We start from the raw sequence: 144,179 nt of genomic DNA, 5'->3' as shown, positions 1-144,179 counted from the left end.
ATTTACACACACACAAACATCATACAGTGTGTGTATGTGTATATATATATATATATATATATATATATATATATATATATATACAGTATATGCAAGTGTGTATTATAGAGTATATAAGAATATGCATGTGTATCTGTATATATATATATTGACTCAGAATGTCTGTAGAGCACAATCATACTATGTGGTCCCATGCAGGACAACTTCCATATGGCGAGATCATGGAAGTCAACCTGTTCCTTTGGCAGCTTGTAGCCTTATGAAAGCGTCCAGGCATGCCATAGGAAATTAATTTTAGTACAGAGTTGAATAGTAATGTAGGAAATCTCCCATCGATTGCAATACAGTTGTACTGCAGTCTATGGGGGTTAATAACATAGTAAAATAAATTTAAATTTTTTTTAATAAATATATTAACTAAAACTTCAAATCAACCCCCTTTCCTTAAATTTAATATACAGATAAATAAAAAAAAACAGAAGCGGGGAAAAAAATCAATAGAGCCAAACCGCCCTATTGTCGCCATTTCACTTCCCATAAAAATTTGAACAAAAAGCAACCAAAACATCAGACTTTCCCCGAAATGGAATAACTAAAAAGTACATCTGGCCCTGTTAAAAAAAATGCCTTATGCAGCCCGTACATGGAAATATAAAAAAAGTTACGTGTGTCAGAATATGGAGACTCCAAGATTTTTAATTTTTTTGTTGCAAAGTTTTGGATTTTTTTTAAAGGGGCTAAAACATAAAAAAAACCTAAATAAATTAGGTATCTCTGGAATCCTACTACAGAATAAAGATGACATGTCATTTTGGCAGCACAGTGAGTGCTGTAAAAATAAAACCTGTAAAAAAGTCGCACAAATGCAGTTTTTCTCCAGTTGCACCCCATTATGAATTTTTTTTCAAGTTGTAACACAAACATTAAGCTCTCATATGGCTCTGTAAATGGAAAAATAATAGAGATATAGGGTTCGGAAGACGGGGAGTCAAAAACGAAAATCAAAAAATACCTGTGGTAGGAAGGGGTTAACGACTGACAGATAATGCTATATGCACATTTATACAAGGTATGCCATTCGTCATCACTAATAAGGACCACCCCCTTGTCTGCTAAATACAAAGTCCTGGAATTGAAATGAATATGAAAATACAAGTTATTCTGATTGTTTTCCCACAACTATATATCAATCTGCTTCTTCTGCTCTATAACCTGCTGCCTGTAGATCAGAACCCATGTTCAACGTGAGACGTTACCTTTAACCATAACCCATTTTTCTAGTTTTCAGGGGTATTGCTATTGCTAGGGTCACACTAGCGCTCCGGCCACTCCATCCCAGATTACGCTTAAAATTGATGGAGAGAAAAGTCCTTTTGAAGAAGACTTTTTGCTGTTATCGGCAGTAACCAGACAGAAATCCAAAAGACCCCATTATAGTCTATGAGGTCTGCGAGTTTCCGTGTGTAGCTGCTTTTTAAGTGGATAGGGCATCCATCTTTTGGAACCCCAAGCAGACCAGAAAGACAGAAACTTGAACACTAGTTTGAACCTAGCATATAAAGAAACCAAGTGTCGGCATCGGTAAGCCAAGAATAATGCTCTATAGTTCAATTGTCTTAACTCCTGTAACATCTAATTTGACTCTTTCCTTTTTTCCTATAGGCCGCAGACTTTGCACTGTATTTAGTTATGCCTCCCCCGTCTGAAATCCTCCTCTTGACCCTCAGTCTAGCCTTCCAGGTGACGTCAGGTAATTTATGTAGAATATATATTGTCTATTAATATACTAAGGAGGGAAATCTAAATATTAACCCAATGTTGTCATCATTATGTGGTAATCCAACACCAACATTTCACAATGGATGAGGAAAGTTGGATGTGCTACTGTCATAGGCATTGCCTGAGAATAGTTAATAATTCATGATTCCATCTTCATTATCTTATTATAGTGAAACTGTGTAGCTAGTTACGTATTGCAAGTAAGTATAACATGTAGTTATGATGACTAAGTATTATGACGGTGTCTATATGGTAACTACAGCCTTGGGCCTGGGTATGGAAGACTCTTTTCATATGGAAACAAGACTCAAACATAATAAGAAGCATGTGAGTCATAAGACATCAGAGAGCAGGAACCTATATGGTAGAGAAGGGATAACATATATTAGATGAGGTTATAAAAACATTCCACAGACAAATACTGCAGGATTCAGGGACTTCAAAGACGAAAGGTAAATTAGAAGATGTGGGTGGCACCTATAAAACTATTCAAGCCTGTGTCAGTAAATGTGCTTGAAGGTACAGTACATTCTATTGTATTCTAAGTTTATCACATTTTTCTATCATATCTGTTATCTTTACATGATAGGAGGGGGATGAAGTGGTACATAGTTAAGTGGGGCTGGGTGGAATCTCAAAATTTCTTTTTATATGTAGGGAGAAAATTAATAAATTGAGTTGATAAAGACTCTCATCCGTAAGCAGCAGTTACTAAAAGTGTATCTCACTCCAAAGGAGCTGCTATTTATTCTGTACGGGAAAGTATTTTGCATTACACGGGAGCCCACTTATATCACCATAGAGCTGTTTAATGCATTATTACCTGGTGGCAGTTCTTTATCAAATAAAACACTTGTTTTCTCACAGATTCCAGTGATCAGTTTATTTTAAGATAACCTTCCTTTCAAAGGATGGAAATGATACAAACTGCATTGCACTAAGTAGGAATATTTATGTAGTAAGGGGTTATACAGTGCTTGAAATGGGAAAATTTTTTAGGTGTAACTCTGTGACCAGACTGTCTGAGCAGTTTTTCTTAATTCATTTTACACTGTGTCCAGGTCTTAATTCTTGCCCTGCTCCCCTCCCTTGTTTCATTAGTATTCAATTCACTGTCACTCTAGCAAAGACATGTGTACAGAAGTGAAGATATTCAAGTGCACAGACACTCAGGAGCCAAGTGCTGCTCTGCTATGTTCATTAAGTGGCACAGCCAACAAGGGGAGGCGTTGCATTCTACTTCTGCCAGAACTTCAGAGATATGATATGAGTCCACTGCTTATGCCAGACCCACCGATCTCTGACTCACATGTTAGTGTATGCCAGCAGTTAGTGGGGGCCACTGAAGGTCATTATATTGTGGGGAGCAATGGAGAATATTACACTGGATAGGGGGCACTAAAGACAATTTTACTTTGTGGGGGCCACTAAGGAGCATTAAACTGCATGGAAGATGCTGGGAAGGCTTATAGTGTGTGGGGGCCAGACCAATATACCACCGTTATAGTCTTAAAAGGTTTGCAGACACTAGTCTGAGATTGCTAAGGATTCACTCCCCCCAGAGTCCTACCCACCTGCAAGTCACATAGCCTGCCAACCCCAGATTAGCTCCAAGCCATGCAACCCGCCTGGCCACCTCATACAGGAAGAAAAATGGTAATATACCTTGGAGAAAGGGGGTGGGGTTGACATGAAATATCCCTGTATAGGGTCCCAAATTCTAGATACCCTGCCCATGACTCTGGTTGGTTCACCCGTTGTTCTTTCTTTGGCACCACTTCAGCATCACAATTTAACCCTTGTTAGGTCTGCCCATTTTTTCTTCTTCCAGTATATCAACTTCAAGAACTGACTATTCACTCACTGCCTAATAAGTTAACCAATGTTATACATGTCACCTGCTTTAATGTTATGGCTGATCAGTGTATATGTAACACAAAGTGGATCTACAAAAAAAGACTTTGAGGATTTTGGCTGTATTTTCAGATTAGTGAGGATACTTGTTACAGGGAGCTGCATCCGTTGTTGTGGCCATGTAACCCTATGTATCACCTGGAATATCCTTAGGTAGCAAATCTGTATACTATATAGATTACATTGTTAGGACACTTTAGATGTTCAGTCTGTGCAACCCTTCATGGTCTTTTGTGAATGGTCACTGGTATATACCTTTCATTGTACAGTATGTAAGTTCTACATATACCGTAATAATGTGTTGATATGTATGTATAACAATTGAATAGAATTGTGAACTTCCTTGATACATCATTCATTTTATAACATTTCTGATATTTAGGTGATCAATGCTCTGGAGGCAGCAATATCTTCACAGAGATCCCAGAGAACAGCCCTAATGGGACCTTTGTGGCAAACCTTAGTATGTTTGGAGACCCAGTGACTAGTACAGTAAAGCTCTGTCTAAGTGGCACGGATGCTGACTGGTTCTACCTGGATGGGAAGAATGTCTGGCTCAATGTGTCTTCTGGGAGAACACTGGATAGGGAGGTAATGATGGATAATGACAAGAATAAACTTATATTTTATGTTACATATTGATAAAGACAATATAGATTAATGAAGGCTTGTACATCAGTAAGTGTCACATCATTTTATGTCTTTGCAGGCTCTGGATTCATCTGTTCTTCTAGTTACTCTCACCTGTTCTGAAGAAGGATATCCATCGGTAAGATACAATTATACCATAATACACGTATCATTTTATTACAGTGTATCCAATTAAAAAAAAAAGATTACATTGTAGACAATGAAATATATCTTTAGGGGCTAATTCATGTGGCTGTAATCTAACCATATTATATGGCACCTTTGTGGCTCGTGGTACCAATGAATGAATGAATGAATGATTAATTAGAATTTATAATGGGATTGCTATTTGCAGAAAACCAAAGTGTTCCTCAAATTGAAGAATCTAAAGAGAATGTAATTTAAAGAGTCTTGTTTCTTGTATGCATATTTGGCCATTGTCACTTACTTACTTCTCACACATATACTCTTCTTATTCTGTGTCTCCTATATCTAGGTTCAATACAGAATAATAGTCCAAGTTCTTAATGAAAATGACAACAAGCCAAGGTTTTTGGAGGAATCCATTGCTGTTCAGAACATCAGTGAGGTGAATAATATGTACAATTTTTTCAGCAAATAAACCAACCATAGACACATTTTATTGAGGTAATATTGAATAGCTAATAATCCATTTAATGTTGAAGACTAAAAAAATCCATCCTAAGGCTAAGGCCCCATGTAGCCCCCCAAAAAATGTGGAAAAGAACACGGCGGAATCGTATAAAAAAAAGAAAAAACTCTGCATTGCTTTTCACAGAAAGTCCAGAGAGTTTTCTTCTGCAGACTTTCTACCTCTATTATGCCTATATAGAAAGCAACAGTGTTTCCGTAGGTATAACTGATATGCTACGATGAGTTTTTGACATTGCAGAATTTACGCTGCAGATTTATTTTCTGCAATGTATGGAATGTATTAGCCAGAATCCCACCACTTTGCAGGTAATGTAAAACGCAATGTTTTTGCTGTGGCGTTTCCGTTGTGGCCAAAATGTTGTCTCTTCACTATGCGGGGCCCAAGCCTAAGGGTCTTTATACATCGGCAGATTTCCTGTCCATAATTAATTACAATTAATATTACAGCAAGTAGGGTGTTTATCAAAGGGATTTTCCAGTGCATCAAAATTAAATTCAATAGGGCTACTGTACATATGGGGACAATAATGTAACAAAAGTTTACTCACCTCTACCAAATCTGCTGCCCAGGCCCCCACTGCAATCTATTTTTTGGTGTTTCCTGACACAGAGCAAATACCTGGAGATGCTCTCTACACCCAGTCACTGGCAGGAGTCATCTCCGAACATTTTCCTGTGTTTGTCGTACATAAGAAGTATAGTGCAGTGTGGACCCAGGTAGCACCTGAACCAGAGCGGCAGAAGACTAGGAGAGGCGAATAACCTTTATGTGAATTCCTCCATATGTAACTTTTATGTTGATGCCCTCATATGTAGCCAATAATGCCACTGTATTCAGATACAGTTCTTAAAGCCAAAACAAGGGAGGAATTGAAAAAAAAAGTAGCAGCTGTTCTGTATAACTTTGCTTCCTTTATGATTGTCATCTGATTCAATCTTGTTGAAGGTAGACCAAGGAAGCACAATTTTACCTCTTTCCAGGTACACTATTTAAGTCGAGCATGATTCCACAGTACAATGCTGATAATAGGACAGTGACACTTCTTATCTCAATGCATGCAGAATGTCTATTCACCAGCAAAGTCTATTAATTGGAAATTATTAGTGAATTGGTTACAAGGTAGTCAGAAAGAATATCTTATTGAAACAAATGTCATCGTAAATCCAAATACGATATACTGACTGCACGTTGAACAGATATAGGACTGGCCTAGATGGTGTGCTGACAGGGACCCAACTCTCTAATGGCATGAAGGCACCCCTACTTATAGAGGAATGGCTGCATTAACCCAATGTTAGAATGTGCATCCTGTTGCAGCTCCATGGAATATGCCCACCCAGACTTCCATCCATGGCAAATGCTCAGCTGCTACAAAAGTTCTGTCCCTAATCAGAACACCTATTGTAACACCTGCACCCTGCCGTCTACTGACGCACTACACCTCCCAGCAGGTATCTCCGGTATGTTACCATCTGTTTCCTGCTCCTGCACCGTATCGTGCATGTACACATCTTTCTGCTGTACCTACTCCATGAGTGGGATAGGTGCGCCCTTCCTCCCTACAACTTAAAGGTTCAATCTGCACACTAGTGGGCCTTTCTCGTTAAATCCCAGGAAGCCCCCTCCTATTTGGGATTGCTATGCACTCAGCTTCATTCTTGAGTAATGTATAGGTGCATAGAATTGTTATGAGTGTTATGTCTGGCTTGTCCTACATATTACTGTTGTATAGATCTTTGGCTTCTTCCTGCATCTGTCTGCTTGTTCTGATCTGACTAATACCTATTACCAGTGTTGACCTGCCCACACTCCACTCAAATCTGCTCATCCAGTTCTGCCTGATACCTGTTACCGACCCCTGGGCTTTACTACATTCTGCCTGTCCCTTCGGTGATGTGTACCAGAGTCTTCCTAGTTGTTGGTCAGCTGCCACCTATACTGGGACCACTACAGGAGTTATTGACCTGGTATTTAAAGAGTAAAAAATGGAGGGGCCTACTTAGATAATGTCCTTGGGATTGGCTCAATGCTGAACCGGTTAAGTATCACTATGGGTCCAAGATCCACTGCCCTTTACAACTATGAGAGAGGTGGCGTTTGCCTGGATTTCCTCCCATTCTACAAAGACATACTGTTAGGAGAAAAAAAAATGTACATTGTGATTCCTATATGGGGCTCACAATCTACATAAAAAAAAAAAACCAGAAGTGGCGAGTTAAAATTATACACACAGAAAAAACATAATATAAAATATTTCATACAAGGTGCAAATGCAAAGAATCCCCATCATGAGTAGTGAGCAAACTATGTACAGCTTTCTCAAAATGTCATCGATTACTTAAGACAACACAGGGTTATTATAACTGGTTATTACTGGCTACACCAAGTTATGATGTAATCTGAATTATATAAAAGTTATGACACAAATATATGCCATAATTTGTCGCAGATATACCTTACATATTATGAATCAGAGAATGAGAATGGGCCCTCACAATTTAAAGGATAGGTCCACTTTGAAATTTAAAAAAATCTACGGCATTACATGTCTCAATGGATACCAACTACAAACTTTTCAGCCATATTGAAAAAAATCTATCTAAGCAAGAAGTATGAGACTTAAAGGTACCCTTACTACTCACTGGGTATGTTTATATCCTGTAACCTACACACACATGGCACTGCATAGGAGCTGCAAGCACAAAACAGCAGGATATTATATTGAACACCGCTTTATTTTTAAAGATTAGAGATGAGCGAACACTAAAATGTTCGAGGTTCGAAATTCGATTCGAACAGCCGCTCACTGTTCGAGTGTTCGAATGGGTTTCGAACCCCATTATAGTCTATGGGGAACATAAACTCGTTAAGGGGGAAACCCAAATTCGTGTCTGGAGGGTCACCAAGTCCACTATGACACCCCAGGAAATGATACCAACACCCTGGAATGACACTGGGACAGCAGGGGAAGCATGTCTGGGGGCATAAAAGTCACTTTATTTCATGGAAATCCCTGTCAGTTTGCGATTTTCGCAAGCTAACTTTTCCCCATAGAAATGCATTGGCCAGTGCTGATTGGCCAGAGTACGGAACTCGACCAATCAGCGCTGGCTCTGCTGGAGGAGGCGGAGTCTAAGATAGCTCCACACCAGTCTCCATTCAAGTCCGACCTTAGACTCCGCCTCCTCCGGCAGAGCCAGCGCTGATTGGCCGAAGGCTGGCCAATGCATTCCTATGCGAATGCAGACTTAGCAGTGCTGAGTCAGTTTTGCTCAACTACACATCTGATGCACACTCGGCACTGCTACATCAGATGTAGCAATCTGATGTAGCAGAGCCGAGGGTGCACTAGAACCCCTGTGCAAACTCAGTTCACGCTAATAGAATGCATTGGCCAGCGCTGATTGGCCAATGCATTCTATTAGCCCGATGAAGTAGAGCTGAATGTGTGTGCTAAGCACACACATTCAGCACTGCTTCATCAAGCCAATACAATGCATTAGCCAGTGCTGATTGGCCAGAGTACGGAATTCGGCCAATCAGCGCTGGCTCTGCTGGAGGAGGCGGAGTCTAAGATCGCTCCACACCAGTCTCCATTCAAGTCCGACCTTAGACTCCGCCTCCTCCGGCAGAGCCAGCGCTGATTGGCCGAAGGCTGGCCAATGCATTCCTATGCGAATGCAGACTTAGCAGTGCTGAGTCAGTTTTGCTCAACTACACATCTGATGCACACTCGGCACTGCTACATCAGATGTAGCAATCTGATGTAGCAGAGCCGAGGGTGCACTAGAACCCCTGTGCAAACTCAGTTCACGCTAATAGAATGCATTGGCCAGCGCTGATTGGCCAATGCATTCTATTAGCCCGATGAAGTAGAGCTGAATGTGTGTGCTAAGCACACACATTCAGCACTGCTTCATCAAGCCAATACAATGCATTAGCCAGTGCTGATTGGCCAGAGTACGGAATTCGGCCAATCAGCTCTGGCCAATGCATTCTATTAGCCCGATGAAGTAGAGCTGAATGTGTGTGCTAAGCACACACATTCAGCACTGCTTCATCAAGCCAATACAATGCATTAGCCAGTGCTGATTGGCCAGAGTACGGAATTCGGCCAATCAGCGCTGGCTCTGCTGGAGGAGGCGGAGTCTAAGGTCGGACCTGAATGGAGACTGGTGTGGAGCGATCTTAGACTCCGCCTCCTCCAGCAGAGCCAGCGCTGATTGGCCGAATTCCGTACTCTGGCCAATCAGCACTGGCTAATGCATTGTATTGGCGTGATGAAGCAGTGCTGAATGTGTGTGCTTAGCACACACATTCAGCTCTACTTCATCGGGCTAATAGAATGCATTGGCCAGCGCTGATTGGCCGAATTTCGTACTCTGGCCAATCAGTGCTGGCCAATGCATTCTATTAGCTTGATGAAGCAGAGTGTGCACAAGGGTTCAAGCGCACCCTCGGCTCTGATGTAGCAGAGCCGAGGCTGCACAAGGGTTCAAGCGCACCCTCGGCTCTGATGTAGGAGAGCCGAGGGTGCACTTGAACCCTTGTGCAGCCTCGGCTCTGCTACATCAGAGCCGAGGGTGCGCTTGAACCCTTGTGCACACTCTGCTTCATCAAGCTAATAGAATGCATTGGCCAGCGCTGATTGGCCAATGTATTCTATTAGCCTGATGAAGTAGAGCTGAATGTGTGTGCTAAGCACACACATTCAGCTCTACTTCATCGGGCTAATAGAATGCATTGGCCAGCGCTGATTGGCCAGAGTACGGAACTCGACCAATCAGCGCTGGCTCTGCTGGAGGAGGCGGAGTCTAAGATCGCTCCACACCAGTCTCCATTCAGGTCCGACCTTAGACTCCGCCTCCTCCAGCAGAGCCAGCGCTGATTGGCCGAATTCCGTACTCTGGCCAATCAGCACTGGCTAATGCATTGTATTGGCGTGATGAAGCAGTGCTGAATGTGTGTGCTTAGCACACACATTCAGCTCTACTTCATCGGGCTAATAGAATGCATTGGCCAATCAGCGCTGGCCAATGCATTCTATTAGCGTGAACTGAGTTTGCACAGGGGTTCTAGTGCACCCTCGGCTCTGCTACATCAGATTGCTACATCTGATGTAGCAGTGCCGAGTGTGCATCAGATGTGTAGTTGAGCAAAACTGACTCAGCACTGCTAAGTCTCTGCATTCGCATAGGAATGCATTGGCCAGCCTTCGGCCAATCAGCGCTGGCTCTGCCGGAGGAGGCGGAGTCTAAGGTCGGACCTGAATGGAGACTGGTGTGGAGCGATCTTAGACTCCGCCTCCTCCAGCAGAGCCAGCGCTGATTGGTCGAGTTCCGTACTCTGGCCAATCAGCGCTGGCCAATGCATTCTATTAGCCCGATGAAGTAGAGCTGAATGTGTGTGCTTAGCACACACATTCAGCTCTACTTCATCAGGCTAATAGAATACATTGGCCAATCAGCGCTGGCCAATGCATTCTATTAGCTTGATGAAGCAGAGTGTGCACAAGGGTTCAAGCGCACCCTCGGCTCTGATGTAGCAGAGCTGAGGGTGCACAAGGGTTCAAGTGCACCCTCGGCTCTCCTACATCAGAGCCGAGGGTGCGCTTGAACCCTTGTGCAGCCTCGGCTCTGCTACATCAGAGCCGAGGGTGCGCTTGAACCCTTGTGCACACTCTGCTTCATCAAGCTAATAGAATGCATTGGCCAGCACTGATTGGCCAGAGTACGGAATTCGGCCAATCAGCGCTGGCCAATGCATCCCTATGGGAAAAAGTTTATCTCACAAAAATCACAATTACACACCCGATAGAGCCCCAAAAAGTTATTTTTAATAACATTCCCCCCTAAATAAAGGTTATCCCTAGCTATCCCTGCCTGTACAGCTATCCCTGTCTCATAGTCACAAAGTTCACATTCTCATATGACCCGGATTTGAAATCCACTATTCGTCTAAAATGGAGGTCACCTGATTTCGGCAGCCAATGACTTTTTCCAATTTTTTTCAATGCCCCCGGTGTCGTAGTTCCTGTCCCACCTCCCCTGCGCTGTTATTGGTGCAAAAAAGGCGCCAGGGAAGGTGGGAGGGGAATCGAATTTTGGCGCACTTTACCACGTGGTGTTCGATTCGATTCGAACATGGCGAACACCCTGATATCCGATCGAACATGTGTTCGATAGAACACTGTTCGCTCATCTCTATTAAAGATGCATTAGAGCACTTAAAAATAGCTGAAAAAGTGAAAACAGTCTTTAAAGTGAAATCCTTGTAAAAGAGTAGAAAGTTTACAAAGCTCTTGCCATTATTACAATGTAATGCTTTACACTTCTGCTCTCATTCCATATTTTACAAGCTGGCTGAAGTGGACTCTGTAGTATTTACTGCAAAGGCTCTGGATTTAGATGGAGACGTCTTGATGTATGTGATAGACCGGACAATGGTAAGTACCAGATAGCCTGGCAATGCCATTGCTTATAAGTACACATATTTGATCAACTACAATATGTTTGCATTGCTTTATTGGTAGGCATTTGGGACCTGACAGGAAAAAGCTTACAAGTCAGATTGAAAGTGAAGTTTTTTTAGTCACTTGAAACTTCAAAAATCACATCAAGTGGTGTGGAATGATTCTGTGATGCCTCCTGTCCATTTGGCATGCCAGTTATTGCCACCTTTCACAAACTTAAAGGGACAGAATCCTTGAACTCAGAGACCTTGGTTTATAACCCTGGCTGACATCTCCATGGCTAGGTTGAGATGTCAGCACTGTTCATTGTAGCTTGTCCCAGTAGTTGGGAAAACGACAATGAACTTGAATGACAGCTAGAGATGCACAGAGGTAAACTCTACATGCATGACTCATCTGATTGGAAGAATGGCACGTAGTCACCTGTACCGTACTGCAGATGAAATTGGTTTCACATCCCAAGCCACAGGCAACAGTCTTGAAATAATTTGTCTGGGTTTTGAGATCTCAAAGCCTATCATGGTGAATAGCGAGATGGCAATGGAAGTGAGAATGGAGGTTTCTCCTCATCAGTGATGAGTCCCTCTTCTGATGCAATTATAGCTGGATATTTGTCTGAAGACCATGTGAGTTATGCTATGAAAAGTCCTTTACAAGGAAAGATTACACTGGTCCTCTTCCTGGGATTATGATGTGGAGTGGCATAATACTCAGTAGCCAGGCTCCTCTAGTCTTCATTACAGGTACACGAACAGCTTAGTATTACATTGCTTTGGTAGTGGAACCCGTGATACGGCCATTTCTCCAAAGTGTCTCAAGTGATTGGTGATTTACGTGTGCAAGTGCATTTAGTGTGGCATAACGTTCCTCAGACAACCACAATAATATCATTGATAGCATGCCAAGCCGTGTAAGTGTGAGTATTTCTGCGTGTGGCTCTCATACTCATCTCATTCAATACTGAACAAATACAAATGTTTTGAATATGTCCTTTCCATTTTAATCATTTGCGTACCATTAACATGTCTTCATTCTCGTGATTTTCATAATTCTGACACTTTCCCTTCTTTGTGTTGCAATTTCAATGTTGAGGAGTATAGTATTTCTCCCCATAGCCTTCTCACTGAATATATTGGCTTAAAATGTTGAGTTTCTATATTCACAACAGCAGTTGTCTGGACAGTTGAATATAACCCACGGACATAGTACATAGGTCACACAAAACTAATGCTGACAGAATATACTGTACATTCTACTATTTCACTCTGTCATCTATATTCACATGCTGTAAAACAAAGAGGAAGTGTCAGATAAACATAGGACTTCTATATCACTGTCTTCCAGTTTCTTAGAAAGGAAAAGGGAAGCTATCTGAAGTTCCACTGCAATTGTACCTCAATGCAGACGTCATAGCTGGTCACTAGACCGTATACTGTAATATTTTGGTTTTAAAATTCTTTTGAAATTCTTCATAGCTTAAAAGTACATCTATAAGGAAGAAAATCATTGTAAAACTGTATGAATTCACAATAGATATAGTCCATATATACGCTTACTCAAGCTCCACTATAAGGCCATGTTCAGACATGGTAGATTTGCTGTAGATTGTGCATGTTCTAGACCAAAAATATACAATATAAGTACAGAACAGAATATGTCTATATTTCCTATTGTCATAATTGTAACAATTGTCTGCATTTTACTACTGCAGAACTATTACCTTACACTTATATTGTAGGCCTTTGTACACTTCTTCTTATATACTATACTAGACGTAATAGTATCAAATTATCAAATTGTCTATTTATCAAGAGTCAGCAAATCTACATTACAAAGAAGTTAGAAATAAATGTTCACTCTCAACTGTGTTTCATATCTTAAACTTCGTCTCTACGTGCAGCAGGGTAGAGAGAAATGGAATCCACCTGTCACATTACAATATAGACATAAAACTACCTCTGTGCTCGACTAGAGATTACGAGAGCCTCAACTTGTTTCAGCTTTACTATCCTCATAAACAGGCCTTCAGAGTTAAAGAGGATCTTTGAATTCTGACATTAGTGGAGTTATTTACCACTAGAAAGCTGGCAGTCTGCTGAATTCAGCACACTTTCAGCTTTGCTGGTATGTGCCCTTGTTGCAGAAATATTGGTACCGTTAGTTTCGGCACCAATATCCCTGCACCATCAGAGAGGCCAGCCTTACAGCTCAACATTATCGCTGGGCTGTGAGGAACACTCCCCTGTCTGTACTTTCCCCTATCAGTGAGGAACGTTCCTGACAGCCCAACCATGACCATGAGCTATAAAACTGACCCCTCTGACAGTGCAGAGTTATTGGTGCTGAAACTAATGGCACTGATATCTCTGAAACTGGGGCACATACCAGCAAAGGTAACAGTGTACTGACTTCAGCTCAGTGTCAGCTTTCTAGAGGTATATAACCGCTAATGTAGGACATGAAAAGTCCTCTTTATGATGGGGAAGCGCCACCTCAAGATAGCTGCTTATGCGGATGATCTCTTGTTTTTCCTGCGTGACCCGACTACCTCGCTCCCTGCACTGATGTCCGAACTGGATGACTTCGACCGCCTTGCCAACTTTAAAATTAATTATTAGAAATCTGAAGCGCTGGATGTTTCCTTGCCCCCTGGGCTTGGATCTTCCCTAGCTCATACCTTTCCTTTCCGTTGGTCCAGTTCGGCGATTAAGTATCTGGGTGTCTGGATTCCTGCCGATCTGCGTGAGCTGTTTGCGAAGAACTACTTGCCCCTTCTCAGAACTGTCCGGCTGGATCTGAAGAGATGGTCCAGAGGCACCTATACGTGGTTTGGCCGCTGTGCTATCTACAAGATGAATGTGATGCCTAGATTCCTCTACCTACTGCAGACTCTTCCGATTCACGTTCCTCCTAGCTTTTTTAGGTTGCTCTACTCTGATTTGATTAGCTTCATCTGGCAGGGTAAGCGGGCTAGGTTGGCCCGTTCCATTCTGACTCTCCCGAAGTCACTGGGCGGCATGGGCCTACCTGACCCTCGCCGCTATTACCAGGCCGCCCTCTTGCAAAGAGTCATAGACTGGTGCCGCCATTCCCCCTTCAAACAATGGATCTCTATGGAGGGCTCCTTTTCGAGTCTTCCGCTTCACTCGCTCCCCTGGTTGGACTCTATTGCCCCCTCCTCTGTCTACTCTCATCCCACTATTGGCCCCACCCTTAAAGTCTGTAGGTCGCTTTTTCGGAAGGACTGCCTCTCCCCCTCTCCGTCCCCTCTCCTCCCTGTTCTGGGCAACCCTGCCTTCCCGGCTGGCCTCTCGCGGGGCCCGTTTCGGTCATGGATGGACGCAGGCTTGCAGAGAGTTTTCCACTTTCGCTCGGAGGGGTCTTGGCGGCCTCTCAAGAGCCTTCACGCTGTCCGGGACCTCCCACCCCTGGGTCCTTGGAGGGGGCTGCAGCTCTCCCACTTCCTCTCCTCGCTGTCAGATCCAGACTCCTTTGACAGACCTCTCACGGTTTTTGAGAAGGCCTGTTCTGGATCTGGTCTCCTACACCATTCTCTTTCGGAGCTCTACTCGCTCTTGGTCTCCCCTCCTCCGGGCCATAGACCCCCCTTCCTGGCCAAATGGGAAACTGATCTCTGTCTCTCCTTTTCGGATGCGGACTGTGTCAGGATTTTGGAGCTCGCCCACAAAAGCTCTGTGGCGTGTAAGTTCCAGGAGGCGGGCTACAAGATCCTCACCAGGTGGTACCATGTCCCGGCCTTGCTGCACAAGTTTTTCCCACCACTTCTCCGCTTTGTTGGCGCTGTGGCTCGGAGGAGGGGACTCTCCTTCATGTCTTCTGGAGTTGTTCGGCTTTGAGGGGCTTTTGGGACGGTGTCCACCGCCTGACTTCTCAAATCTTTCAGTCTTCCCTTCCCAATACCCCCGCTTGCTTTTTGCTACATCTCTCCAATATTCCTCGGCGGGCCTACCGCCGTTCGGCGATTCGCCACCTGATCAATGCGGCCAGAGCCTGTATCCCGGCCCTCTGGAAGTCTCCTAACCCCCCGACCCTGCGCCACTGGATCCGTAAGGTGGAGGACATTCAATCTATGGAGGACCTTACGGCGTCTCTTCAAGACAAACATGAGTCCTTCCTGAGGGCTTGGACCCCGTGGATTTTATTCCAGGGATCCCAACTGTATAGGGACACATTGGGACAGGTTTGAGATCTGGTTCTGGGTTTGGACCCCCCTCTTCCTTCTGCTCCCTTCCTCTTCCTTTCGTCCCCCTCCTTCCCTCCTTTCCCTTACGCCCCCCCTCTCCTCCTGTTTGCTCCTCCCTCCCCCTCCCTTTGTTTCTTTTGTACGCCCTTTGATTATTGCGGGGCTCCGCCTCCGCATTTCTTGTCTTGTTTGGTTCCTTGGACCCTGGTTTCCACGGGCCCTTTGTTGTTATGGCAAGCATTTGTCTGTTTTTGCAGTTGGCTCGTTTTCTATTGTATTTGTGTTTATAAATAAAGAATTTATAAAAAAAGAAAAGTCCTCTTTAAAAGCATATAAAAACCCATGTGGAACAGATTTGTGATCTATTTAAATAGTATACATGACAAAGCCAAGTGTGTACCTGAATGAGACAATCAGATAAAAATGAACACAAGTGAAAGCCGATCACTGTTTATGGGGTTTGCCATATCCTTTCCGATCCATTGATCAAACCTGTTTGTGCAATAAAGGGCTCGTTCACATGGTGTAATGTGCCGCGTGATGTGGCACGTGTACGCCGCAGGACCCTTTGCGTGCCGTACACGCTCCCATTGATTTCAATGGGATCGGGGATCGTATGCGCCGCGCTAGTTTGCGGCCGTGCATTTATTCACGGACGCAAACTAGCGCGACGCATACGATCCCCGCTCCCATTGAAATCAATGGGAGCGTGTACAGCACGCAAAGGATCCCGCGGCGTACACGTGCCACATCACGCGGCACGTTACACCGTGTGAACGAGCCCAAACACTGAAATGTTATTGTATTTATATAAATCAGGAAACCAGAATTATTCCTTCTATTAGACAATAATATCAGGGTTGCAGTGGCGGCTGCTATGGGGCCCGTGATCTTAGGGAACCCGGTCAACCCCCTGCTGCTTTTTTTAAATTTTTTTTATAGGCTGTCATTAGTTTATATGAAACCACCATGGCTAGCAGAACATGGGCCAAGAGACTGCTATAAATGTCTAGCGGTAAACTTCCTTTGGTTCTATGTTGTACTACTACTGTTCCTGCATCATTTAGATGCCTTACAATGATCACAATTTATGCCATGTATTTTTAGTAGAAATTAATTTCTTTTCCTTTTGTATGTATTCTTCCAGGGTGACTATAAATATTTTCACATGGATCTCCCAAACAACGGGAAAGTATTGTTGTCTAGGCCATTGGATTATGAAAATATACAGGAACTGGAAGTTATTATTCATGCAGTGGTAAGAGATTGGATTGCATCATTATGATCTTCATACATCATCAGAAGTTATTTCAACCTCCAAGGAATGTCCCAGGTTCTTACTACCCCGGCAGCCACGTGCATTGGTTTTCTTATAGTGTATACAGTTGTGTATTTTCTTCCTATATGTTAGATGAGACAGCATTGCGTATTAATATTGTGTAGAGAACCTATAAAGAGCGTTACACACTCTGGACCAAGTATTACATGCATGCTAATTCAATAACTCAGCAACTCTTCAAAAGTATTTTCTGCTTGCTGACGTGAAGGCATAAATATATGACACATCAGTTGGCACGTAGCTGCGGATAGCACTGCAGAGCCACCATGCAAAGTATGCACACATTATAAGGCTTCCAATATCCACAGGGACACCCTCCTTCCTCTGAGAGCGACTGCTGTTAACACATGACAAGACCAATTTACTATCCTGTAGACATGTCTTAAATAGATAATAATCCCCACGAGAGGTGTCCCCCTCACACTAGCAGTAATCACATTTAACTACTGTATAATCTCTGGGAGATTACACCATTTCACACCACTACCAATCATAGACTTACCCCTGGTTTTGACTGGGTCAGGGTGGGGTCTCCTCCTATCACCTTGGAGCTTTCAGCTTAACTTTCTGATCTTCCTACATATGGGTGCTATCGTCTTTGGTGATGTGGAGCTAATGTGAAGTGACAGACAGACACTTAATATTATGTCATTCTTAAGGAAAAGCAAAAATAGAACAGCTAAACTCAGGGTGACTTTTGCCCTCTACTGAAATCCTTGCCAAGTATGGAGAGTAGCGGCTGTTGCAGTCACAGAGCATTATGCACTAAAGGGAGAATAGTATTATGTTTTTGTTAAAAATCAATGCCGTCTGTAACAGAAATATGTCTGTAAGGAAAACTGTTGTAATCTCTGGCTACTGTTTCATTAATGATCGGCAAATTTAATGGGGCATTATACTGAGTGGGGCACCAGTAAGGCATTATACCATGTGGAGGTCATTATACTGTGTGTGGAGGGCTTATTGTACCATGTGGGTAGAACTAAGGGGGCATTATACTGTATGGAAATGCTAAGGCAGCATTGTAATGTGTTCAGGGATGCTAATAGGACATTATACTGTGTTGAGGCACCATTTTATGGTAATGGAGATTATACTGTATGGGGTACTATTTATTTATTTAAAGAGGTTTCATCACTGTATTTCACACAGAAAGGGTCACTATTAGTGTATGGGGGCACAAAGCAACTGCATGGGGTTAGAGGCATGTCTCACCATATGTTATTATTCAGCTGTGACTTTCACCTGATGGCAGACCCCAGCCAGGGGACCTTCACTAAAGGTAGTCCCTGCCTTGGAGGCTTATGGTGTTAAAGTTGGCACTACAATAACAATACCTGGCCTGGCAGATACATCCCCCATTGCTAAGTTTAAACTTAAGATGGAAGCAGGCGCAACTCTGAAGGTATCCTTCATACTTTCATACTCTTATTTTCACAAATGTGAGTATTGCTTGTTTATTCTTGAGTTTTTTCTGTCTATAGAGTAGGCAGTGAAGTGAGTTATAAAGACTATAAAATAATTCTGTTTTCTTTTATAACAGGAAATGACAACCAGGGAGAGACAGCGCACTACAGCCAGGGTGCGGGTCATTGTACTTGATGGGGATGATCAGTACCCACAATTCCTTCCATGCCAGTATATGTCCCATGATGGTCTCAGGGTCTGTGCCAGTCCAATATATTCGGTGAATGTCACAACAGGAGAAGAGCCAGTAAGTTTTAGAAGGATTGGAATTTTTCAAGAATATCTGCTGTTTCCATAATGTTTAATTCGCTAAGCAGCAGATGCAAATTTGACAGATGTTTCTTATTTGAATTCTCAGACTGGATCACTTGTGTTCTCGCCTGGACCAATATTTGCCGAAGACGGTGACAAAGGAATAATGACTCCAATCTCCTATTCTTTACTGTCAGGTATATAACACATGACCATATGAATGTTGTATTCCATAACAAGTAGTACAAATACCAAAACATAATCATTTAAGGGATTTATTTTTCTAGAAGATGTTCTCCTATATGTCAGTATATTGTCTATAGTATAGTATACTGTATAATGTTTTATTTGAATTTTAAACTTCATGTTACGAAAACCCTGACATGATATATATTCACACCTAGGGGTGAACCTAGCCTCTCTGCTGCCTGAGGCGAACTATAGAAAGGCACCCCCTCAAAAAAAAAAAAAAAAATACTTGTTGATCTTTGGTTGAGTGATGGGGTTCCCCATTTGCTGATCAAAAATCCCCTTTACTGACATCTATACTGTATAACCCCCCCTTTACTGGGTCACACAGTATATTGTCTTCCTTTACTGGTATCCACCCAGTAAAACACTCCTTTTATTAGACCTCAACACATAAAATAACCCCCTTTATTCTTGACCCACACACAGTATATGCCCTCTTTTTTTCTTGGTCCCCCACACAGTATATGGACCCTTTCTTCTTGATGCCCTCACAGTATAGGACCGCCCTTTTTCCTTGGCGCCCGCACTGTATATATTTCCCCACACAGTGATATGTTAGGCCACTACCTATTGGATTATTGCAGTAGGAGGTGGCCAATGATTTACTCACCTTTCCATGCTTCTGTCCAGGCCGCCCTCTGCTGCCACCTCCAGTGTACACTGTATCCAACACTGAAGAACACTAGGACTTAAAGGGTTTGTCCAGGATATATATTTTTTAATTAGGCTGGCCTAAATAAATAAAAAATAAATAATTATGCTAGATAACCACTTTATTGTCCTGGCATTGTAGCATTGCAGAGGCTGGTTTGCACAGGAGCGTGGATGAGTAAGTAAATCATCAGCCGCCAGCTATTGCAATAATCCAATAGTTAGAGGCTGATTTAAAAAGAATGCCGCCTACCTAGTCCATGCCCTTGCCTCAGGTCACCTCATGGCAGATGTGCCCCTGACACCACCTACTATAAGAAAATGATAAAACAATGTGGTTTATTTTCAGGCCTGTGTGCTGATGTTTTGGGTTTTCTGATGTTTTGTTTTTTTTTTGTTTTTTTTTTACTTTGCCTGCTTTATTTACTCAGAGGTTGAGCGTGCTGATTTAGTGTTTGTATGTTTACTGTTTCTATAGTATTATTATTAAAAGTTATGTTTTAAGTTTTCTGACCACCATTTGGATTAGTGAAACTTTTAATGTCATAGATATTTCTCAATGAATGTCAACAGTATAATATATAGCTAAACAATATTCAGCATTTTGTAGCTGTACCCTGCTTTGTCTAAGACAATGATCTTGAGCACAGGAGCACTTCTATTCAGAGGTGTAGCAATAAGAGGTACAGTCAGTGGCGTAACTAGGAATGGCGGGGCCCCATGGAAAACTTTTGACATAGCCTCCCCCCCATTGTGGACACACATGAACAATTATTATACTCTCGGGTCTTTTCAGAGTATAATAATCGGAGACCCAGAGGGATACAGACATAACAAACTACTGTTACTTACCTATCTCCCGACTCCCCTGCATTCTCCGTCGCTGTCGGCCATCTTTTGGGACGTCATGTACCCGGAGCCCTGCGTCGCGGGTCATATGACGTCACGCAAGTAGGCTGAAGCCTGCCAGGAGCCTGGAGAGGTAAGTAACACAGTTTTTTATGTTATCTTACCTCTCCCAGGCCTCCGATCATTATACTCGGTGGTCCGAAAAGACCCCCGAGTATAATAGTGCTTGTGGGGCCCACGCCATCACTTACCGATCCCGGCCCCTGCCAGGATTGGTAAGTATATAGGGCCCATTACCGGCTGGAGTAACTCTAGCCGGTAACGGCCTATTAAAAAAAACAAAAAACGCAGCGGTAGTGGCTGTCACCGGGCCCCTAATGTCCCAGGCCCTGTGGCAGCTGCTACCACGGTAGTTACGCCACTGGGTACAGTGGTAGTAGTTGATACTGAGCCCTGGACCCAAATGTACCACTATTCTAAATAGAGCAAGGTAGGGTCCCCATTGCAGGTTTTGCATTAAGACCCAGGAGCTTCAAGTTACGTCTGCCTCTATTAATTCAGAATTTCTCAAGAGAGTACATTAAAAAGGGTTTTCTAAACCGGTTTATAAAAAGGCAGTACATGCTGGTTCCATAGAGTCCTCAGAATAGAGGGCCCAATCCAACATACAGTCCTATAAAAAAGTTTGGGCACCCCTATTAATCTTAATCATTTTTTGTTCTAAATATTTTGGTGTTTGCAACAGCCATTTCAGTTTGATATATCTAATAACTGATGGACACAGTAATATTTCAGGATTGAAATGAGGTTTATTGTACTAACAGAAAATGTGCAATATGCATTAAACCAAAATTTGACCGGTGCAAAAGTATGGGCACCCTTATCATTTTATTGATTTGAATTCCCCTAACTACTTTTTACTGACTTACTGAAGCACAAAATTGGTTTTGTAACCTCAGTGAGCTTTGAACTTCATAGCCAGATGTATCCAATCATAAGAAAAGGTATTTAAGGTGGCCAATTGCAAGTTGATCTCCTATTTGAATCTCCTCTGAAGAGTGGCATCATGGGCTACTCAAAACAACTCTCAAATGATCTGAAAACAAAGATTGTTCAACATAGTTGTTCAGGGGAAGGATACAAAAAGTTGTCTCAGAGATTTAACCTGTCAGTTTCCACTGTGAGGAACATAGTAAGGAAATGGAAGACCACAGGGACAGTTCTTGTTAAGCCCAGAAGTGGCAGGCCAAGAAAAATATCAGAAAGGCAGAGAAGAAGAATGGTGAGAACAGTCAAGGACAATCCACAGACCACCTCCAAAGAGCTGCAGCATCATCTTGCTGCAGATGGTGTCACTGTGCATCGGTCAACTATACAGCGCACTTTGCACAAATAGAAGCTGTATGGGAGAGTGATGAGAAAGAAGCCGTTTCTGCACGTACGCCACAAATAGAGTTGCCTGAGGTATGAAAAAGCACATTTGGACAAGGCAGCTTCATTTTGGAAACAAAAATTGAGTTGTTTGGTTATAAAAAAAGGCGTTATGCATGGCGTCCAAAAAGAAACAGCATTCCAAGAAAAACACTTGCTACCCACTGTAAAATTTGGTGGAGGTTCCATCATGCTTTGGGGCTGTGTGGCCAATGCCGGCATCGGGAATCTTGTTAAAGTTGAGAGTCGCATGGATTCCACTCAGTATCAGCAGATTCTTGAGAATAATGTTCAAGAATCAGTGACGAAGTTGAAGTTACGCCGGGGATGGATATTTCAGCAAGACAATGATCCAAAACACCGCTCCAAATCCTCAGGCATTCATGCAGAGGAACAATTACAATGTTCTGGAATGGCCATCCCAGTCCCCAGACCTGAATATCATTGAACATCTGTGGGATGATTTGAAGCGGGCTGTCCATGCTCGGCGACCATCTAACTTAACTGAACTTGAATTGTTTGTCCAAAATACCTTTATCCAGGATCCAGGAACTGATTAAAAGCTACAGGAAGCGACTAGAGGCTGTTATCTTTGCAAAAGGAGGATCTACTAAATATTAATGTCACTTTTCTGTTGAGGTGCCCATACTTTTGCACCGGTCAAATTTTGGTTTAATGCATATTGCACATTTTCTGTTAGTACAATAAACCTCATTTCAATCCTGAAATATTACTGTGTCCATCAGTTATTAGATATATGAAACTGAAATGGCTGTTATAAACACCAAAATATTTAGAACTAAAAATGATTAAGATTAATAGGGGTGCCCAAACTTTTTCATAGGACTGTACTGTGTCTCCTTTTGGGATCAGCCTTAAGAACTTGAGGTTTCCTAGTCCTTGGCCACTGCTACATCAACAAACAGTGGACTGGGGTGTTGAATGAAAGGTAGTGGAAAGGGGTGTGTAGAGACAAAAAAAAATAATAAATCTTAGCAGCCCAGGTGCAGAGACATAAGATCAGGGTATTATTATACATATATCATTTATGTTATTCTGCAGGTCCTGGCAGTGAACTGTTCCAGATGGATAATATTACTGGATCTGTTTCCCTTGTAAACACAATGGAAAGCATACCTGCTCCTAGTGTCTTTAGTTTAAAGGTTATGGTGAGTTTTGTCCTTCATTAATAGGAATTTTATTTATTCAGTGAATGAATTTGCAATATTTTGGTCTTTTGTGTGAATTTATATATTTTTACAAATGTACTTATAGGTAAATCTGCCAGAATATAAAGCATGCTTGTAATGTTTTATATATGCTATATATGTTGATGACTGTCTTATTTATAGTACATGTCTGCATATGATCTTTGTGCATAGCTCAGGCTGAGAACAGACACGGCGTACAGAATGTAACGGCTATATGCTGCTTTCATGTCCAAAGTGGTCAAAGGAAGGACAGATAGTGAATTGGCAACATTCTCTGGACAATAATACAATTTAGGTGTATCCCTTTAATGCTAGTACACTTTATTGTGTTTTTTGTGAGGCGAAAAGTTGCAATGAAACTTCTCATATATTAGGAAACGTCATAGATTCCTTCTAAGCAGCCCTGCTTGTCTGCTACTGACATGTATAGCTTGGTGCACTGTAAATGGCTTTGTCAGTGTACTGTTAGCATCTTTTAGATCTAATGGGCGTGCAGCTGCTCTACAAATGACATCAAACTGCTGAACTACTGAACTCCACATGCTGGAACATGTAGTGGAATTATATCTGAGTACCTGCTCAATGGAAAGCTTTCGTTTCAAAAGAAGAGAGTTGTGAAAAGCTAAATTCACACATTGAGGATTTAGAGGGATTCTATCATTAAAATGCTATTTTTTTTCTCACTAATATGTAGGAATAGGCTTAAGAAAGGGTATTCTTCTCCTAGCTTTAGATGGCTTCTCTGTGCCGCCGATCAGTAGAAATCCCGGTTTTCTTCGGTATGCAAATGAGTTCTCTCACAGCACTGGGGGCATCCCCAATGCTGTGAGAGAAATCTCCAGCGCTACCTCCATTTTCGTCTGGAACGGCTGGGTTCAAACTTCTACACGTGCGCAGTCGGCTCTGCCATTGGGCCTCTGGCCCACAGCCATTTTTTTGTGGCCGATTACGTGAGCGTACTGTGCATGCGCAGTATGCTCCTGTAGTTCAACAGAATACAGATCGTAAGTGGCCACAAAAAAATGGCCTCAGACGTGCAGTTGGCTCTGCTCAAGGCATGATGGCAGAGCTGACTGCGCAGCACCGGAAGAAGACGCGGAGAGAGGCCGTTCCAGATAAAGATGGAGGCAGCGCTGGAGAGTTCTCTCGCAGCATTGGGGACTCCCTCAGTGCTGTTTGAACGCTGGGGACCACCCCCAGTGGTGCGAGAGAACTCATTGGCATACCGAAGAAAAACGGGATTTCTACCGAATAGCAGTGTGGAGAAGACATCTACAGGTAGGAGAAGAATAGCCTTTCTTAAGGCTATTCCTACATGTTAGTCAGAAAAATTAGCATTTTAATGATAGAATCCCTTTAACATAGATTTCCAGACTGAATTTTGTATCCAATCAACAATTCTGCATCAGTCCACTTACATTATTTATTTTGCTTACTTATATAGCGCCAATATATTGTGCAGCATTTTATAGACATTGTCAATCACTGTCCCACGCAAACATGGGGAGAACATACAAACTCTTTGCATGCAAGATGATGTCTTCGGTCAAATTCAAAACTAGGACTCCATCACAGCTAGGCTGAGCTACCATGCATTGGTGCTTTCTCCCTCAGAACATACTCTACTACGTGATTATCTTTGCTGCATCATTTCCATGCAAGCCCAAGAATGGTTTCCTAATGGGCACTATTACAATAAAAATGAATAATAAAGAAAAAGTATTTTCTTTTGCTTATATTCTTTTGCTTTTTCTTCCATTGCATTTTTATTTTAGTTCAGATAGCAATATGTTAATCTCTACAGGCCTCACAAGTTGGAGACTCCAGGAAATATTCCTTGGCAGAGGTAATAATCCGAGTGCTGGCATCCAATAAGCACGCTCCTCGCTTTGCTGCTACTCAGTATCAGGCCTTTGTGCAAGAGGATAACAATCCTGTGGCGCTGGTCAGCACTTATAATGGCCGGGTACTTTCCCTTATGCCTTCTGATGGAGACTTCCCCAATGTAAGTAAAGTTATCTCACACTTTCTCTCCAACCTCCAGTGCAAAACCACTTCACGTAGATGATAGTTCCTGTTACAGGGGTCTGCCCATTTAGTGAATGATAGTTATTCTGTGTTCAGTGATACAGTTCTGTATCTATCTCTCACTTTGTTCACCATCTTTCCAATCTTTAAATCTGTTCTGGTTATGTGATGATCACCCAAGTGCACAGCTTGTAGAGTCCAATATAGATATCAGAGATGCGTAATGGCCGTATCCCTGTGACTCCATTACATGACCATAACAGATATTACTTACTGCAAGTAGATAATGAAAAATCTTATAGGGTGAAGCAAACAAAGATCGGTTAAGCAAACAGAGATCTGAAAACCATAAGGAACTGATAAGAATTGTATAGGAAACTTTTAAGCATACAATGAATAACTTTAATCTACTGAGACTCCTTTACCCCTTTAAGGACTCTTTGATGCCAGCTATTTACATAAGTTGGCAAAACTTTTATTAGGAAAAATACATTTTGCCACTTTTTTGTTTTCTGTTTTTGTTTGTTTTTTTCCTTCTTAATATCCAAGCTTTGTGATTTCAGGGAAGCAATCCACAGATCCACCTCAGTCTGAAAACTCAGTCTAACCACAGTCAGCTATTTCAGATAACACAGAATGGCTTTCTTATAGCAAGAGCAAACCTGCTGCAGGCACCGGAGACCTTCATTGTGAAGGTGAGTCTGAAAGTCTCTGTGGCACTGGATATTGTCAATGCTGTTACGCCAGGTTCACAATAGCGTTGCTCTCTCCATTGTTCAAGAGCGCTGCCCACTAAAAATGTGTTTACATGTGGACCACATAGACTATATTCATATAGCAGATATGTACTTCCTAAAAATGAAGTAGATTCTGGTCTACTGGTGAATACTACAATGGAGCATGTACTAGAGAGAAGCTGTACAAGGACACTGGGTTTTGCTACACTACTTTATTTTGTTAAGAGATCTCTTTTCTGTTTAAGCTGGAGCAGATGATGGTTTTGTCGTCAATATGCAGCGCCGCACCTCCCACGAGGCGAACTGAAGCGACCGCTTCATGCGGCGCTATGCCAGGGCCCCGGGGAGGGCAGCATTTTTGCTGACCTAAGCCAGTCTCCAGGACAAGCTGTCCTGGACTGGCTTAGGGTAACCGTCACTGAGCGGTGGATTGGGGAGGCCGCTGGAGCAGCGCTGCTCCAGCGGCCGCCCCTCACGCTCATGCAGAGAGCAGGTCCTCTCCCTGCCTGCTCTCTGCCTGCTAAAGACGCTCGCTCCGCTTGGCCCCGCCCTCTCCGCTCAACCCCACCCCTCAGAGCGGACCCGCCCCTCAGGCGGCAGAAACCCATGGTTCACCCCTGTCAATATGGCATACACTTCTTGAGCAAAAAAGACACTGAGGCTGAGGGTCCACATTGAGCAAACACAGCATTTTTGCCCCCATGGAAATATAGCAGAAAAAAACTGCATTTTACAGTAACTGCAAAGTGAATGGGATTCTAGCTAATTCCATCCACACATTGCAGGGAAAAACATCTGCAGCGGAAACGCAGTGTTTTCAAAAACGCCCATGTTTTTGAAAATAGTAGCCTGTCAATTACTGTACACCTGCAGAAACGCTGATATTTTCCATATAGGTACAACAAGGAAAGTAAGTCCCAGGGAAAAAGATATATGACAGATATTGAATACATATCTGTCACAGATATTGAATACATACTAGCCATGTAATAAGAAACCAGCAGAGACAGTCAGAAGGAAATTCCACAATCATATATTAATAAGTGAAATAATAAGATCCCCATGTGACACCACTCTCCTCTACGGTGAAAATTTGTGAATGCGGTGTGCAGTCATGATAGAGGTCATGCTCAATATTCTCCAAATTGTAGTGCAGAGAAGACAGATCAGACAGCAGTGGAGACAAAGGGTCCATTCACACAGAGGTTTTTGGCGAGGATTTTTGCGCTAAAAATACACGCAGAAAAAAAAAGCCTCCCATTGACTTCCATTAGCGGAAAAAGGAACCCGTTGAAGTCAATGGAAGGCTTTTTCAGCGCTGAAATTCCACACCAAATTCCTCACCATTTTCCTCTGTGTGAATGCACCGAGGAAACACAAGACAAGGTTTATAGCTGATAGATAACCTGTGCACCTATTCACTCACTAGGTACTTGCAAACTCACTAGCATATTGGTTTAACATTCATTTGTTTCAGACCACTACTTAGTGCTGTAACTAAAGTACTGTCAAGTCTCCCTTTAAGAAGTAGCTATACATTTAACTGTTTTCTATAGGTCATTGCAAGAGATGAAGAGTCTGGGGAAACAGCAAATTCTTCAGTTATTATAACAGTCTTGGCTCGTGGGCAGGCAGGTATGAAGTAGATGCAAATCTTCACTTTTACATGTACCACTCACTTTGATCACTGTATTGTTATTTGCAATTGTGATGTAAATGTAAGCTGCAACCATGTTCATCCTACATTAATGTGACTGTATTACTCTTTTTATTTCACCATCATATATTAAGCACCAAGGGATCCATCGGAGCCACAACCTATGTTTCCTCAGCCGGACCTCCCCATTATAGCAGCAGGACTTGGGGTTCTTGGATTATTGTTTGCCATCCTGTTGTTTCTTTTAATACGGCTACTCAGGAGTCACCGACTGCAGCAACAACAGATGAGCCGGACATCACTTATGACAGAGAAGCATCCTACTGTGGTACTATAAATCTTACCTATTGCTTTATTTATCCTTTATGTGTGAAAATGTTTTAACATATTTTAATAAAAATATAGTTTATACGTCCTTATGTTTGATAGCTTTACATCATTTACTATTAATATATTTGGAGGACTGGACCTCCCCGCTTCTGAGAATTGGTACATGTTGTCCTTTTCTAGGACTGCTATGGGATTTATTTTATGAAGATTTATAAATCTGTTCCATGGTATTGGTCAGAGTAACCTGCAGTGGGGTAACATTCAAGGCTTTTATTTAGTGTTGTATCTGGACATCTGAACTAAAGATGAGAAAATCAGTTCAGAACAAACCAGGTTCAGCCTAAACTCTCAGAAATATGTATGGCGGACGCTATATGAAAGAATGGAGAAAGCACAGATGAAGAATCACAAGCCCTCAGGGATCAGATGTGCTTTCCCATATAGGTCAGAGGTCCCATATAGGCAGTATCACATTCCCAGGAATCTTATGGGGATAGATTACAGAGACAGGGTCTCAGAGTCCTTGACAAACTCAAGTGAATTCAATGAAGGTTTACACCTCTAGAATTTATATTTTTTCCTAAAAGTTCTGATGGTCCTGAACAGAATCTTGAAAGGTCCTCTTGAATCTAGGTAAAACACTACCTAATGAAGTAAGCCATGTGGTTATTTTTATCCTTGCACCTATGGAGCACATATTTGTTTCCTTCAATTGTTTATTTAACATATTGGCTGAGCATTTCATTCAGCTCTATTTATCAGATTAGATTCAAACTCCTTCTCACTGCCAGGGGTGAATTACGTAGAATCAGAAGACAAAGTATTCTTGGTTTCATAAGTGATAGGGCTCCAGCTCCATTAGACACTTACCAGCTATACAGTGGATAGCTGAGAAATGTCAATTCACACATTAGTGTTTTGCATCAGTGTAGAAGGCAAAACCAGAAGGCAAAACCAGAAAAGGGTGTAAAAAACAGAACAAGTATCTATTATCCCTTATCTTTGTGTACTCTCTACTCTTGGTTTTGGCTTAAAAACCACTGTAAAAGACTGATGTGTTTTAAGGCCTAATTCTGGGTTTAGCAGTCAAGTGGATGTGGTGACCCAATGGCTGACAGTCATTACCAAGTAGAATCTTTAGATAGCGCGCAGTGTTATTATAATACTAGCTGATATTTTCCATTTCTCTTTAAAGTGTAAGTGCTGGTTTTTTTGCTATTTCGTCAGGGGGTCTTTTGTCGACATTTTTAATATACTGAAAGTGTAACTTCTATTTTTTTGATACTTGGTAACATATTTTATTAAACTATCTAAGGGTATGTTCACATGGAGGAAAAGGTCGCAGAAACTTTTTCTGCCTTGTGAACATTACGCACAGCTAGCCACGATGGGATGTCGATGCAGCATCGGCATTCCGTTGTGGCATCCCGCTCTTGATTAGGCCTGAATGAATGGGCCTAAACAGGAGTGTGTCTCAAGCCCCAGACGCCGTGGCTGATTCAGGTGCGGAATCCACGGAAAGCTAGGTCATCTCACTTCTTTTTTCCGATACTAGCTAGTGGGAAAAAAAGCAAGCAGCTCCCATTGAAGTCAATGGGAGCCGTTTTTGCAGGTGGATTTTGACGCGGATTTCGAACTAGCTCTAACTTCTTTTTCATAAAAAACAGGCTGTAAAAATACCACTAGCAGTGCTCTAAGCATTGCCAGGGAAAGTCTGTCTCGTACACCTGTATTCAATACAGTACGTAGAGCTGTAGCATTTGCCAAAGGGGATGGTCACCTCAAATGTCAATATCTTTGGTTTTAAACAGCCTTGAAAAATGGTTTTGGTAGCACATGAAAGCTGAGATTCTTGCCATTTCCAATGATTGCAGCTCTAGCTATAACAAAAACCGGGATATCACTAGTTTGAAAACATAAGTGGAAATGTGATTTATTTATTTATTTTTTTAAATATGCATAATGAATTGCCCCTGATCTCTATTCCACTATGTGCAATTCTCGCCAGCCCACTCTCTCTGGAAGGGATGTCATTTGTTCTGTTCTTTATGTATTTTTATTTTCTCTGCTTTTTTGGGGGGTACAGGGCACTCTGATGTTTGATGGTCCAGCTTTGGTTCTTTTACAGTGTGGTCTAAGAGACTGGAATGACGCTGACAATATGTTTTATTCTGTGTGCAATTGCACAATCTGTGAATGCTATAGCCTGGAACATTGGGGGCCTGGAGGATGCCACCAACCTGCAATAATCTGTCTGTCAGACTCATCTCACCAAGGACAGAATCCAGACTATGCAGCGAGAATGGTTAGGCCATGCCCATCACTTGGTCTATTCCCACAGATGCTAGGAATATGAACATTCTCATACACTGGTTCATTCTCTTTGTATTTTCCAAGTCCAGTGTTGAGGTGGAGGTCAGGTTTGTATGCCTCCTCTGCTCTGTTGCACTGGACTTCTTTCCCTACTCTGGTGATATAAGTCCTTTCATTTGTGATAACATGCCCCTATCTTTCAGTACTGATAGTAGGGAAATGTAACAACTTTCTTCATCCCTAAAAGGACAAGTTTCACCTGGGTACTATTTACAGTACAAATACAAAGTAGTCCACAGCCAAGAAATATGTATATAATAGAGTGGAACATCCAAATACAAGCATACAGTCTTCCGGGTAAAGACGTGCCAAAAATGTATACAAAAAGAAAAAAGTATATCCAGCACATCAGAGTGATCCACTTAAAACGTATGGCGAAAGGAGAACTTAGGGCAGACTGTAAAAAAAAATGAAAAATGAAATGAAAATTCCCCAAAAATTATGGTGACGAGTTGCTCTTGCACTTGCTTTCAGTTATCCAGGAGGCAGTGGATAGTGGTTGTTTACTTCAGTCTATACGAGAAGCCATTGTGGTCTTATTATGGAAACTGGGGAAGGATCAAACCAAACTCATATAGGCCGATACAATATCTAGACTGACATTAAACTACTAGTTAAGGTCCTAGCTACCTAGAGGTGATACATGAGGACCAAACTGCTTTACGCCCAACTACTCCAAGGTTAATTTACGGTGTCTTTATCTGAATCTGCAAATGAGCTCTGGGGACTGGGTTATGAGGGCTATCCTGTCATCTCAACACTGCCAAGGCCTTTTACAGCAGTGAGTGGACTTATCTAGGTCTGCCCTACTAATCAACTGAGATAAATCGGTTCTCTTGCCAGTAGATCTCCTACCCTCAACATTACTGCTCTACCATAGGTGGTAGATAACATTAAATAACTTGGGATTATGATCAATGTTAGACTCCAGGAGTATTTGTCCCATAACTTAAATCCACTGCTACTTAAATTTAGCCATAAAATAGACGCATGGTATCGTCTTCCACTGTCTGTCATTGGAGGAGTAAACTTATAAAATTGATATTTATGTCACTGTTGCTTTATATTTTACACAATTCACTGGTATGGATCTCAGTGTCTTACTTCCATAAGTTTCATAGCTTGTTTTGAGAATTGATGTAGAGAAACCAATATGCCAGGATCAAATTAGAGACACTCCAGCAAGCTAAGGATAATAGGGGATTGGCTATTCTCAATGTGTGGGATTACTATATGGCTTCTCAGTTAGAACAGATGCACAGTTGGGGTCAGGCTGAGGGAGATGGCATAAACGGAAGGTTGCTCACCCAACTGGCTATGTGGAAGTACCCGTATTCATTTTAGAGATGGGATACTCATGAGATGTACACAGTAACACCCCTACCCTGGCATTACTCTATAAAGTCTGCGATCAAGGAAAGGCCCTTTTAGGAGTTCATAGGTGCATCAGCTGGATGCCAATATGGCAATTCTAAGCTAGCAGAGTTTTATAAAATGAGGGGTTTTGAGGGCTGGGAAGAGAGCGGTGTCTATTTTGTAGCACAACTATTACAAGAAGGAGAGTTCAAAAGTTTGAAACCTCTCCAGACAAAATTCTCCCTGCCCCACAGATTCTTTTATCAGTATCTACAATTTCCGTCATGCTTATATGGCACAATTCTGTTTGTCTGATTTGTCTATTAACACTAACTCCACTATACAAGCTGATATGACCAAAGGCCTGATATCCTCATTTATCAACAAGTGCTCACTGCCCATTTGGAACATTCTCTAGACACTTCACGTTTTAAATAGGAGGAAGATATAGGCCATATTACAGAAGAACAGTGGAGGGAAATCCTGGAATAGACCCTTTGGCTCTCTCTATGTAAAGCTCAGGGGCTATCACACTTATACTTGCTCCATACAGTCTATAGCACTCCTACAACAACTGCATGAAGTTTGTGTATTCAAGTAGATTGTGAGCCCTATATGGAACAGTGATTGACTATGTCTGTAAAAGCGCTGCGGAATATGATGGCACTTTACAAGTAAGCATAAAATAAAATAAAAAAAATTAACTCCTATTTGGCTTCACAGGAAAGGAGTATGAGTGGATACCAATTTTCCTAGGTATAGCCAAGATAATACCCATTTAATACATATGTTGTGGGACTATACCAGTATAGGACTATTTTAGAATAAGGTATTGGCACTCATTCAAAAGGTATGAAGGACCCCCTTCTGTCCAAACTTAAAACGGTTGCCCAAGGATGACTGTTTTCTTCAAGGAGGCCAGTAAAAAAAAAACAAAAAAAAAAACACTCACCTGTCTCCAGCTCTCCGCTGTCACCTGCTGCTGTCTAAGGCCAATCCGCAGCTTAAAGAGAGGAGCCTGTGACATCTCGTGTTCTTTCTTTTGGCTGCTGTCACATGTGGAGAGGACTTCCATTAGAACAAGTTCCCCGAGAGCAATTGGACCAGACTGCGGTGGGAGACACTGGAGAATCGGGAGCAGGTTAATATGTTTTTATTTTTCACCTTCCCTGGCCGCCTTGCAGAAAACTGTATTTTCTGCATAACCACTTTAAGAAACTGAAAAATAAAATTAATGCAATTGTTAGGCAGGGGCTTATATTAAGAGGAAAGCCAGAAATATGAATAAGTATGGGGAGACACTTTGTGGTTTCCCTTGAGTGTCCTTTTGGGGGACTGTATCTTCCTAGGAGAATATTGATGTTATTTATGCGAGTCCTCAGAAAGTAGAAAACATTGTCTGTTGGATTGCCTTGATGTGTATGTTTAAAAATGGAAAACTGGTACTGTGATCTTGGTAACTAGTAAGCTCAGCTTTCATGGAAGACCAGAACCACTGGGTGGTACAAAATAGAGATACAGCCATTTGAAGTGACCAGACCCTGTTCCTATAGCTCTACATACTGGCAATACAAGTGTTTGTACTTTAAAGAGGACCTTTCCTGGTCCGGGGCACATGCAGTTCTATATACTGCTGGAAAGCCGACAGTGCGCTGAGTTCAGCGCACTTTCAGCTTTCCCGATCTGTGCCCCAGGTGAAGAGCTAGCAGTGCCGCTACTGTAGCTCTTCACAGTCAGAAGGGCGTTTCTGACACTCTGTCAGGAACATCCTTCTGTACAAGCAGCGCCAATAGCGTTGTGCTCTGAGAGCGGGGAGGAACGCCCCCTCCCCTCCTGATAATACTCGTTTATGGACGAGAACTGTGAGCAGAGGGAGGAGGCGTTCCTCCCCGCTCACACTGTACAGCGCTATTGGCGCTGCTTGTACAGAATGACGTTCCTGACAGAGTGTCAGAAACGCCCTTCTGACTGTGAAGAGCTACGATATCGGGACCGCTAGCTCTTCACCCGGGGCACAGATCGTATATAGAACTGCCTGTGCCCAAATCGGTGAAAGGTCCTCTTTAAGCTATTGAAATATAAACTTTTTTAAAAACATTACAGTGTAGAAAGGTTCCATCACTGTACGGGGGTATCAAAAGACCAAACACTAATATTAAATTGGGTGTTACAGCTCATTATGGGGCAGTGTAAATCTCTGAATGTATTTTATTTCTGTACTATGGTGATTTAACTATTAAAATGTATTTGTTTTCTCAACTGCTGCGATAAAGAGCTTAAAGTGGTTTCAACCGGTGAGTACAGGCAGAATTAATAATTATCAAGGCATGTAGCTGATCTTAGAGTAACTATAGGGAAAAAAAAGCAAAAGAGGACCCCATCAGGAACAAGAAACAAGTGTCATGCACGTGAACCCCATCTAACGTATCTATGTTTATGACAAGCTCCCTTTAACCCCTTCCCGCCGATGGCACTTTTTGACTTCCTGACCAAGCTCGATTTTTCAAAACTGACATGTGTCACTTTATCTGGCAATAACTTTGGAACGCTTTAACTTACCAAAGTGATTTTAAGATTGTTTTTTCGTAACACATTGTACTTCATGTTAGTGGTAAATTTTGGTTGATATGTTTTGTGTTTAATTATAAAAAAATTGGAAATTTGGTGGAAATTTTGAAAAATATGCATTTTATAAAGTTTGAAATGATGTACATTACATACAGATAGTCAGACCGCCAAAATTATATCATAAATCTCATGTCCCAGATCTCTGCTTTATGTCGGCATCAAACTTTAGGCGCCCTTTTATTTTTTACGGACATTATAAGATTTACAAGTGAAACAACAATATTCAAAATTTTCAAGAAATTTCCAAAACCCATTTTTTAAAGGGCCTAATCCAGTTATGAAGGGGTTTTGAAAGACCCTTGTATTAAAGCCCCCCATAAATCACCCCATTTTCAAAACTGCACCCCTTAAATAAGCCAAAACAACATATACCTAGTAATTTAACTCTATAAGTGCTTAACAGGAATTAATACAAAATGGAGGTGAAATTTTCAAATTTGAATTTATTTTACTAATATTTTCGTTTAGCCCTAGAATTTGCACATTCACAAGGGGTTAAAGGAGAAAACGCATCCCACAATTTGTTAGGCAAGTTCTCCCGACTACCATAGTACCCCACTTGTGGGTGTAAACGAATATATGGACGCACAGCGAGACGCAGGAGGGAAGGCGCGCCAAAGAGCTTTTAGAGGGCAGATCTGGCTGTGATCAGTTTCAGGAACCATGTCGCATTTATAAAGCCCTTGAGGAGTCAAAACAGTGGAAACCTCTAGAAAGTGACCCCATTTTGAAAATCGCACCCCTCAAAGTATTTATCAAGTGATGTAGTAGCATTAGTAACCCCGAAGTGAATGTGTAAGCTGTGCGGAGTAAATTGGGTACACCAAATCCCATTCTATTTTCCCACCAGCTCCTATGACGCGGACGGGGAAGAGGGGCATTCTGGGGGGTCAGCGCTGGTGTATGCTCTCTCATAAGCTCTAAATATGGGGTGTCCCCTGAAAACGCTCGCACCGCTTACACATTTCCTTCTAGTCGCAGCCACTTATGTCCTAATGATTTGGCGACTTTTGGGGTTTTTGTCTTCACATTGTACAAGGTAGATGTTTATTTTTATTTTCTGGCAATGTGGCCATATGAGGGCTTGGTGTTTGCGGTATTAGATGTACTTTTCAATGCCACCATTTTGGGGCCTGTAACTTATTGACTACATTTTATTAACTCTTTCTGGGTGGGATGTAAAAGGAAACATCAATTCTGGCATTGCTTTTTAGCATTTTTTTTTTCCCCGTGCAGCGTACAGCATAAGTAACATGTTACCTTTATTCTGCGGGTCGGTACGGTTACAGCGATACCTCATTTATATGATTTTTTAATGCGTTGCTATTTGTGCAGAATAGAATTCAATTCAGGGAAAAAAATCTATTGTTTTTGCATCGCCATCTTCTGAAAGGCATAACGTTTTTATTTTTCGCTAGACAGAGCTGGTTGAGGGCTTATTTTTTGCGGGAAGACCTCTTCTTTTTATTGGTACCATTTTGGTTTTCATCTGACCATTTGATTACTTTTTATTGAACATTTTGTAAGGGAAAGGTGGTGAATAATCATTATTTTGTGCGGTTTTCTACGTTTTTTTTTTACGACATTCGCCGTTCGGGTTAAATAATGTTTTAATTTTATTGTTCAGGTTATTACGGACGCGGCGATACCAAATATGTAATGTTTTTTTCTATTTTTCTTTATTTTACATAATAAAACATTTTATATGGGGAAAAAGGGATTTTTGGGGCTTTATTTATTTATAATTTATTTTAAACTTATTTAAACTTTTTTATTTTGACTTTTTTTTCACTTTTTTTTTCTGTCCCCATGGGGGATTGAAGCAGTGATCGGCTGATCACTGCTTCAATAGAGATACGCTGCAATACACGTGTTACACGTGTATTGCAGTGTATAGGAAGCTGTCAGCCTGTGTAGACGCACAGGCTGACAGCTTCATTTACGGCAGGATCGGCCAGGCGCGAGGACGGGGTAAGTGAAGGGGCAGACCTGGGGTCACTGATCAGACCCCGGGCTGCCCCCTACGAACACCGGCACCCCCCGAAACCGGCGCGGGGGGTGCCGATCGGCACCATATGACGTTGTAACCCCGGAGGTGCCGGTGGTCATGTTGATCACCGGCATCTCAGGGGTTAACACCCGCGATCGGACCCGATTCCGACCGCGGGTGTTACAGGGCATTGTCAGCCGTGTATTACGGCTGTCACCCGTTGTGCATGGTGCGCACACAGTTTCTGTGTGCGCACCATGTATCCGCAGTAATAGTACGGCGGTTTGCGGGAAGCCCTTCCCTGCAGCGCCGTACTATTACGGCGAATGTCGGGAAGGGGTTAATTTGAATTAGTGCTAATAATTAGTTATCAGTGACTTGTATGACACTACAGAGTTCAGGGATGTACATTAGGTGTATTGACCGAATCTGTAGATTTTAATTGGGCTGTTTGACCATCTAATATGAATGGAGTACTTCCAATTTCAATTGCCCAATCTTTTAATATTTGGGGATATAAAACAGTCAGCAGTGTCATCATTGGTTTTCTTCCCCCTTCCTGTTGAGCATAGTCAAGGGTGCATGTGTATGGGGAGATTGGGAAAGATAGAAGTGACCGTTTGGCCAACAATTGTTACAATCTCTACTTAGAAACTGGTAAATCTCTTCCACCATCTAAGAAATCCTATAACTCCTATGTACATTAACCTGCCACTACAGATTTTAATCTCACCAGGGCAAAGTCAGCATGGAGTCTGCATGTTCTCCCCTGGTTTCTGGGTTTTTAGGACAAGCAACTTTCCATAATCAAATAACAGTATTTAGCTTCCTATGATCTGGGCCCTACTTTGTGCATATTCCATGTTAGATTTATATTACACTTCCTGAAAAAGATACACAATTATTAAATGTAAATTGACCCAGCTGAAGAGAAAGCCACGAAAGAGATACGAGCGTGGAAAGGATTGAAAACTCACATGAAAACAAGCACATACATATAGAGATAGTAAACCTTACAGTGAATTACATTTATATTTATTTGAATATACATAAACGTATATATTTTAATTTCAATCTTTATTTTTTCAAATTCCAACATTGACAGGTTAATACCAGCAAATCTTCACAACAGGCAGAGGAACAGGGTTACCAAAATGCAGCATACACTGAGACCCCTGGTGAGGAGACCCCTGGCCTAGAAGAAGAAAGACTACTCTCAGTCAAAGCAGACGGGAAGATAGGGAAGCAGCAAAAACGGATGCCAGCAGTGGCTGTTATTTCACCAGGGAACCAGTGTATGGGAAACTCTCCATGCAGGAATAAAAAGGAATTATCGGGTAAGTCCTATACCATACAGATTCAATTAGGTACTGTTGGACCAATAACATCTGTAATGCTGCACTTACTGTACACTGGAAGAATATTCTCATCTTTTACTACTAATAGGGTACTAGGGACTTTATTCCAAGTATATTTGCCCTATAAATCCCAACCCTTTCATTTTCTGTAGCTGAGCCTTTGAATAGAATGCACTGTACCCACCAGGAGGCGACAGTAACCATGGAACTCCAATCAACCAAAGCGGGGATATCTCAGGCAATGGTGGAAGAAGAGGACAACAGCAGCTTACTGAAGCCCCTATCGGTAGAAAGCAACAATAGCAGACAACAGCTAGGCAATGACCAAGACACTGATACCAACCAAGAGCCAACAGAAAAGCAGGATGGAGCAGGAATGTGGCCTGATCCCCCCTTACCCTCCAGGCTACCCATCGTGGTGGAAGTGAATGAGGAGATGGTAGAACCTGATGGAGAACTAATTCAGCATCCTCCCATGGGCAGTGAGATTATTACTCCTGGCTCACTTATGCAGTTACTAGAAGACTCTATTGAATGTTAACCCTTTTATGCCTTGGTATTATATTTCGACTTCAGTGTTGTGGAAATATTACTGTAATGTGGAACATAACTTATGTTAAAGGGGGTGACGGATATTAAAAAAAAAAAAAAAAACCTTAAAAAAAAATCAGCTTTTTTCTTTCCATTGGTTGTGTCTTTGTATGGTGAGGCATTTTTAGGAGGAGGAATTTGAGTCAGTTTCCTAACCAAAAAACTCTGTGTAAACTTTGCCATCTCAGGACACAATGACTGTTCACAGGCACACTCATTCCTGATAACTGGCCCATGTGAGGTGCCAATGATTAATCTGAAGATTGCATATATATGTGGCACAAAAAAATCATTATTTGTTGGAAGCACCAATCCTGTGTAAACGAGAGGTTGTGTTGCCAACATGACAGAAGTGTATGGAGGGAAGAACAGTCACAATAGCGACTGTTCCACTCCCATGCAGTTTGCATGTAAAGGCTGGTACAAATGCGCACCAATGAACATGTTATACTGTTGATCAGTGCTCGACCTACCTGAGCACAGGCCTATGTAATACAATCCTTTGACTGAAAACACTTAAGAGCCCTGCTGGATCCACTTCTAGCATTAACTCAAGGAACTGCATCAAAACTGCTTATGTGACTTCAGCGGCCTCATAGTTTTTGTCTGTGCAAAAAATATAACATCTACTAATAAATGAATTAGCGTAATATGTTGGAACTAGAGTTATACAGTACTAAATATGAACATTCATTGTAGGTGTTGACCTTTGATCATCTGAAATGTTAAGAGGTATAGCAGAGTTTGTGCCAGGTGAAGACAAAGCAAGAATAACAATGAAAGCTAGTCAGGTTACAATGCAATTACTCAGTTACCTATTTACCTATATTTAGCTCTGCGGGTTACTGCTGTGAATAGGTTGGCACTAGGATGAGAACCTTGTGTATAAGTTCTTGTATACATAATTATGAGAATACCTCTACAGGAGCCAACATGCAGAGTCTGACTACAGTCCATAGTCTAGTACTAGATGGGAGGATCACAGTTACCTGTCTGAAATCTGTTGCGACCTGCAGTTCTGTGTCTGAACTGACAAATCCACAGAACAGGGTAGACAGAGCAATCCATGTAGATTACTTCAGAGATTCTGACCTGAGTGTTTGGCTTCTCAACTTTGAACACATCTAAAAATAATTTTTTACATATGCTAATTTATGTCCAAGACAGTCAATGAAAAAGGCCTTTACGTGGTCCAATAAAAACCTGTATGGGGACAGACTTCTGCATTATTGTCGGCAGCATATCAGCTGTTTATATATGGAGATGTGCAGAGTCCTATGAGAGCCTACTTTTTGCAGGATAAATTGTACTTGTTAATGGTTTCATTTAATATTCCATACGTTATATTGGGAAGCTGGAAACAAAAATCAGAATGGGGTGGAATTGCGCAACTTTCTTACAGGCTTCAGTTTTATGGTGTTCACTGTGCAGCCAAAATTACATGTTGCGATTCACACCTGCGTTCAGGGTCTCCGTTCTATGGTTTCCGTCTTCTGCATGCCAGAAGACGGAAACCATAGACCGGGTCCGGCCGTGAGCGTTTTATGCTCTCCGCCGCTAAGCAGTTTTTTTTAAATCCGGACACAGAGTACTGCATGTCCGACTGTGTCCGGATTATAAAACCCGGTTTCGCAGTGGAGAGCATAAAACGCTCACCGCCGCTCACGGCCGGACAGCTTTCTTACCCATTCAAATGAAAGGATGAGAAAGCCTCCTGCAGGTTTCCGTATCCTGCTCTGTTTTATGCAGGAAACGGAAACCTGAAGTACGGAGTGGCGGCTCAGATGTGAACGAGCCCTTACCTGTATAATGTGGGTTGGTACAATTTTAGCAATTCCAAATTTATGTAATTTTTGTTACATTTTAACATCTTAAAAGTACATCTGGATTTTTTTTTTATTCATACGAATGTGTAATGTTTGATTTTTTGTTCTCTTTTTATTCACATTTTTTACAGGTCTTGAAATGACATAAAATGGTGGTTTGGCTCTTTTGATTTTTATTTTTTTTTTTGAAATTTTGAGTTTTCAGATCCAGGATACCTAAAGTACCGTATTTTTCGGACTATAAGACACATTGGACTATAAGACGCACCCAGGTTTTAGAGGAGAAAAATAGGGAAAAAAAAATTTCAGGCAAAAAATGGTAAAATATTTAATGTATGGGAGTTGTAGTTTTGGAACAGCTGCAAGGCCACATTGACAGGTGACCCTGCAGCTGTACGGGGATGTATAGGGCGTTTTTTTTGTGGGGCCAGGTGTACTTTTTAGTTATACCATTTTGGGAAATGTTTATTGCTTCGATCACCTATTATTTAATTCAGAGGCAAAACAGAGAGGAAAAACCCAATGTTATACTTTTATATGTATTCTAGGGAAAGGAGGTGAACTTTTATTTATTTTATTTTTTATTATATTTTTTTTTAAGTGTTTTGTTTTTTGTTTTTTTTTACTATTTTATTATCCCCCGCCTAGGGGGGTTGAACCTGCAATCATTTGATTGCAAGTCCCATAGACGGCAATACAAGTGTATTGCCGTCTATGGGAGATTCTATACATTACTATTGCGGAGTGTCATAGACCAGCCGCGATAGTAATATATATCTATGACAGGCCTGGGAGCCTTCATTAGGCTCCCAGCTGTCATCGGAACAGGTCGGCTCCTGCAGCCTCGCCGTGCAGGAGCCGGCCTGCATCACTAAAGGTATGGGACCGGTGGGGACCGGCCCCGGGGCTAACTAACTGCCGGGACCTGCGGAGGAGGAGCGGATTTACAGCATGGCCGCGCTACTGCCATCGCTGGTTTTCTTCAGCGGCAGGAGCATGGCAATCTGCAGGCCCCGGCAGCTAAGACAGTCCCCGGCATCTGCTGTAATAGACCGGCAGATGCCGGGGACTGTCTTAGCTGCCGGGGCCTGCAGATTGTCACGCTCCTGCCGCTGCAGAAAACCAGCGGTGGCAGTAGCGCGGCCATGCTGCAAATCCGCTCCTCCCCCCCACATTCGGACTATAAGACGCACCCTCATTTTCCTCCAAAATTTTTTGGGAAAAAAAGTGCGTCTTATAGTCCGAAAAATACGGTATATTTTTTATATCTGATCTAGGGTAAAGGGGTGAATGGAACTTATATTTTTTAACCTATATTTTTACACCCCCTAAGCTGGGATCTTGATCCATTATACAATACACTGTTGTGCAGTGCTAATGCATTCCAATGTATTGTGAAATCCCTATATTTCTCCTACAGGCTGCCTACTGCAGCCTGCAATAGAAGTAATATTGTGGCCAGAAAGCTGTCATGGTAACAGATTGCCACCCCAGGGGGTTGGAGAGCCTCCCCAATATGGTCACATCAAATACGTACACCACAATGGTGCCTCGGTCAAAAAAAAAAGCTCCTGTGCAGACACCATATTTAAAGACCCGACATCCACCATAAGGGTTAAACACCACTTGTACCCAAAATTGCTGCACCTGATATTTTGACACTCCCCTAACCACTTTTCTGAAAGGGACGTGGAGAAGAGCATAGTATGGGCAAACCCACCAGATGATGTACTATCATTTACACAAATCTGAAATCTACATCAGCTATGATTTGGCATAGATATCAGTGCAGGCGCACTGAAATTGTGGCTCATAAAGAGTCTAGCAAGTTTTACTTTGTCAGGTGACACAGAATCCTACTTCTTATGCAGTACTATGTATGACCTTGTCTATGTGTTACCATACAGAAATACACTTACTGCACATATTTCGGACATCTGTTTGACCGTTTTGAGGCTACTGGCACAAATTTAAAAAAAAACAAAAAAAACCCCAAACATTTGTTTTCTAAATGTAGAAGACTTGTTTGCCTGATACACGCTGATACAGGATGGGTGTGGATTTACCTTGGCTCAGCTGGGTCACGCATGTCAAACCTGAACTTCATGAAACAGGAAGCTGCTTTCATGTCATTTATTTTTATGGAATACGTTGGCACAATATGGGAAATCCATGTCCAACTGGATAGTCCAGATCCTGACACAAGTAGAAAAATATTTGCATTGTTTTATAGATAGGCATTTCATTTTGAGTCATTTTATTTAATCATGAGTCAGGCAACAACCTGGTCACACTGTACGTTTTCTAAGGTTGGGCATAAAGACTGTATATGAAAAGTAAGATTTGTTACAGAATTCTGTATTAAAATGGAGTCTGTCAACAGGAAAATCGACATCAAACTAATGGCAGTGCCTTGTAGGGCGGGCGGCTTCTACATTTTCATAAGATGCCGTCCTTATACTGCATTGCAGCTCCATTTTCATGAAAAACAGCATTTTATTCTTATGCAGATTACGTGAAAAGGCGTTTCTTTTGCTGCCTGGGCTTCACTTTTTTGCTCTATACAACTGCAGACAAAGTGCGACAATGTGGAAGATGTCTCTCATGCAATGCAGGTAGGGGCTGGGTGGCAGTCAGGGGCTATTATCTAGAGTAGGAGAAGGAATGCAGACAATTTCTATAAAAATTAGAACGAAAGATTATGAAGATAATCTGTTTTCCCTTAGCCCAAACAGCGGCACAACATGGGGTATTCCTGCCCCTGTGTACTGTTTAGGACAGGTGGAATAAGTTTACTTAACTAACAAAACAACCTCCCCCTCCCCTATATTAGGTCAGAGAGACCTCTCCCCCCCCCCCCCCCTGTGTTAGTCACAAGAATAATTCATCTTCCTTACAGACAGTAAATCTGCATAAAAGGGAGGGAGACTTGTGCCGCTGTTTGGGCTAAGGGAAAACAGATTATCTTCATAATCTTTCGTTCCCCCTATGCCAAACAGCGGCACAACATGGGGATCTAGCAAGAAATTATCCCATTAGGGAGGGTGACTCTGAGAGGCTGTAGCTAAAATGGTATGCCCAAAGGCCACTGCATTGGAGGTGCGCCAGTCAAGCCTATAATGCTTAGCATACGTCAGGTGCGAGCTCCAGGAAGCTGCACTACATATTTGGTCCACCGAGAGGGAATGCTTTTCTGCGCAGGAGGCAGATACTGCCCTGGTAGTGTGGGCCCGCAGACACTCTGGAACGGGAAGGTTTTGGGTTTGTAAAGACCCAATGATGGCCTCCTTTATCCACTTGGACAAGGTAACTTTGGAGGCCTTGCTACCTTTGTGACCAAATACGTTTATGAGTAAATTCTCCGACTTACGAAAGGGGTTTGTCCGCTCCAAATATATACGCAATGCCCTCACCAGGTCCAAACTATGCAACTTCTCCTCCTGTTCTGAGGTAGGGGAAGGAAAAAAGGAGGGTAGGGATATCACCTGGTTGATGTTATCAGGGGTGGGAACCTTGGGTAGGAACCCACGGACAAAGTGCAGTTGAACCCTGTCAGGGAAAAATTGAATATAAGGCTCTGAAGCTGATAGAGCCTGTAACTCCCCAACTCTTTTGGCGGATGTTATAGCCAATAAAAATGTTACCTTAAGTGTGAGGTATCTTAAGTCTACCTCAGACAAGGGTTCGAAGGGTGGTTCACACAGTCCTTGAAGCACCGAAGCTAAGTCCCACTGCGGGACTGGAGGTTGCACTGGAGGGCGGAGCCTAGAGGCCCCTTTCAAAAACTGTTTAACCAGAGGATTTTGAGACAACCGAGTCCCTAAGTGAGCAGACAGTGCCGAGACATGCACCTTTAGGGTGGCCGGAGTTAATCCCTTGTCCAGGCCACCCTGCAGAAACTCCAGGACTGTTTCAACAGCCGAATTGTCGGCCTGACTCTCTGTGCACCATTCCTGATAAATCCGTGCAATTCTCTGGTAGCTGCGGTTAGTAGAGTCTGCTCTTGAACTGGCCAGTGTCCTTAGGACGGCCTGGGATAATCCTCTGTCTGCACAAACGGTGCGGTTAACCTCCAGGCAGTGAGGTTGAACCTGTCCAGGTCCTGGCAGAGCTGACCGTTCAGAGTTACCAGGTTGTGGACTCGTGGAAGCCTCCAGTAGGTCCCTTGACTCATTGACATGAGGTGGGTAAACCATGCCCTTTTTGGCCAGAATGGCATGATCACAATTGCCGATGTCTGGTCCTGCCTGAGCTTCGCCAATACCTTTGGAATCATTGGAATTGGAGGAAAATACCTCTACCTTGGCATTGTATTGGGTGGCCATCAGGTCCACCTCGGGGAGACCCCATTTCCGTGTAAGATGATGAAATATGCCTGGATCCAGCGACCATTCGCCTCTCGTCGCTAGGCCTCTGCTCAGTTGACCGCTAGGACGTTGAGCTGTCCTCTGATGTGCACCGCTGACAATTGGGATATGTTGTCTTCTGCCCAGGTGAAAATGCGGTCTGTCACCTCCATGAGTGAGGGGGATCTGGTTCCCCCTTGTTTGTTGATATAATGAACCGCTGTCAGGTTGTCTGATCTTACTCTCACCGCTGCTCCCTTTAGATAAGGGGAAAAGGCCAGGAGGGCGCGGTATATTGCCATCAGCTCGCGCCAGTTGGAGGAACGGGTCTTCTCCAGTTGGCTCCAGGTACCTTGGGCTAGGGTCTCCCCCAGATGCGCTCCCCAGCCCGAGAGGGAGGCATCTGTGGTCAACAGGGTCCAGGATGTCTGGGCCGTGGACCTCCCGTCTTTGAGCTGGGACCACCATTTTAGTGATCGACGGGCCCTGATGGTTAACTGGATAGGCTTCTGCAGTCCTCTGGGACTGTGGTTCCATTCTCTCAGGATCTCGGCTTGAAGAGGGCGCATATACCATAACGCCCAGGGAACTGCCTCGATAGTCGCAAACATTAGCCCCAGGACCTTCATTGCTGTCCTTATCGTAACCTTCCGGGTGCGGGAAAGGTGTAGTACCGCTTGACCAATCTTCTCCTTGCGCGGAGAGGGCAGGGAGATCATCATACTGAGAGAATCCAGATTGAAACCCAGGAATTGCACCCGGGTGGAAGGAACCAATACTGACTCCTGCCAGTTCACCAGCCAGCCCAGCTCGGTTAGGAAAGCCACGGTGATACTCAACTGTGTGGCGAGAGTCTTTGACTGGGCTTTCAGGAGCCAGTCGTCCAGATAAGGGACAATGAATATCCCCTGGAGACGCAGGGCGGCTACGACCGGGGCCACCACCTTGGTGAAGGTGTGGGGGGCCGATGATATACCGAATGGGAGAGCTTTGAACTGGAAATGACAAAGTTTCCCGCCTAGGCGGACGGCAATCCTTAGGTACCTTCTGTGTGGGGAAAATATAGGTACATGGAGATAAGCGTCCCTTAGATCTAGGGTGACGAAAAAATCTCCTGGCTGCAGAAAGGGAAGGACCGACTTGATGGTCTCCATACGGAACCGGACTCTGCAAATATACTGATTTAGGTATCTGAGATCTATGATCATGCGCCAACCTCCGGACGCTTTTGGGACTAGGAACACTGGGGAGTAGACTCCTAGACCCCGTTCCTCCATAGGTACCAGTTCCAATGCAGCCTTGTCCACATACTCTTGTATGGACTCCTCCAGATGAAGTTGTTCGGTGCCCTGAAGAGGGCGGGTCCTGACGTACTTGTCTGGAGGTGGAGAAGCAAAGCTGATCTTGTAGCCGCTGCATATAATGTCGAGGACCCATGGGTTCCTGATATGTCGGGACCACTCTGAGGCGAAAGCGGAAAGGCGACCCCCTACTGTCGCGGGAGCGCGGTGGGGAGGGCCGAGATAGTCATATGCCTCTCTTTGCCTCCTGGGAGGCGCCCCGACCGCCTCCTCTGGATTGACCTCCTGAGCGCCTTTGGAAGCGCCCTCTTGATGTTCCTCTTGAAAGGCGGTAGGTCCAAAAGGAGCGCTGGCCTCTTCCGCAAGACTGTGGGAGGCACTTGCCCTTGGAGTCCGCCAACCCTTCCATTATTCTGTCCAGCTCCCTTCCAATCTTCCGGCCTCAAAGGGGAGACTGCAGAGGGTAAACTTAGAGTCGTTGTCCGCCCGCCATGGTTTAAGCCATAGAGGCCGTCTCGCAGCCGTAGATAATGCCATGGCTCTAGAGGCCAATTTAGACTGATAGAAGACGGCCTCGGCAAGATAATCCACCATAAGATTAATGTCCGCTATGGACTCCAGCAGCTCGTCCCTGTGGGTTCCTGCATCTGTATCCCTTTGCAGGTTAGCCAAATCGGACTGAAGCTTGGTCACCACCTCTCCTGCCGCGATTCTCACGGAGGCCTGAGCCAAAGAGGCGGCATAAATTCTCCCACTCCTCTAAACCTAATAGAGCCGGAAATGCCGGCCCTCCCTAAGCCAAAGGCTGGGCCGCGGCGCGAGGACCTCTGCGCATGCGCGGCGGCCCAGCCAAGTGCGCCGCTTATTCCGTCCGCCGGGAACTCCACGCCGACAGGAAGTTCCCCCAGCCGGAAGGTCCTAGGCGCCGAGAGGCTGCAGCGCTGCCGCAGCCGGCACCAGAGACGGACCCCCGCGGCCTCAGAAGGAGGATGGGAGGAACGGAGGTCCCCCACCTGAAAGAACAAAAAGAAAACCAGAAAAAAAAGGTAGTTACCCAGGGGAGGGAAAGAGGCTCTCTCCCCCCCCCCCCCCTCTCTCTGACCTAATATAGGGGAGGGGGAGGTTGTTTTGTTAGTTAAGTAAACTTATTCCACCTGTCCTAAACAGTACACAGGGGCAGGAATACCCCATGTGCCGCTGTTTGGCGTAGGGGGAACACTTATTTTCATGAAAATGGAGCTGCAATACAGAATAAGAAAGGCCTCTGTACTAATATTAGTTTGATACTGATTTTCCCTTTAAGAAACTTATTGCAGTTGCTCTATTGCTCCTATTGTTTACAATACGATTAACTTCCTTTGTCAGAACTGCAAGATGACTGACAGCGCCGCTTTACACAGGGATCTCTTATGGGTCATTCACACTACCGCTGGTGACCATCAGTAGTGACTGTTGCTATAGACTTTAGCAACAGACACTAGCAGAACCGTCACAAATCAGTTAAAAATTCCATTGATTTCAATGGGATTTTAACTAGTGTCCATTTACAACAAATCTGTCACGTCTGTCATTTTTCGCGGACAATAAATACTGCATGAAGGACTTTTGTGTCCGTAAAAAATAACCGACACGCGACGGAAATGATTTTTCTATGGATAACAGAGAGTAATGGACAGGTGTCCATTACACTGTCCGTTATTACTGTCTGTTTTTTTTTCTGCACATGCTCAAAGCAGAAAGAAAAAAAAAAGCAAACAAATGGATGGTATAAAAATGGGCACTAACATACTAATTTATTCGGGTTTTTCTAAAAAAAAAAAAAAAAAAAAAAAAAAAAAGTGAAAAAAGCGAACACATTAACATCAGTTAGCGTCCATTTATGTCTATTATTTTTTTTTTATTTTTTTTTAACGGACACTATCAGAATAGACATCCAGTGTTAATGTGACCCCATCTTTACCATAGCACCATAATATATAAACACAGCAGCACCAGCGGTAGTATGGCAAAGGGACCTGGGAGGTGAAGCCCATTGCCATAAATGGTTCTGATCAGGAGCGCAAAACATAAAATAATGATTTGTAACAATAGAAATTTTTTTGGTTATTGCAAATATTGCTTACATACTTGAGCCCGGGGCCCCACATTTTGGAAAAAGTCCTTGGTAAATACTTTCATATTTATATATCACATTCACATGTTCAGCATAAACGGATAAAGGGTCCTAAAATTATCTCCTCTGGTGGGCTCAGGGAACCCCAGTTCACTCCAGCAGTGCTACTGCAGCTATGCTCCCATTCAAGCAAATGAAAGTTGGGCTGCAATAGAGCAGCTGACAAGTGGGGGTGCTGGGTGTCAAGTGTGAAAAGCAAATGGACAGCACCAGCCAAAGTTAGTTTACCAAGTCACCAATGTATGCCACTTACAGAACATCATGAAAAAGGATTCACCAGCTTCTTCTTTCATATTAGTAGCTTTATTGGAGTGTCCACATAGTACACCACATATCAACCCTTACATATCAACTCCACAAAAGAGCAGTACATGGTGTACTATATGGAGTCTCCAATACAAATATTACATTTTAAGGAAGATGTTGGTGAATCATTTTCCATATAGATTAGATACAAAGCTGGCTATAAACTTCCAATAGATGTTAGCCTACAGCTATTCCTTCTGCCATCTCCATACACATGCATGCTTAACGTCAAACAGGAACGAACGTGTTCTCACTGGGGAGGATGAACTAAGCCACTGTATCAACCTCCTGCTGCATCTTATTCCCCTAAGCAAAAAAAAAAAAAAAAAGATTGAGCATGTTAAAATTCATCATGTCTGATCCTTCTTTCCTCAAACATCAGGTGTTGGGAGAGAGTAAGCACATCGCGATACACACAAGGATAGCCAACAGGTCTGGAGACTTTTCTCTTATATGTATGGGGAGCTTTAGGGCCTGTTTGCATGACAGAAAGTGAAGAAGTAGGGGCCACACGGTGGCTCAGTGGTTAGCACTGCAGCCTTGCAGCGCTGGAGTCCTGGTGTTCAAATCCCGCCAAGGGCATAAAACCATCTGCAAGGAGTTTGTATGTTCTCCCCGTGTTTGCATGGATTTCCATCCCATATTCCAAAAAAAGACATACTGATAGGGAAAAATGTACATTGTGAGCCCTATGTGGGGTTCACAATCTACATTAAAAAAAAAAAAAAAAAAAAAAGAAAGTGAAGAAGTATTTCGGGCAACACGGTGGCTCAGTGTTTAGCACTGCAGCCTTGGAGTCCTGGGTTTGAATCCTGCCAAGGACAAAAAAAACATCTGCAAGGCGTTTGTATGTTCTCCTCATGTTTGCGTGGATTTCCTCCCATATTCCAAAGACGTACTGGTAGGTAAAAATGTACATTGTGAGCCCTATATGAGGCTTACAATCTACATTTAAAAAAATGTAAAAAAAAAAGTGGTCGTATTTGAAGCAGACTTGTACCTCCAATTCCTCTCGACTTTCCACAATGACTTTTAGTTAATGATTACCCTCAGATGAATGGAGATTATCAGCAATGTGTCTCACACCATGTTCTCTGCAGCTGAATTAAAGCCACAAAATCCACGGCAAGATCTGCAGGATATTTAGGACAGCCTCCCACTGCAATCAAGGAACTGCCTTAACATTAACTATAAATTCCACATTGTGAACTTACGCTTACAGGTGAAGAATTCAGATGAACCAGCAAATCCTGACTTGAGTATCACTAAAGGGATTTAGAACACTAAACCACCCACAAATCCTTATAGACTTGGGGTTTAGTGTCCCAAATCGCACTGGTTTAAATCCCTCTGTGCCCGCATTTAAAATAAATAACTCTTTATACTTACCTATAGATGAGTCCGAAAAGTCTTATCAAACTCATCTCTGAATCTCGCAGCGACTGCACAGTTTATCAGAGAAGTTAAGGATGCACCCTCCAGCTTCACTGCGCAAGTGCCAGAGGTAAGGGGCACGCGCAGTTCAGCCAAGGCGCACTCTTCTGGCTTCAGTGAAGAATTTTGTCATTGCAGGCAAAGTTGGCTTTACGACAGGGTGATTTGGGATATTAAACTCACAGTCCATAAAGGGTTTGATCTATTAGGGAATAGAGTCCCTTTAACCTCAGCACTATATATTTTTAAGTGCACACAAATTTGTGAAATGAAAAGTAGATACAGAATAGCATATAACATAATAATACATTTTATTTACATAGAGTCATCATTAGAGATGAGCGAACAGTGTTCTATCGAACTCATGTTCGATCGGATATTAGGCTGTTCGGCATGTTCGAATCGAATCGAACACCGCGTGGTAAAGTGCGCCATTACTCGATTCCCCTCCCACCTTCCCTGGCGCCTTTTTTGCTCCAATAACAGCGCTGGGTAGGTGGGACAGGAACTACGACACCGGTGACGTTGAAAAAAGTAGGCAAAACCCATTGGCTGCCGAAAACATGTGACCTCTAATTTAAAAGAACAGCGACGCCCAGCTTCGCGTCATTCTGAGCTTGCAATTCACCGAGGACGGAGGTTTCCGTCCAGCTAGCTAGGGCTTAGATTCTGGGTAGGCAGGGACAGGCTAGGATAGGAAGGAGAAGACAACCAACAGCTCTTATAAGAGCTAAATTCCAGGGAGAAGCTTGTCAGTGTAACGTGGCACTAACGGGCTCAATCGCCGCAACCCAGCTTTCCCAGGATCCTGAATGGAATACACTGTCAGTGTATTCCCGTATACCCGATATATACCCCGATACCCGTTCCAACGGTGTGCCCCCCCACCTTCACCCCAGAAATACCCTGCAAGTCCCCTAGCAATAGAATTGGGGCTATATACACCCACAATTTTTACTACTGGTATACAGTGCCATTGTCTGACTGGGAATTCAAAGAATATATTGGGAATACAAATACCCTCATTTCTTGCTACTGCCATATAGTGCCAGTTTCTGACTGGTAATTCAAAGAATATATTGGGGTTACGTGCACCCACAATTTTTACTACTGGTATACAGTGCCATTGTCTGACTGGGAATTCAAAGAATATATTGGGAATACAAATACCCTCATTTCTTGCTACTGCCATATAGTGCCAGTGTCTGACTGGGAATTCAAAGAATATATTGGGGTTACGTGCACCCACAATTTTTACTACTGGTATACAGTGCCATTGTCTGACTGGGAATTCAAAGAGTATATTGGGAATACAAATACCCTCATTTCTTGCTACTGCCATATAGTGCCAGTTTCTGACTGGGAATTCAAAGAATATATTGGGGTTACGTGCACCCACAATTTTTACTACTGGTATACAGTGCCATTGTCTGACTGGGAATTCAAAGAATATATTGGGGTTATAAATACCCTCATTTCTTGCTACTGCCATATAGTGCCAGTTTCTGACTGGTAATTCAAAGAATATATTGGGGTTACGTGCACCCACAATTTTTACTACTGGTATACAGTGCCATTGTCTGACTGGGAATTCAAAGAGTATATTGGGAATACAAATACCCTCATTTCTTGCTACTGCCATATAGTGCCAGTGTCTGACTGGGAATTCAAAGAATATATTGGGGTTACGTGCACCCACAATTTTTACTACTGGTATACAGTGCCATTGTCTGACTGGGAATTCAAAGAGTATATTGGGAATACAAATACCCTCATTTCTTGCTACTGCCATATAGTGCCAGTTTCTGACTGGGAATTCAAAGAATATATTGGGGTTACGTGCACCCACAATTTTTACTACTGGTATACAGTGCCATTGTCTGACTGGGAATTCAAAGAGTATATTGGGAATACAAATACCCTCATTTCTTGCTACTGCCATATAGTGCCAGTTTCTGACTGGGAATTCAAAGAATATATTGGGGTTACGTGCACCCACAATTTTTACTACTGGTATACAGTGCCATTGTCTGACTGGGAATTCAAAGAATATATTGGGGTTATAAATACCCTCATTTCTTGCTACTGCCATATAGTGCCAGTTTCTGACTGGGAATTCAAAGAATATATTGGGGTTACGTGCACCCACAATTTTTACTACTGGTATACAGTGCCATTGTCTGACTGGGAATTCAAAGAATATATTGGGGTTATAAATACCCTCATTTCTTGCTACTGCCATATAGTGCCAGTTTCTGACTGGTAATTCAAAGAATATATTGGGGTTACGTGCACCCACAATTTTTACTACTGGTATACAGTGCCATTGTCTGACTGGGAATTCAAAGAGTATATTGGGAATACAAATACCCTCATTTCTTGCTACTGCCATATAGTGCCAGTGTCTGACTGGGAATTCAAAGAATATATTGGGGTTACGTGCACCCACAATTTTTACTACTGGTATACAGTGCCATTGTCTGACTGGGAATTCAAAGAGTATATTGGGAATACAAATACCCTCATTTCTTGCTACTGCCATATAGTGCCAGTTTCTGACTGGGAATTCAAAGAATATATTGGGGTTACGTGCACCCACAATTTTTACTACTGGTATACAGTGCCATTGTCTGACTGGGAATTCAAAGAGTATATTGGGAATACAAATACCCTCATTTCTTGCTACTGCCATATAGTGCCAGTTTCTGACTGGGAATTCAAAGAATATATTGGGGTTACGTGCACCCACAATTTTTACTACTGGTATACAGTGCCATTGTCTGACTGGGAATTCAAAGAATATATTGGGGTTATAAATACCCTCATTTCTTGCTACTGCCATATAGTGCCAGTTTCTGACTGGGAATTCAAAGAATATATTGGGGTTACGTGCACCCACAATTTTTACTACTGGTATACAGTGCCATTGTCTGACTGGGAATTCAAAGAATATATTGGGGTTATAAATACCCTCATTTCTTGCTACTGCCATATAGTGCCAGTTTCTGACTGGTAATTCAAAGAATATATTGGGGTTACGTGCACCCACAATTTTTACTACTGGTATACAGTGCCATTGTCTGACTGGGAATTCAAAGAATATATTGGGAATACAAATACCCTCATTTCTTGCTACTGCCATATAGTGCCAGTGTCTGACTGGGAATTCAAAGAATATATTGGGGTTACGTGCACCCACAATTTTTACTACTGGTATACAGTGCCATTGTCTGACTGGGAATTCAAAGAGTATATTGGGAATACAAATACCCTCATTTCTTGCTACTGCCATATAGTGCCAGTTTCTGACTGGGAATTCAAAGAATATATTGGGGTTACGTGCACCCACAATTTTTACTACTGGTATACAGTGCCATTGTCTGACTGGGAATTCAAAGAATATATTGGGGTTATAAATACCCTCATTTCTTGCTACTGCCATATAGTGCCAGTTTCTGACTGGTAATTCAAAGAATATATTGGGGTTACGTGCACCCACAATTTTTACTACTGGTATACAGTGCCAATTTCTAACTAGGAATTCAAAATGCGCAAGGCTCCCGGAAAGGGACGTGGACGAGGCCGTGGGCGAGGTCGGGGGAATGGTTCTGGGGAGCAAGGTAGCAGTGAAGCCACAGGGCGTCCCGTGCCTACTCCTGTGGGGCAGCAAGCATTGCGCCACTCCACAGTGCCAGGGTTGCTTGCCACATTAACTAAACTGCAGGGTACAAACCTTAGTAGGCCCGAGAACCAGGAACAGGTCTTGCAATGGCTGTCAGAGAACGCTTACAGCACATTGTCCAGCAGCCAGTCAGACTCTGCCTCCTCTCCTCCTATTACCCAACAGTCTTGTCTTCCTTCCTCCCAAAATTCCGAAGCTTTACAGAACAATAACCCAAACTGTCCCTGCTCCCCAGAGCTGTTCTCCGCTCCTTTCATTGTCCCTCAACCTGCCTCTCCACGTCACGATTCCACGAACCTAACAGAGGAGCATCTGTATCCAGATGCTCAAACACTAGAGTCTCCTCCATCTCCGTTCGATTTGGTGGTGGATGACCAGCAACCCACCCTCATCGACGATGATGTGACGCAGTTGCCGTCAGGGCATCCAGTTGACCGGCGCATTGTGCGGGAGGAGGAGATGAGACAGGAGTTGGAAGAGGAAGTGGTGGATGATGAGGACACTGACCCGACCTGGACAGGGGGGATGTCAAGCGGGGAAAGTAGTGTGGATGTTGAGGCAGGTGCAGCACCAAAAAGGGTAGCTAGAGGCAGAGGCAGAGGTCAGCAGCTTAGGCGAAGCCAGGCCACACCCGGAATCTCCCAAGATGTTCCAGTTCGTACCCAGCCCCGAAAAACTCCCACCTCGAGGGCACGTTTCTCGAAGGTGTGGAGTTTTTTCAAGGAATGCGCCGAGGACAGATATAGTGTTGTCTGCACAATTTGCCTCTCGAAATTGATTAGGGGCTCTGAGAAGAGCAACCTGTCCACCACTTCAATGCGCCGTCATTTGGAATCCAAGCACTGGAATCAGTGGCAGGCAGCAACGGCAGGACAAAGGCCGACTGCCGTTCACGCCACTGCCACTGCCTCTGCCTCTGCCACTGCCACTGCTGACTGTGCTGGCGATGCACTCCAGAGGACGAGCCAGGACACCACTTCATCTGCCTCCGCCACTTTGTTGACTTCTACCTCATCCTCCCCTGGTCCTGTCTTATCTCCTTCTCCTGCACCATCAAAGGCACCATCAGGCGTTTCTTTACAACAACCCACCATCTCTCAGACATTGGAGCGGCGGCAGAAATACACTGCTAACCACCCACACGCGCAAGCCTTGAACGCCAACATCGCTAAACTGCTGGCCCAGGAGATGTTGGCGTTCCGGCTTGTTGAAACTCCCGCCTTCCTGGACCTGATGGCAACTGCGGCACCTCGCTATGCCGTCCCTAGCCGTCACTACTTCTCCCGGTGTGCCGTCCCCGCCTTGCACCAGCACGTGTCACTCAACATCAGGCGGGCCCTTAGTTCCGCGCTTTGCACAAAGGTCCACTTGACCACCGACGCGTGGACAAGTGCATGCGGACAGGGACGCTACATTTCACTGACGGCACACTGGGTGAATGTAGTTGAGGCTGGGACTGCTTCCCAAACTGGCCCGGTGTACCTCGTCTCCCCGCCTAACATTCCTGGCAGGGACACGAGAAGAACACCCCCCTCCTCCTCCTCTTCTACCGCCTCCTCCTCCGCCACCGCCTCCTCCTCCGCCACCGCCTCCTCCTCCGCTGTTAGATTGACCCCAGCTACGAGTTGGAAACGTTGCAGCACTGGCGTTGGTAGACGTCAGCAGGCTGTGCTGAAGCTGATCAGCTTGGGGGACAGACAGCACACTGCCTCCGAGGTGAGGGATGCCCTCCTCGATGAGACGGCAATATGGTTTGAGCCGCTGCACCTGGGCCCAGGCATGGTCGTTTGTGATAACGGCCGGAACCTGGTAGCAGCTCTGGAGCTTGCCGGACTCCAACATGTTCCATGCCTGGCCCACGTCTTCAACCTAGTGGTGCAACGTTTCCTAAAGAGCTACCCCAATGTTCCAGAGCTACTGGTGAAAGTGCGGCGCATGTGCGCCCACTTTCGCAAGTCGACAGTAGCCGCTGCTAGCTTAAAATCTCTCCAGCAACGCCTGCATGTGCCACAACACCGGCTTTTGTGCGACGTCCCCACACGCTGGAACTCAACGTTTCAGATGTTGAATAGAGTGGTTGAGCAGCAGAGACCTTTGATGGAATACCAGCTACAAAACCCTAGGGTGCCACAAAGTCAGCTGCCTCAGTTTCACATCCATGAGTGGCCATGGATGAGAGACCTTTGTGACATCCTACGGGTCTTTGAGGAGTCCACAAGGAGGGTGAGCTCTGAGGATGCGATGGTGAGCCTTACAATCCCGCTCTTGTGTGTTCTGAGAGAATCCCTGATTGACATCAGGGATAACTCAGATCACACAGAGGAGTTAGGGATAGCATCCGATCCGTCACAGCTGGAGAGTAGGTCCACACATCTGTCCGCTTCACTGCGTTTAATGGAGGAGGAGGAGGAGGAGGAGGAGGAGGAAGAAGAGTTGTCCGATGATGTGATGGTGATACAGGAGGCTTCCGGGCAACTTCGAATCGTCCCATTGTTGCAGCGCGGATGGGTAGACATGGAGGATGAGGAGGAAATGGAGATTGAACTTTCCGGTGGGGCCAGAGGAGTCATGCCAACTAACACTGTGGCAGACATGGCTGAGTTCATGTTGGGGTGCTTTACAACCGACAAGCGTATTGTCAAAATCATGGAGGACAACCAGTACTGGATCTTTGCTATCCTTGACCCCCGGTATAAAAACAACATCTCGTCTTTTATTCCGGTAGAGGGGAGGGCCAATCGCATCAATGCTTGCCACAGGCAATTGGTGCAGAATATGATGGAGATGTTTCCAGCATGTGACGTTGGCGGCAGGGAGGGCAGTTCCTCCAGTAGGCAACCAAGTTCTCACCGGTCCACACAAACGAGGGGCACACTGTCTAAGGTCTGGGACACCTTGATGGCACCCCCTCGCCAAAGTGCCGCCACGGAGGGTCCTAGTGTCACCAGGCGTGAGAAGTATAGGCGCATGTTGCGGGAATACCTTTCCGACCACAGCCCTGTCCTCTCCGACCCCTCTGCGCCCTACACGTATTGGGTGTCGAAGTTGGACCTGTGGCTTGAACTTGCCCTATATGCCTTGGAGGTGCTGTCCTGTCCTGCCGCCAGCGTCCTATCTGAGAGGGTGTTCAGTGCAGCCGGTGGCATCATCACTGACAAGCGCACCCGTCTGTCAGCTGAGAGTGCCGACCGGCTCACTTTGATAAAAATGAACCACCACTGGGTAGAGCCGTCATTTTTGTGCCCACCTGTGTAAAGCACCCCAACATGAAACTCCATGTCTGTACTCAACCTCTCCAATTCCTCCGCATCCTCATACTCATCCACCATAAGCGTTGCACAATTCTGCTAATACTAGGCTCCCTCCACCCTGATTTCCCCCAACTCTGCTGGTTAGAGGCTCCCTCCACCATGAATTTGCCCAAACTGGGCTGTTTAGAGGCTCCCTCCACCATGAATTGGTCCAAACTGGGGTGGTTAGAGGCTCCCTCCACCATGAATTGGTCCAAACTGGGGTGGTTAGAGGCTCCCTCCACCATTAATTGGTCCAAACTGGGCTGGTTAGAGGCTCCCTCCACAATTAATTGGTCCAAACTGGGCTAATTAGAGGCTCCCTCCACCATGAATTGGTCCAAACTGGGTTTTTTAGAGGCTCCCTCCACCATTAATTGGTCCAAACTGGGCTGGTTAGAGGCTCCCTCCACAATTAATTGGTCCAAACTGGGCTAATTAGAGGCTCCCTCCACCATGAATTGGTCCAAACTGGGTTTTTTAGAGGCTCCCTCCACCATTAATTGGTCCAAACTGGGCTGGTTAGAGGCTCCCTCCACAATTAATTGGTCCAAACTGGGCTAATTAGAGGCTCCCTCCACCATGAATTGGTCCAAACTGGGTTTTTTAGAGGCTCCCTCCACCATGAATTTGCCCAAACTGGGCTGTTTAGAGGCTCCCTCCACCATGAATTGGTCCAAACTGGGTTTTTTAGAGGCTCCCTCCACCATGAATTTGCCCAAACTGGGCTGTTTAGAGGCTCCCTCCACCATGAATTGGTCCAAACTGGGCTGGTTAGAGGCTCCCTCCACCATGAATTTCCCAAAACTTGGCTGTTTAGAGGCTCCCTCCACCATGAATTTGCCCAAACTGGGCTGTTTAGAGGCTCCCTCCACCATTAATTGGTCCAAACTGGGCTGGTTAGAGGCTCCCTCCACCATGAATTTGCCCAAACTGGGGTGGTTAGAGGCTCCCTCCACCATTAATTGGTCCAAACTGGGCTGGTTAGAGGCTCCCTCCACCATGAATTTCCCAAAACTTGGCTGTTTAGAGGCTCCCTCCACCATTAATTGGTCCAAACTGGGCTGGTTAGAGGCTCCCTCCACCATGAATTTGCCCAAACTGGGCTGTTTAGAGGCTCCCTCCACCATTAATTGGTCCAAACTGGGCTGGTTAGAGGCTCCCTCCACCATGAATTTGCCCAAACTGGGCTGTTTAGAGGCTCCCTCCACCATGAATTGGTCCAAACTGGGGTGGTTAGAGGCTCCCTCCACCATGAATTGGTCCAAACTGGGGTGGTTAGAGGCTCCCTCCACCATTAATTGGTCCAAACTGGGCTGGTTAGAGGCTCCCTCCACAATTAATTGGTCCAAACTGGGCTAATTAGAGGCTCCCTCCACCATGAATTGGTCCAAACTGGGTTTTTTAGAGGCTCCCTCCACCATTAATTGGTCCAAACTGGGCTGGTTAGAGGCTCCCTCCACAATTAATTGGTCCAAACTGGGCTAATTAGAGGCTCCCTCCACCATGAATTGGTCCAAACTGGGTTTTTTAGAGGCTCCCTCCACCATGAATTTGCCCAAACTGGGCTGTTTAGAGGCTCCCTCCACCATGAATTGGTCCAAACTGGGCTGGTTAGAGGCTCCCTCCACCATGAATTTCCCAAAACTTGGCTGTTTAGAGGCTCCCTCCACCATTAATTGGTCCAAACTGGGCTGGTTAGAGGCTCCCTCCACCATTAATTGGTCCAAACTGGGCTGGTTAGAGGCTCCCTCCACCATTAATTGGTCCAAACTGGGCTGGTTAGAGGCTCCCTCCACCATGAATTTGCCCAAACTGGGCTGTTTAGAGGCTCCCTCCACCATGAATTTGCCCAAACTGGGCTGTTTAGAGGCTCCCTCCACCATGAATTGGTCCAAACTGGGCTGGTTAGAGGCTCCCTCCACCATGAATTTCCCAAAACTTGGCTGTTTAGAGGCTCCCTCCACCATTAATTGGTCCAAACTGGGCTGGTTAGAGGCTCCCTCCACCATGAATTTGCCCAAACTGGGGTGGTTAGAGGCTCCCTCCACCATTAATTGGTCCAAACTGGGCTGGTTAGAGGCTCCCTCCACAATTAATTGGTCCAAACTGGGCTAATTAGAGGCTCCCTCCACCATGAATTGGTCCAAACTGGGTTTTTTAGAGGCTCCCTCCACCATGAATTTCCCAAAACTTGGCTGTTTAGAGGCTCCCTCCACCATGAATTGGTCCAAACTGGGCTGGTTAGAGGCTCCCTCCACCATGAATTTCCCAAAACTTGGCTGTTTAGAGGCTCCCTCCACCATTAATTGGTCCAAACTGGGCTGGTTAGAGGCTCCCTCCACCATGAATTTGCCCAAACTGGGCTGTTTAGAGGCTCCCTCCACCATGAATTGGTCCAAACTGGGCTGGTTAGAGGCTCCCTCCACCATGAATTTCCCAAAACTTGGCTGTTTAGAGGCTCCCTCCACCATTAATTGGTCCAAACTGGGCTGGTTAGAGGCTCCCTCCACCATGAATTGGTCCAAACTGGGGTGGTTAGAGGCTCCCTCCACCATTAATTGGTCCAAACTGGGCTGGTTAGAGGCTCCCTCCACCATTAATTGGTCCAAACTGGGCTGGTTAGAGGCTCCCTCCACCATTAATTGGTCCAAACTGGGCTGGTTAGAGGCTCCCTCCACCATGAATTTCCCAAAACTTGGCTGTTTAGAGGCTCCCTCCACCATTAATTGGTCCAAACTGGGCTGGTTAGAGGCTCCCTCCACCATGAATTTGCCCAAACTGGGGTGGTTAGAGGCTCCCTCCACCATTAATTGGTCCAAACTGGGCTGGTTAGAGGCTCCCTCCACAATTAATTGGTCCAAACTGGGCTAATTAGAGGCTCCCTCCACCATGAATTGGTCCAAACTGGGTTTTTTAGAGGCTCCCTCCACCATGAATTTCCCAAAACTTGGCTGTTTAGAGGCTCCCTCCACCATGAATTGGTCCAAACTGGGCTGGTTAGAGGCTCCCTCCACCATGAATTTCCCAAAACTTGGCTGTTTAGAGGCTCCCTCCACCATTAATTGGTCCAAACTGGGCTGGTTAGAGGCTCCCTCCACCATGAATTTGCCCAAACTGGGCTGTTTAGAGGCTCCCTCCACCATGAATTGGTCCAAACTGGGCTGGTTAGAGGCTCCCTCCACCATGAATTTCCCAAAACTTGGCTGTTTAGAGGCTCCCTCCACCATGAATTGGTCCAAACTGGGCTGGTTAGAGGCTCCCTCCACCATGAATTGGTCCAAACTGGGGTGGTTAGAGGCTCCCTCCACCATTAATTGGTCCAAACTGGGCTGGTTAGAGGCTCCCTCCACCATTAATTGGTCCAAACTGGGCTGGTTAGAGGCTCCCTCCATAATTAATTGGTCCAAACTGGGCTAATTAGAGGCTCCCTCCACCATGAATTGGTCCAAACTGGGTTTTTTAGAGGCTCCCTCCACCATTAATTGGTCCAAACTGGGCTGGTTAGAGGCTCCCTCCACAATTAATTGGTCCAAACTGGGCTAATTAGAGGCTCCCTCCACCATGAATTGGTCCAAACTGGGTTTTTTAGAGGCTCCCTCCACCATGAATTTGCCCAAACTGGGCTGTTTAGAGGCTCCCTCCACCATGAATTGGTCCAAACTGGGCTGGTTAGAGGCTCCCTCCACCATGAATTTCCCAAAACTTGGCTGTTTAGAGGCTCCCTCCACCATGAATTTGCCCAAACTGGGCTGTTTAGAGGCTCCCTCCACCATTAATTGGTCCAAACTGGGCTGGTTAGAGGCTCCCTCCACCATGAATTTGCCCAAACTGGGGTGGTTAGAGGCTCCCTCCACCATTAATTGGTCCAAACTGGGCTGGTTAGAGGCTCCCTCCACCATGAATTTCCCAAAACTTGGCTGTTTAGAGGCTCCCTCCACCATTAATTGGTCCAAACTGGGCTGGTTAGAGGCTCCCTCCACCATGAATTTGCCCAAACTGGGCTGTTTAGAGGCTCCCTCCACCATTAATTGGTCCAAACTGGGCTGGTTAGAGGCTCCCTCCACCATGAATTTGCCCAAACTGGGCTGTTTAGAGGCTCCCTCCACCATGAATTGGTCCAAACTGGGGTGGTTAGAGGCTCCCTCCACCATGAATTGGTCCAAACTGGGGTGGTTAGAGGCTCCCTCCACCATTAATTGGTCCAAACTGGGCTGGTTAGAGGCTCCCTCCACAATTAATTGGTCCAAACTGGGCTAATTAGAGGCTCCCTCCACCATGAATTGGTCCAAACTGGGTTTTTTAGAGGCTCCCTCCACCATTAATTGGTCCAAACTGGGCTGGTTAGAGGCTCCCTCCACAATTAATTGGTCCAAACTGGGCTAATTAGAGGCTCCCTCCACCATGAATTGGTCCAAACTGGGTTTTTTAGAGGCTCCCTCCACCATGAATTTGCCCAAACTGGGCTGTTTAGAGGCTCCCTCCACCATGAATTGGTCCAAACTGGGCTGGTTAGAGGCTCCCTCCACCATGAATTTCCCAAAACTTGGCTGTTTAGAGGCTCCCTCCACCATTAATTGGTCCAAACTGGGCTGGTTAGAGGCTCCCTCCACCATTAATTGGTCCAAACTGGGCTGGTTAGAGGCTCCCTCCACCATTAATTGGTCCAAACTGGGCTGGTTAGAGGCTCCCTCCACCATGAATTTCCCAAAACTTGGCTGTTTAGAGGCTCCCTCCACCATTAATTGGTCCAAACTGGGCTGGTTAGAGGCTCCCTCCACCATGAATTTGCCCAAACTGGGCTGTTTAGAGGCTCCCTCCACCATGAATTTGCCCAAACTGGGCTGTTTAGAGGCTCCCTCCACCATGAATTGGTCCAAACTGGGCTGGTTAGAGGCTCCCTCCACCATGAATTTCCCAAAACTTGGCTGTTTAGAGGCTCCCTCCACCATTAATTGGTCCAAACTGGGCTGGTTAGAGGCTCCCTCCACCATGAATTTGCCCAAACTGGGGTGGTTAGAGGCTCCCTCCACCATTAATTGGTCCAAACTGGGCTGGTTAGAGGCTCCCTCCACAATTAATTGGTCCAAACTGGGCTAATTAGAGGCTCCCTCCACCATGAATTGGTCCAAACTGGGTTTTTTAGAGGCTCCCTCCACCATGAATTTCCCAAAACTTGGCTGTTTAGAGGCTCCCTCCACCATGAATTGGTCCAAACTGGGCTGGTTAGAGGCTCCCTCCACCATGAATTTCCCAAAACTTGGCTGTTTAGAGGCTCCCTCCACCATTAATTGGTCCAAACTGGGCTGGTTAGAGGCTCCCTCCACCATGAATTTGCCCAAACTGGGCTGTTTAGAGGCTCCCTCCACCATGAATTGGTCCAAACTGGGCTGGTTAGAGGCTCCCTCCACCATGAATTTCCCAAAACTTGGCTGTTTAGAGGCTCCCTCCACCATTAATTGGTCCAAACTGGGCTGGTTAGAGGCTCCCTCCACCATGAATTGGTCCAAACTGGGGTGGTTAGAGGCTCCCTCCACCATTAATTGGTCCAAACTGGGCTGGTTAGAGGCTCCCTCCACCATTAATTGGTCCAAACTGGGCTGGTTAGAGGCTCCCTCCACCATTAATTGGTCCAAACTGGGCTGGTTAGAGGCTCCCTCCACCATGAATTTCCCAAAACTTGGCTGTTTAGAGGCTCCCTCCACCATTAATTGGTCCAAACTGGGCTGGTTAGAGGCTCCCTCCACCATGAATTTGCCCAAACTGGGCTGTTTAGAGGCTCCCTCCACCATGAATTTGCCCAAACTGGGCTGTTTAGAGGCTCCCTCCACCATGAATTGGTCCAGACTGGGCTGGTTAGAGGCTCCCTCCACCATGAATTTCCCAAAACTTGGCTGTTTAGAGGCTCCCTCCACCATTAATTGGTCCAAACTGGGCTGGTTAGAGGCTCCCTCCACCATGAATTTGCCCAAACTGGGGTGGTTAGAGGCTCCCTCCACCATTAATTGGTCCAAACTGGGCTGGTTAGAGGCTCCCTCCACAATTAATTGGTCCAAACTGGGCTAATTAGAGGCTCCCTCCACCATGAATTGGTCCAAACTGGGTTTTTTAGAGGCTCCCTCCACCATGAATTTCCCAAAACTTGGCTGTTTAGAGGCTCCCTCCACCATGAATTGGTCCAAACTGGGCTGGTTAGAGGCTCCCTCCACCATGAATTTCCCAAAACTTGGCTGTTTAGAGGCTCCCTCCACCATTAATTGGTCCAAACTGGGCTGGTTAGAGGCTCCCTCCACCATGAATTTGCCCAAACTGGGCTGTTTAGAGGCTCCCTCCACCATGAATTGGTCCAAACTGGGCTGGTTAGAGGCTCCCTCCACCATGAATTTCCCAAAACTTGGCTGTTTAGAGGCTCCCTCCACCATGAATTGGTCCAAACTGGGCTGGTTAGAGGCTCCCTCCACCATGAATTGGTCCAAACTGGGGTGGTTAGAGGCTCCCTCCACCATTAATTGGTCCAAACTGGGCTGGTTAGAGGCTCCCTCCACCATTAATTGGTCCAAACTGGGCTGGTTAGAGGCTCCCTCCACCATGAATTTGCCCAAACTGGGGTGGTTAGAGGCTCCCTCCACCATTAATTGGTCCAAACTGGGCTGGTTAGAGGCTCCCTCCACAATTAATTGGTCCAAACTGGGCTAATTAGAGGCTCCCTCCACCATGAATTGGTCCAAACTGGGTTTTTTAGAGGCTCCCTCCACCATGAATTTGCCCAAACTGGGCTGTTTAGAGGCTCCCTCCACCATGAATTGGTCCAAACTGGGCTGGTTAGAGGCTCCCTCCACCATGAATTTCCCAAAACTTGGCTGTTTAGAGGCTCCCTCCACCATTAATTGGTCCAAACTGGGCTGGTTAGAGGCTCCCTCCACCATTAATTGGTCCAAACTGGGCTGGTTAGAGGCTCCCTCCACCATTAATTGGTCCAAACTGGGCTGGTTAGAGGCTCCCTCCACCATTAATTGGTCCAAACTGGGCTGTTTAGAGGCTCCCTCCACCATTAATTGGTCCAAACTGGGCTGGTTAGAGGCTCCCTCCACCATGAATTTGCCCAAACTGGGCTGTTTAGAGGCTCCCTCCACCATGAATTGGTCCAAACTGGGCTGGTTAGAGGCTCCCTCCACCATGAATTTCCCAAAACTTGGCTGTTTAGAGGCTCCCTCCACCATTAATTGGTCCAAACTGGGCTGGTTAGAGGCTCCCTCCACCATGAATTGGTCCAAACTGGGGTTTTTAGAGGCTCCCTCCACCATGAATTGGTCCAAACTGGGGTTTTTAGAGTCTCCCTCCACCATGAATTGGTCCAAACTGGGGTTTTTAGAGTCTCCCTCCACCATGAATTGGTCCAAACTGGGGTTTTTAGAGGCTCCCTCCACCATGAATTTGCCCAAACTCTGCTGGTTAGAGGCTCAATCCACCCTGATTTTCAAAACAAATGTTGGTGCCAACCTCAACTTACTACAAGGGCCAAATTCACTGCTGGTGACAAGCTCTCCTCACTGCAAGTGCCAAATACACATGTTTCAAGGTGTTTTCCTACTGTCAGAGAGGTGGTATTGAGTGTGTAAAGTGTGTAGTTGTTAGGCTGTGATGTTGGGGTAATAGAGGGTCTTTGGTGTGTTAGATGCCCCCAGACATGCTTCCCCTGCTGTCCCAGTGTCATTCCAGAGGTGTTGGCATCATTTCCTGGGGTGTCATAGTGGACTTGGTGACCCTCCAGACACGGATTTGGGTTTCCCCCTTAACGAGTATCTGTTCCCCATAGACTATAATGGGGTTCGAAACCCGTTCGAACACACGAACATTGAGCGGCTGTTCGAATCGAATTTCGAACCTCGAACATTTTAGTGTTCGCTCATCTCTAGTCATCATATTCTGCAGCACATTATAATTTGTAGGGCATCTACTCTTCTTAAATATGCTGCCCAAGTTGAGATATTGATAGCAAATTCTTAGGATAGATCATTAATATCATATTGGGGGTGGTCCAACACCCAGCACCCTCAACGATCAGCTGATATCAAATCAAAGCCAAAAGGAGATGACTCTACACTGTGTAGTTACAGTGCTGTGCTAGCATAGTTTACAGTAACTTACATTTTTGATTTATGGCCTATCCATAGGATACACAGCCTCCACAAGGATCAACTGTACATTGCTGCTTCAGACACCGGTACTACCGTATACACAGCATGGAGCCAGAAGCATTGTATAGAAGTTGGGTGTGGGTACTGCAGCTCGGTTCACATTGAAGTCAACTGTTTCCGGTTACATGTTGTGTAATATGGGCTTTGGAAGAGGCCCTGCATAATTGATTCATCTCTTGGGTCACCATTTATGGCCTGTCCTAAAGATAAGCCATAAAGTAAAAAAAATCCTGTAACATCCTTTAGATGGGGCTTAGCTTCAGCAGCACATTCACTGTACAGTGTATAGATCCATCTGCTTCTGTCTCGCTACATTGTACTCTGTACAGCTGGTCATTGTGTCAGATCCTGATCTGATATTCATGGTGATGACCTCTCTTACCAATACACCGCCAATATCTCATCTTGGTCAAGACTCCAGCAGAGTTCTATCTTTATTTCAGGCAGTCCGGTTATCGTGCCCTTTTGCTCAAGCCATCATGTGGAGCAAGCACATATAAGGCTGCCATATTGGTTCATTAGGCCAAATGTAGAGGAAAGTAAATCATGACGGGCTCTATTGGCCTCCATATGAGAGAATATACCCCACACATACAGATATGCCTACATCACCAAGCTTGTGGCATTCACAAAAACCCAATAGGCATATACTAGTGAGTGCAAATGCATACTATACATGAACACCCAGCAAATGTCCAAACTGCACACAAGTGCTGCATGTACTCCACTCACTACACAAGCTGCATACATAGATGTCAGGCACTACAAAGAATGACAGCGACTATGTAGACTACTGTCACTACACACAGAACGATAGATACACTAGTCAGACACACAATCATATAAGTAGTATATACATAAATTACTATACAGGCGGCAGATATTCATAGCAGCAATACTCTACATACACTAGTTACTACACAGGTTGCAGACATTCATACCAGTGCTAGGGCATATACACAAGTTACTACACAGGCTGCAGATAATCCTGCCAGCAGCACTGTATATACACAAGCTACTACACAGGCTGCAGATATTCATAGCAGCAGTACTCTACATACACTAGTTACTACACAGGTTGCAGACATTCATACCAGTGTTAGGGAATATACATAAGTTACTATACAGGTTGCAGATATTCATAGCAGCAGTACTATACATACACCAGTTACTACACAGGCTGCAAACATTTATACCAGTGCTAAGTCATATACACAAGTTACTCCGCAGGCTGCAGATATTCCTGCCAGCAGCACTGTATATACACTAGCTACTACACAGGCTGCAGCCATTCACACCAGTGCTAGGGTACATACACAAGTTACTCCGCAGGCTGCAGCCATTCACACCAGTGCTAGGGCATATACACTAGTTACTACACAGGCTGCAACCATTCACACCAGTGCTAGGGTACATACACTAGTTACTACACAGGCTGCAACCATTCACACCAGTGCTAGGGTACATACACAAGTTACTCCGCAGGCTGCAGCCATTCACACCAGTGCTAGGGCATATACACTAGTTACTACACAGGCTGCAGCCATTCACACCAGTGCTAGGGTACATACACAAGTTACTCCGCAGGCTGCAGCCATTCACACCAGTGCTAGGGCATATACACTAGTTACTACACAGGCTGCAGCCATTCACACCAGTGCTAGGGTACATACACAAGTTACTCCGCAGGCTGCAGCCATTCACACCAGTGCTAGGGCATATACACTAGTTACTACACAGGCTGCAGCCATTCACACCAGTGCTAGGGTACATACACAAGTTACTCCGCAGCCTGCAGATACCCAGCTCCGATTTTCGGGCGCTACCACTTCCGGAAGGGAGGGGTTTCTATCACCTGTAACCCAGTCCCTGCCCTCCTGCACTTCTCCCTGACAAGCAGGCTGGAGCAGGAAGTAGCGCCCCCTCCTTCTGCTTTCACTTGCAGCTTCTGCTTTTTTGTTTATAGCTGTGTTGTGTTCGAGCTGCTGAATGTGCCGGAGCCGCATCTGTTCCGCTGTGTGTAGCGCAGAGCCTAGCCCTCACCTCCTTGCAGTATGATTCCCAGGAGGGACAGCTGAGGGACCGCCGCCGCCTCCTCCTCCAAGTCCCCCGGACAGGTAACAGCTCCTCTGTGGGCCGCAAGACACTGTGTAGTCTCACTTGTCACCTTTATACTATGAACACTGTAGGTTTTACACCAAAGACTCTCCTCAGCTGTTCCTTCCATATACCCGCCTGGAAAAACTGTGTGATCTCTTCCAGTGCTGAGGTTACCTAACTTTCTAAGGTTTCTGAATGGCACGTCTACCTTTTTATTTAGCAGTTTCCTGGTTGCAGAAATGCCATTCAGGACCTCCGGAAAGCTGGGAAGGGCTTTGCTATTGGCCAGATAATACTGGTTCCCAGGATTACACAAGAGAAGATGTCAGTGCCCATCCCATCCTACAGCCAGTGAGGTCAGGGGCTTGTTCCTTATACCTCTGCTGTCGCTATAAGTATGTTATGGCCGGAGCCCATGTGAAATCCTCGGCTGCTTCTCTCTTGTTGTCTTTACCAGTGACAGGGTGACGCTATTTCCCAAATGCCAGAGAATGATATTTTATCCTCCATTGGTCCTCCTGGAAGGGCTGTAGGCTAAATACAAATGGGTGCAGGTTTGTCTCATCTTAAGTTTGCTGTCTAAGGAAATCTCAGATGATGACCAAGTGTTGTCTGAGCATAGAAAGGTGAAGGACTCTGGTTAAGTATTTTACAATAATATTATGGTATAGTTATATGCGTAGTGTGTCACTTATTTACTTTACTCAGCTTCTTAATAAATTAGAGGATCTTACTGCTTCTGACTGACCATGTTGGGCTCTGGAAGAATAGAGGAGTTGGTGGTCTAACCTACCTGGTGTCAGAGGATGGCGATTGTCTTGTAGACGGAGACTGACAGCTGAATTTGTACTACACACACGCCCCTTGATTTCAATGGGGTAATACATGTGGTTTTTCACACAAACCCTTGGTCAATGTGGAAACAAATGTAGAGAAAGTCTTATCTTGATTCATTGTCCCAAATCAGAATATTTCAATGTGCAGTTCAGAATGTTGTGTGAGCACACACAGACCCCCATCAGTTTTTGTGTTACCATTGCATTCAGATTCACAAACAAAAAAAAAAATAAAAAAATCCAAAATTGTGACGATGAGGTGATCTGCATCTTATTTCTTGTCTAGATGGGAAACCAGTTGTTGGAACGCCCTCTTTAAAGTGATTATTTCATAGTATAGTTGCTCAGTATATTGACAATCCATCCACGGGGGGCTAGTCATATAAAAATGAGGGTAAGGGTTGGTTCACACTAGCTTTTGTATTCCGTCCGCATGGAGACCCCCCCAAACGGAATACCAACGCTAATGCAAGCACTGTGCAGTTAAGCACATGGAGCCCATAGACTATAATGAGCTCTGTGTGGTTTCCGCGCACTTCCCGCACAATTCATTCATGCGGGCAGTGCGCGGCAAGCACATGGAGCCCATTATAGTCTATGGGCTCCATGTGCTTTGCAAGCACATCGCACATGTGCTAAGCAAGCACATCGCTTGCAATTGCGATTGTATTCCGTCCGGGGGGGGGGGGGGGTCTCCATGCGGGCGGAATACAAACACTAGTGTGAACCAACCCTAAGACTACAGCCCCATAGTGCAGAAATGCAGGTTTTTTTTTTGTTGCAAGTTTTTGCTTTTATGGTTTTTTTTTATACAAAGTCAACAATGGCTACAAAAGGAATGGGAAATATATAGGAAGTAGTGATACTTTTACCTTATGCTATTCATGCTATGCAATTCATTACTGGCTTTGGCTCAAAAAACACAGCAAAATTTGCAACAAAAAAGGTTGCACTTCTGCAACGTGGGGCCTCAGTCTAAAGTTGTTTTGCCCTGGAATCTAGAGCTGAGACTGAATCCCAGACAAGCCTCAGACAAAATTTTCATGGCAGCACGACCTGGGAGGATCACTGGTCCCTGGAACATGTTCCCAGGCTGGTGATCCTTTGCCATGGCAGCCTGTAGACGAATGAATAACCCCTCAGATGTCATGATGATCAGTGGTAATCACAACATCCATGGGGTCTAGTGGCAAGATCGCTCCCCCATTCCTTGGATTTCCCGCAAATAAGATCACAGGGTCAGGGTCCATGGCAGCCTGATGGCCTCCGGACTGTCGCTCCCTATAACACATAGGGAGCCTATATGTGATGTGCTGCAGTGCAAAAGTTAAAAATGGAGTAAAAATAAATAAATTGATAGTTGTGGATTTTTTCACACGGACCCCCTAAAAACGTTAATAAAAGCTATTAATCAAAATATTATTTGTACTCCCAAACGGTGCAAAATGAAAGTACGACTCGACACGCAAAGAATAAGCGCTCTCACATAGCTATGTTGTCAAGTTATGAATTTTGAAAGACTGGGAAAGAAAATATGAAAAAAAAAAACAGTTGCCATACAAAATATCCAGTGTTCTTAAGGGGTTAATTACACATGTAAAAGTAAAATAAAATATATATTATATTAGGTATCTACACATTGATTTTTTTTTTTGATTTTTTTTTTTTTTTTTGCTGTTTTGCCTCTATTAAAAATTTGAATAAAACATGACCAAAGCAATAAACATTCCCCAAAATAGTATAACTAATAAGTATTACCTGGCCCTGCAAAAAAGGGATGCCTTATCCATCCCCCATACTCAGAAATATTATATATAATAATTTAATATAAAAAGTTAAACGTGTAATAAAAATTTTTTTTTTTTTTTTGCAAAGTATTTTATTTTTTTTAAGGGCTTAAAAATGTAGATAAAACTATATAGATGTGGTATCCCTGGGACTGTATCGACCCATCAAATACAGGTGATATAATGTTTGCTGCACAGTAAATGCCATAAAAACGAAGCAAATAAGAAAGTTGTACAAACGCAGTTTTTATCCAATTCCACACCATTTTTTTTTCTAGCTTCCCAGTACTTTTTAGGGAATATTAAATGGTACTAACACATGGCTCTCTGAATGGAAAAATAATAAAAAAAAAAAAAATAGTTATATGTTTTGGAAGGAGGTGATGCAAAAACCAAAACTTAAAAATGCCTGTAGTGGGAAGGGGTTAATGCAGATATTTGTTTTTATATCTGACTTGGGGAAAGAGGAGATTTGAAACTGTATAAATGTATTTTTTATAAATGTTTTATTTTTTACTTAGACCACCTATTGGACTTTAGCCCTAATGGGTCTGATCAGTCTTACAATATACTGCAGTATATTATAAAATCCAAATACTTGTGTAACAGGCAGCCTATGGCACCGTATAATAGAAACGCCATAATGACAGGCCTGGGAGCCTTTGATTGGCTCCTAGCTGTCATGTAAACAGATTGCAGCCAATCTCACTCTGACGGGATGCTGATCCTTTCTAACATGGTAGCGCTCACTCACGCTCAGTTCAACACGCCGGAGGATTAGATGCGCATGTCTTCACATAGTACCACCGCCAGAGGATTAGATACAGGCATCTACACACAGTATCACATGGGGGAGGATTAGATATGCGCATCTGCACACAGTACCACACGCCAGAGGATTAGATACGCACATCTGCACACAGTACCACACGCCAGAGGATTGAAAATGCACATCTGCACACAGTTCCACACGCTGGAGGATTAGATACGCGCGTCTGCACACAGTACCATACGCCGGGGGATTGGATACATGCGTCTGCACACAGTACCACATGCCAGAGGACTGGATACGTGCATCTGCACACAGTTCCACACACCAGAGGATTAGATAAGCACATCTGCAGACCTCAGGTTGAAATCCACAAATAACGAATCGGACTTTGGGGTCTAACAATGAAAAGGGAGTAGAGCTAAGGAAGGAGACTACATGGAAAAGGGAGGAGGGAGGGGTGGGTAAGCTGGTTATTTCTACGAAACAACAGGGGTCTACCCTGACCAGAACGGATGGTAGTAGCTATTTGGGAAGCAAAAGCCTATTCTAGGGAGAAGGGATAGAATATTCCTCCAATAGGGAACAAACGTGTAGGAATTTAGTATGTTTGGCGGAGAGAATAGATGAATGTTTCTCATTAGTCGTGTACCAATTCAGCCTTCTCTTGACGGTATATATATCCTGAGTGGGCTTCTTCCAAGTAGATGCTATTGTTTGATTTCATTATTTTTCTTAGCAATGGAACAATCAGTGTGACATTTTGAGATGATATTTTCAATACGTTTATCTAATAACACCTCCCTGGTGTCTTTGTTATATTAATTCCAGTCACAGACTGGGTAAGATGGTAAACTCTTATCCAAAGCCTCTTTACTTTAGTACAATACCACTATATGTAGAGCATATTCTCGGGAGAAAGGTGCCCCCCTATAACAATTACTTGGGTACAGCAAGGGAAACCTGATGTGTACTATATGATTTCTTCTGCACTTTTAAGGCAGTTACTTTCTCCATATAGTCTATGAAGAGGGGAGTGGGATTAGGAAAGTCATTATAATAATCGCTGCTGTTACTCTCTTCTATGCTTCACCTAACACTTCTAAGTGGTAGAAGAGACTGCTGGCACACAGAATGAGGTAGCACATTGACCAGATGGCAAGATAACCCCACTCCCTCCTCCCCATTCCTTAAAGTCGTATGAGTGAGGCTGAATACAGAGATAGCTATAATGTAAACCGTAAGATTAAAGATAAGGAGCAGGACAACAGCTTAATAAGTGGTGAAGGAAGCAGATCTCCTTATTAAGATATATTACAAAGTTTATTTTGACATGTACTATTTACCTATGAAAAGTTGTTTATAACAGGAGGTACACAGCTGTGAAGTATAACAATGTGTGTGTAAAATCCTACACAAAAATACTTTGCATTTTATTTTTTTATCTGTTTTTCCAAATCTAGTTAGCAGACCTAACTGACCCGAAAGAATGATAGACTATGCTTTTGATCTTTAACATTGTTGAACTGTATGAAAATTGATGCCTTTCTGTTTGCAACCATTTGCATTTATCTTTAGTGGATCTGTTAAATAGATAGAAAAAATGTGACGTCAATGTAGCCTCATAGAGCAGTAAGACATGTTTCTAAAAGTTATTATAATGGCAGTTTTCTACTAGCTTCCTCTAGTTGACGCACAAGAAAAACCCCTTCTGCATTGTATATCCACTCAGTATTTTAGTCATACTGTACAAGTGTCAAAAAGGAATACTGGCCTAGTGTTTTAGGGAAAAAGATTAATGTACAAACGTTTAATATAGTATGATGCCAGTTTGACACACACAGAGTTGATATGTATGTACATATACAGACACACCAGTTATAAATCTCGCCAAAAAAAACATCTAGGAGGGTGGCACTGCAAACAGTCAATGGAAATAAAAAATGCATACTGCATATCCACACAATGGAGAAGATGTATTAAAACTGGCATTTCACAAGCCATCCTTGGTAAAAGGTCCAACAGGCGCGAGGCACGAATTATATTTATCGAAGGCTTTGGCATGTCCTTGCACCAGAAAGGAATTCTACGTGAGTCAGGGACTGGTATGAATTTCCTGTATAACTTGCACCAGATGTATCGGGACCTAAAACGTCAGAGTACCTGGTCCTTTGACAGCACCAAAATTGGGTAACAAACTGCAGCTGAAGAACAAAGCTTGACAAATGACACGTTCATTCATGCCACAAGTATGCTAACCTTTGTTTTAACCTTCTCACCATACCTTTGAAGGTATCCTGCTTGTTGTGTGAGCAAAGTACGTTACAGTTCACCTCAAACAGGATATGTTCAGGGAGACTGCAGAGGGAGCAGACATTTTAAAGCAGGTTCAAGGGGCTCTATTATTGGGAAAAGTCATTTTTAACTAAGCACATACTTGCATAACCTAGAAAGGCTATTCCACAACTACCTTTTGTATGTAAATCTCCTCAGTAGTTTTTGAATTAGCCTGTTTTTATTCATATGCTAATTAGTCTCCAGTGTGCACCCCAGAAGTCTCACTGGGCACTGTCTCTCTCCTGAGTGTACAGCACAGACTGCTGATGATGATGACTCCTCTCCCTGCTCTCATACACAGCACACAACAGAGACAGTGCTTGCTGAGACTTCCAGTGCTCCCTGGAGGCTAATTATCATATGAATTAAAAAAAGGTCTCAGTCAATAACCACTGAGGCAATTTACATACAAAAGGTATGTGTGGAATAGCCTTTCTAAAGACTATGCAAGTATGTGCTTAGTTAAAAATGACTTTTCCCAAAGATAGAGCCCCTTTAAAGAAGGCCTGCATATACTCACATTAACCAGAACACATTATAGTGTGAAGGGAAAGGAAAATGATTTTATTGTCCTGTCCATGTCACTTCACATAACCCCAGCAGAGGGGATACCATGGACTTTTGTTCATTATATCCTCCCACTTTATTATCAATCAGCTTGCTTTCCATTTAAACCCTTATATGCTATGGTCAATGCTGACTGCAGCACCTAAGTCGTTCTACAGAAGAAAAGTAAAAACAGATTCTCCCCCCCCCCCCCCCAATCCTTGTTAATAAAAAAAAATAATAATATGCACAGTTTATATTGTCACATCTGTAATCACCTCTATGTTCTTTATTCTACATGAGAAACGGCGTAAACCTCTCAAAAACAGGTTTGTAAAGGTGACCGCTGGTGTCCGCGGAGAAACAGTTTTTCTTTTCAGCCGGACACAAAGTCCTGCATGTCCGACTTTGTGTCTGGCTAAAAAAAAACCTGTTTCCCCGCGGGCAGGCGGTCACCTTTACAAACTCATTCAAGTGAATAGGTTTTAAAGCTGATCGCCGGGTTTTCGTCCCCTGTCCAGTTTCACTGGGGCGGAGGACGGAAACCCAGTGGAATGGCATACCGAACACCGGCACAAGTGTGCACGCCCCCTTAGATCGCTGAAGGGTTAAAATGTAAGTAAGCATTGGAGTTTTGTTAACAATAGTTATTTGAGCCATTCAAAATCTGAAATTAAAAAAAATACATTTTTGGGAGGGCTTTTGCAATTTTGAAATGATCTGAACCAGATATTTCTGCACCTGACTCTTGCCCGATTTTTGTGGTTTTGAATGGAGGATTTTCAGTTTCATTTCCTTTTGCTAAAATAGTATTTTTACAAATGTGTAAAGTCCCTTTTCACTGGAGCACAGGTTCTGAATACTGCACGGTATGTATCCTAGGTGTAGGAGGTTTCTATAGCTTTCTCTGTTCTACCCTGAGCATTCTCTCTTTCTGTCTTGTCATGCAGTGCCCGTGTTCTGTAACAAGATTGAAATTAAAAGGGATTGTCAAGCTCGACTAAAAAAATGTCTACTATGCTTCAAATAGTGTAAACAAAGCATTCATGTATAGGTCTTCTGTTGTAGGTCCATGGTGACTTATATTTGTAACTTTCCATCTTTGTTCAGGTCACTTCTAGTGGCCATTCACTGACCTTAGTGGTGACCTGTACACAGATGGCACCTCACTGAGACCAGCTGCTTACATGCCACGTGTGGATGGTTTCATATGAGGCCAGTGATTGGCTGCAGAATGGGACATTACCGGAAGATGTAGTCATGGACGGGCAACATTTTTTGGTTGGGCTGCCAGTGGTGGGTAGATGTCAATTTTTATTTATTCTTTTTATTCATTCACAGAAGCTTATTTAAGCCATTTATCATTATTTGGCTATATCACCTGTCATGTAGCTAGATGGTAAATGCATTTGGGGGTTAAATGGTGATTGTGAGTAAACCACCTTTTAGGAAGACTCTTGAGGTTAGTAATATATTATCAGTGACTAGATTATTTTACACTCTTAGCAGTGGGAGCTTACACGGTACTAAATTCTGGAGATCTAAAAGTATTATGAACTAGACATGAGCAAGAACAGGACATTATTATATAGTCCCCTCCTTGTGGGGGAAAAATAATAGTCTATATAGCTTTCAACACGTATTTGTGCGTTCTCTGTTCTTGTGTTGGTGTTGAGAACGTTTGCTGACTTTATAGTGTCATTTTATTTATCCTTACTGTCTGTTTGATGGGAATCCCCAGAGAGCACATGATGAAACTGATCCACATGAGATTTCTATATGTTGGTTCTCATCTAAATATATATATATATATATATATATATATATATATATATATATATATATATATATATATATATATATATATATATATATGTGTGTGTAACCAATAAAGCATGCAGGGCCTTATAAAGTATATTTGTGGTCAGGGGATGGTAGACTGAGCATCGCTAAATAGTTTCTTAGATTTTCTAAAACTTTGACAAGTTTCCTTTAATCACACAGAAGTGGTGTGCCATAGCTATGAGTCCGTCCATGTATATCTTTGGATCTATGTGAGTGTCAAGAAATAAAACCTCCTCAAACTTATGCTGTTCTAGTCATGTGGATATACACTGCCTGGCCAAAAAAAAGTCGCGAGTATTAATATTTAGTTGGACCACCATGAGCACGAATAACAGCACGCATCCGTCTCGGCATGGAGTCTATAATGTTCAGTAGTGTAGACTCAGGGATTTTGATCCAATTCTCGAGTATCAGGGAGCCCAAGTTATGCAGATTCGTTGGGGGTGGTGAGTGACAGCGCAGGTTCCTTTCCAGCACATTCCAGTGTTTCGTGTGCTTCTCGTCGCACCCGGACACGACCATCACTCTGGAACAATGTGAAACGTGATTCATCTGACCACATGACCTTTCTCCACTGCTCTAGGGTCCAATCCTTGTGGTCTCTTGCAAATGACAGGCGCCAACGTCTGTTGGTCTCTGTCACCAATGGCTTTCGTGGGGCGACACAACTGTTGAGAACCATTCCTTTGAGTTCTTGTCACATTGTTCGCTCCGAAATGTGTCGCTCCGTCAAGTTGAACATCTGTGTGAGCTCAAAGGTGGTTTTCCGGTGGTTATTCTTCACCAGTTGCTTTAGGGACCTACGACCTCGAGTTTCGAGTGTAGTCTTACGCTCACACTTTCCACGGTTGGAGGGGGGTTCTCCACCATCTCGCCATGCTTGTATGATACGCTGAACAGTTCTCTGTCCGATACCAGTTACTTCGGCTATCTCCTTGGTCGATTTCTTGGCCTGATGCAATCCAATGACTTGCCCCTTCTTGAAGGCACTAACATCTCTTCCTCTGGTAGCTCTTCTGTTGGTAGACATCGATTCACACCTTAGTAGTGCTGTAGTACCCTAGTAACCAGTGTATGGATGCCAGAAAATGATTCTGTAGGACATTGCTCATTTTGGCCTTGAAGACGCATTGGGGATGGGGGGAGGAATATAAGAGTGTTGTTTGTTACACTGGTATTCCTTTTTGGCATAATATGCAGTAAAATTATTTTAGAAAATATAGTTTCATAAGTATTTTAGTAAATGTGTCTTGGAAAGAAGTGGTCTATGTGCCGGGGGCTGAAACCTACACTAGCTAGAGACTGGAGTAGCTTTATGCCATTATTTGCATCAGATATGTTGGCTCATAAAGACTTGCCTCATTCCGGTTAAAATACAGTGGTTTGAAAAATTTAGTTTTTTATTATACAGTTTACATCAAAAGCAGTGTTTGGTGGGGAGGTTTTTTGTTTGTTTTTTTCCTCACTGCATTCCTTTTTCCCCTCTATTTTTTTTCCCCCTGCAGAGGATTATAATCAGAAATATTAATACTCACATCTGCGGCTGACTGGGGATCCAGCAGTCTTCATTTGGGACCCTGTTGTCCCTAATATCAACCTGCACTTGAGGCAGCCATTCTTTGTTCAAATGGAACATCACCGCCTCTCAGTCACTGGTTGGCTAGCATACTCATTGTGGGCAGGAGATCAACAAGCGAACGGGGTCGATTGGACACTGCTGAATCCTCAGTTCAACAGAAAGGCAGGGGTGTAACTTGAGGGAGTGCAGAGGATGCAGTCACACCGGGGCCCTGGAGTCTTAGGTGGCCCATAAGCTTTGGCATCAGTATTGAGATTACAGCTTTCATTTGGTCCATAAGCCAAGGAGACCCACAGATTACACTAACCACACTAAGGATGATTAAGCTCCTAATCACTATCAAGAATTCACTGTAGGGAAGTAGAGGGCACCTGGACAAAAGATTGCATTGGGGCCCCCAAGACTTTAGTTAAAGGGGTATTCCCATGTACATACCGGTTTTTAAATTTGTAGATAATTAAAAGTTAAACATTTTTGCAAATATAAGTGATTAAACACTTTGCATAATTTTAAAGATTTTCTCTAAATATCTTGTGGTCACAAGCTGTTGTCTTGATTGGTTGCCAGTGGATATGACCATGAATGGAACTTTCTAAGGTCAGAAAATCAACCATGATTTCTTTATTGTGGCCGGGATATCTTCTGATACATGTAGTATTCCTGCCTGATAACCCAGCTACAATAAGAAAATCATGGCTGGGCTCCTGACAAGTCCCAGACCAAAGAAAGTTTCTGCATTGGTGGTCGTTACCATTGGCAACCGATCAAGACAACAGACTGTCACCACTAAGATGGTTAGAGAAAATCTTTAAAACTCTGCAGAGTTTTTAACTACTACTATTTGCAAAAATGTTTAATGTTTAATTATCTACAAGTATAGATATGACTATGTTCATGGGAATACGCCTTTAACTTTAGTTACGCCACTGCAGAGAGGCAAGTGTGTAAAAAAAAAAAAAAATATATATATATATATATATATATATATATATATATATATATATATATATATATATATATATATATTTTATCTCCTATAGAGGGATATGTGTTTTGTGTTATGACTTTTATTTATCTGTTCTCCAGACTAATCTCTATAGACTGATAAAGGGGTATTTTCATCTCAATGATCCTATCTGTACTGCTAGTTTATGTAAATTCAAGAGTTTTCCTAAATATATTGCTTTAGAAGGCAAATGAAGCAGCATTGCTATGTGAGATTATTCCTCCCAATGTTTAGACATCGTTGTCAAAGCACCCTGTATTTAATAGCAGATCAGATGTCGTGACTCACTGCATTTCTATTAGATTTCTAGTAATTCTGATAAATAATCTCTCACTGTAAAGACAATATCTATATCTACTGAGGTACTTCATAGTGTCTTGTCCATCAAACCATCAAAGCTGCCCACCAGCTTGTTGGAAAATACAGGAAGTCAGTAGAAAAAAACAGCAAACAAAGCTGCTGAGGGGGAGATAGGGGAAAACTGCTTTATAATGGCTGTCCCACAAAAAAATGTTTAATCTTTGGCCTATTGAGTGTAGGATGAAAATTCTAGTGAAAATAATCCTCTTGCTTGTGTCTGTATTTGCGAGTTATCCATGTTCTGTGCTTCAGGAGTATCATGTGAGCAACACTCTGACTCTGACTCATTCTCTTATGTGTGGACAGGAAATCAGTTTTTCTAACAAAGTGGATAACTCACAAATCTAGCCACCACTAAGATTACACTACTGTATACATCATTTACTTTTCTAAGGCTAAGTTCACATCAAACAGAAACCTAATCTGTTTAAAAAAAAGCGGTTACCCGCTGTCCAAAAATGGTGAAAAATGCAAGCAGCTCTTTTCTCAAGCAGAGAAGGGAACAGAATCCCTGTACAGAGAGCCAAGACTGGTATGAACCCACCCTAACAGGCCAGAAAATAAGATTTTTGTCGGAGTACTTCTTTAATAACATAATGAATAATCTAATAGCTAGATGAATGGCTTGAGTCTTAGTTTTCATTTTGCTGCTTTTCAGGACAAAATATGATGATGTGGCTGTTATATACTATTTCCATCGTAATATCATAATAGCCCATTGTGTGGCACGTGGACATGAATACTCACCCTCGACGAATTCGTCTTAAGCCATGGTTGGTGACACAGGTGGACAGTGGAAAATACCCAGGCTTACATTGGGAAGATCAGGATCACAAGCTCTTTCGTATACCCTGGCGTCATGCAACTCGACATGTACCAACACAAGATGATGAAAACACCATATTTAAGGTTGGTGAAAAAAGTTAAAATTCGCTGTTACTAGAAGGAGATATAAGTGCAACATTCACAGATTTATGTAGTATTATAATATTACTGGCTTCATTATCTAGAGTCTAGCTACAGCATTAGGCAGTTGTTTCCCTCCACGGTCCAAATGGATGTTGTCTTGTTCTTTGTGACGTGGTAGAACTACTTAGTCTAGCAATGTAAAAGAAGCAGAACATTATCATAGCGCATGGTATAATATCTGTATTCAATAATCCATTAAAAATGCCCATTATCCTTCCCAACATGTAAGCAAGGAATTACGTAACCTTTTCAATTTGGAGCTGTTGAGAAACTTTGCTGACTATCACTGTGCATGTGATCTCTTTAAAGTGAGCTTTAACTTGACAATCTTTTGCTGTTCTCCCTATTGAAAGGCCTGGGCCGTGGAAACTGGGAAATATCAAGAGGGAAAAGATGAACCTGACCCTGCAAAATGGAAAGCAAATTTGCGTTGTGCTCTAAACAAAAGCAGAGAGTTCAAGCTTCTGTATGATGGCACCAAAGAAACTCCCATGCAGCCATTCAAGATCTACCAGCTATGCGATCTCCCAGGACAGAATGAAGGTACGGGCCAAATCATCGGCCTAGATGACGATAATGGAGAGAATTGTTTCATTTGCATACATTGTATTTTATTCAGTTCTACTATTTTTCCATAGTAAAGTGGCCATACTATGTATTCACTGTCCCATAACTACCTTAATATTGTTTTTGCAGAGCACTTGGTGGAAGACATTGGATGTGATGAAGAGGAAGAGGTAACCGTCCTTATGCTTAAGTTTATATAGCATTTTAAAGGGAATCTTTCAACAGTCTCTATTCTAACAGACTTGCAGTGTTTTAGAGAAATACTAATTTTAATATGTGGTTTTCTATGGGCGAACAATCCATTAGTGTCTCCCCACCAGTTATTCCTCACCGTGCTCAGCTTTGTTAACAGGTCCTGTTAATCAGAGAAGGGGCGGAGGGTGGTAGAGGGGGGCTTAGCTTTTTAAGCAATGAGACCAGTGGTGATGCCCTGCTAATTTGCATATTTAGAGAAGTCAATTCAATTAATTTTTCCCAGAGTGTTTCAGGTGATTCTGTTTTTTTTAACAGACTCCTCTAATTCTATTTTCCCTTAAAACTCAGCACCTTCCTCGAGCTGCGAAATGAACGGGTGCCATAACAGTGGAGTCTCTGCACTTAACCCCTCAATGGTTACATCTGACCATGGCACCTGAGGGGTTCCATTGCTTTTACTCCTGCCGCCTCTCCCCACCTCCGAATAGGTCCTGTGCTTTGAGATTGTGGAATTTGTTTGGTGCTATGGCAGCTTGAAGCCATAGCTGCATCTAAATATACCAATCCTGACTGTGTTTTCAACCAGTGATATCTCTAGAAATAATACAGGTAGAACTACAGACTTGGTGTCCTATGACATCAAAAGCAAGGTTCCACTTTTTATAATGCCTGAGATAAAACTGTTTGACGTGACCCTCCCCTACCCTCATTTTCTCTCTATTTTACACAAGCCCGTACTCCATACATAGGGAGAAGCAGGGGACCGCTCTCAATACAGAAGCAAGGGAAAGAATGAAGTGCAGGATTTCACAAAAATTAACCAAAATTTGTTAATAAAGTAATGTTGCAAAATGTATTAATGACACATTTTACAAGAACATCAAAAATTGTGTGAAAGTTTAGTTACACTTTAACATCACAACCCTTATAAGTCCCACCAAGCAATCTCCGTCGGCATGGTAGCCCTCAAGCCATTTAGCCAGCAATATATTCCATGCAGGCTTTTTCCTTCCAGTTTTTGCTGGCAATCTTTGTTTGTTGCAAAGCTACATGAAAGTAGTTGTATATATGAAACATTAAGTTGTGTTTTTATATACGGTATGCTTTGCAATCTCAAAAAAGTTAGATTTTGGTGTCAGTTTGCTAGGTGCAGTATAGATTTTTAACATATTAGTGAATAACAGCAAAATCCTGCTTGTCTTCTGTATTCGTGTTTTTGAGAGTCCAAGCTCTTGTTGTAGTTGATGTTTGCGGTACATATAGTATATATACACATTGTATACACCTTTAAGCTATTATTTTAAATGTATTTTGCATATGAATGTGAGATTGAACATGAGATTTAGGTGCAAATATGTGTTTTAGTGCATTTTTTTTGAAAAAAAGTTTTATGTTTGTCACAAAGTTGCATGAAGGTAGATGTGGCTATTGATGACCCATTGAGACATTTGTAATCTTCAGGTTGTCTACTTTCAAAACATATAGGGTTTAGGGGTTCACTTACTTTTCATGGTGTGTAATCCCTACATTTTATAGGATGATACTTTTTTTTTTTTTTAACATTTCCAGCTTCAAAGCAGATTTTTGTTCTTTTAAAGTTCTGGTGATTTTCTGAAGACACATGCATACGGGTTTATGCCATAGTGATATGAATGAACTCTGAACATGCTGAACTCTTAATTTTTGGGAGGTTTTGTGCATATAATTTGTTTGGCTCCTGCTTTTAACAAATAAGATACATTTATTTGCATTTTTTTCATTCACTATAAATCAGAATTGCATGAAGGTGCCTGTTTGTATACAGTACCAAGTGACATTCTGACAATGCTGCTGGCGTCTACTTTTTTTTTTTAGTTGTCCGATGGCAACTCGCTTATAAATAGAGATTGGCAATAATAAGTATGTATTTGACACTAGGTTCACACCAGTGTCTGGACTCTGTTATCAGGTTTCCGTCTTCTGCATGCAGAAGACTGAAACCTGTCATGCTGAGTCCAGCCGTGAGCACTGGTGACCGTTTTATACTCTCCGCGGCTAAACCGTTTTTTTTTTTAAACCAGACACAGAGTACTGCATGTCCGACTCTGTGTCCGGTTTAAAAAAAAACTGTTTCGCCGCGGAGCACATAAAACGCTCACTGGCGCTCACAGACGGACACTGTTCAAACCCATTCAAATGAAAGGGTTTGAAAGATGCCGGCAGGTTTCCGTCTTCTGTCTTATTTTGTGCAGGAAACAGAAACCTGCAGAACGGAGTCCCGGGCGCAGATGTGAACGGGCCCTTAGGAGGATATCTGCACACAATCCACCTCACCGTGCTCTACATATAGACACTTTAGCTGAACAAGCTAAGTAGGCGCAAATCATTCAGGTGCATATGAGATGTTGTATGTGGCCCACCTCACACAACATGCTGACCCTACAGTGCCAATGGGAGGTCAGGGTCCACAGTATAACACTGTTACTGTAGTCATCAGATGTCTGCAGTAGTTGACTCGTTTCTGAAGAATCACCGATGTCCAGGCTGTGTGTTCTAGGATTGTTAATGTAGAAAGTTGTTTTGAGCGCCCGTGTTTTACTTAAGCCTTTAGAAGTTATTATAACATCTCTATTAATATGTATATCAAATGTATCTGTATACACTTCTTATATGTATTTCACTATTTTTCAGATTGACCAGATATTTCCAATGCTGGATATTAGTGGTAAGTCCACAAATACACTTGTACTGCTTTACTAAGCCATTTGTATATTAACCCATACTAGAAAAGCCATTTTAACAAGAGAACTGAACTCCTTAACTGAATTGCTTGCATATTAATAATGGTTTTTCCATAGTCATACAAAATATGTCATATAAATTGGTGACCGCTTGACTGAAACTATTTATAAAAAAAAAAAAAAAACAAAAGAAAACAAAGCAGTCTCCAGTATTGCTGCTGTTCTCAGCTTGCACATGTTCTGTATGCGCTCATGTAATTACTAAATATTGATAAAATACACAATATGCGCAAAACAGGTGAGTTATAATAGATTTGTAATGCTGCTACTGCTTCATCTTGCATGTCGATGTTACTCCTCTTCAAGATCATTTCCTTGCATTTCCTTGCTATTTGATTCCAGTAATTTCTCTTTTCTACCCCCTTCAGATCCACTGCCTCCTTACATCTGGCCTAAATCAGAGCCTGCTTTTAACCCCTGTGGAAACCTCTTGCATAACTTGTCCTCGACCGACGCTGCTATAAAACCAACTGCCCCAGGAGGGTTCCCAGGGGTGGAAGTATCTCCTCAAGGCATGGTGCCACAACCAGTAGTTATTCCTCTTTCAGAACTGGTTCCTGCAGGAAGTATGGAGCCTGCTCAAGATCCGACACTTCCTATACCAGGGGTGATGACGGCCCCCATTGAACAAGGCATACCTGACTTGCTGATTAGTCCCCAAATGTTGCCCTGTGAGTAATAGCATGAGCACAAAGTACAATTAATATGGCGATGTAATCATATATTCAGTGATCATTTATTATGTTTATAAAATTAGGATTTAGTTTTATTGATGTAATTGTGTGAATGAGGGTCCATTCAGACTGCTAGCAGAAAAAGCACACATTGAAGTCAGTGGGGTGGGTCTTTTTTTTCAGTGCTGAAATTCCTCACCATTTTCCTCTGTGTGAATTGACCCTAAGCCATGTTAGATTGCTACACTTGTTTAGCTGAGCAAGACTCGCATGAGTATGTCCAGTGTCATAATGTAGAAGTCACCTTTCTGAACTCATAAGCCCCGACACATGATAAAGGGCATATATCTCGCATGTGTGGTTAGGACTTACTTAATGGTCCATCCAGGAAAATCATAGGGAATATGAACAGTAACTCTGCATTGCAGTCTCTTAGTTCAGTATAGGATAAGAATATTGGGTCAACTTTTTACTGTATTTTTACTTTCTTGTTACAGTGACTGACTTGGAAATAAAGTTCCTGTATAGAGGGAAGCAAGTAGGAGCGATGACAGTCAGTAACCCTCATGGTTGCCGCCTTTTTTACAGTACTCTTGAGCCAACACCAGAGCAGGTGGAATTGTTTGGTCCTACTACTCTGGAACAAGTCCGGTTTCCTGGAACAGAGGAAATCAACAATGAGAAACAGAAGTTCTACACTAACCATCTGTTGGATGTTATGGACAGAGGACTTATTCTTACTCTTCAAGGGCAGGATATATATGCTATTCGTTTGTGCCAGTGCAAGGTCTTCTGGTCTGGACCATGTGCAACCAACCTAAGTGGACCAAATCCCATCGAAAGAGAGAAGAAAATTAAAGTATTCAGCCTTGAGATGTTTCTAAATGGTAAGAACTGGACTTCACTTTAGAAGTTGTATATTTGTTAACATAATAACCAAACTGAATGTGCTTGGAATAAACCGTTCTGTCTCCGGCCTTATCAAATCCTCATCCTGTATTGTAGAATGAGCAAAGTCTCACTAAGGTGTTATCCAAAGTGGCAGCAAATCAGTTATTCTTCATTAGGCACATCTGATTTATTGAGACCTAATGCTACATATCAAATCATTGAGGGCATTTACAAGTGGTCTAATATGTCCATACAGTGACTTACATGGGAGGCATTTGTTGGATGTATACATTGTGTCAAAGCCATACATTTGGTTTTTTGTCCAATGTACACTGCAGACTTAGTCTGACTGCACCCATACGTATCCTACATTGAGCTTTGCAAAAAATATTGTTTCTGATATTTAACCCCTTCCCGCCGGTGTTTTCTGTTCTCCGCGTCATATGAGGGCTATGTTTGTGGGACAAATTGTACAGAATAATAAATGTCAGCATCATGAAGAACAATGTACTGGGAAGCTGGGAAGAAAATTCATAATGTGTTGTTTTTTTTTTTTTTTGCAAGGCCATGTGTACCTTCTAGTTTTACCATTTTGGGGAATGTCTATTGCTTTGATCACTTTTCATTCAAATTTTTATTGAAGTGAAATGGTGAAAAATGTCGGTTTGTCACATTTTTTTTTTTTGCCCCGCTACAGTGTTTACCATACAGGGAAAATATTTTTATAAGTTTGTGCACTAGTAGTTTTCAGACACAGAGATACCTAATGTAATATTTTACTTTTCTATTAAAGCCCCAAGTCCCATAGACTGCAATACATCTGTACATGTTTGAGGGCCGCCATCTTGCCTGAGCTTTTTCTCTGCAGGGTTTAGTGATGTGCTTTTATATGACCAAATATTGTTTACATAATCAACCATTTTGATGACCCTTTCCCTTTTAAGGACCTGAAGTTTTTTGTAACCGAAACTTGATACAGGTTCTTAAAGAGGACCTTTTATCAGATTGGGCACAGGCAGTTCTATATACTGCTGGAAAGCTGACAGTGCGCTGAATTCAGTGCACTATCGGCTTTCCTGATCTGTGCCCTAGGTAAAGCGCTATCGGTCCCGACAGTTAGCCAGGGACGCCCTTCTGCCCAGCAGCGCCTATAGCGCTGTACTGTGGAGCGGGGAGGAACGCCCCCTCCCTCTCCTGTGTGAGCAGAGGGAGGAGGCGTTCCTCCCCGCTCACACTGTACAGCGCGTTAGGCGCTGCCGGGCAGAAGGGCGTCCCTGGCTAACTGTCAGAAACGTCCTTCTGACTGTAAAGAGCTACGGTACTGAGACCGATAGCGCTTTACCCGGGGCACAGATCGGGAAAGCCAACAGTGCGCTGAACTCAGCGCACTGTCAGCTTTCCAGCAGTATATAGAACTGCCTGTGCCCAATCTGATGAAAGGTCCTCTTTAAAGACTATTCTATTCTTTTTGTAATCTACATTGATGATGATTTTTGCCAATATTTGTTGAACTTGCAGGTTGTCAGTTTACTTTTTAAGAGGTTTTATTTTTTTTTCATCTTTTATCGCTATTCTGTCCAAAGCAGTTCTGCACTGGAAGCTGGGTTGTATACAAGCTTAAAGAGGTTGTCCAGGATATAAAAATATACATACATATATATATATATATACCAGACAACCTTGTTGACTGTAACGTCTCGTATCACTTTCCCTTTTAAGTCAATCAGCAACCTAAGGAAAGAACACTGGATGTCACAGGTAGTGACTTCCCATGTCCTTCAATGAGGCCACTGATTGGCCTTAGCGGTCACATACAATGGGGATTTCCACCAAAATAAAACACAGGAGCAGCAAGACTGGACCACACTGGGAGACCTGGAGACCGGACAACCTCTTTAAGATGGTCCCATTTTAGTGTTTGTGTTGTGGCTACAAGACTTAAACCTCAAATTTCATGATCCATATGTTGAAAACCTAGTTCACCATAGGTTTGTGTTTTCATTTCAGATGAACCAAGGAATGTGGTAGTTGCAGTTACCTGAAACCAGCCTTAAAGGCAATCTGTACCCATGATTTTGCCCCATGAGGCTGTGTTTTTTTTTTGTTTTGTTTTGTTTTTTTTTGCCAAAACCAGGAGTGGGTTTAGCAGAAGGCAGAAATATAAGCACTTCCTATATATTTCCAATCTCTTCTGTAGCTAATCTTGGTTTTGGTTAAAAAAAAAAAAAAAAAAAAAACCCCAAAAAACAGCAAAGCCTGCAACAAAAATGCTATGTTTCCGCACGTGGGTCCGTACCCTAAACCTTCGCCAGGTGACTTGTAAAACAACTGTTATTCATTATGCAGATTAGCATTTTGTAGTAATCCCCAGTTTCTGTTCAGCACTGTGTATGCTCCAGTTGCTCTGTGATATAGTTCTGGTCTGCGAGTGTGCATGTGTGTAGCCTGAACCTTGTCACACAGCACCCGGCACATTCCTATTGATATATATATACCCGGGCCTCAGACTGAAGTTTCAATTGCACTGCGCAGGCATGTGATTTCGTTGGCCAGTAGTTCTGATGCTACAGAGGCCATGGGAGGCTGAAAGAAGGAGATGGGGTGTGTGGCGCTTGCCTTCATGAGCTTGCTCTCCATCCCTATGACTGCAAAATGCTGAATAAAAGTACATTTACAAGTTATAGGAAAGGTGCTGTAACACTGGACAATAGGTGAGATGCTCTGCCAAGGGCTGGTGATGATTTATGGGGCATAACTGTGGTGATCAATTCCTTTTCAAATGTTCTAAAGCGTTACTAAACTTTCAGACAACTTTTGATTTGCTGTCCGTATTTGTCTCATTACTACATTTAGTAATCTACTTTATTAATAAATGTTGTCCCCCTTCTGTGAAATCCTGCGTTTTTCACTCTTCTCCTTGCTTCTGTATTGAGAGCTGTTTCTGCCTCTCGCTGAATGTTAAGATGTATGGAGTGTGGACTGTAAGATGTAGATAAGATGATGGGAGGGGAGGGTCACTTCAAACTGTTATCTCAGACAAATTTGTTACTAAAGTATATTACAGCATCTATTAATGACAAATACGTCCAGAAAATCAAAAGTTGTCCACAAGGTTAGTTATGCTTTAAGTAGTCATTTATATATTAGAACTCGGCACCAGGATATGTCCACATTGACTCTTTATTTGTGAGCTTCAAGATGAAAGCCATTTTAACTCCAGTTAGTAACATTCTATTTTGATGGAAAAGAAGAAAATGAATGGAAGTTTTTGTATTCTTGCCCCCAGAACTTATTGCGTGCCAGAAAGGACAGACCAATGCACTGCCTCCTTATGAAATATTTTTCTGCTTTGGGGAGGAATGGCCTGATCGAAAACCCAAGGAGAAAAAACTCATCACTGTGCAGGTACTGAACATGTTACAATGTATTTTCTAACATTAAAATCATTTCCTAAAATTATTAATGGGGATAATGTCCATCCTTATGGAGAGACCACCTATTAGGTGTGTGGAGACTTATACAGCCATAATTGCTCCACTGCAAGGGATTATGGGAGGAATATGCAAATCTATCTCCCAAGATGTAAACAGGGAGACAGTGCCTCTGTTATGCTGCCCTCTATAGGAAGCACCCTGAACAACATGCCCGACTTCCCAGAAGCCTTTACTGCATAATGTGGGTTTTATACCAATCCTATGGAGGGCAGCATAACAGAGACACTGTCTCCCTATTTCCATCTTGGGAGACAGATTTGCATATTCCTCCCATAAAATTATTAAGAGATTATAATGATAAGAGATGGGCAAACCAGTACTTCTGATTAATATTTGTGAGGTTGGGACTTCTAGTTTATTACAGGTCAAACTGGAAGTGCTATTATTCTCTGGGGTCTCTTCAGAGTATAATAATTGGGTCAGGTGGGGCATGCTGACATCATGGCACTGGGTCATCATAGAAAGTTAAAGGGGTTGCGCCATCTCATCCTTGTTTTCTTAATATAAGAACTGCTGCTGTGATAGCTGATTCTGATGGAAGATTTGGCTAGCTATACATTTTCTCCTTCAGCGACTGCCACTGCGGGAGAAATGCAATATTACATGGTGCATATAGAGAATGGCTGACCATATAATATATAAATAGTCCATCAAAGTAAGACTTTCTGCTTGCGAGTACTCTTTGTCTGATGCATAGAGCTGGAATGTGAACGGGGTAATCCCTCGAAGGGCTCGTTCACATCTGCGCCCGGGAGTCCGTTCTGCAGGTTTCCGTTTCCTGCACAAAACAGGACAGAAGACGGAAACCTGCTGGCATGTTTCAAGCCCATTCATTTGAATTGGCTTGAAAAGTCTCCGGCCGTGTGCACCGGTGAGCGTCTTATGTGCTCTGCGGCCAAACCGTTTTGTTTTTTTTTTAAACCGGACACAGAGTCGGACATGCAGTACTCTGTGTCCGGTTAAAAAAAACAAAAAAAAAACAACTGTTTCGCTGCGGAGAGCATAAAATGATCACTGGCGCTCATGGCCAGACTCTGCATGACATGAAAATGGAGTTCAGGCACTGGTGTGAACCCATATGTCCAAATATAGTAAGTAATATGAGTAGCAATTATCCTTTTACATAAAGATAACATCTCTTTCACTGTTGTCCCATTTTTTTTCTTTTTTTTTTTTTCTTTATATCGTCCCTTTTAGGTTATTCCTGTGGCTGCCCGCTTACTATCTGAAATCTTCACAGGAGAATCTTCCTGGTCTGCAGACAGTATAAAGCTCCAGATTTCACATCCAGACCTAAAAGATAAGATGGTAGAGCAATTTAAGGAACTTCATCAGCTGTGGCAAAGCCAGCAAGCCCAAGCTATGGACCCCGATGGAGGAGGAGCTAATGCCGGCTCTGGCCCCTGGCCTATGCATACCGGAAACATGCAGTAGCAAGACTCCTGGATGGAGAAGAATGTGGTATTGGGCTTACTGTGAGGATACTGTTACTGAACCAAAGAATTTCAGTGAAATGTACTTCATCTAACATAGAAGAAGAAAGCACCGAGAAGCTTTGTGTGCTAACGTGATTGCCATGGATGCCGTATCCGCTTGCTTCTATTGCAGGAAATCTCAGGAATAATGTCTCAAACTGTTTTTTTGCAGCGGTTGCTAAACTATAGAAACTTGTGACTTATAAACTATCGCTCAATGTTTTTTATTCATCCTCTATGATTTGTAGAACTTGTCAGGCTGACATTCATATAGCAGTGAGCCATGTTCACCCTTAGGGTGCATTCACACTGAGTAAACGCTAGCTTATTCTGAACGTAAAACACGTTCAGAATAAGCGGCGTCTAAAGCAGCTCCATTCATTTCTATGGGAGCGGGGATACGAGCGCTCCCCATAGAAATGAATGGGCTGCTTCTTTCACTCCGTGCAGTCCCATTGAAGTGAATGGGGAGTGCCGGCGTGTACGCTCCGGCATGAGCAGAGCTTGCCGTATACGCCGGCACTCCCCATTCACTTCAATGGGACTGCACGGAGTGAAAGAAGCAGCCCATTCATTTCTATGGGGAGCGCTCGTATCCCCGCTCCCATAGAAATGAATGGAGCTGCTTTAGACGCCGCTTATTCTGAACGTGTTTTACGTTCAGAATAAGCTAGCGTTTACTCAGTGTGAATGCACCCTTATGATGAAATCCTGTATCTGCAAGTATATACATTCTGCTCAAATGCTAAATACATGTGTAGGAATTAGAAGGGGGGCAGAATACAATTGGATATGGTTTTCAGTTCTACGTTTTAGTCTAAACTTCTGACAACGAAGTTTTACACCTCAAAAAGAATAAATGTCAAGTTAGTTTGGTGGAACCAGGTTGTTGTTGTGCTGTGTGTGTGTTTTTTTTTTTTTTTTTTTGTTAATGTTAAGGTAAATTATGAGCCATTAATTTTAAAGAAGATCATCATGTGAATGGAGGCTTAAAAAGTTGTCTGGAATTAAGAAAAAAAAAATACCAGCCAACGTACAAGCATGACTACAGCTCTTTGAGAAAAGTATATTTCATATGTGGAACATATAGGCCACAAAAGACTCAACCGTGAAACTGGTCGTCATTTGATCTTCACCCTTAGGGGATGCTGCTTCTATTTGTAGTACCAGATTGAGTGAGTAGTTGTGGGTAAAAACAGCTTCCGGGTAGATCATAATTATCAGATTAATAGTAGTCCAATACCTGGAGTTCACACCGATCAGCTGTATTGGCTAATCTCTGATGGTCTGTGGATAAGTCATCAGTATTAAAACACTGACAGAGCCTGGAAAAACCCTTTAACTGCAGTATATGCTTCATCACAGGAATGAAACAGTGACTACTATGTGAAAATGAGTATAAAGGCAGTTCTAGCAGAGGAACAGAGGTGCACATCAAGGCAAGATTTTATACAATGATCTGTCCTAACATTAAAACCCACTGACCAGTATACTGAATAACACTGCTGGTTATCTCTCTGCAATGACGCCTGTTAGGGGACGACGTACATTAGACAGAACATGAACTACAGGTGATATGTTACAGGCAGGAAAAATGGGAAAGTTTAAAGAGGACCTTTCATGTCCTCATGGATATGCGGTTTTGAAAGCTGACAGTGCACTGAAAAACACTGTCCCCTTTCCTGTTATGTGCCCCGGGCTGGAGATATTGCAGCTGTTAATTTTGGCACCGATATCTCTCCACTGTCAGAAGGGCGTTCCTCATAGCTCAGTGTCATTGCAAGGCTGCGAGGAACGCCCCCAAATACAAGTCTATGCACGACTGATGTCAGGAAATATATACCGGGAAAGCCAACTGCACTACATTCAGCGCGCTGTCAGATTTCTAGCGGTATATAAAACTGTATATGCACAAGGACATGAAAGGTCCTCTTTAAGGAGCAGAGCAACTATAACAACTGCCAAACTGTGATGGCTAGACAACTGGGTCAGAGCATCCCCAAAACAGCAGGGCTTGTGAGGTGTGCAGTGGTTTGTTGTACATACCACCCGAGGTCTTAAAGCAGCGTCATGGGTGTCCAAGTATGTAGGGTAGGGAACGTACGGCTCTCCAGCTGTTGCAAAACTACAACTCCCAGCATGCATACTGGCTCTGCTGTTCCGGGAATTCCCATGGAAGTGAATGGAGCATGCTGGGAGTTGTAGTTTCACAGCAGCTGGAGAGCCAAAGGTTCCCTACCCCTGATGTAGGGAGTGAAAAAGTGCTGAAAAATTGACAGCTATAATACAACACATTGAATTGGAGTGATGTTCCCATGTCCACTGCCGAGAGCATTATACCTGTACCAGCGATCACTGTGAAAAAGTGGCCTGGTTTGCTGAATTACATTATCCCTTAGATCAGGGGTAGACAACCTTCAGCACTCCAGCTGGTATAAAACTACAACTCCCAGCATGCTCTGCTGTTCTCATAACTCATGTGGAAGTGAATGGAGCATGTTGGGTGTTGTAGTTTCACAGCAGCTGGAGTGCCGAAGGTTTCTGACCCTGCCTTAGATCATATGAATGTCTCTGGGCATTTCCCACATGAGGATAAAATGGCACCAAGATACACTATTGGATGGAGGCAGTGTTATGCTCTAGAAAATTGTAGTGCTGGAAACACTTGGGTCCTGGTATTCATGCAGATATTACTTTAGCACATACCACCTACCGAAACATCATTTGGAGACCGAATACACTTCTATATGGTAACCATATTCTCTGTTAGTAGCCTCTTTCATCAGGATAATAGACCCTGCCCCACTAACTTACTGGTAATTAGATTTTTCCTTCCACAGCAGCACGGTCAGGAGGGTTCTAGGGTTCTTCTACCCCCTGAGATTGAAAACAATAAGGAAGTTGGAGACTTTTCTCTTCCCTGCTCCCATAAGAACAGAGAACTTTCGGATGCAAACACAAGTTTATTTCCAGCAAATCATAAATGTAGAACAGAACATATTGCACCAAATGACAACAAAATACACTGTGCTGCAGTGGAAGGCAAGAGTAAATCTAATAACTAGTAAGTGTAATTGTCATCCTTTCCCCACTGTGGTGCTGACAGGAAGATTAGCATCACTAATCTACTCTCGGATCTACTCACCCTCCAACCGACTGTCATATATTGACCAGCCAACTATCGCCCCATCTCTCACTGTTCCCGTATGCCTGAAAACTGCTTGCAAAACTGCTTTTTTCTAATCCGCCTTATGGATAAGGTATTGCTTGTAATGTCAAGTATATAATGATAGAACGTGGACGGATCTGTCCATGTCACTGCTCTAAAGCTTTGTTGCCCACTAGTACTGGATTGTTGCTGATCTTGTAACTGTCAGATATGGCCAATTTAATCTAGCATGCTATGGTGGTTTTGCTAGGTTCCAATAGATCTTTCTCCTGGTGTTAGAGATGGTTAAAACTCCTGAAGTCCTTTGATCGCCGAGGCAAATAAGGACATCTATGGACGTTAAAGAGGCTCTATCATTGGGAAAAGTCATTTTTAGCTAAGCACATTCTTGCATAGCCTTTAGAAAGGCTATTCTACATGTACCTTTTGTATGTAAATTGCCTCAGTAGTTTTTGAATAAATCCGTTTTTACTCATATGCTAATTAGCCTTCTCTGTGCACCCCAGAAGTGTCTGTGATCAACTTCTCTGCTCATGACTCATCTCTCTTCTCTCATACACATAGAGCAGACAGTGCTCACTGAGACTTCTGGGTGCACGCTGGAAGCTAATTAGCATATGAATAAAAACAGGCTCATTCAAAAACTACTGAGGCAATTTACATACAAAAGGTAGGTGTGGAATAGTCTTTCCAAATGCTGTGCAGGTATGTGCTTAGCTAAAAATGACTTTTCCCAATGATAGAGCCTCTTTAAGCATATGAAACTGTTCTTTTTTTTTTTGTCAGGATGTTGACAGAGGGATGGTAGACAAACTTTCTGCTGCATATAACACTGATGACTGTCAGAAGAAAAGCCAGATGGTGCTTTAACCATTTCACTGCCAAGGGTCTCTGGAAATTGTGCATTTTCTTAAAGTAGACACCTGCAGCATTGTCTCAATGCCACTTGGTACTGTATACGAACAGGCACCTTCATGCAATTTTGATTTAAAATGAATATTTTATGAAAAAATGCAAATATATATTAGTTGTTAAAAGTGGAAACCAAACAAACTAAATGCACCAAACCTCCTAAAAATAAGAGTTCAACATGTGCAGAGTTCATACATATCACTATGGCCTGAACCTGCATGCACGTGTCTTCAGAAAATCACTAGAACTGGAAGGAACAAAAATCTGCTTTGAAGCTGGAAATGTTAAAAAAAAAAAAAAAAAAAAGTATCCTATAAAATGTAGGGATTACACACCATGAAAAGCAAGTGAACCCCTAAACCGTATATATATTTTTTTAAAGTATACAACCTGAAGATTACATATGTCTCAATGGGTCATCAATAGCCACATCCACCTTCATGCAACTTTGTGACACACACAAAACATTTTTTTGAAAAAAATGCACTAAAACACATATTTGCACCTAAAACTCATATTCAATCTCAGATTCATATACAAAATACATTTAAAATAATAGCTTATGGTGTATATAATGTGTATATATACGATATGTACCACAAACATCAACTACAACAAGAGCTAAGACTCCCAAAAACATGAATACAGAAGACAAGCAGGATTTTGCTGGTATTCACTAGTATGCTAAAAATCTATACTGCACCTAGCAAACTGACTGTGACACCAAAATCTAATTTTTTTCAGAGTACACAGCATACCGTATATAAAAACACAACTTAACGTTTCATATATACAACTTTTACCTTCATGCAACGTTGCGGCAAACAGAGATTGCCAGCAAAAATTGCACAAAAATCCAACTTTGCCACTAAAGTGCGACTCAAGCAATCCCTTTCTGCAAACATAATGTACTGTCCATAAAACTGCAAGATATGAGGAGTTCATACATACCGCACATGTATATATTTACAGGGTCGGGTGTTAAAGAAACGCCAAAATCCCAGAAATGCGCCAACCCATTTTGTGCATGCAAATTAAATAGGACACTACATAAAAATATTATTTTCCATCCCCCTATAAAAATTTTTGCAACCTATACATTCATCTCTAGTGATAATCGTTATTACTAGTATTTTAGCGTGTAACGGACATCACTAGAGACATATTTTACTATAGAAATCTCAGGTATGGACAGGACAGGGATTGGGTGAAATGTAAACTTTATTCATGATTTTGTGTATATGTTGCGTGTTTGGTACAACCTTTTTTTTTGGCGCTGCGACCTGGACAATGGTAAATGTCTGGGTGACAGTGCCAATAAACTTCCTGGTTATGTTCAGGGGGTATAACATAAGAATACCCCACTAGTAAAGCTCAGGGGGGAATTACATTATACCTGTATATGACAATCAGAGCATGAAAGCACAGTATGGTCTCTGATTGACAGGAGGGGAAGAATAGGGACTAAAGCCCCTCCCCCCCCCCTCCTGGGGTCACATACAGGTTGTGCACAGAGACAGAGAAAATGCTTCTCTGTCTCTGTGTCTCTCTGCATGCTGCAACTGCTCCTCCTCCCCCCTTCCCCGAGACAGGAGGGGGGGGGGGACGACATATTTTAAAGTCCTGTATCTCAGGACTCGTTTGGCCTATGAAGATCATTTTAGATTCATTTTAAAGATGAGCATCTCATTATAGCAGCTTATCAAGTATGTCTTGTAAAACTGCTCACTATACCTTTTACTTTTCTTGAAGGATGTAGTTTCCAAATGGACATTTTTGGGGAGGTTTCTATTGGACTGTTACTTCAGGAGCTCTGCAAATGTGACATGGCACTCAAAACCAGCAAAATCTGCCTGCAAAAATCAAATAGCGCCATTTCCCTCCAGAGCCCTACTTTATGCCTATATATGCATTATTTTGCATTTCTAGCAAACTCTTCAAAAGTGGCCCCTTTCCTTGTGTGCCCTGCCATGTGCCCAAACAGCAGTTATATCCACATGAGGGGGATTTCTGTGATTGGAAATAAAATCCATAACCCTTTATATGCACTCCTTTAACCCCTTGTGAGTGTACATTTTAGGGCTAAACAACTGTATTAACATTTTACCCCCATTTGGTTTTAATTCCTGTGAAAGGGGTAAATAAACTTCCTTGATCTGAGGGGTAAAGTTTTGAAAATGGGCTAGTTTATGGGAAGTTTACAATATTATATGCCTTTAAATTACCCTTCAGAACTGACATGGTCTATAAAAAAAAGAATAGCTATAGGAATTTTCTCTAAATTTGAAATTTTTTTGCTAGAAATGTAATTTCTAAATTAAAGAATGATTATTAATAATTATTAAGATGCCAACAAAAAGCAGAGATATGGTAAATATTAGCTAACTTGGACTGTCTGAAAAACACAGCATTTAAAGGGGTATTCCCAACTCGCCTGTTCACCAACTTGCAGGCTGTATGCTCTGTTCACTTCCTGGTTTTCTCGTTGAATTGGTGGGCGGGTTTTCACTTGCTCTGCTAGCTCTCGTCACAGCAGTACATGTTTACAGTCAGTAATGAGGGATGGTTGTAAATAAATTAGTACAGTATCACTGGAAGATGCACAATATGAAGCTAATGTAGCAGAGGTGGATTTGATAGGTGATGAGAATATCAAACTTACATGCTACAGGACCAAGAGTCAGCTTGCAATAAACTCCCGTTTTATGTCTGTGTTTACATACAGAGGTAACAAACTCCCTGTCTGAGCCCTTATCAGCAAAATTCAATTAGCAGACTGATAACTGGGAAAGGGAGATAGCTCAGAAATACAAGCACAAAGCACTCAGCTCCCCCTCCCCTCCTGGAGCAGGGAGCTACCTCACTTGTCCTGGGCGGAGAGGCAAGATCACCCACAGGTCTGGTTATGGAAACACAGTGTAAACAATGAAGTGAATAATCTCAGATAGCAGCCAAAAAAAGCAGTTTTGTTGAAGCAATGTATTTAGGAAGTCTTAAATCCACATAAACTAGCAGTATAGATAGGATCCTTGAGATAGGACAACCCCTTTTAATATTCACTAATGCACATATTGGCAAAGCTGAATACAGCTGTCAGCTTTCTATCCATACATACCACCGATATCTGAGGATATGGTAGGTCCTCTGTAAGGGGGCCCATTCACTCTCTTGCTGTAGCTTACTAGGAGATCCATTACCCTACTCCTGTAACATAACATCACTGCTGGTCTGTCTTTCTACCTCCCACCTTTCATGTAAATGCTTGCTTTGTTTTGGTCATTGAGCATGTATGTGGTTCTTTCCTAATTATATGGCTGCAAAATTATGTACTAGGCTAGGGGTACTTAACTGATCAACAGCAGATGTCAGACGCTCAGATCCCTGCAAAATGTCAGATCTCCGGACCGCTGTCCCTCGTGCAATGATGGATCACAATGCAGTAGTGGACACAGAGAGTGGCAATGGTCCCTGTTACTTACACAGCAGTACAGCCAAGCGCCGTGCTATGGGGGCACAGAGGAGTTTAAAATGACGTTGTGTAGATATTGTGTGGGGTCAAAAAAGGCAAGGGTGGGACTGGGCAGTGTTAGAGATGTAGACCCAGACCCAGGTCAGTGGACCTTTACTACAACACAAGTAAACTGAAGCACATATTTTGCCACACAAAGTATAACTCATTTTTGTAAGTTTTATTTGTACTTTTTCTTTTCACAGAAAGTTTAGCTGCATATTTTTGTTTGCATTCACGCAAATTTTATTTCCGCCAACTGATGATCTCATCCGACGGCTTGCTTTTTTTTTTTTGTTTTTTTTTCTTTTCCATTACATTTTTTTTAGTATTTTCTTGTATTTTGTTTTATTTTAAAACAAGTCCATCAAGGAAAGCTCTAAACCCTCCTAACCCCACCTTCTTCTCCCCCAATCCCTCCCATAATGCATTAAGTGGCACTTGGGCACACAACATTGCCTGGAGAACCCCTTCACCCCCGAATATTAGGACAATGTGGCACTGTGGGGGATTGGGACATCAGTACACTTCTGGCACGATTTGCTGATGGAGGTTCTTACTACTGTGGAAGATTCTGACAGAAACCACAGCTCTATAGGGAACATTTGCCTCTGACCAGAAGTGAAGGGGTTTTACTTTTTTTTCCCAGATCTTTACATTATCTTCAGCACACGTTACATAGGGACGCCATCGACAAAGCTTTCTTGTCTGTCTTTCCCCTGCTTTGCGTCCCCCATTTGGCATCACACACTATGGGGTATAGAAGCCAATCCACAATGGTTCTCTGTTCGGAAGGTGCCGTCTTAGTGGCCTGGGTAACCTGTCTTCGCTGAGAGAAAGCAAGAAAAGATAGTCAAAGAAAGGCTACTAAATATCACATGGCTGTTCATGAATATTCATCATCATCTGTTAAAATACATAATGCAGCAGCTGACTGGCCAGACATACAACGTAAAATTTACTGCTCTATAACAGGTAAATAACTGATCAAAGTCCCCACTGAAGCTTCTGCTGAGTGTTGCATGACATAATATGTTCATGTATGTGAAACAGTTCTTACATGGAACTTTACTATAAATGAAGTCAGTCACCAAAACCAAGCATATAAATCCAGCCCTTGTGATAGATATACTGCTTGCTTTAGGTGACCCTAACCTATCTGCGGGGCTGGTGATGGGCAGGATGGCTCACATCAGTTCAATGGGCAGCGCTATGCCAATTTGAAAACAAATAATTATATCACTGTCTTAAGATCTCAGATCTATATTAGTACTTCTGATGGAGGATTGACACAGAGGGAATGCAAGGAGAACGGATGAGAAAGTAGCACTTGTACTCATTCTTCCCCCACAACAGCCTAAATCTCCTCCGTTGTTCCTTTGGCAACCATCCTGTCAGTGTGAACAGGTTTTTTTGGGTTCCCACAGAACCCCTCCTCTTCCTGCGATGTCATCGGGTCCAGTCTTCCTCCAGCGCTCGCGAACTGACATTACTTAAAAAAAATCGCCTGGGCGCATGCGCAGTAGCATGCTGCTTCTACTATGGCTACTGCACATGCGCCCAGGCCATTTTTTTAAAGCAATGTCAGTTCGCAAGCGCCGGAGGAAGACGGGACCCGATGACATCGCAGGAAGAGGAGGCGTGGATGAAGAAGACGGTGGACACTTGAATACCCGCCCACCGTGCACGATGCGTAAGTAGATAACATTCTTTTTTAGGGTATTATTTTAAAACTGGGGGGGGGTAGTTTAATATAACTTTAGCGGTGCCTGAATAACCTTTTAAAGGCTATTCACGCATATGTGGGGCTCTACCAGCATAATTTTGCTGATAGAGCCCCTTTAACTTTTATTACATATTTAGATCATATGTACACTGTTTTTATTATAGCCCCCACCGATCAGATATTGATGGCCTAACAACAGACCCTTCAGTGACTGCTGATGGACCCAATATTATACTGTGTATGGTGCTAGAAATTATTGGCTGCATGGCCACTATATAGGCAGCCATCTGCTTTGTCTCCATACACTTTAAAGTACTGTGCACAGCAGCAGTCCCGATCAGCAGATTGGTGTGGGGCCAAGTATTAGACCCCACTAATCAAATATTGATGGCCTAGAAAAGGCCCCTTTCAATTTTCTACACATTGTGGAAACAAGTCTCTGTAGTGTACACACATTTGGAAACCAAAGCTCAGCAGCATAACATTATACTGCTTGTTTAGTGGCCCCAGACTACCCACAGGTTGCCTGTAAGCAAGTTCTGCACAGAAGTTGCTCCAAGTATAGTTAGTAAAAGGGTTTCAAGAGCTCCAGTTTATAGCAGCCAGTGGTAGAAGACCTGAATCACCTTATCAATATTCTTTTTTAATCTAATATCTAACCAGCTATTTAAAAAATCTGTAATATATACTTCAAGCCCACAAACTGGGTTCCAAAAGCAACTTACCGTGATAGACAGGCTGGGTGATGTAGGAGCACAGCTATCGGAATAACCTGGTGAAATCTCTCAGAGCCCAACATACCTGTTTACATTCCTCAGCACTGAAACACGCAAAGAAAAAAAAAAGTCAATATCGTCACCAAGTACATAGGCTGTAGATCCTGCATCAAAGCAGGGCACATATAAAAGGCCAGAAAACAAAGCTTTATAGTCGCAAGAGTCAATTAATATCTATGTCGGCAATAATATTACAATCTTGCATTGCAGAATATGAATTATACCTTATTTACATGTTACCCATGAGATGCCCTTGTTAAAACTGTGCGATACTGGCACTAATACATATCATACATCCTCTTGCCGTGGCACCTAGCATTCAGATCTCACCTTGTGACTTGCTTATGGAAATCTGTTAACTGTTTATGAGTCACTGTGATAGCACCCCCTGACATCTCCTTTGGTAAACTCTTCAACGATGCTTCCAGCCACCTACAAAATGTCTGAAAGGAGGAATCAAAATATGACTTCAGTAAATTACCCGCTGGTTGAGAAAATAAAAATTAAAGTCTTTAGAAATAATATCTGAAGCAAAGTGCCCAGTTAGAAATTACGGTTTCAATGTCATGTATATTAAATTCCACTGAACCACTACATTGGCCATATCTGTGCATTTCAGGACCACTAGAGATTTTTTTTTAGCAACGTAATACATAGAAATAGTGTTCCTTACCGGCCTGTCAAAGATCATGATTTCCCAGACAACTTCAGCCACATCAGGCAAGGTGTACGGTGGGAGGCAGAAACAGCACGAATGTATTAGCTGACTACACAGCTGCTGCCCAAACTGATTCAGCACCTGTTGGATCAGGTCCTTCCGTACCTCAAAGTTTTCTTCATGCTGGGGAATGAAAGAGATGAGAAGAGACTTGAAAGACTTCTCTGGGGCACAAAACAAAGTTTCCACACCAACAATTCAGACGGGCATGTGAAAGAAGCTTTCCTTGATAAGTTATCAGTATCTGAATGGTGGTGAGCTGACACCAGGACTCTTCGCAGATCAGCTGCTCTGGATGCAGGAAGTTGTATACAGATCAAAGCAGATCTGCTCCCATTAACTTGGGCGAAGCAGAATGTCTTCCGAATGTATATACAACTGCCAGCTTTCAGATGCTGGGGATAACTCCATTGATAGAAATGGTCCTAATATGGATTGCAATTGAACGGGATGCCAGACTTCATGTTATACAACTTCATTATATAATTAACAAGTGTGCCTAGTATTTACATTCCTTACAGTGAACCCAACAGGTTTTGGGGATTAAACCACTGGCCCTTATGCACTGGTGATTTATTGTTCCAAACCCCTGCAGGGAAAATAAAATAACAAATAACATTTAGTACAAATGACAGGAGTTGTTCACACCCTTGCCAAAAATGTAAGCTTCCTGCAGGAGCACTGAATGATCTCACCAGCTTCTTTTATAAAAATTTAAAATATTAATAAATGAAAACCATAATTACAGGTCTAGCATCATAAATGAAAATTGGCTCCAGACGACTCTCTCTCCACTGACCCAGAGACTTCAGTCCGACCCTCTCATCTTTCCAAGGAATGGTCTGTAGTGGGCGGTTCTAAATGATCCCCTTACCCGTTCTAATGGGTTGATCCACTGTGCCCTGCATTTACAAGCCTTTGATGTTTGTTTAGTCTATAGGCGACCTGTGTGCCTTTCTATTATACATTCTCACTGAGTGTTTTTGACCTATTCCCCCCCCCCCCCCCCCCCCACACCCCCAGTTGATTACTTTGGTTATTCGGTGTTTTTTGACACTGTTATTTTATTTGCATTTTCTGTTCTTGACTTTTACCTGGTACGTTGATTGGTTTATGTATCTGCCCATGTATACTTTATGTATGTTCTTTTAGACAGCCACCTGGATTTTCTACTACTGCATATATCTAAGTTTTTATCATGGTACTCCGTATATCATCACTTAATGTTAGGGGTCTAAATAGTCCCTGTAAAAGGAGCTCTGTATGGCCGGAGGCCTGTTGCCTCCGTTGTGATGTGCTCTTTCTCCAGGAAACCCATTTTTATGTAGGCAAGAGCCCTAAGTTTTCTAATCCCTCATTTCCCCATATATATCAGGCTTCTTGTGATGCTAAACGTAAGGGTGTCCTTATTGCTGTGCGTGACTCGGTAGCTTTTTCCCTCGAGTCAGTTTTAGCTGATCCCAAAGGCCAATTTTTGGGCCTTAACTACCTAATTAATAATGTTAAATATACCTTGGTAACTGTTTACTTCCCGAATCGCTCTCAGGCACAATACTGGAAGTCTGTGCTTTCCAAGATCTGAGCTTTCACCACTGGAATGTTAATCATCGGTGGTGATTTCAATTGTTTAGTAGATAATTCCCTGGACTCTTCTAATCCCAAGAGATGTTCCCCAATTTTAACCCCCTCCCTGACTGTTCAGAGCCTGTATGACGTTTGGTGCTGTCAGCATGAAGGTGAGAGAGACTACAGTTACTTCTCATCCTCATCTTACTCCCAAATTGGTTTCTTTCTCACTGATAAAATAGACCTGATGCAGGCGGAATCTACCAATATTAGGTTGATCACCTGGACTGCTCCGGTGTCCCTGTCCCTACATGAGAAGTTCACCACTGCTTTGCCCACCCAATGGCGCTTAAATTATTATATACTTGATCATCCTTCCTATAGCGAGTATCTCCATGAGGCCCTAGTGGAATATTTCTCCCTTAATGCCCCTTCCATGTCGGACCCTCATGTAATCTGGAATGCTCATAAAGCTTATACGCGAGGGATCCTCATCCAAGCTTGTGCGAGAGCGAAAAAAGAGCGGTCTAGGGACATAGATGCGGTACTCCATTCCGTATCCTCTCTCTCCACAATTAATAAACTCAACCCCATCCCCTGTCTCTGCGGAGATTAGGCAATGTCAACCCCACCTCCGGGGCTAGTGCCTTTTTAGCCAAGAAAATCAAACACTCTCATCCCAAATCCTGTATTGCTTACCTTGTGGATGATCAAGGTAACAAAATTATTGATCCCTGCCTCATTGCGGAGCAGTTCCACTTATATTACCAGTCCCTATATAATCTCAAGGAGGATCGCCAGACGTATCAGCCTTCTAAAGATTAAATAGACAGGTTCTTGGACTCTGTGTCCCTTCCACATCTCTCTTCTGCACAATCTGTATCCCTGGCCTCTCCTATCACTTTACTAGAAGTTAAAGAAGCTATATCTTCGCTGAAGCCGTTAAAGTCCCCTGGACCTGATGGCTTCTTGGGGATTTATTACAAAAAGTTTATAGACATTTTGTCCACTCATCTTTTAGTAGTGTTTAGAAGGGCGGTGGAGGAACAATGTTTCCCTGAGTGACCCTCCCAAAACCAGGCAACTCTCCCACCATCCCGGCTAATTTTAGACCTATTCCGCTTCTAAACATTGATGTTAAATTATATGCTAAAATTCTTGCTGAGCGTTTACTCCACCTTCTTCCCCAGCTGATCAAACCTGATCAGGTGGGATTTGTGTTTGGAAGACAGGCCCCAGACGGCGCGCGGAGGTTTATAGACCTCATCCAGAAAGCCGAAAAAGGTAGTGTGCCTTCTTTGCTCTTGGCCCTGGACGCTGAGAAGGCTTTAGATAGGGTCCACTGGAATTACCTTGATAGTCTTTTAGATACATTTGGAATGGGTCCTGTCTTTAAGTCTGCTATACTAGCTCTTTACTCCCACCCGTCGGCTGGTGTGCTTTCTTCGGGCTTTCTGTCCGAAGCTTTTCAGATCTCGAATGGAACCAGTCAGGGCTGCCTTCTGTCTCCCATTATCTTTGCTTTAGTAATGGAGCCCCTGGCGGAGTCCATGCGAGTGACCGAGGACATTGGAGGTATTACTGTGGGCCGTCAGCAGCATAAAATTGGTTTATATGCTGAAGACGTTATACTGGCTCTGACCTCCCCTAGTTCTTCCTTAAGTACTGTTACTGACGCCCTTGTGAGATTTGGCAGGGTCTCTTATTATAAAGTTAATTCTTCTAAGTCCCAGATCTTGCCCATCGTCATCCCTCCTTCATTGAAACGCGACCTTAGTCTTAAATTCCCCTATCAATGGAATGACTCCCGTATTACGAACCTTGGCATCTCCCTGACGGCGCCCAGTTCTGATCTGTTTGCTGCCAACTATATCCCCCTATATCCCCCCCTTGTTCCTGTCCTTGTTTGTTCTGTTATGCGTTAGTAACTGTTGTCTGGGAAACCCATGTATGTTTGGCTTTCTGGCCTTCATATGCACGGTTAATTTTTTTTATTTTTATGCAGTTGTTTCCGCACCCAGACTTATATACAAATTTCTATTGTACGGCACTTTGTTGGTTTCTGTTATTACTGTTTTATATATTGTAAAACTTCTTTTGTCTCTTCAATAAAAATCAAATTTAGAATAAAATAAAAGAAAGCTCTAAGTCACATCTTGTGGGAAAAAACCAAACACCAAACGCATTGTAACAGAAGACTTACATCATTGGCCACCCCAGCATGGACAAGATCACGAAGAAACTTCATGACACTACAATTGGCATCTCGATGGTCTAGTGAAGTGGCAGCAATAGCCCACTGCAAAACATGGACCAGCACCTGGCTGCGCAGCAGGACAATGGGACACCGTTGGATGAACCTAAAGGACATACACACAAGACAACATGTTGAGGCGAGCAAAATTTTGTTTTGGCTGACTTTATATTCAAGGTCCACTTCCCAGTATGCCATTTTCTTCCAGAAGTTGAAACAGAACCTAGGCGTTGGGTAATGTTTCCCCTTTGTGTTAGGATTTATTCACCTCTCAGAAATAGCAGAAAGTGGATATTCCAAATACAGAATAAAAGCAACCTAATCTCAATGGTGACAACATTGCACAAACATTTAGCTTAGGAAATTAAGCAATAGGGTGAAATTAGATAAGATGAAAACAATGGCCAAACACAATGTGGTAAAAGCTGCATTCTCACACAACATTACCTTGTTAACAGCCGGAACATATCATCTACTGTATCCGGGTGATTACGGAGCCCATTTGGATGCTCAAGTAGTTGAAAGGTGGGAACGCATAGAGCCTGGTATTCAAAAAAAGGAAAATTTTAGTAATGTTCATATTTCGAACCAACAACATGGTACCAAATGTTACACAGAAACTTGTTTCTAATAATAATAATTACAACAACAATTCGCTCTCCAGGAGACCCACCTGCAGCATATCGAGCAAACCTTGCTGACAACCTTCTTCCATTCCATACTCATCCACCAGAATGCTGCCCAGGTAGAGGAAGCATGAGTGCTGGTGCATCTGGTACACATTTACCATCTAGTGAGAAAATACAAAGCCAAGATAGTTTAGGTAAAAATTTTAGCAGCTTCAAGGCTGATGCCACAGTTACAGAAAAGCTACTCACTGTAAATTCGCTGTAGTTTTTTTGAGCCAAAGCCAAAACAAAAAGGGAAATATGAAAAAAATAAGAACTTTTACTTCTCTCATCTTCTAAATCCACTCCTTGCTTTGGCTCGAAGTAGTACAGAAAAATCAGCAGAAAACAAAAAGGATAGTTTATCCACAACATATGGCTTCTTCTCCTGCAGAAGCTTTGCTCTCCCTCTAGACAAATACCCCTAACTGCAGACAACGTGTGACAAAGTGGGAGAAGTCGCTGAAGCAATGGATAAGCCGAACTGTGCTGCAGTTAGGGGAGGTTATCTAGAGCACAGAGAGCGAAGCCCTGTTAGGAGAAGGAATAACCCCCTAAAGGCCTTTTCAGATAATTTGTATAAGAGTGAAACACTGATTCAAGAAAATGGAAATGCTATACAGAATTAAAAAGGTATATTTGGAAAGAGTACGAGTCACCCTAAAAAGTACTGTCATTAGTTTGATGCAGATTTTCCTGTCTGGGGCCTACTCATTCTAGATATTAGACTGAAGCTAAATTCATGCACTCTAAATGCCAACAGGTCCACTTGTAATAGATTTTAGCAGAAAGCGTTTTCCTTTATCCTGTGTTATCAGACCAGTAGTTAGAATGTTTGATCACATTTTCATATCTTCTATATAAAACTAGGGAACTTAGTCACTATTCTGAGTAAATGGTTGGATATTCTGCAATACCTGAGTTACAAGAGGCTGCAGGAGAGCAGCAGATCCTTTCCCAACACACCGCACGGCAAAACGTAGACATCGACAACACCGCTCCACAATGCGATTGTCTGCGCGGTGCTTATTCAACGTTTCGGACATCACAGGCCATATCTGAGGAGAAATGGATTACAAGAGGTTATGTGGGAAGGAAAGATTTTCTGTAGTGTATACAGTGCATCAGGAGGGTCAACTTAGTAATATAGATGCTGCTTCCAATCCTTCACAGGCAGGTACCAAGCTTTTTATAGTATATCTGGGGCACCGGGACTCTTCTATTTTAGCATGCTCTGCTGATGCTCCAAATCTGTCATGTGACAAACCCACTCCAAACTCGAGCAGAAGGTGTACAGTGGGGTCAGCTCGCTGTCAGAGAAACAGCAAAGCCTCCAGAAATAGACTTCTGGTGTGCAGTCAATTATGTGAAAAGTTTGGAATTGGTGCACTGGAGGACTGGCCTCTGTATTAGTAGGCCGACCTTTCTGCTGTTTTTACACAGCACAAAATTTTGCAGGCAACCCCTTTAACCATGTAATAAACACCCTGCGTTTTCAGGAAACTAACTATATGCCAACAATACATCCATAAGAAAAAACAACAACAACAAAAAAAAAACTAAAGTCTTGTACTTACTTCTTGGATGACTTTCTGACATGGATGAGTCTGCCCATTCTCCACAGTGGGAGCAGTATGCCTTAAAAAAATAAACTTAATCAAAACGTGACCAACTAAAAGGAATAAAAGGAAGCATTAAATTAATTCTCCCCCCCCCATGAAAGACATTTATGCTATAAACCTCTGGGACTCAAACCTATCAGCCCCCCTTATCTTCCCCTGTGTCCTGCTACTTAGCAAGATTGAGGACCACTAAGACCACTTTCAGCCATGGTTGGGTTTTGCAAAAATAAAGTAGCTCATTGTTCCACTTTAGGTTTCCATACAGCCCGAACATGGCTGAAAATATTCTCAGCTAGGTGGTGGTCACATAAATAGCAGGGATTGGGGCCAAGTTCACATAACTGGAACCTGCATCTATTAGAAACTTACAGAATATTCTATTTATAAGTCATAAATGTCTTGTGGGAAAACCTATTTAGGCTAAGACCTCCACAGAGCGGGCTGAAGCAACAAAGCGCAGCCGGAAATAACGCAGCGGCAACACATTGCAGCTTTTCCAAAAACGCTTTTCACAGAAAGTCTGCAGAAGTTTCCTCTGCAAACTTTATATTTCAGTTATACCTATAGAGAAACTGTTGGCATTTACGTAGGTATAACTGACATTCTGTGATTTCCAAAACCTCAACAATTTTGGAAATCGCAGCGTCTCCACTGTGCATATTTTCCCGCAATGTGTGGATGGGATTCGCGTTTACACCACGTGGGGCCCCAGCTTCTAAGAGCTTCTTCTAGATAAAAAACAAACAAACAAGTCTTCAACCATAAACACCGCCACACCAGTCCATTGGCTGTGTCTGGTGTTGCATCTTGACTCTTTTGAACTGAATAGGGTTGCGTTGCAATGCTACATAACACTTACATTGGTCATCAATATATTAGTCCTAAAAAAAAAACCTCTTTAATGAGAACCCAAATCTATCTATATGTAACTTACCTGAAGATGACGGCCAGTCTGTCTAGAAACAGTGTGGGGTCAGAGGATATACCATTGTTAGGGTCTTGAGAGAGAAGCTAAGCATGAGAGCAAGACACAATGTATTACTAAATAAAATGCATAATACCAAAGAAACTAACATGTATGCGGTAATAAACCAATAGAAAAGCTAAGACTCATTCAATTTCTTGACTCTTCGCACTACACACAGGGTATTTCATGGTAGAGGCCACTGACTACTTTCCTTTCCTTGTTATCTTAAAATGCTTTTCCTGGACTTTGACCTGGATGACCTATTCTCCAGAATTAATATCATCATTAGGCATTAATAGCAGAACGGAGAGGGAAGGGGAGTGTGTTAACTCCAAACCTCCCAATGATTAGCTGCGGCCCTACTAATCTACATATCCCCATTTAACAAACCTTTTCAACAATTATCCAGAGGAAGAGAAGTGTCAGATAAAATTATGTAAGAATTATTTTCTCACCTTCTTAAGTGATTCAACCTGGACAGAACACAGTTCACTCAAGCACTCGGAGATCTTATCCAGTGGCAGACGTGTCAGGACTAATGCTGTGCCTACAGCAGGGCAGAAAGATGAATGTGTGTGACATAAATGATATGATAATTATATAGGGCTAGCCAAAATCAAAACTCAACTGAATGTGAACTTGCTGACATCGAATATTTCAATTATTTTGCATCCATGCCACCTTGTCTCACATTGCCATTGGCTAAAAGATACCAAACATCAGTGGCATTTAATAGTAAAATAATTGTTCATCGATATTAACTGAGGTAAAATGTTCAATTAAATGTGATTTTGATCATAATCGCCCAGCCCTAACATTATTGTTGTACCATACAACAGTCTTAAAGGGATTCTACCACTAAATCGTTTTTTTTTTTTTTTTTTTTGCTTTAGACGTCGGAATAGCCTTTAGGGTGCATTCACACTAAGTACATGCTGAGCTGATTCTGAACGTAAAACACGTTCAGAATGAGTGCGTACAAAGCAGATCCCTTTCAATGGGAGCCGGCATACGAGCGCTCCCCATTGAAATAGATGGGATCTGCTTTGTACGCACTGATTCTGAACATATTTTATGTTCAGAATCAGCTCAGCATATACTTAGTGTGAATGCACCCTTAGAAAGGCTATACGTCTCTTACCTTTAGACGTGGTCTTCGCGGCGCCATTCCTTAGAAATACCGGTTTTAACTGGTATGTAAATGAGTTCCCCGCAGCAATGGGGGCGGGGTCCCCGGCGCTCAAACGGTGATGGGGGCGTCCCCACTGCTGCCAGAGAGCTCTCTCCAGCGACGCCTCCTTCTTCAGCTGCAACCCCACCTCTTCTGTCTTCCATCTTGGTCCAACCTCCGACGCCTGCGCAGTACGCTCCTGTATTGAACTACAAGAGCAAGGGCGGCCTCCCAAAAATGGCCACCGGCGTCAGAGGCTGGACCGACATGGAAGACAGAAGAGGCGGGGTTGCAGCTGAAGATGGAGGCGGCGCTGGAGAGAGCTCTCTGGCAGCAGTGGGGTCGCCCCCATCGCCGTTTCAGCACTGAGGCCCGTCTCCATTGCTGCGGAGAACTCATTTGCATACCGATTAAAACCAGTATTTCTAAGGAACGGCGCCACGGAGACCACGTCTAAAGGTAAGAGTTGAATAGCCTTTCTAAAGGCTATTCCGACGTCTAAAGCAAAAAAACAAAAGCAATTTAGTGGTAGAATCCCTTTAAACCTTGGGTTGCACCTTCTGACAATTTTGACAGAAGTGGTGTTTTAAAGTTGTCCTCATCAATTTCAACCTTATGAAATGCAAGCAGCGTAACACAAGCTTCAAGTGCAACTACCATTTTTTTGCAATACACTTTATTATCCTATCAATTCATTTTTTATTATAAAACAGGCTGTAATATTCTACCTCGCAAACCTTTAACTGGGCTGTTTCTAGGGAAAGTCCATACACAATTATATTGTGAATATGCATAGCTGAAACATTTACTAAAGGGGGATGGTCACTTCAAATGGCTGTATCTTCAGTTTTCTACCACCTAGAAAACAGCTCTGGTATCATAACAAAGCTGAGATTATAGCTAAGTGCTAACTGTAACATAATTGGAGAGATCACTAATCAAAAACACAGTTGGAAATTTTATTATATGCAGCATAAACTGCTACATATCACGTTGAAGTCACATTCCCGACTGTTTTTAATTCATGATTTCTCAGTTCTTCAACCTCAGCTTTCTTATAATACCAGAAGCTTTTTTTGTAGGTGGCATAATACCGGAGATACAGCCACTTGAAGTAACCACCCCCCTTTGGCAAATGCTTCAGCTCTTTGTCCGTAAACATGTAGTACAGAGTCTCCCCGGAAATGCTTAGTTAGATCATTGCTAATGGGAACTTAAGTCTGGGTTCAATTAAGTAAGTTAGATAGATTAATAAAGCATATTGCAAAAATGTTCACCAAACACCTCCCGACACTATCACTGAAAAAAAATAAAAGAAGTCAATGAAATGGGAGTTACTCTTTAAAGTATAGGTCATCTATTCCCCTTAATTATTTTTCATGTTACTGGTATTCTCAGAGATTAATTATAATTGAAATAAAGACAACTTATCAACAGGTGAACAATCTCCCCTAACCTCTCACCTTTTAAGAGTCCCACAGAGGCCTCCGGTGGCAGAGTGAAAGAGTCCAACGATTTTGCAATCCCTAGGAGTCCGGTAAAGTGCTGTGCCATGTGGTCTCTACACACAGAGCAAATATTCTGGATAGCTTTGGCAGATGGAGAAGCCAAGGATGGCTGACACAAGCCTTTCATTAGGTAATTTAACACAGGATCTACAATGGTAAATGTATATGGTTACAATCAGGCATGCCAAAATAAAAGCTTGAAAGGTGTTTTCTTAACTTGATATTTATGACTATATCCATAGAATATGCCATACACACCTGTCTCAGACACTGAACCCGCAACTGTCTTGAGAAAGGGACCTATCTGCTTTTGAAAGCAAATGGCGGGAAAGGGGCTACAGACAGCTTTGGCCATATCCACACCTCCTATCCAAGTGAGCATGTGTATACAGAGCCAGTCTTCATTCACTTTCAGAAACAGACAATACTCTGCTCTCGAGATAAATATGGGTCCCAAAAGTTGGACTTGTATCTGACAGATATTTAAAGACATACCTCAAAAACCTAGATGAAATAGACTCTTTAAAAATATTTAGTTTTTGGTCTGAATATACAGTGCCTACAAGTAGTATTCAACCCCCTGCAGAATTAGCAGGTTTACACATTCGGAATTAACTTGGCATTGTGACATTTGGACTGTAGCTCAGCCTGGAAGTGTGAAATGCACTGCAGCAAAAAAAAGAATGTTATTTCTTTGTTTAATTTTTTTTTTAAATTGTGAAAAGTTTATTCAGAGGGTCATTTATTATTCAACCCCTCAAACCACCAGAATTCTGTTTGGTTCCCCTAAAGTATTAAGGAGTAGTTCAGGCACAAAGAACAATGAGCTTCACATGTTTGGATTAATTATCTCTTTTTCCAGCCTTTTCTGACTATTTAAGACCCTCCCCAAACTTGTGAACAGCACTCATACGTGGTCAACATGGGAAAGACAAAGGAGCATTCCAAGGCCATCAGAGACAAGATCGTGGAGGGTCACAAGGCTGGCAAGGAGTACAAAACCCTTTCCAAGGAGTTGGGCCTACCTGTCTCCACTGTTGGGAGCATCATCCGGAAGTGGAAGGCTTATGGAACTACTGTTAGCCTTCCACGGCCTGGACAGCCTTTGAAAGTTTCCTCCCGTGTCGAGGCCAGGCTTGTCCGAAGAGTCAAGGCTAACCCAAGGACAACAAGGAAGGAGCTCCGGGAAGATCTCATGGCAGTGGGGACATTGGTTTCAGTCAATACCATAAGTAACGTACTCCACCGCAATGGTCTCCATTCCAGACGAGCCCGTAAGGTACCTTTACTTTCAAAGTGTCATGTCAAGGCTCGTCTACAGTTTGCTCATGATCACTTGGAGGACTCTGAGACAGACTGGTTCAAGGTTCTCTGGTCTGATGAGACCAAGATCGAGATCTTTGGTGCCAACCACACACGTGACGTTTGGAGACTGGATGGCACTGCATACGACCCCAAGAATAACATCCCTACAGTCAAGCATGGTGGTGGCAGCATCATGCTGTGGGGCTGCTTTTCAGCCAAGGGGCCTGGCCATCTGGTCCGCATCCATGGGAAGATGGCTAGCACGGCCTACCTGGAGATTTTGGCCAAGAACCTCCGCTCCTCCATCAAGGATCTTAAGATGGGTCGTCGTTTCATCTTCCAACAAGACAACGACCTAAAGCACACAGCCAAGAAAACCAAGGCCTGGTTCAAGAGGGAAAAAATCAAGGTGTTGCAGTGGCCTAGTCAGTCTCCTGACCTTAACCCAATTGAAAACTTGTGGAAGGAGGTCAAGATTAAAGTCCACATGAGACACCCAAAGAACCTAGATAACTTGGAGAAGATCTGCATGGAGGAGTGGGCCAAGATAACTCCAGAGACCTCTGCCGGCCTGATCAGGTCTTATAAAAGACGATTATTAGCTGTAATTGCAAACAAGGGTTATTCCACAAAATATTAAACCTAGGGGTTGAATAATAATTGAGCCACACTTTTATGTTTAAAATTTATTAAAATTTAACTGAGCAACATAGCTTTTTGGTTTGTAAGATTTATGCATCTGTTAATAAATCCTGCTCTTGTTTGAAGTCTCTAACTTATTTGCATCTTATCAAACCTGCTAAATCTGCAGGGGGTTGAATACTGCTTGTAGGCACTGTATATCACAAAATAAGATATCCAAAATTCAGCAAAGGTTGAAGCATCCCAAATTAATCTTTCTAATGTATAAATTATACTAGATTCACACCTGTACCTTACTTTCCATTGTTCTGGTGCGTCATGAACCACAGGATGACAAAGTCAGATTTGCAGGTCTTTTTCACCTTGCAATTTTCGACAGATATTGTGATGGACTCACTTAAGGATGTGAACCCAGCCTTAAAGAGGACCTTTCATCAGATTGGGCACAGGCAGTTCTATATACTGCTGGAAAGCTGACAGTGCGCTGAATTCAGCGCACTATCGGCTTTCCCGATCTGTGCCCCGGGTAAAGCGCTATTGGTCCCAGTACCGTAGCTCTTTACAGTCAGAAGGGCGTTCCTTACAGTCTGTCAGGTACGTCCTTCTTCACAGCAGCGCCTATCGCGCTGTACTATGTGTACTATGTGAGCCCCTCCCCTCCTGATAATACTCGTCTATAGACGAGCACTGTGAGCAGAGGGAGGGCGTTCCTCCCCACTCACACTGTACAGCGCGATAGGCGCTGCTGTGGAGAAGGACATTCCTGGCTGACTGTCAGGAACGCCCTTCTGACTGTAAAGAACTACGGTACTGGGACCAATAGCGCTTTACCCGGGGCACAGATCGGGAAAACAGATAGTGCGCTGAATTCAGCGCACTGTCGGCTTTCCAGCAGTATATAGAACTGCCTGTGCCCAATCTGATGAAAGGTCCTCTTTAATATAACAGGAAGTCATATGTGTACAAATCATGTGCTTTAATAAACTGTTAAAACAATCAGAAAATAAAGCAGGGCTTTAAGACTCACCAAGAAATTGTGGGTTTCTGTCAACTACTTCGCTCATTTCCCCTACCAGTTCAATGCTTGTATACCGAACAGCAACATGCACAGACTCAGGGAGCCTGACCACACCTTCTAACACCTCTATTAAAGTCGTGTTTTTGTCCCTGAAAGAAGAAAGAAATTACACTTTAGGGCACAAAACAGGCTCTCATGCAGGCCCTGTGACTGTCACCAAGTCTCCCCTGGGCTAGTGTCAGGCTGAGCAGACATTTCCTGTGTGCCAAGAGGGACTAGGAAGTACAGGCAGCATTGTACATGTGGCAGAGGACTTGGGGAGAGGAGTATTGCTTCACTTTTTATTAACCTATTACAAGTTATACATAAAAATGTTCCAGCTGAAAGAACATTTTAATAAAAATTTTACACTTGCACAACCCCCCCCCAAAGAAAAAAAGCATTGCAAAATGGCATATAAATGGTATATATATATATTTTCATGTTGACCACACAAAGTTTTATTCTACTTTACACAACTTATTCCCGTCTTTTTTTTAGGTGTGTGCGTGGGGGGGGAAAGGTTGTTCTGCTTCCTTCCAGTTTTCATGCAGAGAAAGACTTACGGGTCTATACTTTTGGCAATGGATGCCATGATGAACAACACGGCCTCGGTGACTTCCCATGGTGGATTACTGTCTTTTAAGGTAGAATACAACTGTAAATACAGTAAAAATAAATAAATAAAAAAAAAAAATTATAAAACAGTCATGAAAACCCAAAACATGTATCTAGAGAACACAAAAGCTCAATAGACATCCTATGACTTGGTGGCATTGTGTAAACAGCAGTTTCCTGATATTTTGCAGTGGGGGGTGTTGCATAATATAATTAGCTTTTCACATTAAGAGAAGAAAAGGGACACTCCCTGCACAAGAACAGATGGACTCACAAATAAGACAGGAATGGTAAAACCCGTCCTCTCCTCTAAAACAGAGCTGTGAAAAACCTACTCACTTAAACTAGGAAAGCAGTCATTGTTGTTGTCATTGTCATTGTTCTATTCTCCATGCCTCACAAGCATCTATCAAAACCACCACATAAAAACAAAAAACAAACAAAAAAAAAACCCACAATAAAAACATGTGTTGCTGCACTTTTTATCAAAATTATATTTAAAGGGGTTGTCCTTTTAAAAATTATGTTGTATTCAATATGACTTCAGTAAACCTAGAACAGTTCCATAATCTTCAAATCAGTTGAAAATTTACTTCAAATTCAGCTGCAAATCCATGGCAGAAAGTATGTTTTATGTTTAGAACTAGACTCACATTAACCCTTGGATTCAACCCTACTCATGACAAAGTGAAATCTACGGTCAAATCAGGAAAGAAGAACTAATAGAAAGTGGATTTGCAAATTAAAAAAACAAAAGATATATTTTTCCATTTTATGACATGAGGTTTGTCATCTACCTCACTATAAAATGCATGCTGAATTTGTGGACAGAAAATCCACCGTATTTGCACTATGTGTAGACATAGCTTAAAGCTCACAGAATTGGAGAGACCATAAACAGATGTCCACGATTTATACAGCTAGCACAAAGGAAGACTTTTGCTCACATACGTTTTGAGTAAATCTATAGGAATTATGCAAACAGACCTGAGTGAAACACTCCACTGATCCCACCAGAAAGATCAGATCCTTTACTAAGTCAGAAACTCTCATGCGAAATTCTCCAAAATCATCAGTTTCCTCAGGAACGCCCTCCTGAAAAGGCAAAAAAGATTGAAGGTTGCTGATACTACTTTATATGAAGAAGGCAGTAAATATTTGACCAAAATATCAATACCACAATTACATAAAGGGTTCTGGATCAAATATTGGACTTACCTTGAAGTCAGGTCTGTTGTGATGTGAAAAATGTGCTTTCTTACCTGCCTTGGATCCTAATATAACAAACCTGATCTATGGTTATAGCATACTGCAAGCACAGGCAAGGCTAAAGGCCCGACTAGTTTGTAGCCATGCCTACACACTGACCTGACTAGCTAATCTACTTCCTAAGTCATACAGCCATCTTGACCTAGGCTTTGCAGACAAAGGACATTCCACTTCGCTACAATAGAAAATTATCTGCAAACACATCCACAACAGTTCTAAATATTCACTGTGTGATCTTTTCTTAGCTTTATTTTACTTGCTGGTCCTTGTATCACTGTTCTTTACACGCAGTGAATCTGTGTACAAACTACACTTCCCATAATGCATCTCCCTGCTCTCACTCTGTGTGTACCCCTCCGTTCTCCACTCTCTCCTGCAGTGAAATCACAGGAAATAAGTCACTCCCACGTCTGAGGTCACATGATGCGGTGAGGTTTCGATTCCAAGTTTGCTCCCCCCTCCCTCTGTGAGCAAGAAATACAGAGTGAGAGCAGGGAGAGGGATCATGAGAACTGAAGTTTGTTCAGAGTCACTGCATGTAGATAACCGTAATACAAGGAGTCTCAAGTAAAATAAAGCCAAGAAAAGTCAGCACAAGGGAACAGTGAGTATTTAGCACTGCGGTGGATGTATTTGCAGATCCTTTTTGTGAGCTGGATAACCCCTTTAAGGCTTATTCTTCAAACCTCAAACATAAGCCTTCAATACCTCCCTGCTGCCTCAAACTCGCTCTTTTTTTTTTTTTCATTCCTGAAACTACAAATACTAGTTCACACCCTCATCTCCCGCTTAGACTACTGAAATACCCTTCACTATGGCCTCCCAGCAAATGTTCTGGCCCTCCTCCATTTCACTCTAAACTTTGCAGCTCTCTTAACACACCCCTCCCCCGTTTTTCATCAGTCTCTCCCCTTTGCCAGTCCCTTCGTAGTTTAAAATGCTATATCTGACCAAACACAATCTGTCACCCCTATACAAATCTAACCTAATCTCCCATGACCTCCCCATACAAAATCTCCAATTATCTCAAGACCCCCTATGCTCTGCTCTTATTTGCCCTTCAAACAACCACCTCTGAGACTTCTACTGTGGATTCTCTATGTGCATCCTCTGGTGTACAGCTCCGACGATACGCAAGACTTTCGCCCCACAATCACTTTCAAGAAGACCCTGAAGACTCACCTCTTCAGAAAAGCCTGCAATCTTCAATAACCCTGCTGCCATCACACCACCATCCAAACAGCGTCTAGCCACAATTACTGCCTGTATCCCCCTTCCCTCATAGATTGTAAATCCTTGCGCATAGGGCCCTCTATCCCACTGTGACAAACAAATTTACTGAAAAGTGTTACTTACATGATCTGGATCAAGCTGACAGTGCCGTGCTAAAGCGTGCAGAAGCCTCTGTATATACGGTTTGAAGATACTGTGTAGAACAGCGTCATTTATTTTGTAAAGATGTTCACCCAGTCTATACCAAAAATTAAATGATATTTCAACTACCTGTAAGACAAAGAAAAAAAATAGTGATCTACAAAACAGCACTTTTGTAAAACTACACAGACTGCCTGCAATTTTAAGCAGCACTTCAAACTTCATCCAGCTTTCCTTGAGGTTACCAAATTTTTAAAATGTAGGCCTCCTTCAACTGTAAGGAGTAGGAGACGGTGCTAACAGTTTTGTCTTTATGCTGGTTCACATAGAGCAAAAAAATGTTAAGATATGTTTTTATTTTTTAAGTTTCTTTTAAGCCAGACCTGCTAATGATCCCCAAATACAAAACTATCCATGTGCTATGAATAACATGATGACTAGAGGACTCCTCGTCTGACAAACATTGAAAATTCTGTCACAATGCTTTTTTAAAGCAGTAGGACTAGGATTACACTGGACAGACATTTTTAGGGTACAAGGTGTAAAACGACAGCATATTGCAAGGTTGTACATCAAAAAGGGATGACTTAGAAGGTCTAACTTCGGTAATCCTCACCATTCCCATGAATGAAGGGATGACATAGCTAGTTTAACACTGCATACCCTACTCCATTTTCCCTGCACAGAGGCACCAACTAAGTAAATGGAGTCTACTTTAAGTTTCAGATTCCTTCCCAGTATATGTAGGAGTCAGTTTGGATCCATATAGATTGTAAAGGCCTATCCTAATATTATAGTGTCACCTTAGAAGTTAGGAACAACTGTTTAATATGTCAAATGCAAAACAATCAACTAAGGATAGCCTTTCAGTACAGCAGCAAATTGCATTAGTCTTCAACTTGAGGTATTCACTGGAGAAATTTCTCTACATACACCCATAAAGGAAATCTGCAGCATATGCAAGAGTAATTATATATGTATGCACACACACATTGCCAATACATTCTACACCCCTGGTCATAATGTGAACAGTTAAGCAGGTTGAAGATAAAATGATCTTCAAGAGGCTTAACATTAAATATGACAGATTCCCAATGTTTTTTTTTTTTTCTTTATTTTTTACATTTTCAAAATAACAAAAATGAAAAAGTTTGGGCACCCTGTATGGTTAGTACCTAGAAACACACCCCTTGGCAAGTGTCACAGCTTATAAACGCTTTTTGTAGCCAGCCAAGAGTCTTTCAATTCTTGTTGGAGGGATTTTCATCCAATCTTCCTTGGCAAAGTCTTCCAGTTCTGTGAGCACACAAACTACAAGGGTTCCCAAACTTTTGCAAGGTACGCCTTTATCCTTTTCACTCTAAAATTGTACTCAAACTTAATAATACAATGATATTGCTTAAAATTATAGACAAGTGTGTTTTATCTTTAACTTTATGCCTTTTAAGCATCATTTTATCTTCAACTTGGTTAACTGTTCACAATAAGTAATTTTGACCAGGGGTGTCCAAACTTTTGCACGCCACTGTAGGTGTATTCCACACTGGATTTTTCTGCATAGAATAATATATAGATTGATAAAAATCTAAGCTGATTCATACCAGCTTTAATATGCCAGAGAGACCCCTTTTAGCACATGCCAGGTGAATGGAAACCTAGGAATACATTTGGTGTATGTGCAGAGAGCTTTCCTGGTGCATATCCCAAAAGTAGTTACAAATGTCATGTGAACGCCGACCTAGCAGTTTATTTTGTTCTTTTATCTTTGAGGCCCTTTACCTTACAATTAAAGTTTATACAAGTAAGAATTGTGCAATTATCATATTTGATTAAGTTTAAGACCATTTATTTTTATAACTACCTCATATTGTGGGTGACCTGCACAAATCAAGAGAAGGTCCAGCGTTCGTAGGTCCCCTAGCTCATGACCAGGAGTAGAAACAATCTTCTCTAGAAAGGTTTCACACAGTTCTGTAAACATCCTGCAATAATTCAACACCCTGAAATGTATAGAAAAAGAGAATTAAACATATAGAAAAGTGTACAAGGCTCTATAGAAAAACGAACAGTAAAAAGGGTAAACAACACCTGTAAATCTTTTACCACAGAGTGGAGATAGATATCTGACTTGCAGCCACATTACCAAGTCATGCTACCTCTGCTATGAGAATCACAACTACATCATACAGAAAAGCAGGTTCTAAGTTATCCTCCCAATCCTGATTCCAGTAATATAACCTAGTCTGCAGAGAGGCTCCAGTACTGAATGATTGATGTGCTGCATGTGCTCTGGAAGGATCATGTGGCCTGTGTCTGATGTCACCTTTGCTGTGTACATCTAAGGTTCCCCCCCAAGTTACTACTGGACATTCTGACCAGTGCAGGTTTTGCCACACGAGGGCAAGGAGGTGGTGAGGGAAAGTGGATAACTTGCACATTCCCTGCATAAGCAAAGCGTTTTCAAAAACGTTACGCAAAGAAATACAAGACACACATAGAGAACATAATTTAGAGGCGAACTACCATTTTCTGTAATTCTTCGTCTAGTAAGATATCAGGAGTGAGTAGATGCATCATGAGATTTTAACTAGTTCATGGGACCCCTGTATCAGACAATGTTTTCATCTTATGAAACGGTGCCTTGATATTGCACTTTTTATTAATATGCTAGTGAGGTCTTTGGAACTAATGGTACAATGCAATGGGAATGCGGAGGTAAGCACCGCAGATGTCGATGAACGTCAATAATTCGCCAACCTCCAGGGATGGCACCATGGACCGCAGGGACTCCATTCGGAACCTGTGGGCACGGACTAACCTGTTGAGTTTCATTTCAGATCCAGCATGGGGCAAAGGGAATCACCCTTCTTGGGAACAATGAACAGGTTGGAATAATAGCCTCGGATACGCTCTCAAGTTCTGCCGCTGGAGAGTGGAGACGGCCTGAAGAAAGGAGCCCGCTCGAGAGGAGGAGAAGGTAAAATGGACGGTATAAAAAAAAAAAAAAAAAAAAAAGTCTTCCGTTTTGGAAAGCAAACTCGATGTAGTAACTGGTTGACACCACCTCTTGTGCCCAAGGTGTTGTCGACGCTGGCGAGCCAGACAAACCTGAAGGAGAGAAGGTCCCCCACCTAAGTAGTCACGAGTAAGGGAAGACCTTCATGCAGAGGGGGGTTTGGAAGAGGAAGGCCTGGAGGACTTGGTTCATGACTACCAGGTAGGTCTAGGCTTAAAAGGGGGCTTCTTGGACAGGAAAACTGTCCTCCAGAGCGACAGGTGGAGCCACAAAAATAGATGCCAACCCTCCTCCAGCCATAAATGCCGAGAATGGCTGGAGGAGAGTTGCTGGCACTTAGAGAGCTTTTTCCCTCTGTAGCTTCAGAGATGATCTTCTCCAGGCCTTTGCAAATAAGCAGGCCCTGTTTGTCCTGAGAGAAGGGAAGGGCCGTGACAACCTTCTTGGAGAGTGAGTGTGAGAGAGAGAGTATTGCTCAGAGGCGGAGCTCACATCTTTTGCTATTCCTCGTCTCAGCCTCCTAGTGGCCAGGTCTATACCCATGGTGCTGTGACACCCAATTAAATAAGCGAGAAAAGTTTCATTAATCTATGTCAGCAAGTTCAAATCTATTAGCTGAACTGACTTTCGATTTTGGTTATTAATTGCCCGGTCCTGTATCTAAACTTATGTCTTGCTTCATTATGCACTAAATGGATTTTACATCGTACAGCTCTCATTTAACACTTTAGGCTTGTTACTGGTTAGCAGCATTTGGCTTTCAAGAGTAGTGTAAAGGCAACCGCATAGCTCAGTTTAGGGTTAAAATACTATTTGTATGCTAGTAGCATATACCATTGAGGAATCTACTATATCAGATGTAATATTATCAGAAAGGAAAAAAAAAAGTGTTGCATGTCCCCCTTTTTTAATTTATGGTGAATGTTATGAAACTTTATGTCCCTTTCACACCAACTTAGGCAAACACTTCCTGTTTTCTGACTACATTAAATTGCTGATCACCACAAAAGATTAGAGGAAGTCTTTTCTCAATTGCATTGTAAAATAGACTGACTGAGGCCCAATGCCATCAGCCAGTATAACACGGAGCTAGACAAATGAATGGGGCTTAAGAAAGCCCTGAGTCAGCTGGCAGACAACACAGAATCAAACCCAGCTTCCAAGGTTATAATTTTTATGCATTAGTTTGCATAAATGAAACTAATAGACGTGAGCAATAAAACCAACACTGTCCCTTGCTGCAGCAGTAAATTAAGCACCACTAGTACAAAGCTTTTAGGGTATAGAAACAAGGGTAACTGTTAGAAAATATATTTCCATGCTACTCATAACCAATATATTTGGAGGCTACAGATCATCTGACTGGCAAATTATTGAGAGACTGCCTCACAATAAAGATTTATATAGTATGGAGAAGGATTTCTGAGTAAAAAGCAAAGTAAATCCAGACAGTACCTTCCTAGGAGACAGCGTCTTTAATACTCCACCCACACAGTGACAAACCAATATCCCAGCATTGGTTTGTGTGCAAAAGAGGCTGTCAATCATTGTGTTGGGCGAGTAAGCAGGACTCTAAACGCCTCTCCTAGGCAGGATTTCTTTATTGAAGACTTATCCCAAATATCAATATCAGATTGCGAAGCGTTACGACACACAGTATCCCCTGCCAAACAGCTGTTCTTAACAGCCGCTACAGAGACCAGATCAAGAAACTCTGTTCTGTGTAGTGGTTGTGCCGAGTTACTTCAGCTCAGCTCCTGTATAAGTGAATGGGAGCAGAGCTGTAGAAACTCTTCACATCCACTATATAGAGAACAGAGCTGATCTACATATAGCTACAGCTGAGAACAGCTGTTGGGCAAGGGTCTCGAGTGTCAGGCCTAAGGATAGGTCATCTATATCGTCTGCCCATTTTACCCTTTAATCTGTTTCTCATAGGGCTCAGCTTCTCTCCCTCTACCACATCTAAAAAGGACAAGAGAAAATACCTTTTTGCTATAAAGACATGTTTACCAGAATTACTGTGCAAAAATGAAATTTCATGCATCTGAGATATGTATATTCTTACATACACTTTTAGAAAGAGGACAATATTTTCTGACTTCACTGGGGAGAGACGTGGTCAACTTTCCAAATGAAGCCATTAAGACCTGAAAGAGTATGGTGCTGTGACAAATGCCACTGCCCATTAATTCTAGTAATCAGTGAGGGGGGGGGGGGGGGGAGGTGGTCTCAGAGTCTGGACCTCTACCATATTCTGACATACTAGAAGATTCACAAAACGCAAAGTTTCTACTGTTACCACTCAAAACATATTGCTGAACCAAAAATCAAAGCTAATGCAGTGTTTTAAGTGAGTCCATACTGTCATATTTACTTAGAGATAAGGCAAAGTTCCTGTTTTGCTGATATGGTCATTTTTTTTTAAATTCTAGCATGTTCATTGCTATTCACTGAAGGTGCTAACAAGATGACAGATTTACCATCAGTTTTTAAGAAGCTAAAGAATATGGGAAACAAATAAGTAAGTTATATTACTTAAAGAGGACCTTTAATCTGCTCATGCATATGTGGTTTTATACACCGCTAAAAAACAAATAGTGCGCTGAATTCAGCGCACTGTCGACTTTCCCAGTATGTACCCTGGGGCTGGAGATATCAGTGCGGAAATTAACGGCATTTTCCAACCCGGGGCACATCCTGGGAAAGCCAATGACCAGGATAGGTCAACAATAAAACATTACTAGGAGTATGAAAACAAAGACCCCCAATGATGAGCCATTTAAAAGGGCTGTAGTACTTTTTCAAGCAACATGACCACTTCACTGTTTACATCGAACACTGTTTTACAGCAGCCGTGCCATCATTACAGCCTTGCCCCCACAAATGACTGGAACAAGGCTATAATAACTACTAAAATATGGCTTGCAATATAAAACAATGCAATCTTATGAGTTCTGCGGCCGCTTCAAACAGCTGATCAGTGGGGGTTCCAGGTTTTGAAAATTGATAACCCCTTTACACTGAGTTGACACTGAATTTTTTGGTCAGGAATCCGCCTCAAAATCAGCCTCCCAATAGAGTTCTAACCAAATTGCTGGCCAAAAAAAATCTGTATGAACTCAGTCTAAGTGTAAAATAAAGAACTCCTCCAGTACATCTACAGAGACACAATGATAGATTCAAAACTATGGCAAGAGAAAAGCTGCCTATAACAGCCACATCATCATGTTTAGGCCATGCTATAGAACAAGGCATAGTTTCTCATACAAGGAGGAGTGGACCAAGTTGTAACAATATGTACCAGAATTACATCTAACAGGTCATATAAAGTTAGACTTGGCATTTTAAAGATGGACTAGATTCATCACCCAGCATTGGTCACTGTGATAAATATGAAGCATTTTCAGGCTGTCCAGTCTGAACAATGCTAAGTAAATCATCTGTCAATCAAGTCAAGGCTTCAATCTTCCTTTGACAAGTTGCTTCCTCTCTGAAAAGTGAGATCTACCAACTTTTGAGAGAAAAAAAAAAGAATAATAAGGACAGGGTTGTGGATTAAAAGACCAGGTCCATTTTGGGTACAGACAGGGGGGAAAAAAAGTTACTGACCCTGGCTTAAAAATAAAAAAAAGTAGTGATTATAATTATACAATTATTACAATAGTTTTCCAGTTTGTACAATGTAACCTGGAACTGCAGCCCCATTCCTAATCACTTGAAAACGAGCAGGCCTGCTTCTGGCTGAATATTTAGTTATACGGCTTCCAGTGGCCGCAACAGCTGATTGGTTTGGGGGTTCAGTTGTTGGACCTTGATTGATATGTATGACCAAAATGTGCAGGTCCTGGACAAACCATTTAGTGTACACAGAAGGGCATTTCATATAACACACATGCTCGGTCACCTTTAAATTACTTTCCCACCAAGTCAACACCCAGCCTAATTTATCCCCATATCTTACTTGTCCATATCTTCTCGAGCGACTGCCATGTGATACGCTGGTTCAAGTGTTAGCACTCCCTGGAAAAGATGTGTTCCCAGGTTCAGATGAGTCTCAACGTTTTCAATAGCGTAGAGGGCAGAACAAACACAGTCAGAAGCAGCTTCATGCAGATTGGAAGGGGTCTGGTCCTGTTGCTGCAAAAATAAAGCACCTCATGTAGTTATAAGAATACCTCATAGATTGTAAGCTCTTTTGAGCAGGGCCCTCAGTCCCATTGTGTGAAATGACGTTCTTTGTTATGTATGTCTGTATCTGAACCCTATAAATTGTACAGTGCTGCGGAATATGTTGGCGCTATATAAATAAAATGTATTATTATTATTATTATTATTATTATTAAAGATAAAACCTGAAATTTTTAAAGCAAACCCGGTCTCATTAAGTCTGTTTTAATAAATATTTATTTTATTTTACATGATCAAACAATCCTGGAGCATCTTTTCCGAGAACTCTGTCGTATTGTACATCTGTTATTATTCTAAGAAATTAATGATAAAAAAACAAACAAAGACAGCTAGTTAGACCATGTCAAACTGGCAACACCTAGTTGTCAGTTCACACATTTCTAGGTGGTCTGAGAAAAGATGCTCCAGAGTTACGTCATGAATAATACAAGTTTATACTAAAAGACTTATCAGGAGAGCCTTTTGTTTGTCTGATAAAGAAATGCAAGAAATGTGTTTGAAATGCAAATTCATAAGCCTTCATATACTTTCATTATGATAGCTTGCCCAGTGTCTGATAGCACTGATCTGCTCTGCTTCTGTGATAAACAGGGGGAAAGTTCCCTCTATGTAAGTCAGCACAAGGCTACTGATATGCTTGAAGGGCATAGTTACTGCATTAAGCAAAACAGCCAGCAGCCCCCCCAAGCATGTCACTAGTCACATGACGAAACAGGTAGGGAAAAGGAAGCTCCCTTTCCTATCTTAGAAGGAAGACAAGTGCAGAAGACTGAAGCAGCTATTAAGTAATATAAAGTCACTAGACCAAAAGTTGCAGTAAAAGAAAAATGGTCAACAAAAGAGCTAAAGCTGCAGAAATCTACGTCTAGCTTAGAAAACGCCACAATAAGAACTTCAGGAAGAATTAAAACTGCAGAGCTTTAAACAGCCTTGTGACATAGCTTACCAAGACCTGAAAGAGGAGCATCAGGAGTCGGTTGTTTGCCATAAAATTGCTGTCTAGGACTCCCAAATTAAACCAGCTTCCCAGACACTTAAAGGTTTTTATCAGCATTTTCTCATTGCCAGCAGATTTTTCTACGCAGTTCATCTAAATAGTAAAAAAGAGAAGACTTATCACTATAATTTACAGAACATTTATCTTACACATATAAAATAACCAAAGCCATTTTGGGCTGCCAACAGTTCAGACAGAGAAATTTCTAATGATTTATAAAGCATTTATTTACATTAAATAAATATTTGCTCATCTCTTTAGCTTGATGTTGCTTAAGGCTGAGTTCAGACAGTGTTTTTTGGTCTGGAATTTGACGCAGAGGCTGCCTCAGATTATTGGACCAAAAAACGGCTAGCCACGCCTGGATGCCGTTGCAGTGCACCGGCATCCAGTCGTGGCATTCCTCCCCGGATTAGGCCCAAATGAATGGTCCTAGTCGGGAGGGAGGTGTCGCGAGGCGGATGTCCACGGACGAATCAGCCGCGGAATCCGTCTGAAGAAAGGGCATGTCTCTTTTTTTTCCGCAAGCAGGAACAAGCTACTTGCAGAAAAAAGAAATGACCGTCTCCCATTGATTTCAAAGGGAGGTGGGGTTTTTTTGGTTAAGATTTCGACACCAATTCCGCGTCAAAATCCAGACCATAAAAACCCATCTGAACTCAGCCTAGGCCATACACAGCAACTCCAGCATTTTGTAATAAAGCAAATAGAAAAACATGTATGTCCAGCACATGGATCGTACTTTTTTTTCTTTTTTGTTATGATGTTGATTTAATAAAGCTGCATAGGCTTTTACAATTTGGAAGCGCTTGACATATACATTTTCAATTTGTCTTAAAAAAGCAATGATAGAAGGGAAAAAGACTCTTCAGGTTCACATAGCATTCCCTATGTAGGTAAACTATTCTCTGTTTGTTCAGAACCACCCTAACCATGTATTCAATTAAACGTGACCACATGGAAATGTACATAGCAACTAGAACAAGTGATATTGGTTTTAGGCTAAGGGCCCATGTAGCATCACTGTTTTTCCCTCAGGGCTTTTCACAAAATCACGCAGATGTTTCTTCTGCAGACTTTCTGCTTAAATTGTAACTATAGGGAAACTGCTGGCATTTCTGTAGGTATAATTGACATGCTGCGATTTCCAAAACGGCAACAGTTTTGGACTTTACAGTGTATCCGCTGCGTGTATTTTACCGCACTGTGCAGATGGGATTCACTAGAATACCATCTGCTACACAGTGACTGTAAAACACCACTTTTCTCCCATGAAGTTTACTCCACAATGGACGCTGGCCTTAAAGTGTCTTAGTAGTTGTGATATATTGCCCTGTAATGCTGAGAGCTGCAGTTTTCCAATAGCTGTGAAGCTTTCGGACAATTCTGAATATTAAAAATCTTATTTGCAACCCCAAACATGCACAGTAAAGTCAAAAAACAGAACTCAAGAGAAGCTTCATACCAGAAGAGAAACCACAGTGCTGGAGTAATAGGCCAGATCCTCAATGATCTCAGAACGTCTGTTAGCACCGATACGAAGAGATCGGCTATGTACCTCCTCAGGCAGCACGGTGAGGATCTCCAGGAGAAAGGGTAATGATGAGGCATCATTACTATACCTGTAGAAAACATCAGATTAGTTAGAAACATTACCAATGTATAAGCCGGACATGCTGAGGAGGGACAGACTGGAAGCAAGTACTTACGTTTCTACAAGGGTTTGTACGCAGCCTTTCCAGGAAGCCATTTGCAGGGCAAGATCTGCTATTGCTAACGCCAGCTAAAAAAAAAACAACAAAAAAAAAAACCAAACAAGAAAATCATCATTTCTGATCCACAAAATCTGAGTATTTTATATGTGCTTTTGTTATTCAGAATATATTTAAGACACTACATGGCCATTATACATGTGTATACTTGATCTACATCTTCAAGGGTGCCCAAATGCTTTCTTAAACAGTCTTTCCTTGTATGTGAAACGTTTCCACTAAACTCAGGAACTGCTATGGATTGAGCTGTAGTGAGGTCAGCTGATGGATTCTGTACAATAAGACCTAGTTCATAGTTCTGTAGAACGCTGCCTGATATAGCATTAAGATTTGTTTCACCGGCATTAAAGGACATATACTGAATCATGAAGAAATAGCCAAGACCAAGAAACTAGTGCAAATTAGAGTTGGAGCAGTTGCTCATTGTTCACATTATAGTGGCCATTTGAAAATATAATCAGCAAATTCTTAGCTTGCTAGAAAAAACTAATTAATTAAAAAAGCATACAGGGCATTTAGCTTAGCTTTTTTCAGAATTCTTTTGCAAAACATAAAAAGCATGAATCATGTGAAAAGAGCCCACGGAGTCCACAAGGAGTTGATAAACTCCTGATTTTCTGCAGTGAATAATCTGCAGCAGGTACAAATAAATACAAATGGAGGTTTTTTGGTTTTTTTACAAAAAACGTATAGGTTAAGCGAGTTGTGTTTGCAGGTACGCGAGTCAATCCCATGCCCCTTACTAGTTCTGTAATATTGTGCAGATTCTGCAATACTGCACTGGAACATACCCTAAATCTTTTACTTACTCCAGGCTATGCTTGACAGGGTCATGGAAACATAATGCTCATATTACATGACTACAGTTCTAGTATACATGTTATGTGATAATACATTTTGGAATTGTGCTGTTGTGAGCTTGAGATCCAGAGCTTGGCTGCTCTTCTATATTTCTACTTCTCAGCAGAACTTGTCATGGAGCACTTCTGTAAGAACCACTGTACCGCCAGTGTTTGTCTATTGAGAATCCATGGCTGTGTACATGATGGCAATGGGTGTAGCAGAAACAGTACTCTACTTATTAGAAGGGTGTACATATACTATTAGTCACGCAATAGATCTACCAGGGAGCATCTTCAGTTGTTTCCGCATCTCATTCAGGTTAAAGAAGAACTCCCACAAAAACACTTTTTTCCCATTCTTTCACCTGTCACTTTCAAGGCTTTTTGCACATATATTGCCCTCATATCACTACAATCCAGCTTTTCCTCTGCTCCTGACCAGACACCATCTTGACTTTTATATAAGTCTTTCTCTCTGCTCTACTTTCAATCCCATTATGCCTTAGAACAGAATCACATGGGCAACTGTAGATTGTAGTCTGTGTTGGACAATTCATCATACAGGACATCTCTTTTACTTTCCAATCACTCCGTGTATATATTGGTAGGTGAAGGTGAGTGTCACATGACTTAGAAGAGAAAAATTCAGATTGAAAGGAATAAAAAGGTATTGCTGGCTGAATTACGGTTTACATATACTTGGGGAATTGATATATAATGAAAGGAAAAAATAAATCACAGGAGTTGTTCTTTAATAGAAAGGTCACTTCCTAATAGGCTTTGTTTCAATTCCCCACCCCTCTCTTCCTTTAAATTAGTAAGTGGAATAACTGTAAAACCTATATGGCCCTAATACTTCTCACAGCTGAGGGTCTTCTACACTGTAAGGGGGCATTCACACGATGTAACGCAGCGTTGATTCTGACACATAAACTCGTGCCAAAATAAGGGCTGCAAAACAGAATTCCATTGACTTCAATGGGTTCCGTTTAGCGCACGTAACACATTTATAATCAATGGGTTAAAAAGCCTCCAATTGATTTCAATGTGTTACCCGCGCTAAACAGAATCCATTGAAGTCAATGGGATTCTGCTTTGCAGCGCTGATTCTGACACAAGTTTACATGTCAGAATTAACGCTACATTACATCGTGTGAATGTCTCCTTATAAGCGTATGCAGTGTTATTTTATTCGGTCACACTGAGCATATAATTAATGCTCAGTATTGGAATGGTACAGCACAGTCATGTTGGGATTACCTGCCAGAGTCTGAAAACACGTCAACTCCACCAGCATCCACCAGTGATCAATAGAGATCAAAGGATTGGGGTGTTTAGGGGGTGAGATGGAAGGGTCCAAGGAGTTGCTATGGCAGTCAGTCAATGGACCCCTGGCTAACTTTCCCTATTGCAAATAAAGATTCTACATGCAATGTACTGCAATACAGAGTACATAAATCTATTTAATTAAAAGAAAAAGCTTAAAAGTAACCAAAACATACTAGTTTTCCCCATGTACATATAAATCCATACGATCCAAAAATAATGTTATTTCTCAAGTATGGTTAATACTGTTAAAAAGTATCAAATATATATGTAACGGTATATAGACACACCGCAAAGTGATCAAAAAGTTGTACATACCGAAAATTGTTACCAATAAGCTACAATTTGCCTTGAAAAGCCCTCAGGTAGCTCCATCAACAAAACAATAAAAAAGAAGTTAAATGGCAGATTACAGTGACCCCAGACAGACTATTTAAAAAAAATATATGTTTTGTAAAAAATTTTAAAACATAATAAAATTTATATGAATACTGTATCACTATAACCTTAAAGACCTGCCAATCAATCCAGATGGTATATGTACCCCAAAATAGAACCAACTGATAGCCCTCCTACGGCTATACTGAGAGAAAAAAAAAGTTGATATAGAAATTTTGAAAGTCAGAAGGTATATAAAAAAATAAAAAATAAAAATCACCAAGCTTTAACACCAAAACTACTCTGCATGCTTAAGTGGTTAAACACACAGAGCAGGATCAATGTGTTTTCTGTTGCTGTACTAAGGGGGTTTCTGGAACATAGAAATTACACTGGCTACATATTGAGGCATTAACATAACACCTTTCCCCGATATCCCGCTGCTCCACTCCAGATGCCACCCCTACTGTGCTCAGTTTCCTATTGTGCATGCTCTTCAAGCATGTCCTATGTGTCCGGAGACACCAGGGAACAGAGCACAGCGGGAACCCAGGTAGCAGGAATAGTTACCATAAGTAAACTTTTCTTATGTTTATTCGCTCATATGTTGCCCTTTGTTTTTCATTTTTATGTGTTGGATAAATCCTTTAACGTGTAACTAAACTTTCAGACAACTTTTATTTTATGGTAGTATGTGTGTCATTACTAAGTTTTGTAACAAACATATTAAGATATTTTGTCTCCTTTCTGTGAAATCCTGCATGGTTTCACTGTTCCACTTGATTCTGTACTGAGAGCTTTCTCACTCTCACTGAAAGTTAACGTGTATGGAGAAGGAGCTTGGAGTAGGGGGCTATGTAAAATATAGAGAAGATGAGGGGACGGCAGTCAATTAAAACCGTTATATCTCAGACTTCATAACTATAGGTTCACACTAGCGCCCAAAGTTCGTTCTCAGCTTTCCATCTTCTGCATGCAGAAGACGAAAAGCTGTCAGACTGGGTCCAGCCGTGAGCGCCGGTGAGCGTTTTATGCTCTCCACCGCGAAACCGTTTTTTTTTTTAAATCGGACACAGAGTACTGCATGTCCGACTCTGTGTCAGATTTTAAAAAAAACTGTCTTTGCGGCGGAGAGCATAAAACGCTCACGGCCGGACATCTTTCAAACCCATTCAAATCAATGGGTATGAAAGAGTCCTGCAGGTTTCCGTCTCCTGCTCAGTTTTGTGCAGGAAACAGAAACCTGTATGAACGGAGACCGGGCGCAGATGTGAACGAGCCCTGAAATGTACAAATTTCTTCTTTCATATGACACTAAGGTTGCAGTGCCATCTATTATTTCCAGAGATATCACTGGTTAAAAACACAGTTGGGATTGGGATATTTAAATAATATATATTGTACAGCTGCATAGAAATATCCTAATCCCAACTGTGTTTACAACCAGTGATATCTCTAGAAATAATTTAGTTAGCACTGGAACCTTAGTGTCATATTAAGTGACCCCCCCCCCCCCCAACCCTCATTTTCTCTACAGCCCTATACTACAGTCTGTACTCCACACACAGTAACATTCAGTGAGAGCCACGAATAGCTCTCGATACAGAAGCAAATGGAAGAAGAAATGCAAGATTTCACAGAAAGGAGACAAAATGTGTTAATAAAGTACATATACACACACACATTAAAACAAATACTGACAGAAAAATCAAAAGTTGTCCGAAAATTCAGTTATGCTTTAAGCTCATACAACTGTTATAAAATATCCTGAACTTTGAGGAGGCTTTACACGACTTATTTAGAAGGAAAAATATCTTCAGAATATGATAAATTATTCCTAACCCTTATACGGTATATCTGCATGAAAAACTGACCCTAGAATACAACCTGTGTAGTCTCATACACAACTACATACTTAAGACCTTAAAAGGGGTCATCTGGACAAAAATGTTATTTTAAATAGGCCAGGGGAGATGGGGAAGGGGGAACCACACTCACCTTTCCCGGCACTCTAGTGTCCTCCCAGCATAAGTCCCTGCCGCACTTGACCACTGAGGCCAACCAGCGGCATCAGCAAAGGACGTCCCGAGGACCCTGTGATGTCTCGAGGTTACGTCCTAATGCTTTTGAGGCCACTGAGGTTAATCAGCGGATTCAGTGTAAGGGACCTGGGATGTCAGGGATTTTTACTTCTAGAAGACACCGAAGCAGCAGGACCAGACAGTGCTGGAAGGACACCAGAGCATCAGGAAAACGAGTATGGTTTTTTTTTGCCCGTACAACCTCTTTAAGGTCTGTATAAAGTCTGAGGCCTGAAACTTAAAAAATAAATAAAGTAGATGGAGGCATACAAGAATTTATCTCAGGAAGCCCATAGCAATTATTAAAGAGGATCTGTCATGAATCTTGACATGCTTTAACACTTGTATTCTTCATGTAATAATTTGGAACACCTTTTCTTAGAACTCTGTGTTATGCCACTCCTCTTTAGTTTCTCAGAGGGATTTAGCAATAAATTGAAAGTTGGGCGTTACCAGCTGGCAGTAATACCCAATTTATCCAACAAGTGCTGCCAGTTTCAAACTGTACCAGGACAGACGTCTTTGAGAAGTAGAATGGTAACATCTAGTAAGAAAAGACACTGCAGAACTGTTATTTCAAGAAAGATACAGATATTTATATATACATTAGGTGAGGTGACAGGTCTTCTTGAAGGTAATAAAAGTTAGCAACTTAGCATTTGGGCAATACAGATGATCATATGAGGTTCAAAGATCTCCTATTTGCTTCCCTCCCAGCTCCAGTTACATCAGACTCCTCAATATATCCTAGAGACAGGATGGAATTATCTGGTCCTCCTACAAAAGTTCTTCTTTAGAAGTGCTTGACCTTGAGTCCATCAGCTGAACACAAAATACACAGTACACTAGCTGGTGAAAGGTAATCCCTAACTGGTACACCTAGTACAGCAGCTAAAAGATATTACAAAAAAATCATACAAACATAACTAGATTATAGAAATGTTCTCATATCTGACAAAATATAACATGTTCATGTGCGTGCAGCTTTACCTGAGTTACGATGACAGGTGACATGTCCTTCAAGTTCTGTATATGAGACAACAAGGAATCCCGCAAGGAAGCATGGGAGTCTGCAGGCAGTTCATAAAAAGAGGTCTGAATCTTCATTTTCATAGTTTGTGCTGCAAAGTAGCAAGACTCCACATCTTGATGAATCTGCAGTAACTGGTCCGAGATCTCCCAGGCATACACCTACAAAGGAAAAAAATAAAGAAGAAATGAAATAAGTCTTTTAGAAAAACAACCCTTAATTCACATGTAGGTGGTAACTATGTGATAAATGGAGTATTTAATAGCAAACATATGCATGCATGGGTGCCCATATACACCTAGAACTTGGAGAATGTCAGTAACTGCTGAACAGAACTGAATGAATAACCCACACGTCCCTTGTCACATCACTCTTCACTATATATCTGCACCCCTCAAACACTGGCAGCGATAGGTTCATTTCCCCTGGAGACAATTAGCTCCATGCATATATCCCGATTTCTCTTACTTTTTGCTCATTTGATTTAATAACTTGTGAATGTACTTATTTGTTAATTCTCCAGTTAGACACTGCTGCAGAATATGTTCAAGCACCATTTCCTGGTCACCATCTACTTACAGCCATCATTACCGCTACCTGTTCTAGGGGGAATGTAAGCGCAGTCCCACCCAAAAGCAGGACATTGCAAAACTCACTGATGGGTATGTAAATAGAGTAGTTACCTTATGATCATTCCCTCATGGTTTCTGTTCCCTGCAGGCACATCATACTGGGGTGCACAGACACTGATGAGTGATGTCACCAAGCATGACCACTTGTTTCATCCACATCACATTTCAACACTATACTTTGCATACAACCAGGGATAGCTCCTGGCACATACACTTAAAGTGTGTGTATAATATCTCGTGTCGGTTATTTCAATACTTCCGCGTTTCTACCTGTAATTTCATTCAGGTGGGATACGTCTGAAATGGAACTGCTACTGCCATTACACTTTGGGGTCTCTTCAGTATAATAATATTTAGAGGAGAGCTAACATTAAAACCAGTTCTGAGCTCCCAGCCGACTTCCGGACTTCTTAGTGACGTCAGGGTATGTGGGGGCATCAGTGGGTCACTTTGTGTAATCAATGTGTCCGCTCAGGCCCAATCGCAAGCCTCAGTGGCCCCTGTATACGTGAATAAAATGTTCAAAACAGCTACTTCCCCTTAGGTCAGCCTCAATGAGAGACTAGTAATGGCCACGTTTGTGACTACTGCTACCACCAACATAGCAGCTTCTACAAACTTACAGGAGAAAGAGGGTGATTGAATACAACTATCACATACAAAGTGACTGTCCTACAGACAGATGTTCTAAGAACACTGTCCACACACCCTGCATGGAGGATGATTTGTCCTCTGTCTGCTCTCCTAGTCCCAATCACAACTTTTTTCCCTCTGTATTACAAGTCTGCAGTACTAGGGGCAGGCCAGCTGATCTACTATGAGTCATTCCCATACCTGGTAGACCTGCCTTTCACACAAGTGGAGTGTAATGGTAGTCATATTAGGAGTCGCCTATATGGTGACTTTGGCCATACATGCCCTGTAACTATATACGACCGGGTCTGATCGATCAGCAGCTTACAACACCCGCTTATATAACATGCTTTGTAGTGCCCTCTGTGCCAGGCCAGACTCCTCCGCAATGGGCAGCATTCTAGCCCACATCTAGCTCCTCTTCCGTGCTCCCCCTGTGAAGACGTATGGGAGAGAAACCCCAATAGCTTCCCCAACACCGTGTCCCCAAGGAGCAGTGCACGAGGCCTCTCACCGATCTCTGCAGTTCCCCCAGCCATAGCGATGCCCTCTCCTTTCCGCTCGGGTCCGGGTCGTGGTAGAGCGCCTGCACGGCCTGATAGACGGTCTGCAGGCCCGGCTTCTCCATAGCTCGGCGTGAACGCTCTGTCTCTTAGTGTCTTACAGCCGCCGCTCCCCAGGACTCATCCTCTTCCTCGGCCGGAACTGTGATTGTGCAGCAGCAACGTGTCCGACCAGCAACTCCTTCTCAGCTCGCCGACGTTCCGCCTCCACTCCCCGGAGATGGCAGGGAGCAGGAGCCGAGCGGCGTTCCTCACAGCACCAGCGGGGATTCTTACCCGTCACACACACGCAGCCTCCCACCTCTCCAGCACCCCAGGAAGGCGGCTGCTTCCCGGGCAGGACGTACGTCAGCGGCCGCTTCCTGTGGGTCCGTCGCACATCTGCGCCCCCCAGTTGTACGGAACTAAAAAAGCGGAAGCAAGTATCTGCCGTTGTGTATAGGAGAGGTTACAGATAGCTGTAGTTGTACCGTGCCGTCCTCGTGTACGGGGGGTCCGGGGTTCACTTTGGGGTGTTTGGGCAACGTTTCTGACAAGGTGCTCCAGGCCATGGAAAGTCACCTCCCCTAGACAGTACTGAATGGATTCATCTCTAGCTTTATCAGTCATACCCCCACACGTTTCAGAGGACAGAAAGAGGAACCAAATATGCAGCACACATAGAGCGCCCTGGCAAATGTATGGATGATAAGCCACACATTTCACACCGCCCGTGCCCCCACACAATATAATGCCAATACAGTATCATGACCCTCACACAGTATAACACCCCCTCCCCTCTCTCCTTACTTTCCCTCACAAAGTAAAATGTCACCCTTATGGCTCCAAAATAGTATAATGTCCCATTGCGGGCCCCAAATAGCAGAATATCCCCTCCCCCCTCCTTGTACACTGCACACAGTAGCATGCCCCCTCACCCATGAGGCCTTCGTACAGTAGTGTGACCCCATATTTACATTAGAATGCTCCTGTTGTGGCTCCCATACACTATAAAACTTACCCTACACACAATATAATGTCACCCTTGTGGCCCCCAAACAGTAGCATGTCCCTCAATGTGACCCCCTACTCAGTAGCTGCACAAAGAAGCAGAGAGGAGATGGCTCCCTGTATCATCATTGTAACTGAACACTGTCAAACGAACAGTTGGAAGGTTTTCATTCATTCATTCATAAACATAAAAAAATAAAATCTGCACATCCCCTCTTTGTAGCATAAGACATAAATTGGTATTAATAAAAGTAAATGAGAACCCCCTCCCCTTGTCTGCACTGCATATAAACCGCAGCACAATCTTATTGACAGCCTATGGGTAGGCTGGATTCAACATATGGCTGCATTTTAACATTTTTATTACACTGAATACAAGTGAACCTCCCACCTCCACAGATCTGTAGCACGTGGAAAATCAAACGGTACACACAAGGAGGCACATTTATTATGCCTTATACGATAGGTTACTGGAACACATTTCTTCTCCAAGCACACGGACCAATGGAGGGTGAATGTAGTTTACAAGGAGGCATAAGTCGTGTCAGTCTTCATAAATCTCACCAGCAATGTCAGTTTGCGTGTGATGATATCCTGTCCATATGCATTACAGCTTCTGTAGACTGTTCTAGGATTAAATACTGGCAAATAAGCAAGCTGACATCCCATAGTCTAAGAAAGGCAGCTATAACTTCTTGCATCAGAAAAGTGTAGACGTAAACAAATCAAGTAGTAATTTATATATTATTAGTGATGGTAATAATAATACATTTTATTTATATAGCGCCAACATATTCCGCAGCGCTGTACAATTTGTAGGGTTCTGACTGAACAGCTGTACTTCTTTGTCCAGTATGGCTAGTATCTAATAACTCTCCTTATTACTGAATGGGCTGTTGGACCCATCCGGTGTTTGCCATTGTTCTGGTTACTGGAATTGCGGGCAATCACTTGTTATCATCAGTGGAGCTCTGGCTGTGGCCACACCTTTATCATTCATAAACACATTGCTGGTCAAAGTCCACCATTGTGGAAGTAGCTAATCAAAGGGAGTCTATTGCAGGAAAATCAGTATCAGACTAAAGACAGTACCTTGTAGAGTTGCTTCTACGCTTTCCATAGTTGTCCTTCTTATTCTGCATTGCACCTCCATTTTCAGTCTTATGCAACTGAGCTGAAAAAGGCTTTAGGTGCTTTCTTCTGCTCGGGGCTTCTGCTGTACAGTATATAGTCACCCCCAACTGCTGCTCAGCTCTGCCCCTTATTACTTGAGTGACATCTCCCACTTTGCCTGCAGTTGGGGGCAGTTATCTGGAGCGGAGAGCAAAGCTGTGACAGGATAGGGCCCGCTGATTTTTATGAAAATGGTGCTACAGTGCAGAATAAGAAAGACATTTTTAGAAAGCAGCGCTACATGGTACTGTCATTAGTCTGAAAATAATTTTCAGTTAAACCTTTGAGGAGAGTCCTGGACCCCATCTGCACACATATTCTGTCCATATATTGTTATAGGACTACAGTTATCTTAAGACAACGCTTTCAAAAGATACTTACCATTTTTACTCATTTCTGTTGTGTCATAGCAATAGATCAGAAGTTTTGACTGCTGATGTCCGCGGGCTGAGAGCTCCACTGATCTTTATAACAAATGGATAGAACTATTTAGCTGAATTAAGAAGAAACAAAAGGCGGGCAGTGCACTTCAGAACACTTCTGCCCTCTTAGAGATTGGTAGGGGTGCCTCAACACCAAGATCCCCATCGATCAAATCTTTGGAAAAGTACAGGCAAATATAAGAAAACCGTACACAGAGCGTCCACTCTGTCTAGCTCAATGTATATAGAAGCTGTAATAAAAAAGGCTCAGCGGGGTGAAAGGATCTGCCACAAGCACAAACAAAAAGCAATGCAGGCACACTTATGAACCAATAAAGGTAGAGCATTTGTTTGAAGCAAATAAAACCTCATACATACAAGATATTTGTACCTCCTGGTAGAAATGTAAGAATCATTTCCATATAACTTATCAGAGTACAATGCCTCATTCCAAACTTAGCGGTCTGCTTTCATGCTCCTCCATTTTTCAAGACAGGCAGAAGGTTGCAGAGATGTCAGATTGCAGTTCACAATCTGCAGAGAGAGTAGTAAGCAGTAGCTGACTGAGAGAGGAAATAGAAAGGCATAGAAAATAATACAAACTATGTTTCGATCTCACATAAAGTGTTTTATTCATATCAACACAGAGTTCGATTCTCATTTACTTTTTTTCTGTAGTCCATGGCAGACCAGTGGCGTGCTAACCATGTAGACAACTCACAGATGCTATGATGTTAGTGGTGAAGGGGGACCAGTACTGATCTTCTGCTTCCTGATACTCATTCACTGCAGATTCATACAGCCTCTACTAGGGGGAGAATAATATATAAAGATTTTTGCACATTCCATGAGGTTCAATGATAACTGAATTAATTCCTATGCACTGAGCCATGGCTACTAGTACTTTATGCTATCTGACTCGTGTAAGTACTTTGATAAATATGGGGCTGATACGCATAAGGCATGTCAAAAGTATCAACTTTGGCGCATGGTCATAAAATTGCATCTTGGCTTGAAAAAGGGTTTCGCACAGACCAACAAATTTACTGGTGCTTTTGAAATGTACACCATCTCATAGTTTTCGATTTCTGGTATACAGACCTCCTGAGATGCACCATAATTACAAAGAGGTGCATGAGTCGTAATAGTTTTGGTATATTTCACTCAATCACAGCGTTTTATATGCTAGTCTTAATTAATTGGGGTGGGGGTGTTCTTACAATGGGCTTCTATTATATCTCTGTGCAATCCTATAGCAGACATCATAGCAGCTAGCCTTTACCCACCAGCTAATGATGAACTAAAGATTAAAGAGAGAGAATACACAGAGTAAAAATTCTAACGTGCAGAATGCAAGTCACATAATGGCCAAAAGTAGCTTTACTGTTTATGTACACACCCTGTACTATGTCATTTATGCAACATTTGTTGAAAAGGTTAGTTATGCATTAAAACCGTCCGTACAGATAAAGCCATCCCTTTCACCTTCTCAAATAATAGACTGCAAGCAAAACAGAAGAAGATCTCTGAAGGATAACAAAGTGAATGCTGCGAGTAACCATAGCAATTATTGCTGCAATGTGAAAAGAAATGACAAATCAAGAGTCACAGCATGTACATAGGCAAACTGGTCATATCCATCAGAGTCGATTTATCCTCTCTATTGTTCCCCATTATCAATGCAATTACAATGAAAAACTCATTTTAGAGAATAACAATAGAAACTAAGTACAATGTGACTCAATCTAGTAGTTGACTGAATATCAAGATTTCATTTATTTGATACTGCAAATAACTGTGTTAGGAGAACTGCAGCTGTAGACAATCCTTTAGAACAAGACATCGTTTTATTGTGTCATATGAAGTTCTGACATTTTCTTTTCCAATCATGGTAGCAGAAGAATGTTGCTGCAGGAAAGATGGAGCTAGTCATAGCGTCACGTCCGGAGTCCGCCGGTAGTTTTGAGCCCTCCAAACTGCCTAGAGGATAAAACATTGAACTCCAGATCACTGTATAAGGGTTAAAGGGTTGGGGACCACTTAAACAACGTCATTAGAAGTGACCTAAAGCCAGATGGGTTGGTTGACACAATGAGCTCACAACCTACTGATTGTTATAGCTTGCTCTGTCCACAGACTCTGCTGCCAATCTTAAGCTGAGTCTCCAAGGATCTTGAACATTAGAGTGGTTTCCGGGGCAGGTGCTACAATATATGAACATTATTTTTGCCCCCCATGACACTGTTACTGCTCTTGCACCTGCCATACCACATCAACCTTTCAGCATTGCTTCAAGTGCACAAAGTAGTGTATCTCCCCAACCCCCATGATTTGACAGAAATTTCAAAGAACATCATGGCTTCCTTGGTCAATGTCTCATTCATTTTGCTATATATGGACATCAGTTTCCCACTGATTAGGCTAAAGTACCTTCATATGCTCTGAGAACATGGTGGACCAGAGACTATTTGAATAGCCACGGCAAACTTTGTCTACAGCATCTGCGCTCCACTGTTTGTGCCAGTGCATAGTGTGGGACAATATGGGGACAATATGCATCCAATTCTGCAATCTATCTGGTTGTATAAATATAAGTTGAACAGCAGGGCATACCTACAACTCTGGATGCCCTAATATCTTTAGACACCCAAAATAACCTATGTTTTAAAGTGTGTTCTAGAGAAATTACTTGTTAGAACAAGGTCCCAAGACTGACACCTTCATTCCAGTGGCCTCTTCAGTATCATGTTCTGAAGAGTTAATGCAATGTAGACATATGGACAATCTGTGTCGGTATGGTGGGGCAAGGCACATTTTGTGTGTAACTGTCCTATCAAACCAGGAAACTCCACCAAAGTTTGGTAGGAGAAATGACCCTAGGTGGAACAGATCAACCTCCAAAATTCTCAATTCCTTTGACTATCGTCTGCAGTAAAAACTGTATTTCAGCGTCAGCTTATTTAGACTTGTGTTCATCAGACAATTTCACTTAATAGGATAGGACATCAGTATCTGATCAGTTTGGGTGTCAGACCCCAACCTATCAGCTGATGTGACCACTAGAAGTCAAATAACTTGGTGCCACCATGTACGGAGCTCAGTATGCTGTACAGAGCATCGGGTCTCTTCACTTTAGGGACGGCACCTGGAACAGCAGATCCACGCTGATTCACTTGAATAGGAGTAGGGTTTCTTCCAGCCATGTACTTGGTAAATGGCATCTAGCAGCCGCGTCAGCTGATTGGTTTGGGTGTAAGACCAAACACGAAGCAGGGGTGCGAAACATATGTCTGGGCTCAGAGTCAAGGTTGCAGCAGGGATCTAATTGTGCTGGTTTTATATGTTTGTATCATACCCAGGTCCTTGGTTATGAAAACACAGTGTAAACAATGAAGTAAATAATCTCAGATAGCAGCCAAACAAAGCAGTTTTGCTGAAGCAATCTATTTAGGAAAAGTCTTAAATCTACATAAACTAGCAGTATAGATAGGATTCTTGAGATGAGACAACCCCTTTAATCTGATTGTCCGGGGTAGAGCATTCCAGAGAAGTAGTGCAACTGGGGAGAAGTCTTGTATACGAACGTGGAGATTCTGATAATAGAGGATGTTAGGCTTAAGTCATTGAGTGAATGGAGAGTATGGGTTGGGTGATAGACAGAGATGAGGGAGGAAATGTAGGGAGGTGCAGCATTATGGATAGCCTTGTGGGTGAGAGTCATAAGTTTATATTGTATTCTGTATTGAATAGGCAGCCAATGTAGTGACTGGCACAGACCAGAGGCATTGAATTAAAGTATAAGAGTATGTTCATACAGAGGAATTTGCCATTTTTTATTGGAAGGTAGAAATCATAGCAGGACACTTAAAAAATAAGCATCCTGCTTGATCTTGCCACAGCTCAAGACTCCCTGCTGATTAGGCCCATTCATCTGGGCCTAATCAGCAGCGGAAAGCCATCGTGGCTAGACCGTGGTCGAATATGGCATCTGAAAATGAGTTGGAATTCCTCTTCATTTTCTGACATATGAACGTACCCTAAAGAGATAGTAATAATGGACAGGAGAGGGGGGCAGACTCAAAATAAATGTGCACTCCGTCAACCTGAGACACAAATACAAAAATATGTGGCACACACAAAAAACAGCAGGCCTCCCTGTTGTCTGCGCAGTGGTATGCAGTGCACTGGCAGACCCATGTAAATCATGTGCATCCATCTGTCCACCTCTCCCACTCAATAGTTTTTAAGCAGAGCTATAGCTAGTAGAGATGAGCGGGTACTAATCGAAATGGCCGTTTCAAATAGCACGCACCCATAGGAAGCGGCCGGCACACAGACTTTAACCCTTGCGTGCTGCCTGCATCCATTCATTCCTATGGGTGCGTGCTATTTGAAACAACAGTTTCGAATAGTACTTGCTCATATCTAGTAGCTAGGTGTTATTTATCTGTATCCAAATAAATAAAAGTGGGCAATTGGTGCCCCCAAGAGTCAGCACCTGACCCACATGCCTTTAATTGCCCCTTCATTGTTAAAACCCTTCTTTAAGGTGTGCTTACATGTTCAGTTTTTTAAATGCAGTTTTTGAAGCCAAAATCAAGATTGGATTGATTGGAAAAAAAAAAGAGAGAGAGAAAAAGCACATGTCCTATATACTTTCACTCCCTTTACAATCCACATCTAGTTTTGACTTCAAAAACTGCTTCTGAAAACTTGAACATGTAAACACACCCTTACTGAGTCCAGTGATTTTCTGTAACAGTCACGTGATTAAATGGTGATGTCACCACCGCAGACAAGTAAACAAAGCCTGGAGGGAATGGGCACTGGAACAGCGAGTTTTTAACAAGTAAGACTGCATTATATCACAGTATTATTTTATGCATCTGCTGGAAACTTTCCTAGCATATATTAATTTAAATATTATGGATGGAACTTAACCAATGCATCTATAATTCTATACCATTTTGTTATATATATATATATATATATATATATATATATATATATAATTTTATTTTATTTTTTTAAATTTTTTTAAATCTGACACCCAGACTTCACAAACCCAGACTACACCCAGCTATTTGCTTGCCAGAAACCGCATACTAGGTATGTGGCTGGAACCAACTCTGGTCCTATTCAAGTGAATGGTAGCAGAGATGCAGATCCTGGCACCATTACTTACCAGTGTAGTGCAGCATGCTGGTGTGCACTACTAAAATGTTTTGTGGTATGTCTGGGCCACTTTGTACATAGTTATTGCTGTATGCTTCCAAATAGATCTGTTTTTCTTTGTTAGGGTTATCCAACTGGGGATGGAGGAAAGCCATGATCCAGTCCAACCTACGGATGGCTGGGATATGAGGCAGAGACTTTGAGTCACCTCAGACTAGTTTTCAGTTAGCAGTGTAGCTGAGCAGATATGCTTGGAGAACTGCCAAGAAGAAGGGACAGGTACGGCCTAGCCCATGTGTGTTCCAGCCCTAAGACAGGCAGGAAGTGTATGTTGTCAGTCTTGAGAGATGACTGGAGAATGACAAATTCTACTGTAGAGGAGAAGCTGAGCTTTGTCAGGGGCCCAAACTATAAGCCCAGCTTTCCACAGAATAAACAGGGTCAGCTACATACCATTCTATAGAGAGACATTAGAAATGGAATTGTAGATATCTTGCACTAGATATATAAGACAGGCATCCCTGGCTGAGAACTGTTACCTGGCTTGTCTCATCCTACAGATGAACTCCCATTGCACCACTGCACTTGTCTGGAGCTGTTTGGTTGCTGTTGCACCTTGTTCAGTAAATTTCACACTGTTTTTCACCTGCAACCACTTCTGAGTCAATTTCTACTCCTACCATCATGGGCCCTTCTGACCACCATCATTTGTCTTATCATTTTAAAGAGGACCTTTCACCATTTTGCCCATAGGCAGTTCTATATACTGCCGGAAAGCTGACAGTGCGCTGAGTTCAGCGCACTGTCGGCTTTCCCGATCTGTGCCCGGTGTGAAGAGCTTACGGTCCGGTACCGTAGCTCTTCTATGGTCAGAAGGGCACTTCTGACAGTTAGCCAGAGACGTCCTTCTTCACAGCACAACCAATCGCACTGTGCTGTGAGAGCCGGGAGGAACGCCCCCTCCCTCTGTTCGCAGTACTCGTCCATAGACGAGCATTATCAGGGAGGGAGGGGGGAGTTCCTCCCGGCTCTCACAGTACAGCGCGATTGGCTATGCTGTGAAGAAGGATGTCTCTGGCTAACTGTCAGAAGTGCCCTTCTGACCATAGAAGAGCTACGGTACCGGACCGTAAGCTCTTCACACCGGGCACAGATCGGGAAAGCCGACAGTGCGCTGAACTCAGCGCACTGTCAGCTTTCCGGCAGTATATAACAGTGCCTGTGGGCAAAATGGTGAAAGGTCCTCTTTAAAGACTTCTATCAACAGCAACTGCCCTAGGGGAACTACCACCACCATCAGTTATTGTGCTCCCTCAGCACTGCACCAGCTACAGGAGACACTTGGGTGTATTGGACACCACTGACAACTACCACTCCCATCCTCTGGAATGCCTCCAACAGGTTGCTGCATATAGAGCTCTGTACACTTTATACAGCTTTCTGTATACACAATGTAGCTTTGGTGTCAGGAACTACAGCTCTGCTCCCATTCACTTGAATTAGGATCAGAGCTGGTTGCAGCCATATACTTTGTATACAGCTCATAAGTTCTGGGGCCGATTCTTTTACCCTGACCAATTTCATGCTGATGATTTTTTTTAATTTTTTATAAATGTAGGCTGTGAGCCCCATATAAGGATCACAATTTAGGACTCCAGCGCTGCAAGGCTGCAGTGCTAACCACTGAGCCACCGTGTTGCCCTCTGATGATCTATCTTGTGGATTGGTCATCAGTAACCAACTTAGCTTTGTTAGGTCTTGGACAACCCCTTTAGGCTCTCTCATTGTTTTATTTTATTATTTTGCTTTGTGTCTTACAATCTCTCATTGTTTGTATATTCCCATTTTTGCATACACAGAGGGGGAATTTATTGTGCTTAAGTCACGTCTCAGTATGAGACTTCATCCAACACTCTACTTAAAATTGGCGAAGAGAAAAGTCAGTCAAGGAGGACTTTTCTCTCTACCGTTTGTGGTGGAGACCCGGCGGACCCCATTATAGTCTATGGGATCCACGGGTTTCCATATGTGACCTCTTTTTTGTGTGACCCTAGTGTTAACTTATTCTATACACCAGTCTTCATAAAGTCCTTGGCTGGCACGAGATGTTCCTAAATTCATACCTCACAACTTTCAAAGGATAGAAAGAGGGACAGAATGTTTGCCGTGGCAAATGTATCTCCACCCACTTCACATTCCCATTAATTTTTCTTTGTGCCCCAACACAGTATAATGCTCCTACAGTCACACTAACATTATATATCCCACATTATAATATTCCCTTCCAACTGCCCCACAGTATGAAGTACATCTCCTGGTGGCCCAGTCAAAATTGGAGGAAACTAGAGAGGGACATTAAACTATGGGGCAGTTGGAGGGGGACATTAAACCACGGGGTTAGCTGGAGGGTGACATTAAATTGGGGGCAACTAGAGGCAGATATATCCCCCTCCATCTACCCTCACGGTTTAAAGTCCTCCTCCAGTTGCCCCTAGTTTAAAGTCCCCGTCTATCGACCCCCCATTTAATATTCCCCCATACCTTTCACAAGTTTAATGACCCCCCTCCCTTCATCTGTCCTTAATTTAATGTCCTCTTCCATCTTCCCCCAGTTTAATGTCCCACCTCCATCTGCCCCAAGTTTAATGTCCCCCTTTCATTTGGTCCCAGTTTAATGTCCCACCTTCATCTGCCACCAAAGTTAAGCATAAAAAAACACTGATACTCTCCTCGGGTTGGAGCACACAGAGGGCACAGTGGTGAAACAGGAGCTGTCTGCAGATGGCTCCTGTCGCATCATTGTATTAAACTCCTCTGCGTCCTCCGGATATGAATGAGTTGAAACCGGGACAGCGGGATAGGACCGGAATCCGGTACTGTCCCACTGAATCTGGGATGGTTGGTAGGTATGCTGAATTATTAGGAAGCTCTGGCCCCTTAACTAGTTCTGGATCGCCTGTTGGTTATATACATCTGGACAGCCCATGCTTATCCCTACAAGGGTGTATATAGTCGTCCTTTAAACTTTTAATTTTTTTTTCAACTTGATATTTAGCCCCTCCCTGTGGGTCGCCTTGGTTTATGAGCCAGGTAGAAGCGGTAATCTTAAGGGGGCTCTATCAGCAAAATTATGCTGTATGAGCCCCACATATGCATGAATAGCCTGCACTGTCTGACGTCATCTTGC

At 42.7% G+C, this 144,179-nt stretch overlaps 3 protein-coding genes across 3 annotated transcripts in view; 2 read left to right on the top strand and 1 right to left on the bottom strand.

Moving 5' to 3' along the window:
- LOC142203297 (cadherin-related family member 5-like) overlaps positions 1 to 38,238 on the top strand; it is a 42,113-nt gene extending 3,875 nt beyond the window's left edge. Inside the window, exons 2-17 of the mRNA XM_075273881.1 lie at positions 1,663 to 1,750; positions 4,076 to 4,284; positions 4,403 to 4,462; positions 4,820 to 4,912; positions 11,358 to 11,444; positions 16,823 to 16,933; positions 18,558 to 18,728; positions 18,840 to 18,930; positions 22,979 to 23,085; positions 24,932 to 25,132; positions 25,719 to 25,850; positions 27,449 to 27,527; positions 27,684 to 27,877; positions 33,882 to 33,902; positions 37,332 to 37,563; positions 37,737 to 38,238. Coding sequence (XP_075129982.1) covers positions 1,690 to 1,750; positions 4,076 to 4,284; positions 4,403 to 4,462; positions 4,820 to 4,912; positions 11,358 to 11,444; positions 16,823 to 16,933; positions 18,558 to 18,728; positions 18,840 to 18,930; positions 22,979 to 23,085; positions 24,932 to 25,132; positions 25,719 to 25,850; positions 27,449 to 27,527; positions 27,684 to 27,877; positions 33,882 to 33,902; positions 37,332 to 37,563; positions 37,737 to 38,125 — 2,238 coding nt within the window. The 5' untranslated portion in view covers positions 1,663 to 1,689 and the 3' untranslated portion in view covers positions 38,126 to 38,238. The remainder of the gene's footprint in view (positions 1 to 1,662; positions 1,751 to 4,075; positions 4,285 to 4,402; positions 4,463 to 4,819; positions 4,913 to 11,357; positions 11,445 to 16,822; positions 16,934 to 18,557; positions 18,729 to 18,839; positions 18,931 to 22,978; positions 23,086 to 24,931; positions 25,133 to 25,718; positions 25,851 to 27,448; positions 27,528 to 27,683; positions 27,878 to 33,881; positions 33,903 to 37,331; positions 37,564 to 37,736) is intronic.
- Positions 38,239 to 66,637: 28,399 nt separating this feature from the next.
- IRF5 (interferon regulatory factor 5) lies at positions 66,638 to 89,305 on the top strand. Its single transcript, XM_075273880.1, has 9 exons — positions 66,638 to 66,848; positions 78,555 to 78,805; positions 79,219 to 79,408; positions 79,562 to 79,602; positions 82,298 to 82,331; positions 82,776 to 83,078; positions 83,579 to 83,968; positions 87,259 to 87,377; positions 88,664 to 89,305. Exons 2-9 carry the CDS (start codon positions 78,632 to 78,634, stop codon positions 88,898 to 88,900), a joined length of 1,488 nt encoding a protein of 495 aa, XP_075129981.1. The 5' UTR covers positions 66,638 to 66,848; positions 78,555 to 78,631; the 3' UTR covers positions 88,901 to 89,305.
- A 7,391-nt stretch (positions 89,306 to 96,696) lies between these two features.
- TNPO3 (transportin 3) lies at positions 96,697 to 133,570 on the bottom strand. The gene is made up of 23 exons (XM_075273878.1): positions 133,184 to 133,570; positions 131,365 to 131,565; positions 125,685 to 125,758; positions 125,441 to 125,597; positions 123,925 to 124,068; positions 122,752 to 122,927; positions 117,633 to 117,771; positions 115,754 to 115,900; positions 114,116 to 114,223; positions 113,077 to 113,168; positions 112,481 to 112,620; positions 109,462 to 109,653; positions 107,283 to 107,374; positions 106,795 to 106,871; positions 105,816 to 105,876; positions 105,156 to 105,296; positions 104,244 to 104,360; positions 104,018 to 104,112; positions 103,520 to 103,676; positions 99,706 to 99,873; positions 99,363 to 99,475; positions 98,982 to 99,076; positions 96,697 to 97,359 (listed from the first exon to the last, which is right to left on the bottom strand). The coding sequence occupies exons 1-22, from the start codon at positions 133,295 to 133,297 to the stop codon at positions 99,016 to 99,018; spliced, it is 2,766 nt and encodes a 921-aa protein (XP_075129979.1). The 5' UTR covers positions 133,298 to 133,570; the 3' UTR covers positions 96,697 to 97,359; positions 98,982 to 99,015.
- Positions 133,571 to 144,179: the final 10,609 nt, after the last annotated feature.

Source organism: Leptodactylus fuscus, chromosome 5, assembly GCF_031893055.1.
Source record: "Leptodactylus fuscus isolate aLepFus1 chromosome 5, aLepFus1.hap2, whole genome shotgun sequence".
NCBI lineage: Eukaryota > Metazoa > Chordata > Amphibia > Anura > Leptodactylidae > Leptodactylus > Leptodactylus fuscus.
The sequence above is the reverse complement of the archived record's forward strand: the minus strand, read 5'-3'. Positions and strand labels throughout refer to the sequence as shown.

Bases quoted from the DNA above. Each gene is read 5' to 3' on its own strand.
- TNPO3 (XM_075273878.1), bottom strand. From the start codon at position 133,297: ATGGAGAAGCCGGGCCTGCAGACCGTCTATCAGGCCGTGCAGGCGCTC. The intron at 105,297-105,815 runs GTAAGTACAAGA...ATTTCTCCTCAG, and splicing joins GTCAGAAAGTCATCCAAGAA to ATATGGCCTGTGATGTCCGA. The intron at 99,476-99,705 runs GTAAGGAACACT...TCCTCCTTTCAG, and splicing joins TCATGATCTTTGACAGGCCG to ACATTTTGTAGGTGGCTGGA.
- IRF5 (XM_075273880.1), top strand. From the start codon at position 78,632: ATGAATACTCACCCTCGACGAATTCGTCTTAAGCCATGGTTGGTGACA. The intron at 82,332-82,775 runs GTAAGTCCACAA...TACCCCCTTCAG, and splicing joins TCCAATGCTGGATATTAGTG to ATCCACTGCCTCCTTACATC. The intron at 83,969-87,258 runs GTAAGAACTGGA...TCTTGCCCCCAG, and splicing joins CCTTGAGATGTTTCTAAATG to AACTTATTGCGTGCCAGAAA.